Genomic DNA, 114,616 nt, shown 5'->3' with positions numbered 1-114,616 from the left:
TACATCAAACAGAGGTAAACCCTCTAGCAAAAGGAACATTTACAAGTTGAGGAAACAAAGATAAAACTAACAGGCCTTGGCTGGCTGTTACTTACAAGTTTGAAATATGAGAGACTGGTTCAGAAAGATTTGGAGAGCCTGGATTGATGTCTTGTCCCAAGAGTGAACCACCTCCAAAACAGAGCACACAAACAAAAGCCTTCTCCCACAGCAAGATTTGAAAGTATCTTGTCCCTTTATTGGTCCTTTGGGTCAGGTGTCAGCCAGGTCACCTGAGCTTCTTAACCCTTTACAGGTAAAAGGATTTTGGTGTCTCTGGCCAGGAGGAATTTTATAGTATTGTACACAGGAGGGCTGTTACCCTTCCCTTTATAGTTATGACAGCCCCGCTCTAGCTCAGCCCCAGATCTGGGCTTGAAATCTGCAAATGGGGCAGAGTTAGGGGTACATGTTCAAGGGGTAGGAGTTAATGGTGCTCTAGCTCAACCCCCCAGATCTAGGCTTCAGATCTATGAAGGGGGCACGCGTGCAAAGGGGCGGAGTTAATGGTACTCTACCTTGATCCTCCCCTGTCCAGATCTGTGCTGGGTGCAGGGACCCCGGGGGAGGTTCTCTGGCTCGGGCTAGGCACGAGGGCAAACTGACCATGCAGAAAAGTCCCTTGAGATGTGTGGATTGATTAACCAAACCCTCTAACCCTGCAAAACACACGGCCCGGAGAGTATACTCTGCCCAGTATTACCCACCCCAGGGCTCTCTTAGCATTGCCATCCCTCAGGATCCACAGCTCAGTGCTTTAACCAGGAGGAGACACTTTGGCCCCAATCCCGCCATCGGGTCCCTGTTACCACCCAGTGACAGGACCTAATACAGTTTAATGTCAAGGCTCAGCCCTAATTTTATCTTCTACTGAAACAATTTGGCAAAACCCACCTGAAATCGTGTGATGTTTTGGTGGTGCTGAACCTGTTTCCTGACCACAAAAAGTTTCTTGTGAACACGTTCACTTGTTTCTACTCCTCACCTCCTGCTCCTAGGGCCGGGTCATTTCTGGGCCCTGCCTTCTCGAACACCACTGCAGAGCAACACATATGTGGCTAAATGGATTTATAGGTGTGGCCCACACAGATTTGATAGATATACAGTGCACTCCATTGATAAGAATCACTGTTATAAGAATCAATTGCATATCAAAAGCAGTGAGCAAAACCACTGGGACAAAAACATACCTATACTCTGCTTGCAAGAAGCAACCGCTTATAAGAATCAAAAAATCTGGAGCAAATGTGATTGTTATAAAAGGAGTGCACAGTATATAGGGAGACCTCGTTATAGAGAGTGTGAGATTTTTACTGGTTTATAATTTCAACTAGGGCTGGCAAGTGATTAAAAAAAAGAATTGCGATTAATCACGTGATTAAAAAAATTAATTGTGATTAACTGCAATTAATCGCACTGTTAAGCGATGACAGAATACCATTTATTTAAATATTTGTGGATGTTTTCTACAATTTCAAATATATTGATTTCAATTACAACACAGAATACAAAGTGTACAGTGCTCACTTTATATTCATTTTTGATTACAAGTATTTGCACTGTAAAAAACCAAAAATAGTATTTTTCAATTCACCCAATACAGGTACAATAGTGCAATCTCTTTATCATGAAAGTTGAACTTATGAATGTAGATTTGTGTACATAAAAAAACTCCATTCAAAAAGAAAACAGTGTAACATTTTAGAGCCTGCAAGTCCACTCAGTCGTACTTGTTGTTCAGCCAATCGCTCAGATAAACAAGTTTGTTTACATTTGCAGGTGATAATGCTGCCTGCTTCTTGTTTACAATGTCACCTGAAAGCGAGAACAGGCATTTGCATGGCACTGTTGTAGCTGACATGGCAAGATATTTACATGCCAGATGCACTAAAGGTTCTTAGTCCCTTCATGCTTCAACCACCATTCCAGGGGACACACATCCATGCTGACGACGGGCTCTGCTCGATAACAATCCAAAGCACTGCAGACTGACGCATGTTCATTTTCATTAGCTGAGTCAGATGCCACCAGCAGAAGGTTGATTTTCTTTTTTGATGGTTCGAGTTCTGTTGTTTCTGCATCGGAATGTTGCTCTTTTAAGACTTCTGACAGCATGTTCCACACCTTGTCCCTCTCAGAGTTTGGAAGGCATTTCAGATTCTTAAACCTTGGGTCGAGCGCTGTAGCTAACTTTAGAAATCTCACACTGGTACCTTCTTTGCGTTTTGTCAAATCTGCAGTGAAAGTTGTGAGTCATCATCCGAGACTGCTACAACATGAAATATATGGCGGAATGCGGGTAAAACAGAGCAGGGGACATACAGTTCTCTCCTAAGGAGGTTAATCACAAATTTAATTAATGCAATCACCAGCATGGAAGCATGTCCTCTGGTGGCTGACGCATGAATGGGCATACGAATGCTTAGCATATCTGGCACGTAAATACTTTGCAATACTGGCTACAAAGTGCCATGCAAATGCCTGTTCTCGCTTTCAGGTGACATTGTAAACAAGAAGCAGGCAGCATTATCTCCTGCAAATGTAAACAAATCTGTTTGTCTGAGAGATTAGCTGAACAACACGTAGGACTGAGTGGACTTGTAAGCTGTAAAGTTTGACATTATTTTGGTTTTGAGTGCAGTTATGTAACCAAAAAATATATATATAAAAAATCTGCATTTGTAAGTTGCACTTTCACGACAAAGAGATTGCACTTTAGTCGTTGTATGAGGTGAATTGAAAAATACTATTTCTTTTGTTTATCATTCTTACAATGGAAATATAACAAAAAAAAGTGTACATTTTGATTTCAGTTACAGCACAGAATATAAGATACATAAAAATGTAGAAAAACATCCAAAATATGTAATAAATTTCAATAGGTTTTCTATTGTTTAACAGTGCGATTAAAACTGCGCTTAATTGTGATTCATATTTTTAATTGCAATTAATTTGTTTTAGTTAATCATGTGAGTTAATTGCGATTAATCCATAGCCCTAAGTTCAACAGACAATATCAATATTTATTCTTAAGCATGTTTCAGATTTGGATTGATTTTAAATTTTCACAACTGTGCAAAATTTTGGCCTTTCAACTAATTTTATCAGTTTACATTGTCCTAATTGCAGGGAATTGTGGAGAGGGAGAGGTGTCAGCCAATATTTATTTCATGACTGCATGTGTCAAGGCTGAAAGAGTGAACACTTTACAACTCTTAAAACACCCAGTTGTCAACATCCCTGAACAAAATAGCCAACTCAATATCCTTAAATCAAACACTAGGTTCTCAAGCCTCAGTTTTCTTATTTGGCCCATCTGCCGACGTCAATTATTATCAATGGAAATATGTTTTGGCGGTCGGTGAGAGTTGGTGAAATTGACATTTACCACTAAAAACCAAATCCTGCAGGTCTGTGGACTTACTAAGCGAACATACTAAGTGAACGACTGTTCAGTAAGAGGTTTGGCAACTGAGCCTAGAATCCGCCACAAAGAAATCGGTGAATTAGCTTGGGATAAGGGCAGTTATCGTTATTGGCTAGAAGGCTGGTATCACACTGACGCTTAGCCAGGCATAAATACATGTAGGCTTGGAAGATTTAAATTATTTTCATTGCTCAATGGCAGTAAATGTCGATTTCACCATATCCCACCTTGTCTCTCTCACAGTCCGGGGCCACGCAGCTACAACAGGACAGTCGACGCTTTGTGTTTTAGTTCTAAAGCTTTATAGTATGAGTCCAGCAGAGCCGAACTGTGTCTGCGTCGCGCTGAAGCCTGGCATGTCCATTGAGTCAATGGGAAGTGAAGAAACAGCCCTTCCGTGGGGCAGAAGCCCAGGAGAGTTAGGCACCAAAATCCCTTCCAGGAGCTGGGCCTTAGCGCCTCCCTCCACCCTCTGATCCCTGCGCCGCCCCCTTGAATGTCCCATTTACGGGGCCTCCTCTAAGAATCCAGATCCAGCAAATCTCTGAATCTGGAGCCTATATTCCCAGAGTCGGGTCGGGGAGATCATCCAGCCTGGCCAAGTGTGTTGCCCAGGCCGTGGGGCTGCCCTGAATTTGGGGGGAGGTGCCAGGTGAGCCGCAGCTGGATGCTAGCGCTTAATAGCAGCGTATTCGCAGGTAAGGTCGGCGGCAGGCTCTGCTCTCTGGGTGGGAGGCTGCAGCTGGATGGCCGAGTACTGGACCTCATCCGGGTCATCCTAGCGTGAAGAATAATAATGACAACGCCTGGCTTTGATGGGGAACTTGACGTCAGCAGAGCTCAAGGCATGGCTGGGGAAACTGAGGTACCAGGCAGGGAAGTGACTTAGCCAAGGTCACCCAGCAGGCAGGTGGAAGAGCCAGAAAGAGAACCCAGGTGTCCTGTGTTTCAGGCCAGTGGTCTATCCACTAGGCAACACTGTCTCCTAAAAACAACTCCTCCTCCCACAATTTTAGCCTTGATGATCATTACTGCGCCTGGCATTCTGGAGACCCCTTATGTTGACAGAAACACACTGGCTAAGGGCATCACCTCTGTAGTGGGAGATACACATGGAGGATAACAGCCCTACCACTGCTGCTGGCTAATGGAGCAACTCCTTTAGCTCCCCCCTGGGGATAACAGCTCTGCTACTCCTGCCATCTAATGGAGCAGCTCCATCAGCTCAGGGTAATGCTGCTACTGAGTCACCAGCAGTTGTATCAGAGCCGGGGCCCCCTACAGGGGAACGGCCCCAGGCCCCATTCCCTGTCCCAGCCAGTGGACGAAATATTTCTGCAAAGGCCAGCTGCCCACAGCTTGTCCCGCTGCCCTAGGCGCTACGCAGCCCTCCCTCCAGGGCGCTCTTCTCTTCATGTCACCCCCCCCAAGCCCCACAACTCAGCCTCTCGCCCTCCTTTGTGCCCTCCAGCTGCTGGGTGATGCCCCCTCCCCGGCCCAGCAGCTGTGCTCGCCCTGACCCAGAGCACCCAGCCCAGCCTGATCTCGCTGCCCCTGGAAGCTGATCTCACAGGGCGCAGAGCTGGGATAGAGCCCAGGAGTCCTGGCTCCCAGCCTCTGTCCCCCTCCCCCGGCTCTAACCCACTAGACCCCACTCCCCTCCAGGAACTGGGGATAGAACCCAGGAGTCCTGGGCCCCATATACACAGAGGAATGAGTCACTCACCTGCGGTACTTTGCCCATGTTCATCGGCTGGCTGTAGGTGTGGGATTGCTCAGTGCCGGCCGGAGAGCCCGGGCACAGCTTGGTGGTCGCGCTGCCACGGAAAGAGAGAATGTTTGGGGGGCTGGGGATGGCGCGAGGGCATTTGGTTGCTAGCGTTGGGTTGGCTGCAGCACCGTGGCTGGGGATTGGACAGGCTGCGTCGGTCAACAGCGCAGAACCCCTGTGGGTCCGTGGCTAGGGGGTACCCCTGGGCTAAAGCTCCCCAGACCAGACATGAGTCATGGATTTGGGGAATGGGGCCTTTCCCCTCTAGGGGGCACTGGCTGGCTCGGGGGGCCAAGGCAGGGAAGGGGGCACAGGGCCTTTCCCTTCATAGAATCATAGAATATCAGGGTTGGAAGGGACCTCAGGAGGTATCTAGTCCAACCCCCTGCTCAAAGCAGGACCAATGCCCAGACAGATTTTTACCCCAGTTCCCTAAATGGCCCCCTCAAAGATTGAACTCACAACCCTGAGTTTAGCAGGCTAATGCTCAAACCATATCCTTCCCCCAAAACTTTGGGGCACACCACCCTAGGAGGGCATGGAGGAACTTTTGGGGCAGGGCAGCAGAGCCAGGCCCCATGGGGTGCAGGGGGGGAGCCCCACCCAGCCCCACTGTGCCCCAGCTGCAGCTCCAGCCCCAGTCGAAGCTCCGACCTCAACCCCAGGTCCTGACCACGGCTCTCGAGTGGGGCACGGACAGATTCCATTATGGGTCAGGGAGGGCGTGACAGAAAATGTTTGTGGACCCCTGCCTAGGGAGTGCTGGCTCCGATCCAGCCTCTGCCCCAAACAGGGCTCATCCCTCCAGCAGGGGGCGCCAGGGACACAGGGTCTCACACACACACACACACACACACTGACTTACCCCCAGGTGGAGGCTTATCAAGCTCACCTTTGGCGATATTCTCCTAACTCGTGGGCACCACCCCACACCCAGCCCCTGCACAGCTGCTTCCAGCCAGGCCATGCTGTTACCTGGGGGGCCCGGGTGGGGCCAGGTGGGCTGGCTGCCCCATGCCATAGTGCTGGGTGTTCTCATAGATGCATCCAGACATCGGGGTCTCCCCCGGGCCCAGCTGGCGCTGCAAGGCAGGTTGACATAACCTTATTCCCAGATTTGGACCTTAGCGTCCAAAATATGGGGGTTAGCATGAAAGCCTCCAAGCTTAGTTACCAGCTTGGACCTGGTACTTGCTGCCACCACCCAAAAAATTAGAGTGTTTTGGGGCACTCTGGTCCCCCTGAAAAACCTTCCCTGGGGACCCCAAGACCCAAATCCCTTGAGTCTCACAACAAAGGGAAATAATCCTGTTTCCCTTCCCCCCTCCAGGTGCTCCTGGAGAGATACACAGACACAAGCTCTGTGAAACTACACAGAGTGATTCCCCCTCTCCGTTCCCCAGTCCTGGGAACAAAAAGGACTTTCCTATTCCCCAGAGGGAATGCAAAATCAGGCTAGCCAATTCAACACACACAGACCTCCCCTGATTTCTTCCTCCCACCAATTCCCTGGTGAGTACAGACTCAATTTCCCTGAAGTAAAGAAAAACTCCAACAGGTCTTAAAAGAAAGCTTTATATAAAAAAGAAAGAAAAAATACAAATGTTCTCTCTGTATTAAGATGATACAACACAGGGTCAATTGCTTAAAAGAATATTGAATAAACAGCCTTATTCAAAAAGAATACAAATCAAAGCACTCCAGCACTTATATTCATGCAAATACCAAAGAAAAGAAACCATAGAACTTACTATCTGATCTCTTTGTCCTTACACTTAGAAACAGAAGACTAGAAAATAGAACTACTTCTCCAAAGCTCAGAGGAAACAGGCAGACAGACAAAAGACCTCTTACACAAACTTCCCTCCACCCAAAGTTGAAAAAATCCGGTTTCCTGATTGGTTTTCTGGTCAGGTGTTTCAGGTGAAAGAGACATTAACCCTTAGCTATCTGTTTATGACACGCCCCCCAAATTGCAGACAGTGGGGAAGCTCACTGGCGGCAATTTCCTTCTAGAACTTGAAAATAAACAGATTAATACAACACATGCACCTTTACATATACTACTAAGTATATAACTAACAGACTTTTACATTTTAAGAACACTTTTTAACTACTGGATTCTGGGAAACTCTCACGGGAGAGTGCATCAGCAACTTTGTTAGAAGCTCCTGTGATGTGTTGAATTTTAAAATCAAAATCTTGGAGAGCTAAACTCCAACGAAGAAGTTTCTTGTTGTTCCCCTTGGCAGTATGAAGCCACTTTAGTGCAGCATGGTCAGTTTGTAGTTGGAACCGCCGTCCCCAAACATATGGGCGTAGCTTTTCCAGGGCGTACACAATGGCATAGCATTCCTTTTCACTGACTGACCAGTGACTTTCCCTCTCAGACAGTTTCTTGCTGAGAAACACGACAGGATGGAAGTTGTGATCTGTTGCTTCCTGCATGAGCACTGCTCCTATACCACGCTCAGATGCATCTGTGGTTACTAGGAATGGTTTGTCAAAATCCGGGGCCCTGAGTACAGGGTCAGACATGAGCGTTGCCTTAAGCTGGGTAAAGGCTTTTTGACACTCATTAGTCCACTTAACGGCATTTGGCTGGGTTTTTTTGGTTAGGTCGGTCAATGGGGCAGCGATTTGGCTGTAGTGTGGTACAAATCGCCTGTAGTATCCGGCCAAGCCTAAGAAGGATTGGACCTGTTTCTTTGACCTTGGGACAGGCCACTTTTGGATAGCATCCACCTTGGCCTGTAGGGGGTTTATGGTTCCTCGACCCACCTGGTGCCCCAGGTAAGTCGCTCTGTTTTGGCCTATTTGACACTTTTTGGCCTTAACAGTTAGTCCTGCCTGCCTGATGCGCTCAAAGACCTTTTCCAGGTGGAGTAGGTGTTCGGGCCAGGAGTCTGAAAAAATGGCCACATCATCGAGGTAGGCAACTGCAAATTCTCCCAGTCCAGCTAGTAGACCGTCTACCAGCCTCTGGAAGGTGGTGGGTGCATTTCGAAGGCCGAAAGGAAGGACATTGAATTCATACACCCCCGTATGGGTGACGAATGCTGACCTCTCCTTGGCAGGTTCATCTAGCGGTACTTGCCAGTACCCCTTGGTTAAGTCTATGGTAGAGATGAACTGGGCACGTCCCAACTTTTCCAATAGCTCATCAGTACGTGGCATTGGATAGTTGTCCGGACGAGTTACAGCATTTAGCTTACGGTAGTCCACGCAAAAGCGTATTTCCCCATCTGGTTTGGGTACCAGAACCACTGGAGATGCCCAGGCACTGGTAGATGGGCGGATTATACCCATCTGTAGCATGTTCTGGATCTCCCGTTCTATAGCAGCTTGGGCATGAGGAGACACCCGGTAGGGTGGGGTTCTGATTGGGTGAGCATTACCTGTATCAATGGAGTGGTATGCCCGTTCAGTCCATCCTGGGGTGGCTGAGAACAATGGGGCAAAGCTAGTGCACAGCTCCTTGATTTGTTGCCGCTGCAGACGTTTCAGGGTGGTTGAGAGGTTTACCTCTTCCACGCCACCGTCTTTTTTTCCGTCGTAGTAGACACCGTCAGGCCACTCAGCATCATCTCCCTGGACTGTAAACTGACAAACCTGTAAGTCTCTGGAATAGAAAGGCTTGAGAGAATTAACATGGTACACTTTAGGCTTTAGTGAGGAATTGGGAAATGCTATGAGGTAGTTTACAGCTCCCAGGCGCTCTTGGACCGTGAATGGCCCTTCCCATGATGCTTCCATCTTATGGGCCTGTTGCGCCTTCAAGACCATAACCTGGTCTCCTACCTTGAAGGAACGTTCTCTGGCATGTCTGTCATACCAGGCCTTTTGCTCTTCTTGAGCATTCTTTAGGTTCTCTCTAGCAAGGGCTAAAGAGTGTCAGAGGGTGCTTTGTAGGTTGCTTACAAAGTCCAGAATGTTAGTTTCTGGAGAAGGCGTAAACCCCTCCCATTGCTGCTTCACCAACTGTAATGGCCCCTTAACCTCGTGACCATACACAAGTTCAAATGGTGAAAACCCTAAACTGGGATGTGGTACAGCCCTGTAGGCAAACAGCAACTGCTGCAACACTAGGTCCCAATTATTGGAGAATTCGTTGATGAATTTTCTTATCATGGCCCCCAAAGTTCCATTGAACCTTTCCACCAGGCCATTGGTTTGATGGTGGTACAGGGTGGCAACCAAGTGATTCACCCCATGAGTTTCCCCCAGTTTTTCCATGGTCCCTGCCAGGAAATTAGACCCTGAATCTGTAAGGATGTCGGAGGGCCAACCTACCCTGGCAAAGATGTCTGTTAGGGCCAGGCACACAGTGGTAGCCCTGATGTTGCCTAGAGCTACTGCTTCTGGCCATCGGGTAGCAAAGTCCACTAAAGTCAGTACGTACTGTTTTCCTCTGGGCGTCTTTTTTGGAAAAGGGCCCAGAATATCCACAGCTACTCGCTGAAAGGGGACCTCAATTATGGGGAGTGGCTGGAGAGGGGCCTTGACCTGGTCTTGAGGCTTACCTACTCTTTGGCATACCTCACAAGACCGGACATACTTGGCAACATCCTTGCCCATCCCCTCCCAGTGGAAGGACTTCCCCAACCGGTCCTTGGTTCGGTTCACCCCAGCATGGCCACTGGGATGATCATGGGCTAAGCTTAAGAGCTTCCCCCGGTACTTAGTTGGAACCACCAACTGTTTTTGCGGCTGCCATTCTTCCCGGTGTCCACCAGAAAGAATTTCCTTGTATAAAAGTCCTTGGTCTATAACAAACCGGGATCGATTAGAAGAGCTGAGAGGCGGTGGGGTGCTCCGTGCCGCCGCCCACGCTTTCTGAAGGCTGTCATCTGCTTCCTGCTCAGCCTGGAACTGTTCCCTTGAGGCTGGGGTCACCAGTTCTTCCTCAGACTGTGGACTTGGGCTTGGTCCCTCTGGAAGCGATGTAGGTGATGGGGTTGTTTCCGTTGCTGGTGAACCGCTCTCCGCTGGTGCACCTGAGGGTATTTCAGGCTCTGGCTGAGCCTTTTGGGTATGGCTGTCGTGTGCTTCTGCCAGTTCTGGCTCGCTGGCGCCCTCTGGCGTTGAGTTTGAAGATGTGGTTGCACTTGCTGGTGCTGGTTGCTGTTCCAGTTCCGGGCCTGGGACTGGAGATGCTGTGGCTGTTTCAGTGGTAGGCATGGAATCCGGGTCCACTACCTCTGTCTGGGTCTCTGGTAACACAGACGGGGCCTCTGTGGACGGCTCAGGAACAGGAATGGGTCTGGAAGCTTGCCTGGTTTGGCTACGGGTAACCATTCCCACTCTCTTGGCCCGCCTCACCTGGTTGGCCAAGTCTTCCCCCAGTAGCATGGGGATAGGATAATTGTCATAGACTGCAAAAGTCCACATTCCTGACCAGCCTTTGTACTGGACAGGCAGTTGAGCTGTAGGCAAGTCTACAGCTTGTGACATGAAGGGGTAAATTGTAACTTTGGCCTTTGGGTTGATGAATTTGGGGTCAACGAAGGATTGGTGGATAGCTGACACTTGTGCCCCCGTGTCTCTCCACGCAGTAACCTTCTTTCCGCCCACTCTCAAATTTTCCCTTCGCTCCAAGGGTATTTGAGAGGCATCTGGGCCTGGGGATCTTTGGGGTGATGGTGGTGTAATGAATTGCACTCGCATGGTGTTCTTGGGACAGTTGGCCTTGATATGTCCCAGTTCATTACACTTAAAGCATCTTCCATCTGATGGGTCACTGGGCCGAGGTGAGTTACTGGAGACTGGTGAGGTTGAAGAGTAGGGTATCTGTGGCTTTACTTGGGTGGTATGTAGGGTCTTTGGCTGTCCTCGGTTGTAGGGTTTATGGTCTGTGTGCCCCCTGGGGTAATCGTTCCCCTTGACAGTAGCTTTTTTGCTTTCTGCCAGTTCCATCCATTTGGCTCCAATCTCCCCCGCCTCAGCGATAGTTTTGGGATTTCTATCTTGTATGTACCGTGTGATGTCTTCAGGAACACCATCCAAGAACTGCTCCATTTGTATGAGGAGGTTCACTTCTTCCAAGGTTTGAATGTTGTTTCCTGTTAACCAGGCCTCATAGTTTTTTGCAATGTAGTAGGCGTGTTTGGGAAATGACACCTCTGGTTTCCACTTTTGGGTTCTGAAGCGCCGACGGGCATGATCTGGGGTTATCCCCATCCTGTATCTGGCCTTGGTTTGAAAAAGTTTATAGTCATTCATTTGCGGCTTGGGCATTTCAGCTGCCACCTCTGCTAAAGGTCCACTGAGTTGTGGCCTTAATTCCACCATGTACTGGTCTTCGGGGATGCTGTACCCAAGACAGGCTCTTTCAAAATTTTCCAGGAAGGCCTCGGTGTCATCACCTGCCTTGTAGGTGGGAAATTTCCTGTGCTGTGGAGTAATAATTGGCGCCGGGTTGTTAGGGTTGGCTGGCACATGCAGCCCAGCTTTTGCCAACTCCAGTTCATGTTTTCTCTGTTTTTCCTTCTCTTCATTCTCTTTTTGTTGTTTTTCCATTTCTTTTTGTTGTTTTTCCATTTCTCGGCGGTGGGCCACCTCTTCTTCTTCTAGTTTTCTTTTGTGTGCTGCCTCTTGGGCTGCCTGTTCTCTTTGGAAGGCTGCCAGTTTGAGGCTTTCTTCCTTTTCTTTTATCTCCATCTCTTTTTGTTTTATTTCTAGTTCCTGTTTGTGTTTTTCCATCTCTCGCCTGTGTTCAGCTTCTTTGAATTGGTCTTCGGCCTCCATTTTTGTCCTGGTAGACATGGTTCCTGTTTTCTTGTGTTGGGGTGCCCTCCGGTGTTTATCTTCTGCACTGCAGGCTGTGTTGCCTCCTGAAGTCTGCCTAGCAACAGTGCTTTTTTCCTTTTCTCTCTCTAGCTAATGTTCAATTAAGGGAAACCAGAAAAACCACTTTATTTGCATGCATATAAGTGCTGGTACTTGCCACCTAATGGGAGGGCTATTGCATGACAAAAGACCCTTAACAGTTTGGTAATGGCTTCTCGCTTAACATGCAAACCACAAACTGCTAGAGAGCAGAAAAAAAAATTCTCTCTGGTTCCCTTTTAAAACCAAACTGTTTCTCTCTGCTAAAAAGCCCCTAGCAGAGAAAAGAAAAATATAATATTCCTACTGGCTTCTGGATTGTATCTTTCCCACAACGCTGCACACCATATCATAACCTTATTCCCAGATTTGGACCTTAGCGTCCAAAATATGGGGGTTAGCATGAAAGCCTCCAAGCTTAGTTACCAGCTTGGACCTGGTACTTGCTGCCACCACCCAAAAAATTAGAGTGTTTTGGGGCACTCTGGTCCCCCTGAAAAACCTTCCCTGGGGACCCCAAGACCCAAATCCCTTGAGTCTCACAACAAAGGGAAATAATCCTGTTTCCCTTCCCCCCTCCAGGTGCTCCTGGAGAGATACACAGACACAAGCTCTGTGAAACTACACAGAGTGATTCCCCCTCTCCGTTCCCCAGTCCTGGGAACAAAAAGGACTTTCCTATTTCCCAGAGGGAATGCAAAATCAGGCTAGCCAATTCAACACACACAGACCTCCCCTGATTTCTTCCTCCCACCAATTCCCTGGTGAGTACAGACTCAATTTCCCTGAAGTAAAGAAAAACTCCAACAGGTCTTAAAAGAAAGCTTTATATAAAAAAGAAAGAAAAAATACAAATGTTCTCTCTGTATTAAGATGATACAACACAGGGTCAATTGCTTAAAAGAATATTGAATAAACAGCCTTATTCAAAAAGAATACAAATCAAAGCACTCCAGCACTTATATTCATGCAAATACCAAAGAAAAGAAACCATAGAACTTACTATCTGATCTCTTTGTCCTTACACTTAGAAACAGAAGACTAGAAAATAGAACTACTTCTCCAAAGCTCAGAGGAAACAGGCAGACAGACAAAAGACCTCTTACACAAACTTCCCTCCACCCAAAGTTGAAAAAATCCGGTTTCCTGATTGGTTTTCTGGTCAGGTGTTTCAGGTGAAAGAGACATTAACCCTTAGCTATCTGTTTATGACACAGGTAGAAGTGAGGCCGCGAGCCACTGCTCTGGGACCACTCGGTGATGTGTAATAACAAAGGAAAATGCACAGAGGCCCCCTCCCCTGACCCTGATAAACTACCCAGGGGATCGGAGAGACCTTCTGTCATGCTCGGAGGGGGAGGCAGAGGTGGGAATTTTATAACAATATTCTATGGAGAGGTAAACTGAGGGAACAGAGCTCAACTAAAGTCATGCAGTGAGTCAGCAGCAGAGCGAGAGTTACAACCCAAGAGTCCTGGCTCCCAGCCCCTCTTGCTCTAGCCCACTAGCCCCCACTCCCCTCCCCGAGCTAGGAAGGGAAGGAACCCAGGAGTCCTGGCTCCCAGCCCCATAGACGCACTTACTGCATTGCTGCTCGTTCCCTGGCGTTTGCTCCGCATCTTACTACAAAGAAAGGAGACCAACAGCTCAGAGGCAAAACATCATCTGCTTTGGTTCAGGAGGGGAAGGAACAGGACAAAGGCTCCCACAAAATAGAACCTCCTGCCTTGGCTTGACCCCTGCTCTTCTGACCACCAGACCAGTCATTTAACCAGGAGGCCACCCAGCCCTTCCCAGGCCCCTTGCGGGTGTCAGGTATCTGTGTGAGACCCAACCACCACCATGAAATCACCTCCCTCCAGCTGGGTTTCAATGCATCTGAATTGGCTCAGCAATTCTCAGCCCTGGATTGCGCGGGGTTCTCCGGCAAAGGCCAGGCGGGAGGAGCTGGGGATTGCCAGAGATCAGAGACGTGGATATTACTGGCTTGCCAAAGTGCAAATACCTCCAAGCTATGACGCCAACCAGCCCCACCAGCAGTAACAGGACAAGCACAACTGTAAGTCCTATGATGTACGTGGGTGTCCTGGGGACTGAAAAGGAGAAAAGAGGGTTATTGGATCAACCCTGCAGCAGATTTTTGAACCCCTTTTGCTGATGGATAGCAGCTGGGTAACAAGCACACAGTGAAGCTGCAGGGGGATGGATCATGACATGTGGTGCTAAGATGCAGCCATCTCTGGGGTGGGGCAGCTGGGAAACAGCTGCACGGTGCCACTGCAGAGAGATGGGTAACTTGGTGCATAGATTCAGCCATATCTGGGACAGGGCAACTGGGTAACAGCTGCACAGCAACGCTGCACGGGCATGGGAATGTGTCTAGTTTTACTGGGACTGTCTGCGTGGGGGATGGGAGAGCAGGGGGGGACAATACCTGAGCCTGTAACCTGAGCTGGGAGGGGGATGGGGCCAGGTGCCACCTTTGCCCGGGAAACTGGACAAAGGCTGGAGGCAGAGCCGGGAGGAGCATGGAAGGAGACGGCTGCAGGGGAGTTTCAGTTTGAAGCTGGCTGGGGAAACAAAGGGAAACCCCAGGGTTGGGGTCTAAGCTCCCTGCCCCCCCCAGAGAGACCTGGCTGAGGGGGTCCTGGCTGTACCTACAAGCCCTGCTTGGGACTGTGTTCCTGTCATCTATAAACCTTCTGTTTTACTGGCTGGCTGAGAGTCAGGGTGAATCGCAGGAAAAGGGGGGTGCAGGGCCCTGACTCCCCCCCACTCTGTGACACCATGGCCAGGCATTTCTTTGTGATGGCCGCGTAGCTTTGCTCCTGGGGTAGGAACTTTTTGCTTAGGTACACGATGGGGTGTTTCTTCCTCCTTTTGTTATTCTGCATTAGCACCGCCCCGAGCCAGGTGTCTGAGATGTCTGTGAACACCATAAAGGGCTTGTCAATGTCTGGGTTTGCCAGAGCTGGGCCACTGGCCAGAGCTATCTTCAGTGCCCGGAGAGCCTCCTGGCCCCGCTTGGTCCAGACCACCTTGTCTGACTTCCCCTTCTGGCATAGCTCTGTGATGGGGGCGGCTATGGAGCTAAAGTGGGGCATGAACCTTCAGTAGTACCCCGCCAGCCCAATAATGGCTTGGATCTGCTTTTTGGTTTGGGGAGCGGGCCAGCCTCCGATCGCCTCCACCTTGGCTGGTTCCCCACCTGATGGCCCAGGTAGGATACTTCAGCCATCCCCACTTTGCACTTCTCAGCCTTTACGGCAGGTCTGCACAATTCGTAAAGCGGCAAGGGCCATATTACTCCAAAGAAAACAGTGAGGGCCGACCCCCTGCCCCCCCCGGTCCCGCTGACCCGTCCTTTCCAGCGCCACCAAGCCCCCCGAAACACAACGCCCCCCCAGCACACCCCCTGCACACCCAGCTATAATATGTTGTAACGAGCCCCTAAGGTAGTAAAATTAAGGTAAAAGAAAAATGTCTTTTTGCTAGAAGTAGAATAAGATCTCCCCCCACTTTATAATCAATTGCCCTGTTGAATGACTGAGGTGTGACTGTGGAAGGCAGCACCTCCAGACAGCTGCACCCCTTGGAGAGGGGCTGGGAGCCAGATCAGATCAGTAGAACAGGTCAGCCACTGACTCCTCGCTCGCCTTCTCAGCCCCCTACCCCTCCGGCTCGCCTACTCAGCGCCTCACCCCTCCGGCTCGCCTACTCAGCCCCTTCTCCCACGCCGCCAGCTCACCTGCCCCCCCCCCGCTAGTCTCCTCAGCCCCCCACCCCCCGTCTCACCTCCTCACTCCCTGCCCTGCCCACCCGCCTCTTCAGCCCCCCTCCCTTACCTGCCATTTGCCTGCTCCCCCTTCAGTGGGCTGCACAGTGAGCCCACGCGGGTCGCATGTTGTGCTTTACGGTCAGCCCAGCCTCCTGGCGTCGATCCAGCACTTGTTTAACCTGGGACACGTGCTCCTCCCAGGTCTGGCTAAAGACACAGATGTCGTCAATATACGCCACGGCAAAACTCTCCATCCCCCTCAGTAGCTGATCCACCAGGCGCTGGAAGGTGGCCGGCGCTCCCTTGAGGCCGAAGGGCAGGGTCAGAAACTCGTAGAGCCCCAGAGGGGTGATAAAGGCCGATTTCAGCCTGGCATCTGCGTCCAGCGGCACTTGCCAGTAGCCTTTGGTAAGATCCATGGTGGTGAGGTACCGAGCACCTCCCAGCTTGTCTAGGAGCTCGTCAGGCCTGGGCATGGGGTAGGCATCAGATACGGTGATGGCATTGAGCTTTCGATAGTCCACATAGAACTGGATCGACCCATCCTTCTTGGGGACCAGCTCCGCTGGTGAGGCCCAAGGGCTGGAAGACGGCTGGATCACCCCCAAAGCCAATATGTCCCTGACTCTTTTTTTTAGGTCCTGCATAGTTTTTCCTGTGAGGCGGAAGGGGGAGCATTTTATAGGGGGGTGCGGCCCTGTCTGCACCCGGTGGACAGTCAGATTAGTGCGTCCAGACTGGTTGGAAAACAGCTGTTGGTACAGATACAGCATCCCTCTGATCTCAACTTTCTGGGCAGGGGTTAGCCGATCAGAGAGGGAAATTGTTTCCAGGTGGGGAGCCAGCTCTTGTTCCAGGGAATAGATTTACTAAAGGGTCATCTCTCTGCTCCTCCCAATGTCCACACACGGCCCACACCACATTCCCCCTGTCATAAAAAGGCTTCATCATATTCACATGGTACACCGGCAGTGGTGCGCCCGGTTTGACAGCTCCACCACTTAGTTTACCTCATTTAGTTGTTTGACAACCTTGAAAGGACCTTCCCAGGCAGCCTGTAGTTTGTTTCTCTTCACGGGGATGAGAACCATCACCTGATTCCCAGTGGCGTAGGTGCAGGGTTGTGCTCTGTGGTCATACCAGACCCTTTGCTTCCTCTGGGCTTTGGCCAGATTTTTCCTGGCCAGGCCCATGAACTTAGCAAGTTTTTTCCAGAAGGTCAGGACATACTTCACCCTGACTTTACATCAGGAGTGGCCTTCCCCTCCCATTCATCTCTCGTCAGGTCTAGGGGCCCCCTTACCCTCCTGCCGTATAACAGTTTGAAAGGCAAAAACCCGGTCAACTTCTCGGTACTTCACTGTACGTGAACAGCAGGTGAGGTAAGTACTTGTCCCAATCCTGCAGGTGCTGGTTCGTAAAGGTTTTCAGCGTCATCTTTAGCGTCCCGTTGAACCTTTCTACCAGTGATATGCTGAGGCCCAGTTGTGCCGGACCCCACATTTCTCCCACAAGAACCAGAGTAGGGCTGACATGAAGCTGGACCCTTGGTCTGTCAAGACTGTCTTGGGACACCCTACTGGGCTGAAAATGATTAGCAGTGCATCTGCCACGGTGCCTGCTTTAATGGACGATAAGGGCACTGCCTCGAGGTGGCAGGTGGCGAAATCTACCACCACCAGAATGTATTTCTTCCCCGACTGGGTTGTCTTGCTGAGAGGTCCCACTATGTTCATAGCTACCTTCTGGAAAGGCTCCTTTATGATGGGCAAGAGTTTCAAAGCCGCTTTCCCCTTGTCCCGGGCCTTCCCCACCCTCTGACAGGGGTCACAGGATTTGCAATACTGTTGGACAGTGGTAAAGACCTCAGGCCAGTAAAAGTTCTGTAGTGCCCTGCGAGAGGGATGTCATGGGCCAGGTACACTAGCCTGCAGCGATACTTCTGGGGTATCACCAGCTGCCTCCTGATCCCCCATGACTCCATCTCCTCTGAGGGAGCCCATTCCCAGTATATGAACTACTTTTTCCACAGGAACCTTTCCTTGCAACCTCTTCCCATGGTTTGTACCACACTGAGGTTGACCGGGTCCCTTAGCTTCTGCAAGGAGGGATTTTTCTGCAACTCGGCCTGGAACTCAGCAGCTGGGGAAGGGACGGGGACCTGCTCCCTCTCGCTGGCTGGGTCTGAAGCCGCAGCCCCTCTGACCCTTGTTCCTGGTTGCTTCCTCCCCACCAGGGTAGGGTTCTGTGCCTCCAGTGTGATATCCTTCCTGAGGACAGGGCGTCATGCCCCTTGCCGGCTTTGGCTATGGGTCATGACTAGGGCGTTCTGGGGGTTGCTTGGCCAGTTCTCTAGGTCCTCCCCCATTAACACCTCAGTGGGCAAATGGTGATGCACCCCCATGTCCTTGGGGCCCTTCTTGGCCCCCCATTTCAGAAGTACCCTCGCCATGGGCACCTTGAATGGTGTCCCGCTCACGCCGGTCAGGGTCAGGTAGGTGTTGGGCATTACGTGGTCTGGAGCTACCACTTCGGGCTGGGCCAGCATCACCTCAGTGCCCGTGTCCCAGTATCCATTGACCTTCCTCCCATCCACCTTCAGGGTAACAAGGCACTCGTTCCACAGGGACAGCCCCGCGACCACCCTGTAAACCAAAAACCCTGAGTCTGGAGCATCCAGCCCCCCAGAGAAGCTGGTCTGGGGCCCTCCTCCCACCTGAGCAGGTGGGAAGCTGTCAGCTCCCCTTGCCTGGGAAGCCAGCCCCTCATCCAGATGGGTCCCTACCCAGTTAACTCAGTGTGGGTTCAGTCTGCTCAGTCTGTCCTTGAGCTTGGGGCACTGGGTCCGTATGTGGCCTCTTTGGCCACAGTAATAGCAGCTCATATCCCATTGGTCCCCTCGAGCCGGTCGGTTGGTCCTGACGCTGGATGTTCCCCTTGGGAGGGGGTTCTCCATGGTCCCCCTTTGGGAGGTCCCAGGGTGACTTTCTGCTTCATGGTGGACCTGTTCCTTTGGGACTTCTCCCTGCCACCCCCTGACCGGCTGGTCACAAACTTGTCGGCCAGCTGCTCTGTGCGTCGCGGGTCCTCTGGCTTTTTGTCCACCAGCCACAGCTTCAGGTTGGATGGCCACTGTTCATACAATTGCTCCAGTACCATTAGGTTAAGCACGTTCTCCCTAGCTGGGGCCCCATCTGCGCACTTGTGGGCGTATCCCTGCATCCGGAGGGCCAGATCTAGATATGTGACCTCAGGGGTTTTACCCTCACTCCGGTACATCTCGGGAGTCAGCCCAAACTCGCGGAGCAGGGCCTTTTTCAACAGTTCATAGTTCCCTGCCTCCACCCCTTTCATTCAGCTGTACATCACCACGGCCTTGGGGTCCAGTAAGGGGGTGAGAAACTGGAGCCTCTCTGCTGGGTCAACCTTGTGCAGCTCGCAGGCCGTCTCAAAGGCATTCAGGAAGTCATCTATGTCCTCCCCTTCCTTACGCCGGGCCAGGACGCCCTTATCAAATCTCCATGCAGTCCTGGGTCCCCCCTCACTCACCGCAGCCGGGGGGTCGCTGCTCCTCAGCTTGGCCAACTCCAGCTCATGCTGTCTCTGTCACTCTTTCTGCTGTCTCTGTTTTTTTTCATGCTGTCTTTGTTTCTCCCGTTCTGCTCGCTCCTTCATCAGTTCCTGCTGCCTCAACTCCAGCTCTTTTACCCTTATTTCCTTCTTCCATTTCAGCCGACTCAGCTCCAGTTATGGGGAGTTCCAACGGGAGGATCCCCTGTTGGCCGGGGAGGTCACGGTGCCTGTGGTATTCACTGGACTCCTCCCCGCCCTTCCCCTAGGCATAGGAAGAAGGGTCTTGGGAAGCCCTCAGCAGCCATCTGACCACTCCCAGGTGGAACAGACACTGGTGCCTGCACTGCATCGGCCGGACTGCCTCCCTCAGAGACAGAGGTCGGTTCATTCCAGCGATCTTCCTCCTCCAGCTGGGCAATCAGCTGTTCTTTGGTGAGCCTCCCAATGCACAGCCCCCTCTGCCTGCACAGCGCCACGAGGTCGCCCTTAAGGTGCTTGCTGTACACCTCCTCGCTGGCCCCTCGCAGGCCTGGGTGCTCGCTGCTCCCCACACTTTCCAGGGGGAACCCCTTGTGTTCCAGCCCTTCTCCAGGTCACCACCTCTCAGGGGTTAAGCATAGTTCCTCCTCCCCCGGTTCCTTGCTGAATCTTCAGCACGCCTGGTCCCCGTCAAGCCCCCTTCATTTCACTGCTTCCCAGTCACTTACTGCAGGAAGCTCCATCCATGGGGTGCAGTAGATCCCACCCCTGCCACCAGTTGTCATGGAGTGGGGGGAACTCAGGGTCCTGTACTCCCCTCTTCCAGTGATTCATCGTGACTCTCAGCCAGCCAGTAAAACGAAGGTTTATTAGGTGACAGAAACACAGTCCCAAGCAGGGCTTGTAGGTACAGCCAGGACCCCTCAGCCAGGTCCCTTTGGGGCATCATGGAGCTTAGATCCCAACCCTGGGGTTTCCCTTTGTTTCCCCAGCCAGCTTCAAACTGAAACTCCCCTGCAGCCGTCTCCTTCCAACCTCCCCGTGGCTCTGCCTCCAGCCTTTGTCCAGTTTCCCGGGCAAAGGTGGCATCTGGCCCCATCCCCCTCCTGGCTCAGGTTACAGGCTCAGGTATCGTCCCCCCCTGCTCTCCCATCCCCCATGCAGACAGTCTCAGTAAAACTAGACACACTCCCAGGTCAGTCCGCCCCACTCCTTACTGCGTCCCAAACCCCATTTCCCGCCGGGATCCCCCCAGCTGCCGGCCGCCCCGGTACCAGGTGCAGGAGTTGGGGGTGGAGAGGCTGCTGGTGTAACTGCACCTTAGTGTCACTGATTTCCCTTCCTGCGGGCTGGTGCCCAGCGCTGCCGTAACGCCAGCATCTGGGGGGTGAGAGAGAGACACGAGGTGTGAACGGAGAGAGATGGGGTGGGGGGTACTTGGCCCAGAGGGGGAAGGGATCCAGGGAAGAGGGTGAGGGGCAGGGCCAGGCCCATGTGGCTCCTGGGGGCAAGAACAGGCAGGGTGGCATGGGGATAAGGGGGAGGGGTCCCCCAGAAGGGTCTGGGGGCTCAAGGCAATTGGGGGGGAGCGAATCTGTCCCAGAGCAATCTGGGGGCTTGGGGCAGGTGAGGGGTGGGACGGGGCCTGGCCCATATGGGGCTGGGGGTCTGTGGCAGTTGCGGGGGCAGAGGCTGTCCCAGCGGGGTCTGGGGACACAAGGCAGATGGAAGGGCAGGGCCTGGCACAGAGGCGGCTGGACACCCAGGAAGGTGGGAGGGGACAGGGCCCAGCTCAGTGTGGAATGGGGCCCCGGGGCAGGTTGGGGGATGGGCAGTGGCCGGGAGCGGGCTGGGGGCCCAGGTAGGTAGGAGGGGGACACAAACTGAATTTGTTGCTGATGGCCCAACCATGGGAGCGATGCAGAGGTGGGGGGGCCCAGCCCAGAAGAACAGCACAGGGGTTGACTAAACCCAGTTATTAGGAGGTGGGGGTGCAATATGAGGCTGGGGCTAATGAGGTGGGTGGGGTGAAGCAGGGGGGACAAGGAGGGGGCACACGGGGCTGCTCCAGGAGGCCGTGTGGGGAGCATCAGGGGCTGCGAGGGAGGAGGCTCTCGCCAGCCCTCACTGCTTACGCTGAACTTCGACCGATTCCCTCGCAGAGAGGCTCAGATACCCCCAGCCGGGGCCGGAGACCCAGACTCCGCACGCGTAGCTCCCTCCATCGGAGACGGCTGCCTTGTCAACATGTAAATCCTGCCCGGCTTCTGGCAGCCACACGTCCCCACGGGACCAGACGTACCTGGTGATGGGCCGCAGGGCAGCAGCCTGGCAGCGCAGGGTAAAATTGGCGCCTTCCCTGAGCACTGCCTTCCCTGCCGGCCACGAACCCTCGACCCTGGGCACGTTGGGGGCGACTGAGGGCGAGAGTCGGGTGAGAGTTTGTCAGTGGGGCCCTGGGACTGAACGAAGGGGCAGGTCCCTCCCTGTCCAGTCCCACGGGGCAAGAATATTTGCTAGAGCCAGATGACAGTTTTTGAAGGAATAGAACCCAGGAGTCCTGATTCTCAGCCCCTCAGCTCTCACCCACAGACCCACTCTCCTCCCGGAGTTGCGGAAAAACCTAGGAGTCCTGGCACTGAGTCTCATCCACTTTAACCCCTAGACATGCCCTCTCCCAGAACTGGGGATAGAAAAGGTATCCTGACTCCCTGCTCCCCCACTCGCCCCCCATTCCTTCCCTGTCTCACGGATAGAACCCAGGCGTCCTGGCTCCCACCCTCCCTGCTCTACCCATGCCATGTCTAGCAGCAGAGCTCACCTGTCCCCAGGGGCTGGGATTGGGCAGAGTCACACTCATTCCTGTATCCATCCACCTGGCATCTTAGCGCCATGCCGGGGTCCAGTTGGGACGGGGATATTCGCAGATCAGTTGCCCCAGACCCGCCCGGGGTTTCCTCTGGGCTCTGCCGTGCGCCATCTTGGTCGTACCAGGAGGGGCGATGGGGGCAGGTGGCCCCCACGGAGCAAGTGAGGGAGGGTCCCAGTTCCGTTCGGTGCCCCAGGGAGGGCCGGCACAGATGGGCTGTGAGGAGAGGAGGGGTCAGGAACCATTGAATCCTGCTGGGCCCTGGGGATGGCAGCGCTCCCAGGGGCTGCAGCCCAGCCTGGGAGCTCGGTTGGCCAGGGCAATGAGGGCTTGTGGCAATGGAGGAGAGCAGCAAAAGTTGGCCTGAGACACGGGGAGCGCTGGGTCTGCCCAGAGGGGCGCAGCCGCCAGTGGGGGGCACCACACATTGGGCCTCAGACCAGAGCCCTAAACGGGACTGTTTTGAATTCTGTCCCGTTCCTGTTATTCAAGTGCCCGGCTTTGTTTTTTCCATTTTCATCCCCCTCCCAGCCACAGAAACCTTTGATCCTGCAAATCCCACAAGTGAGACAGATTCCCCCATGCTGCTAAAAACCAACCAACCAACAGAGATAAACTGGTGGGTGAAGATATGATCGATATGAATGGAATTCAGATCCAATTTTTACCACTAAAAGAATAAAACAAATCTTGCTTGAGCCAGGTACAAACACACTGTAACTCCTGTTATCACAGAACACGTCTCTGACATGATTTGGGCTGGTGCATTTCCCCAGATTTGGAGCGAGGGAGAGAAACATGGAGAGGAAAGAGAAGCTCAAAGAAAATATTGAGCAATTTCCCCAGCAGGTGACTCTTGGTACATTTATAAGATTTAGTAAAAGCAGCAAAGAGTCCTGTGGCACCTTATTGATTAACAGACATATTGGAGCATGAATTTTTGTGGGTGAATACCCACTTCGTCAGATGTATGTAATGGAAATTTCCAGGGGCAGGTATATATATGCAAGCAAGAAGCAGGCTAGAGACAATGAGGTTAGTTCAATTAGGAAGGGTGACGCCGTCTCTTGGCAGTTGAGGTGTGAACACTAAGGGAGGAGAAACTGCTTTTGTAGTTGGCTAGCCATTCACAGTCTTTGTTTACAAAGGCAGCCATCCTGAAACACCAAAACTTCAGGACCAGACTTCAAAGAGAAACTGCTGAGCTTCAGTTCATCTGCAAATTTGACACCATCAGCTCAGGATTAAACAAAGACTGTGACCCACAAGTCCCCCCTCCTCTAAACACTACCCCTCTCCCCTAGAGCTGGGTTGAGAACCCAGGAGTCCTGATTCCCAGCTCTAACCACTTGGATTTGAGAGCAAGGCAGAAAAGTGTGTGTGTGAGAGAGAGAGAGAGAGAGAGAGAGAGAGAGAGAGAGAGAGTGACCTGGGGCTGGTGGATGGAAGTCAGTTACCGAAGATATTGAGCTGCTGCCCTGGCCGACCCGTCCATGCGTCACTCCTGCCATCGCGCACTACTTCAAAGCGGAAGCGGTAGGTGCCCTGATCGCTGTGGCGCAGCCCCACCACCCGCAGGGAGCAGTTGTGCTGCTGGTCCCCCAGATAGCGGACGCGCCCCTTGAAGGCAGCGTGGACACGAGCCTCGTCCGAGTGATACACGGTTTGATCCCTGTCCCGTGTCCAGCTCACGGCCCTGACCGTCCACCCTGCGGGGTAGGTGAAGGAGCAAGGGATGGTCATGCAGGAGCCAGCCCATCCATCAAGGGGCCCTGGCGCGAGTGTCACGCCCCACTCCTGGGCGTAGGAACCTGCCAGGGACAGGAATCGGGGCTCAGATCGGCACCCGGCCCCAGCCAGTTGGGGAACCCGCCCCACAGCCTGGGCTGCCGCACAGATCCCACTGGGAGAGGCCAGCATCAGCTCAGCCCCCTAAACCAGGGGCTTTAAAACACAATCTGCATCTGCCCAGCTTCCCATCAGTCTAGTCCGTCGTCTCCATTCCATTACTTCATCCCCCCCCGCTCAGTTCTGTCCCCATAAAACCCTGCTCAGTTCACCTCCCCTGGCCACCCTATTCAGTCCAGCCCTCCCTCAGTTCACCTCCCCATTCCCCACTCAATTCAGGTTCCCGTATTGCCTGTCAGTGCATCCCCATCCCCTCTCAGTTCGCTCCCCCCGCCAGCTTGGTATCTGGCCCTTGGGCCAGAGGCCCTGACTGCAGGAGAAGCCCCAATGGCGAGGGGTCAGGCTGGGTGGCCAACTTTGGTTGGACAAATTCCTGGAAGTTTCATCACAAGATAATCTTTAATTAAAGATTAATCTTTAATTTCTGGACACTCCAGGACAATCCTGGAGGGTTGGCAATCATAGGTCAGGCTCTTCCCATGCACAAGAAGCCGGGTGCGGACGGGGGCAGGGACCAGCCAGGCCGGAGCTGGGCAGACAGGCAGGGCAGGGAGCAGAGCTCTCCAGGCTGGCCCAGGAGACTCCCTGACTCGCAGGGGCAGCGAGAAGCCCGGAGGCAGGACGTGGCACAAGGAAAACCGCAGCCCGGGGGCCGAGAGCGGCTGAGGCCCTCGCTGCTCAGCCCAGGGTGGCCCGGGCTAGACCAGGCTGACTCTGCCCTGAGAACCAGGTTTGTTCTCCGCCTGGGTGAAACCAGCAGCGAGGACCCGGCCGCTCAGGGTCAGGGTCAAGGCCAGACGCACTCTAGGCTTGAACTGGAGCCGCTGGCGCAAGTGGCTGGGACTTCCCTGCGCTGGAGCCCAGTTCCGAGCCCCCTTCTGGCAGTGTAGACGCACTTCCAGGGCTGGGAAACAGTCCCCACCGGCCCCCTGGGCGGCAGCGCGGTGCGTCTGTGTGAATTACTCACCGCTCAGAAGGCAGAAGGCAGGGACCAGCACCAAGGCCATCTCCATCCAGGACAGAGCGCTCAGCCGGCCTCGGGGGGAAGGGGTCGGGAATGTGTCACCTGCAGCATTTCTGGGTGACAGCTCGTCTGCGCCGGGCGATGGCGTCCAGCCACGGGATTGGCTGCGTGACCTGGTATTTTACACCTAGGGCTCTTTGTAAAACAATTTCCTAACCAGAAGTGAGTAAAGCTCGGAGACTGGCCCAATGGAGCAATGATTGGTTGCATTTCTATCTCTGTGTGCCTAGCGGGCCGTGTGTGCAGGACTCATAGCCCCAGGCATGAAATGCAGCCACCTCAGGGAGGGGACATGCAGCTGTTTGTCAGCTCAGAGCAACGCAGAGGGCAGGTTCAGGGCAGGACCAAAGGACAGTTCCTATGAGGAGCTGACGTGCAGGGAGAGTCAGGGAGGTGGAATGGAACAAATCAATTTGGGGTGTGGCAGGGACCCCAGGGGACATTCTGACCCCCTGAGATAGAGCCATGTGGGGGAGGGTATCACAGGCCCAAGGGGAAGGGTCGGGGTTCAGTGTCTCAGCTGGGAACAGCCAAACCCCAGAAGCAGAGATCAGCCCTGACTGCGAGGAGAGAGCCCCCTGCTGAGCCCCCCAGCCCATCCTGCAGCTCTGCACCCCCAGCGCTTCCTCTGCTGCTTCCTCTCCGATAGCTGGATTGTTTATCAGGTCTCATCTCTGTGTGAATCTGTGACCACAGCCTGGGCAGAGCCAGTGTCTGATGTTACCCGACCGCTCTGAGAACGTCTCTCTGGGTAATGGGGCAACTGGCCAGCAAGGGTCTGAGGGCCAGTTGTCTGAAAATAACTTTCCCTTTGCAGAGCTCGGACTAGAATCCAAGAGTCCTGGCTCCCAGCCCCTAGTTTTACCCCAAACACCAGGCTCCCTCTCTGAACAGTTGATCGCTCTAGCGTGGTCTCCCCCATATGATCTCAGACACCTTCACAGCCTGCCCAGTTGTTGATCTGTTCAACCAGCAGTCAAATGCAGCCTGCTCTGGGGTACTGCATGGCAGCTGTTTAGCAGCACAGGGTAATGTTGCCCTGCCGTGTTCAGTCCCCATATCTTACACCTTGAGCTCACTGGGTGGAGACTGGCTCTCACGCCATTTTTAGAAGCCCCCAGTGTATTTTCAATGCTACCTGGTGTGACAGTGTGGCCCAGCGGCTAGAGCAGAGCAGAGGGAAACAGAGCCCTGGGTTCTACTCCTCGATCTGTCATGGACCCACCATACAATAGCGGGTCAGTCACTGCTCCCTGAGCCTCAGTTTTCTCTCTCACCTATTGTCTATTTTAATTGTAATTTCTATGGGGCAGGGACTGTCTCTGTGTCTGGGCAGTGCCTGGCATGACGCGGCACTGATCTCAGCTGGGGTCCCTCCCATAAGAAACTCTCACCGTTTAATCTCCTTTCAGTGATTTAGAGATGCGAAGAATCATTCTCCCCCTATCCGGCTTTTTGCCCCAAAACAAGGAGAAGCGGCTCTTACCTGGGCCCTGGGCCTGAGTTAATGGCTGGGACTCCGGTCTGATCCCACCGCTGACACTAACGCGAGAGCAGGTATCGAGTAATCATATTTATCTACATCTGTGGCAATAGCCCCAGGCACTGTGAGTGGCTGGTGGCTCAGGGGAGGAAAGGGAACCGTGATAGTTTGTTCCTGGCCTTTAAAGGCAACGTACTTGCTGCTTTGGTAGCAATAAGGTCTAGTGGTTACAGTGAGTGAGAAACAGGACTTCTGGTTTTTATCGCCAGCTGGGGGAGGGGCGTGGGGTCTAGTGGTTACAGCAGTGGGCTGAGAGTCAGGACTTGGGGGTTCTGGTTCCACGCACCATTTTTCCCTTGGGAGCCTTTCACTTTGTTGTCTGCCTGTGGCAGAGAAACTTCTCCTTTCTCTGGAAATTGCAAAAGCTCAGCCCCAGCGTTCGTTACAACGCGTTGTGTGTGTGGTGGTACCTGTTCCTTTTAACCCTGTCCAGCCCCAGAGACTCCCCAGCCACAGGCCAAACAGGCCTGCTGGGTCAGAGTTCGAAGGACCACAACCCCTGTGGTCTGAGAGACCCTGGTGAAGGGATGAGGCTTGGTCCTGTTCTAGCACCGGCCAGCTGGGATCTCAAAGCCTCTGAGGAACTGCTCAGCTGTCAGAGTGAGAGGAGGGTCCCCATCCCTCAGGGGCAAAGGGGCAGAACCAAGACTAGAACCCAGGAGTCCTGACTCCCAGCCCTATTGTTCCAACCCACTAGGCCCCACTCCCCTCCCCTAGCTGGGGATAGAACCCAGGAGTCCTGACTCCCAGCCCCACTGCTCCAACCCACTAGACCCCACTCCCCTCCCCTAGCTGGGGATAGAACTCAGGAGTCCTGACTCCCAGCCCCACTGCTCCAACCCACTAGACCCCGCTCCCCTCCCCTAGCTGGGGATAGAACTCAGGAGTCCTGACTCCCAGCCCCACTGCTCCAACCCACTAGACCCCGCTCCCCTCCCCTAGCTGGGATAGAACCCAGGAGTCCTGACTCCCAGCCCCACTGCTCCAACCCACTAGACCCCACTCCCCTCCCCTAGCTGGGGATAGAACTCAGGAGTCCTGACTCCCAGCCCCACTGCTCCAACCCACTAGACCCCACTCCCCTCCCCTAGCTGGGGATAGAACTCAGGAGTCCTGACTCCCAGCCCCACTGCTCCAACCCACTAGACCCCACTCCCCTCCCCTAGCTGGGGATAGAACTCAGGAGTCTGGACTCCCAGCCACTGTGATGGGTTCCCTGGGGTGCAACCTGGAACTGGGGCAGCGCTGAGCCCTCTGGCTAATCAGTCTGGGCTCCCTCTCACACTGTGACGCTGAGTAAGGACTGAGCCTGGGGAGGGCTCCAGGAAGATGGTTTCTCCAGGGAAGAAGCCCTGGGGATACGGCCCCATACCAGGTCTGGACAACTTGTCCAAGAGGACGTGAGATTGTATAAAAGATCCTTGGGTCCCGATTCCGTCATCTCAGAGCTGTTTCGAGTTCATCAGGGGAAGTTTGAATCGCAAGATTGAGGTGCCAGTTCTGCTGATACGGCCTGAATGTGAGATTTGGACATTGGACTGTAAACTATGAACTATTTCTGAAAGAACTCAGTTTCCCCAGCCGTGCCTTGAGCTCTGCTGACGTAAAGCTCCCCATCGGAGCCAGGCGTCATTATTATTCTTCACCCTAGGGGGACCCGGACGAGGTCCAGTACTCGGCCATCCAGCTGCAGCCTCCCACCCGGAGAGCAGAGCCTGCTGCCGACCTCACCTGCGAATACGCTGCTATGAAGCGCTAGCATCCAGCTGTGGATCCCCGGCGCCTCCCACCATGGCCGCCAACCAGCTGCACACGCTTGCTGCTAGCGCCAGCTTCTCGGCTAGGGATCCCGCGAGACAGGAAAGGGACAATGAGGAGACAGGAGACAAACAGATTTCCATGGCCAGAAGAGGCCAGTTTGGTCAGCTGGCCTGATCTGGGCCACAGCCGACCCCCCACATTCAGGGGCGACTTCCGGTGGAATCCTGCGTCCAGCTGTGCGGCCCCCCAGTTCCAGATGCACAGAGATCACTTGGGGAGGGGCCAGAGAAGAGCCAGGAGAATGACTCAAGGATGGGAAGCCAGGCCTGAGTCAGGTACCAGGCGCTTTTCAGTCTATCCAGAGTCACACGGAGAAGGGTGAGGGGTGACTCAGTCCCCACTGGAAATATCCCCCGGGGACAGAACTCTGGTGAGAGCGGCTGCTCAGTCTAGCAGGCCAAGATCCAGTGGGCGGGAAGGTGAAGCTCGACAAATTCAGATTGGAAATAAGGTGGGAATTTCTACCAGGGAGGGGAATTAACCCTGGGAACAATTTACCCAGGGCTGGGGCAGGTTCTCCGTCAGGGATGTGACTCAGCCGGTTTTCACCGGGACAGTCTGGGTTTTGGCTTTTGTGTCCGGGTGCCATGTGACAAACCTGGTGTCTGGTTTTTTTTGATCTGGGGGGGAAGAGGCAGAGCAGGGGCGGGGCCTTGGGGGGAAGAAGTGGGGCAGGGGTGGGGCCTTGGGGGATAGAGGCAGAGCAGGGATGAGGCCTGGGGGCAGAGGCTGAGAAGGGGGCGGGGCCCTGAGGCAAGAGGCGGAGCACGGGGGGGCACTCTGAGGGAAGAGGTGGAGCAGGGGGTGGGGCTTTGGGGGTTCAGGTTCCAGCCATTAGAAAGGTGGAAACCCTGTTCTCCATTGGTGGCAATTCTGCCATCGAGATGGGATGGTTTTGCTTAAGGGGCGACTCCAGTTCAGCCCGTGGTGAATTCAGGGCAGCCCCACTGCCTGGGTGACACATGAGGCCAGGCTGGGAGATCTCCCCACCCCCGGCTGAGCTGAGAATCTGGGAATTAAGCTCCAAATTCAGGCTATTTTCATTGGGGGTGTTGACAATGTGTGTTTTAAGAGTTATAAAGTGTTCACTCTTTCAACCTCGAGACATGCAGTCATGAAATAAATATTGGCTGACACCCTGCCACGCACAAGTTCCTGCAATTAGGACAATTTAAATTGATAAAATTAGATTAAGGTCATAATTTTGCACAATTGTGAAAATGTAAAATCAATCAAAATCTGAAACATGCTTAAGAATAAATATTGATATTATTGAAATTAGGGCTGTCGATTAATCACAGTTAACTCACAGCATTAACTCAAAAAAGTTAATCACAGTTTTAATTGCACTGTTAAACAATAGAATACCAAGTGAAATTTATTAAATATTTTGGATGTTTTTCTACATTTTCATATATATTGAATTCTGTGTTGTAATCGAAATCAATGTGTGTGTTACTTTTTATTACAAATATTTGCACTGTAAAAATGATAAACAAAAGAAATAGTATTTTTCAATTCACCTCACACAAGTACTGTAGTGCAATCTTTGTCCTGAAAGTGCAATCTAGAAATGTAGATTTTTTTGTTACATAACTGCACTCAAAAAGCAAATGATGTAAAACTTTAGAGCCTACAAGTCCACTCAGTCCTACGTCTTGTTCAGCCAATTGCTAAGAGAAACAAGTTTGTTTACATTGATGGGAGATACTACTGCCTGCTTCTTTATAACATCACCAGAAAGCGAGAAGAGGTGATCGCAAGGCACTTTTGTAGCCGGCATTGCAATGTGTTTAAGTGCCAGATGTGCTAAACATTCGTATGCCCCTCCATGTTTCAGCCACCGTTCCAGAGGACATGCTTCCATGCTTGTGACACTCATTACAAAAAAATGCATTAATTAAATTTGTGACTGAACTTTTGGGAGAGAATTGCATGTCCCCTGCTCTGTGTTACCTGCATTCTGCCATATATTTCGTGCTGTAGCAGTCTCGGATGATGACCCACCACTTTCACTCCAGATTTGACAAAACGCAAAGAAGGTACTAATGTGAGATTTTTAAAGATAGCTACAGCACTCAGCCCAAGGTTTAAGAATCTGCCTTCCAAAAGCTGAGAGGGAAGAGGTGTGGAACATGCTTTCAGAAGTCTTAAAAGAGCAACACTCGGATGCAGAAACTACAGAACCCGAACCACCAAAAAAGAAAATCAACCTTCTGCTGGTGGCATCTGACTCAGCTAATGAAAATGAACATGCGTCAGTCTGCAGTGCTTTGGATTGTTATTGAGCAGAGCCCATCGTCAGCATGGACGCATGGCCCCTGGAATGGTGGTTGAAACATGAAGGGAGATATGAGCCTTTAGCGCATCTGGCACGTAAATATCTTGCCATGCCGGCTACAACAGCGCCATGCGAACGCCTGTTCTCACTTTCAGGTGACATTGTAAACAGGAAGCGAGCAGCATTATCTCTTGCAAATGTAAACAAACTTGTTTGTCTGAGCGACTGGCTGAACAACTAGTTGGACTTGCAGAGGTCTACAATTTGACACTGTTATTTTTGAATGCAGTTTTTTACGTACATAACTCTACATTTGTAAGTTCAACTTTCATGATAAAGAGATTGCACTACTGTACTTGTATGGGGTGAATTGAAAAATACTATTTTTGTTTTTTTAAAGTGCAAATACTTGTAATAAAAAATAAATATAAATTGAGCACCGTACACTTCATATTCTGTTGTAACTGAAATCAATATATTTGTGTAACCCTTCTGCCAGGCCGAATTGATAGCAGCAAGGGCCGGGTTCAATACATAGGGGTCCCTTCCCTATAACGTAATGCAAAACCAGCTCGAGCCCCCACCCAGTGACCTGGGAAAATCTTACACACACCCCTGAGTGCCTTGAGGAGGCAATATTTTCCCTCTCGCAAGCACAGACTCTCGGTGTAGCAGAAAATGTTTAATAACATGAGATAAACAACATAGCATTAAATTGGGAAAACACCTCAACTAAAGTTCATAGACCAAACCATGAGCAAAGACCCACCCCAGGAATTTGGGCTGTGTCCTCTTCCCTGGACTCTTGAGTCCAGCAACCCCAAAATCACCCACAGTCCCAAAAGTTCCGCAACCCAAAAGTCTCTGCCCCGTGTCAGTGCAGCCCCAGAGTTCAAGAGTCTATCTGCAGGGGTCCGCCGTCCCCCCGCCAGCCTGGGTAGAAAGGGGCACCTTACGTGGTCCGGGGCCGACTGCCCTGCCTCTCCGTGGGATTCTGCTTCCGCCTTCCCCACGAACTGCTTAGCTCTGCTCTGCCAGCTGCTCTGCTCCACCAGCCATCCCATGACCCGCTCCAGCCATCCCGGCAAACTGCTTGGCTCCGCTCACTCCATGGGCTGCTCCAACCGTCCCACAAACCGGTCCGCTCTGCCAGCTGCTCTGCTCTACCAGCTGACCTGTGATCCGCTCCAGCAGTCCCTGCAAACAGATCGGCTCAGCTCTGCTTGCTCCATGGGCTCTCCAACTGTCCCACAAACTGCACTGCTCCACAGCATAGTTTCAGGTTCCCCCACTCGTTAGCACAGCTCTTTAGCGATTTCAGCTCTTAGTGAGTTCAGCTCAGGAACCTGTAACCTAGATTCTTAAGGGAATCAAAGAACAGCTCCAGCATTCAACAGCAGAGAGAGAAGAAGGTGTAATTGATACTCCTGGCTCACCCAAGGAGCCCACTCCTTTGTCTAGCGAGTGCCACTCAATTGATGGTGAGACTCCCTATCAGAAAGCAGTTTCACAGTTCCTCATCCACACAATCAGGGTGACAACACTCCACTCCTCTCGCCCCCAACAACAAAGAAACTGGGGATCCCACAGCTGCCAAAGCAACCATCCCAGGCTGCCGTGGGCTATGCCAAGCGGGGTGGGTGTGCCTATGCAAACACGATCAGCCCCTGAAGGTCTTTTCCACACTTGCCATAATTCACCACCAGATGTCAGGGTAGAGCTCATCCTGACTCTGCTTACATTTGAAAATGGAAAAAATCCAAAAATGTTTAAACAAATGGTATTCTGTTATTGTTTAAGATTGCAATTAGTCATGTGATTAATTTATTTAGTCAATTGTCAGCCCCAGTTGAAATTATAAAACAGTAAAAATCTCACACTCTCTCTACAGAGGTGTCTCTATATTCCGTGCCCTCCTTTTATAACAATCACATCTGCCCTGGATTATTTGATTCTTATAAACGGTCGCTTCTTGCAAGCAGAGTACAGGTATATATTTGTCCCAATGGTTTTGCTCACTGCTTTTGATACACGATTGATTCTTATAACAGTGATTCTTATCAATGGAGTGCACTGTATATCTATCAAATCTGTGTAGGCTGCACCTATATATCCATATAGCCACATATGTGTTGCTCTGCATTGGTGTTAGAGAAGGCAGGGCCCAGAAATGACCCAGCCCTAGGAGCAGGAGTTCGAGGGTAGAAACAAGTGAACGTGTTCACACAAAACTTTTTGTGATCAGGAAACACAGGTTCAGCGCCACCAAAGCATCACGCGATTTCAGGTTGGTTTTGCCAAATTGTTTCAGTAGAACTAAAACCTCCAAACCCTCGAATTGGTTCAGTCCAAAATGATTTTTTTTTGTCTCAAAAATTCCTTTTAATGTGTTGTTTTTAAATCAAAACCATTGAAAATCAGTCAGACGTGACAGGAATTTTGTTTCCAATTTTTCGGCGTTGCTGAAACGCCAGGAAAGCTGTGATTTGCCTAGCTGTGATGGGGGCAACCCCACCCTGACTGTGCGTTCCTGGCACGGTCACTGCTACCAGTCTACTGAGGCCTGAGCCGACTGCCCTGCTGAAATTTGAAATGGGCCCAGAAGCATCTCCGTTCTGCCACTGCTGAGCTTGACGTTGAACTGAGACCTGGATCCTGTATCAGGTCCAGTCACTGGGCGATAACAGGGGCCCGATGGCAGGATCAGGGGCCAAAGTGTCTCCTCCTGGCTCCGAGTTAAAACGCTGAGCTGTGGATCCTGAAGGCGAGTGAGGGATCACAATGCTAAGAGAGCCCTGGGGTGGGTAATACTGGGCAGAGGGATACTCTCCGGGCCGTGCAGTTTGCAGGGCTAGAAGGGTTTGGTTAATCCATCCACACATCTCAAGGGACTTTTCTGCATGCCCAGTTTGCCCTTGTGCCTAGCCCGGGCCAGAGAAACTCCCCCAGGGGTCCCTGCACCCAGCCCAGATCTGGAGGGGGGGAGGGTCAAGCTAGAGCACCGTTAATTCCGCCCCCTTGCATGTGTGCTCTTAACTCTGCCCCCTTCATAGATTTCAAGCCCAGATCTGGGGGTCGAGCTAGAGCACCATTAACTCCGCCCCCTTGCATGTGTGCCCTTAACTCTGCCCCCTTTGCAGACTTTAGGCCCAGATCTGGGGGTCGAGCTAGAACTGGGCTTTTAGTGAGACATCTGATCACAATGGAAGGACTCAAAGGTTTGGAGAATCTGCCCCTTCCCTGGGGTAGTTGTTGCGAGGGTCAAGTCCTCTCCTTGAGGAGAACCTGCCCCTTATTTCCAGTCTGAATTTATTTGGCTTCATCCCCCAGCCAGTGGCGCTCGCTTTGCCTTTGTGGGGTGGGTTAAACAACCTCTGCTCCCAGGAATCCCCTCCCCAGAGAGATGCTGAGAGCCCTGGACCAAGGCATCTCTCTGCCGCCTTCGAGAGAAACTGAACAGCTCCGGCTCCTTCTGTCTCTCACTCCCCTACAGGAGCGTAGCAACCGCAGGTGAATTATTCCTCAGTTCAGGGCTAGTCACTTTCGTTGGCTCATAGAATGAGGAGAGCCGGGTTCTGCTGGCTCAATGGGGCCATTGTCCGGGGCAACGATTTCTGCGCTAAGCAGTGTCCGACTCACCCCGTCCTGCAGAAGGCTGGATCCCGCCACCCAGGCTGTCATTCTCACTTCCAAATAAAGCACCCCCTGTTCTCGGGGAGACACGGAGCCCTGCCCCAGTGTATTTCCTAGCCCCAAGTGTTGTGTATTCGGTGTCTGGGGTAACAAGTAGGCGCACCGCTCATGGGACAGTGTGCCAGGTGCTGAACAAAGAGAGCAAAACCCCGCTCCCCTGCCCGCCGAGCAGCCAAGCGAGCCATGGGGTTGTCTGGACAGGAGAAATTGCCCCAGGATTGTCCGCAATCCTGGGGGTGGTTTCATTTGTCAGGTGCTGAACTTCAGCTGCTGCCCAGGGGGTTTTCAGTGGTTGGAGGGTTTGCTCCAAATCAGGTCTGGAGGTGGCGCCTCACGGGGCAGCACAAAAATAATCAGTTCTCAGATCCCTGGGGGAGAGGTGAGAATCCAGGGCTGGCAGCAGCTCAGTGGCGCCCTCTGCTGGGGAGTCCAAGGAGCGAAGGATCTCGGGGTGTGCAAGGTGCAGGATGGGGAGGAAGCCGGGGAATGGGGTCGTGCTGAGATCTAGAGATCCATGGGGTGGCCTCGTGTGGATCCCATGTGCAGAGCTGGGGGAGGTGGTGGGTGGGTTCGGTGTTTGGTTTTGTACTGTGATGGGGTGAAACTGAGACTGATTTATTTTTTATGGAAAAGCCACAGAGAGAGGCAGACCCAAAGCAGCCAACGGGCCAGTGGGTCAGGCTCTTCCCCCTCCCCGGCGCTGTGGGAGACCCAGATCCAAGCCCTTGCTCTGTTTGATTCACACTGGGGCATTGTGGCAAGCCCTGACTGTCAAGGGAGGGCCCCAACTCACCCCCTGCAGCACAGCGCCCCCTAGTGCTCCACCCCGTCCCCTGCAGCACAGTGCCCTCTAGCGCCTCCACCCCACTCCCTGCAGCAAAGCGCCCCCTAGCGCCTCCACCCTGCCCCCTGCAGCACAGCGCCCCCAAGTGCCACCACCCCGGCCCCTGCAGCACAGCGCCCTCTAGCGCCTCCACCCCACTCCCTGCAGCACAGCGCCCCCTAGCGCCTCCACCCTGCCCCCTGCAGCACAGCGCCCCCTAGTGCCTCCACCCCGGCCCCTGCAGCACAGCGCCCTCTAGCGCCTCCACCCTGCCCCCTGCAGCACAGCCTGCAGCACACTGCCCTCTAGCGCCTCCACCCCACCTGCTGCAGCACAGCGCCTCCTAGTGCCCCCACCCCACCCCACCCATTGCAGCAAAGCGCCCCAAAGTGAAATTGACGGTAGATCTGAGGACTGGCTGGGGGCACCACTGATGGTTCTAGCCCCACCCCCGCAGCTCATCTCTGCCCAGTGTCCTACAGACTGAGCCTCTGGTATGGGGGGAGCTGGTATGTGGGAGGAGGAAGTGGGGGCTCCAGAGGCTCCCTGGCCTAGGGGTTAGATTGGGGGACCCTGGTGCAGAGGGGAAATGGGGGGCACGGAGAGCCCCTGCTAAGGGTAAAGAGGTTTCAGGTTGCCCCACGGTTATCCGCCCTGGTGCACCCCATAGGGCTGGGTTAGCCTGGGAGCAGAAGAGGGCGGGGACCTTGGCTCAGTGTGTCTCAGTAGCACATGACACAATGGGTCTGCACAGAGCTAGGAAAAGAACCCAGGAGTCCTGGCTCCCAGCCTCCTGCTCTAACCATTAGCCCCCACTCCCATCGGCAGGAGAAGGTGCAATTACCTTATAGCGCGTCCTGCAGCCGCGGCTCTGGCAGCCGAATCTGGCCTGGGGGGAGCTGAGCAATCAGTCCGGCGGCTTTGGAGGGCGAAAGGGGAAGTAACACTGCGCGGGGTGGGAGGTGAGATTTCTGTGGGTCCCCCTGAGGGGAGCTGGGGAGCCAGGCCCCAGAGATCCTTGAAGGGCAGCTCCAAACTCCTCCCTTTTGCTGACATGCAGGGGGTTGTTTATCAGCATCTGAGTCCTTTCACTTTCCTCCCTCTGGCTCAGCAGGGGTGGGCACGATCTGGGCATGGATGAGAGACGGGCAGGGGCAGGAGCAGGGGCAGGGTGGGGTGGGGGGCTCTCCCCTGGCAGGCAGGGCTGGCCTCAATGCCCCAGCCCGGCACTGGGGGGCGCTGGGCCACAGGGGAATAGAAAGGTCACTAATTGCTCAGATCTCAGCCCAGACCTGGGGTCAGCCTGGGGCACCGACAATAGGGGGCAATCATGCCCTGGGCATGGGGGTGGGGTGCAATATACAATCCTATCTGTAACCTCAGCCCCGCATCCATGTTCCCCCCATGTGGGCACAGACAGAATTACAGCGAGGGGCAGCCTGGCCTGGGCTGTAGGTTCCTCAGCACTGCGGGGCTGCGCTCTGGGCCCAGGACAGCGCATAAACTAAAATCATTGGCTGCACCCCTGCATTCCTCCAAGTGTCTCCCCACAGCCTTCCCAAACCACCATCTGTCACCACCTGTATTTCCCCCATCTCCCACCAGCACCCCACAAATCACCCCACATGTCTCAGCAGCCCAGCAGCCCTGTGTTCTCCCAAGTGTCTCCCACCAGCTCCCCAAACTATCAGCCTCTGCCCCCCCAAATTACCTCAAGTGTCTCCCGTCATCCCCCTATTTCCCCATGTGTCTCCCCAGCCCCCCCAAATCACCCACCCATGCACCAGCCCTATCCCTGTTCCCACCCAGCCCAACTCTTACCCTCCACAGCCCCCTCGGCTCCTGCCTGCCTCTGGCCTCTCACGAGCAGGTAACAAACCCCCACATTAACAAGAACAAGGAGCAGGATGGCAACAACAGTGACAGCTCGTCTGCGCAGCGCGATGGCATCCAGCCATGGCATCGGCTGCATAACCAGGTATTTTACATCTAGGGCTTGTCATAAAATAATTTACTAACCAGAAGGGAGTATAGCTTGGATACTGGCCCGATGGGGGCCATGTATGCAAGGCTCATCCCTCAGTGGTGCAATGCAACCACCTCTGGGGAGGGGTGCGTGGCTGTTTGACAGCTCACAGCAATGCGGAGGATGGTTTCAGGACAGAATCGGAGGAAGGTTCCTGTGTGGGAGCTGACAGGTGGGGAGATTCAGGGAGGGGGAAGGGAACAAACCGTTGGGGTGCATCAGGGACCCCAGCAGGACATCCTGACCCCTTGGGAGAGAGCCATGTGGGAGAAGGGTATCACAGGCACAAGGGGCAGGGGAATATCAAAAATAAATTTTGACAAGCATGTGGTTCTGATCTAAAACCCAAATATCACATTCAGGACTAGCATGACCAGTGAAAGGCTCCCATGGGAAAAATGGTGCGTGGAGCCAGAACCCCCAAGTCCTGACTGTCAGCCCACTGCTCTAACCACTAGACCCCACGCCCTTCCCCCAGCTGGCGATAAAAACCAGAAGTCCTGTTTCTCACTCACTGTAACCACTAGACCTTATTGCTACCAAAGCAGCAAGTATGTTGCCTTTAAAGGCCAGGAACACACTATCACGGTTCCCTTTCCTCCCCTGAGTCACCAGCCACTCACAGCAGTCTCCTGCCACAGATGTAGATAAATATGATTACCTGCCCCCAACCTCCCTGCTCTCCTGTTAGTGTCAGCGGTGGGATCAGACCAGAGTCCCAGCCACTAAACCAGGCCCAGCGCCCAGGTAAGAGCCATTTTTCCTTGTTTTGGGGCAAAAAGCCAGATTTGGGGAGAATGATTCTTCGCATCTCTAAATCACCGAAAGGAGATTAAACTTTGAGAGTTTCTTATGGGAAGTGCCGCAGCTGAGATCACAGCCTTGTTGTGCCAGGCGCTGCCTAGACACACACAGAGACAGTCCCTGCCCCATAGAAATTACATTAAAATAGACAATAGGTGGGAGAGAAAACCGAGGCTCAGGGAGCAGTGACTGACCCGCTATTGTATGGTGTGTCCGTGACAGATGGAGGAGTAGAAAATTCTCAGAGCAGTTGGGTAACATCAGACACTGGCTCTGCCCAGGCTGTGGTCACAGATACACACACAGACGGGACCCAATAAACAATCCAGCTATCGGAGAGGAAGCAGCCGAGGAAGCGCTGGGGGTGCAGAGCTGCAGGATGGGGCGGGGGGCTCAGCAGGGGGCTCTCTCCTCGCAGTCAGGGCTGATCTCTGCTTCTGGGGTTTGGCTGTTCCCAGCTGAGGCACTGAACCCCGACTCTGCCCCTTGGGCCTGTGATACCCTCCCCCACATGGCTCTATCCCAGGGGGTCAGAATGTCCCCTTGGGGTCCCTGCCACACTCCAAATTGTTTTGTTCCATTTCACCTCCTTGACTCTCCCTGACATCAGCTCCACATAGGAATCGTCCTTCGGTCCTGCCCTGAACCTGCCCTCTGCATTGCTCTGAGCTACCGAACAGTCACGTGCCCCTCTCTAGAGGTGGCTGCATTTCACCCCTGAGGCCATGAGCTCTGCACACATGGCCCACAAAGCACACGGGGATAAAAATGCAACCAATCCTTGCTCCGTCGGGCCAATCTCTGGGCTTTACTCCCTTCTGCTTAGGAACTGCTTTTACGAAGGGCTCTAGGTGTAAAATACCAGGTCACGCAGCCGATCCTGCGTCTGGACACCATTGCCCGGCACAGAGGAGCAGTCACCCAGAAATGCTGCAGGTGACACATTCCCGACCCCTCCCCCCCAAGGCCAGCTGAGCGCTCTGTCCTGGATGGAGATGGCCTTGGTGCTGGTCCCTGCCTTCTGCCTTCTGAGCAGTGAGTAATTCACACAGACGCACCACGCTGCCGCCCAGGGGGCTGGTGGGGACTGTTTCCCAGCCCTGGAAGTGCGTCTACACTGCCAGGAGGGGGCTTGGAACCGGTTCTAGCACAGGGAAGTCCCAGCCACTTGCACCAGCGGCTCCAGTTCAAGCTTAGGGAGCGTCTGGCCTTGACCCTGACCCTGAGCGGCCGGGTCCTCGCTGCTGGTTTCACCTCGGTGGAGAACACACCTGGTTCTCAGGGCAGAGTCAGCCTGGTCTAGCCTCGGCCACCCTGGGCTGAGCTGTGAGGGCCTCAGCCGCTCTCGGCCCCCCGGCTGCCGTTTTCCCTGTGCTATGTCCTGCCTCCGGGCTTCTCACTGCCCTGGCGAGTCAGGGCATCTCCTGGGCCGGCCTGGAGAGCTCTGCTCCCTTCCCTGCCTGTCCGCCCAGCTCCGGCCTGGCTGGTCCCTGCCCCCGTCCGCACCCAGATTCTTGTGCATGGGAAGCACCTGACCTATGATTGCCAACCCTTCAGGATTGTCCTGGAGTGTCCAGGAATTAAAGATTAATCTGTAATTAAAGATTATCCTGTGATGAAACCTTTAGGACTTTGTCCAACCAAAGTTGGCCACCCAGCCTGACACCTTGCCAGTAGGGTTCCTTGCAGTCAGGACCTCTGGCCCAAGGGTCAGAGACCCAGCTATGGAGTGGGTGCTGGACTGAGAGGGGATGAGGGGTGCACTGAGGAGTGATATGGGGGGCTGAATTGAGGGAGTTGAGGGGTGCACTGAGGGGGGATGTACTTAAGGGGGTGGCCAGGGGAGCTGAGCTGAGTGGATTTGGATTTTAAAGCCCCTAGTTTGGGGGGCTGAGCTGATGGCCTCTCCCGGCGGGATATGTGTGGAAGCCTGGCCTGCAGGGTGGATTCCCCAACTCTCTGGCGTCAGTCTGATCCTCGATTCCTGTTCCCAACAGGTGCCTATGCCCAGGACTGGGGCATGACCCTCGCACCAGAGTCCCTTGATGGATGGGTCACTTCCTGCATGACTATCCCCTGCTCCTTCACCTACCCTACAGGGTGGACGGTCAGGGCCGTGAGCTGGACACGGGACAGGGATCAAACCGTGTATCATTTGGATGAGGCTCGTGTCCACGCTGACTTCAAGGGGCACGTCCGCTATCTGGGGGACCTGCAGCACAACTGCTCCCCGCGTGTGGCAGGGCTGCACCACAGCGATCAGGGCACCTACCGCTTCTGATTTGAGACAATCGGTGATGTCAAGAATGACAGCTGGACGACTTATCCAGGACAGCGACTCGTGTCTTTGGTAATCAGGTTCCTTCCAGCAGCCCCAGTTCAACACAGGGACCTTGGATAACCTCAGATAGGACACTACACACGAGTGCGCAGACACAGAGCAGGATTCGTCCCCTCCAGCTGGGGGCAGCAGGGACACACACACCCTTTCTGCCTTGCTCTGAAATCCAAGTGGTTAGAGCTGGGAGCCAGGACTCCTGGGTTCTCTCCCCAACTTTAGGGGACGGGGTGGGGTGGAGAGGGAGAGTGGTTAAAGCAGCGGGGACTTGTGGGTTAGACTCCTGGGCTGTGTTGTCAGACCCGCGTCCCCGTCACTCTGTCTAACCCTGGGCCTGTGCTGAAGAGCCGCTGAGACTGACCCTGCAGCCAGCGTAATGCAGCAGGCGTGAGGGGCTATCAGGCGGAGCCCGATAGTGGGACTGGGACCCTGCAGGACCCCCTGGCAGAAGAGAGGGAGCAGGTAAAATGTGCTTTGTTGGTGGTGGGTTCGGGTGGGCAAAAAACCCAGGCTGTGGTAATTGGTGGGCAAACACTAAATCTGATAAATGTACCAAGAGTCGCCTATTGGGGAAATTGCTAAATGTTTTGTGTGAGCTTCTCTTTCCTCTCCACGTTTCTCTCCCTCGCTCCAAACCTGGGGAAATGCACTGGCCCAAGGCAGGTCAGAGATGCATTCTGTGTGTTTGTACCTGGTTCATGCAAGATTTGTTTTATTCTTTTAGTGGTAAAAATTGGGTCTGAATTCCATTGGTATCGATCATATCTTCACCTACCGGTTTTTGTCGGTTGGTTGGTTTTTAGCAGCTTGGGGGAATCTGTCTCTCTTGCAGGATTTGCAGGATCGAAGGTTTTTGTGGCTGGAGGGGGATGAAAATGCAAAATCCAAAGCCAGGCACTTGAATAACAGGAATGGGACAGAATTCAAAACAGTCCCATTTAGGGCTCTGGTGTGAGGCCCGATGTGTGGTGCCCCCCACTGGCGGCTGCCCCCTCTGGGCAGACCCAGCGCTCCCCGTGTCTCAGGCCAACTTTTGCTGCTCTCCCCCATTGCCCCGAGCCCTCATTGCCCTGGCCACCGAGCAACAAGGCTGGGCCGCGCCCGCCCGCTGGGGGCTGCTTCCCACTCTGCAGCCAGGCTGCAGCCCCTGGGAGGTGCCAGCCCCATGGCCCAGCAGCGTTCAATGGCTCCTGAGCCCCCCTCTCCTCACAGCCCATCGGTGCTGGCTCTCCCTGTGGCGCTGAACGGAACCAGGACCCTCCCTCACCTGCTCCGTGGGGGCCGCCTGCTCCCATCGCCCCTCCTGGTACAACCAAACGTGGCAGAGCCCAGAGCAAACCCCAGGCAGGGCTGGGCTGACCGAGCTGCAAATATCCCCGTCCCAGCTGGACCCTGGCGCGGCGCCTGAGATACCAGGTGGATGGATACAGGGATGAGTGTGACTCTGCCCAATCCCAGCCCCTGGGGACAGGTGAGCTCTGCTGCTACACATGGCATGGGTAGAGCAGGGGGGGTAGGAGCCAGGATGCCTGGGTTCTATTCTTGAGACGAGGAGAGGAGGAGGGACTAATGGTTAGAGCAGGGAGTCAGGATTCCTGGCTTTTATCCCCAACTCTGGGAGAGGGGTGGATCTGTGGGTGAGAGCAGGTGGGGGTTGGGAATCAGGACTCCTGGGTTCTATTCCCTCAAAAACTGTCATCTGGCTCTAGCAAATATTCTTGCCCTGTGGGACTGGATGGGGAGGGACCTGCCCCTTCGTTCACTCCTAGGGCCCCACTGACAAACTCACCTGACTCTCGCCCTCAACATGCCCAGGGTCGAGGTTTCATGGCCGGCAGGGAAGGCAGTGCTAAGGGAAGGTGCCAATTTTACCCTGCGCTGCCAGGCTGCTGCCCTGCGGCCCGTCGCCGGGTACGTCTGGTCCCGCGGGGACGTGTGGCTGCCAGAAGCCGGGCAGGATTTACGTGTTGACAAGGCAGCCGTCTCCGATGGAGGGAGCTACGCATGCGGAGTCTGGGTCTCCGGCCCCGGCTGGGGGTATCTGAGCCTCTCTGCGAGGGAATCGGTCGAAGTTCAGCGTAAGCAGTGAGGGCTGGCGAGAGCCTCCTCCCTCACAGCCCCCAATACTCCCCACATGGCCTCCTGGAGCAGCCCCATGTACCCCCACCTCATCCCCCTGCTTCACCGCACCCACCTCATGACCCCAGCCTCATATTCCACCCCTGCCTCCTAATCAGTTTTGGTCAACCCTTCCACCTTCCTGGTGTCCAGCCACCTCTGGGCTCCAGAAGTGGCTGCATCTTAGCACCAAGTGAGCCATCGCCATGTGGTGCTGCTGTGTGACTGTTACCCAGCTGCCCTGCCCCACCCCACCCCACCCCAGAGGTAGCTGCATCTCACCCCTGGCTGAGCCTTCCCTGTATGGCTATTATCCTGCTGCCTTTTCTCAGAGATAGCTGCATCTCAGTGCTGAGCGAGCCATTGCTCTGCGGCTGTTACCCAGCTGCCCTGCCCCAGATATGTCTGGATCTAAGCACCAAGTTACCCATCTCTCTGGAGTGGCACCGTGCAGCTGTTTCCCAGCTGTCCCGCCCCAGAGGTGGCTGCATTTTAGCACCACGTGTCATGATCCATCCCTCTGCAACCTCACTGTGTGGTTGTTACCTAGCTCCCATCCATCAGCAAAAGTGGTTCAAAAATCTGCTGCAGGGTAGATCCAATAACCCTCTTTTCTCCTTTTCAGTCACCCACCCTGTTTGGGCTCCGAAGTACATCATAGGACCGACAGCTGCTCTTGTCCTATTGCTGCTACTGGGGCTGGTCGGTGTTATGGCTTGGAGGTATTTGCGCTTTGGCAAACCGGTAATAGCCACGTCTCTGATCTCTGGCAATCCCCAGCTCCTTCCGTCTGGCCTTTGCCGGAGAACCCCGAGCAATCCAGGACTGAGAATTGCTGAGCCAATTCAGATGCATTGAAACCCAGCTGGAGGGAGGTGATTGCATGGTGGTGGTTGGGTCCCACACAAATACCTGACACCTGCAAGGGACCTGGGAAGGGCTGGGTGGCTGCCTGGTTGCACGGCTGGGCTGGTGGTCAGGAGAGCAGGGGTCAAGCCAAGGCAGGAGGTTCTATTTTGTGGGAGCCTTTGTCCTGTTCCTTCCTCTCCTGAACTGAAGCAGATGATGTTTTGCCTCTGAGCTGTTGATTTCCTTTCTTTGAAAGAGGCAGAGCAAACGCCAGGGAATGAGCAGCAATGCGGTAAGTGTGTCTATGGGGCTGGGAGCCAGGGGGGCTGGGTTCTCTCCCTAGCTCTGCTGCTGAGTCACTGCATGACTTTAGATGAGCTCTGTCCCTCAGTTTCCCCCTCCATAAAAGAGGATTATAAATTTCCACCCCCTCCCCCGGAGCAGGACAGAAGGTCTTTCCAATCCCCTGGGTAGTTTATCTGGGGGGAGAGGGGGCCTCTGTGCATTCCCCTTTGTTATTACACATCACCGAGCAGTCCCAGAGCAGTGGCTCGCGGCCTCACTTCTGCCTGCCTTGCAGCACCAGCCGGGCCCTGGGGAGACCCTGATGTCTGGATGCATCTATGAGAAGAACACCCAGGACTATGGCCTGGGGCAGCCAGCCGCATGTTAGATACGCGCCTCCTCCTGGGGGATAGGTCAGTGGCTGGGGGGGGGGGGGGGGGGTGTGGGGGGGGGGCACCCCCTGCTGGAGGGATGAGCCCTGTTCAGGGTGGGAGCTGGGTCGGAGCCAGCACTGCCTACCCAGGGATTGACAAACGTTTTCTGTCGCCCCCTCTCTGACCCACAATGGAATCTGTCTGCACCCACCCCCCTCCCCTGCCTGGAGTGGGGCCAAAGCCACGGTTGGGAGCTGGGGTTAGGGCCAGGACTGGGGCTGGAGCTGCGGCTGGGGCAGAACGAGGGTGGGTGCGGCTCTCTCCCTGCCCCCCATGGGATCTGACCCCACCACACTGCCCTGAAAGTTCCTCCTCGCTTTCCTAGGGTGGTGCACCCCACAGTTTGGTGACCACTGCCCTAGAACTAGGGAAAGGCCCTGAGCATCCTTCCCTACCCCCTGCCCTGAGCCAGCCAGTCCCCCACTCTGGGGCTGGATTGGAGCCAGTGCCCCATAGAGAGGAAAGGCCCCATTCCCCAAATCCATGACTCATATCTGGTCTGGGGAGCTTTAGCCCAGGGGTCCCCCACCAGCCACTGACCCACAGGGGTTCTGTGCTGTTGACTGAAGCAGCCTGTCCAATCCCCAGCCACGGTGCTGCAGTCGACCCAACGCTACCAACCAAATGCCCTCGTGCCATCTCCAGCCCCCCAAACATTCTCTCTTTCCGTGGCAGCGCGACCACCGAGCTGTGCCCGGGCTCTCCGGCCGGCATCGGGCAATCCCACACCTACAGCCAGACAATGAACATGGGCAAAGTACTGCAGGTGAGTGACTCATTCCTCTGTGTATACGAGGCCCTGGACTCCTGGGTTCTATCCCCAGCTCCTGGAGGGGTGTGGGGTCGAGTGGTTAGAGCAGGGAGTGGGCTGGGCTGTGAGTCTTTAGGTTGTTCCTACAAAGAAGCCCAGGACTTTCGCTCTTACCCAGCATGTTCACACTGATCCTGGTCATCCACTTTCTCTCCTCCTGCTTCTGCCTGGGCTTCGAGACAACCAGTCTGAGCCCCTACGAGCCGTTCTCGCTGGCCCGCAGATCAGACAGCTGCATGCTGCAATCTCTCTCCAGGTCCCCCAGGAACCTCACGCGCCCTGCGAAGGCTGGGCTGATAGTGGCGTTGTGTTTATACAGGATGGTGCCACTGAAATCTTTCTTCTCAGGGTCATACCCAGAATTCAGGTTCCAGGCCAGGGAGCTGATGGTCAGGTTGTTTGGCCTTGTGGGGTTCAGGACACAGGATTGATAGTGGCATGGGATGGACAGACAGGCCCCTGTCCAAGCGATCAGGGACTTGGGGACCTCGATGCATGGCTGGAAGCATTGACAGAGGAAGCCTGGAAGCAGCAGAGTGACAGAGATGGCAGTGAGGGGCAAGCTGGCCAGGCATTTCCAGTGCCGAACTGGGACTCAGGACATTGGGGTTTGATTCCCAGCACTAAACTCCTTGTTCAGCTCATGGTGTGGCTCCGTGCCTCAGTTTCCCCATCTGTACAATGAGGAGAACCTAGTAAGCCTGGCTCTCGGCCTTCCTGCTCTAACCACTAGACACCACACCCCTCCCAGAGCTGGGGACAGAACCCAGGAGTTCTGAATCCCAGCCCAACCCTCTGAACCCCCTGTCACTGGATCACATTAATTTGATGCAAGTGGAGTAAATCTCACAGAAGAAAACCTCCCTCTGACCTTGTGACCCCCAGCCAGGTTTCCGCTCCCTTCTCCCCAGCCCTCAGGGCTCTGTGGGGCTGAAGTAGCCAGACCTTCAGGGCGAGGGGAAGAGGCCTTACCTGGGAGGAACAGCAGCCAGACGAGACGCCTCAAGGTGATCCCTGAGCAGCTGCGGCACTGGGGAACAAAGGAAAGAGCGAAGGTTTGGTTGGTTCCTGCAATGACCCAGAGCAACATCAACCACCGGAGAGAGAGGAGCTAGAGGGGAGACTGCAGGGAACCTGTTACCTGCGGTAACCACTAGACCCCACTCCCCTCTCAAGGCTGGGGAGAGAACCCAGGCGTCCGGGCTGCCAGCCCCCTGCTCTAACTCACTAGCTGCTGGATGGCGCAGTGCAAAGGGCGTCACATTGACACAGGGGAGGCAGCTTAACGCAGGGGAACCATTGCCCACCCCACTGGGCATGGGGGTTATTACAGGGCTTGGTGCCCAGAGCGGGGAAATTGAGCTTCCTATGGAGAAACTCCAGCGGGAACCCTCCCTCTGCTGATGATCAATCCACGGGAGACCCAGCAGCCCCTCGCACTGTGCGGGAGGCTGCGAGTCCGTGTGCAGCTATCGCTGGTTCATGGATCGCTCTCGGAGTTGGACACGCGGTGACAGTCATCACTCAGCGGGTGACTTTAATACAGTTGAGCAGAGACAAGGGACCTTGTTCCTGTGACTGTCTGTCTTACTGGCCTGGGCCTCCCTGTGTCCTGGTGACGCTGGATCTAAACCAGGGCGAGGTGACTCTGCTGAACGGAGACGGCAGCCGCCAGCGCCGGCCCCTCACTGCTGTAATGTCACATCACTCGCATTCACTTCAAATAAAACTAAAGGGTAGAGGGGGTGGGGGCCGGTGGTTTGGGGGGCTCATGAGACACTTGGGGGGTTCCAGGGGGCCGGTGGTTTGGGGGGCTCATGAGACACTTGGGGGGTTCCAGGGGGCTGGTGGTGTGGGGGGCTTGTCGGACAAATTTGTGGGGAGTTGGGTAATAGGGGGGCTGGTTGGAGACACTTGGGGGATTCAGGGGGCTGGTGGTTTGGGGGGACACAGATCTAATAACAGAAACTATTTCCCCTTTCCCACGAGGGGCTGAGTTTTCCCGCAGGCCAGAGACAGAGTCACCCTATGAGGTGAGTGCAGGGTCTGTTTCCTGCCCCCGGTCCCTGCTGCCCCCTGCTGGCTGGGGTGTGTGTGCAGCTGCAGCCACCCCACCCCACACTGCAAATCCCTGCCCCCTGCTGGGTGGAACCGGTGCTGCCCGAGTGTGTGTTAGACCCCATCCTGCTACCGGCTCAGGGGAGATTCCCCCAGCCACAGAGTGTCCAGTCCTGGCAGCACCCACCCCACTGGCCTTGAGGCCCGTCGAGCAGGGATCTCACTGGCTCTCTGTTTGGGCTTACAGGAACTCCAAGGACGGACCCAGGATATTTACAGCCAGTTGGACTCTCCCCAAGCTGGTTTCCACTGAGCTCTGCTGAAATCCCAACCAGCTGGGACCCCCGCTGCATGGCCGGGACCTTAAACACAAAGAGAAGCCATCGCTCAACAGGGCCAGATCCCAGCAGGGGTCCACAAGCATCGATTTTCCATTGTGCTGGGGGTGCTTGACCCCTGGCGCTTCCCCAGGCCCCACCCGCACTCCACCCCTTCCCTCAAGGCCACACCCCTGTCCTGTCTCTCCCCTACCCCTGTCCCACCTGTTCCCACCCCTGAGCACGCTGCGTCCTCGCTCCTCACCGCTTCCCCCACAAAACAGCTGATTGCAGCAAGTGGGAGGCGCGAGGAGGGGGAAGCATTGACGGGGAGCTGCCGGTGACTGCTCAGCACCCACCATTTTTTTCCAGTGGGTGCTCCAGCCCCAGACCACCCATGGAGTTGGTGCCTATGTGGGGTAAAGCGGCAGTGGCTCCACTGGAATGAATGGGGTCAGACCCCCAGCTGGGGTGACTCAGTTGGGAATAAATAGCTCCAAAATGCAGCCATTGGGTAATTTTTTTTTTTTTAATATCAACTTGATAAAAAACAGTGGAAATAGCTAGACAAAAAACTTTGGTTAACTTGGAGTTAAAGGTGAGACGTGATCAGCAATTCCCAGGGGCAAAGGAGAGGGGAACAAGGCAGCTTTCAAATCCCAAATTGGAGACAGGCAGGAAATTCCCGGCTCAAGTCAAAGTTAGGAAAACCCGGCATTTGACAGCAGCAATTCCCAGCCCTAAGTGGGGTCTGGGCTGCAGCCGGGCTCTGCAGCCGCTGGGGGCCGAGCACTGGGCATGAGCTTGGTTCAGAGGGTTTTCCCAGCTCTCAGAGGAGGGTGGATGTAGGCCGGGGCGTTGATGGTAGAGTCTCCTCGGGTTCAGGGTCCTGGCAGCACAGAGGGGACCACGGCTAGCAGGGACCTTGGCCGGGCTCAGTTAGAATAGCCCCCCAGGCTGCTATAATCGCCTCCATCATCATGCGAGGGGCTGGCGATATTCCCGGAGAGCAGGATTCCTGCTGGGGACACAGAACGACACACGGTGGGAAAGAGGGTCTGAAGAGCAGCTTGAGGTGTGTGTGTGTGTGTGTGTGTGTGTGTGTGTGTGTGTGTGTGTGTGTGTGTGTGTGTGTGTGTGTGTGTGTGTGTGTGTGTGTGTGTGTGTGTGTGTGTGTGTGTGTGTGTGTGTGTGTGTGTGTGTGTGTGTGTGTGTGTGGAGGGAGGAGTGGTTAGAGCAGGGGTCTGGCAGCAGGGACTTCTGGGTTCTATCCCCAGTGCTGGGAGGAGTCTAGTGGTTAGCACAGGGCACTTTGTTCTGACCCCATTGTGTCTCTCTCTATTCCCTGCTCTGTGGGCAGCATGTCCTGCTAGGAATGCTCCTGCATTGCTGCTCCCAAGCGGCCCCAGGGGATCTGGGGCAGATCCAAAACATCTGCTGATGGAGGCAGGAAGGGCTGGGCCAGGCCAGGAGAGGGGCCAATGGACAGCACTGGGAGAGGGGCTCAGTTTTGCCGTTGAAACGATGTGCCCCCAATTTCTGGTTTCGACCCCTCGCTCCCCTGAACACATGGGCTTCATTCACAACAAAGTGTTTTTCTTTCTGGCCACTTTGCAGCTAGCGATTCCCCAGGGGCGGGAAAGGGGGACAGGCCCCACCAGGGTGAAACCCAACCCCTAGGGGTCAGCGCTGCCCTGGGCCCAGAGCGCAGCCCCGCAGTGCTAAGGAACCTACAGCCCAGGCCAGGCTGCCCCTCGCTGTAATTCTGTCTGTGCCCACATGGGGGGAACGTGGACGCGGGGCCAGAGAAGGACCCTCTGCATGGGATGGGGCTGAGGTTACAGGTAGGATTGTATATTCCACCCCACCCCCGTGCCCAGGGCATGATTGCCCCCTATTGTCGGTGCCCCAGGCTGATCCCAGGTCTGGGCTGAGATCTGAGCAATTAGTGACCTTTCTATTCCCCTAGTGCCGGGCTGGGGCATTGGGGCCAGCCCTGCCTGCCAGGGGAAAGCCCCCCACCCTGCTCCCTGCCCATATCCTCTCCATGCCCGGATTGTGCCCACCCCTGCTTAGCCAGAGAGAGGAAAGTGAAAGGACTCAGATGCTGCTAAACAGCCCCCCTGCATGGCAGCAAAAGGGGGAATTTGGAGCCTCCTTTCAAGGTGCTCTGCGGCCTGGCCCCCAGCTCGCCTCCAGGGGGACCCACAGAAATCTCACCCCCGCCCCGCCCAGTGCCACTTCCCCTTTTGGCCTCCAAAGCTGCTCAGCTTCCCCTGGCCAGATTGGCTGCTGGAGCCACGGCTGCAGGACGCACTATAAGGTAATTGCATGTTCTCCTGCTGACGGGAGTGGAGGCTAGTGGTTAGAGTGAGGGGCTGGGAGCCAGGACTCCTGGGTTCTTTTCCCAGCTCCATGCAGCCCCATTGTGCCGAGTGCCCTCCAGAGACACTGAGAGACAGTCCCCGCCCTCCTGTGCTCCCAGGCAAACCCAGCCCCTTGGGGTGCACCGCGGCTCAGGAGAAACAATCAACTAGAGGGCAGCGCACTTCATAGCGGGTGTTGGCAGAGCTCCCCCCATCCCCCACAGCTCCGTGTGTGCCCCCCTCCCACCACCTCTAGGTCAGGGACTCCCTGAAACCTCTTTCCCCTTAGCAGGGGCTCTCGGTGCCCCCTGTTTCCCCTCTGCACCAGGGTCCCCCAGTCTAACCCTCAAGCCAGGGATCCTCTGAGCCCCCCATTCCCACCTCCCCCATACCAGCTCCCCCCATGCCAGGGGCTCAGTCTGTGCCCCCTCCCCATTGGGACACTGGGCAGAGCTGAGCTGGGGGTGGGGTGGAGCTGGAAGGCGTCAATGGTACCCCCAGCTGGTTCTCAGATCTACCGTCTATTCCAGAGCCGGCTGGAGCTGTGGCTGCTCTGACCAGATGAGGGGAGCTCTGTGTGTCCCCCATTTCCCTCCATCTGGTTGGTCAATTGCCTCCCACCCCCAATCAATAGGCCTCTGCTCCTGGGAGCCGTGAATGCTCCCTGGCACTAAGGGGTGCTGTGCTGCTGAGGGCGGGGTGGGGACACTAGGGGGCGCTGTGCTGCAGGGGATGAGGTGGGAGGTGCTAGGGGGCGCTGTGCTGCAGGGGGGGTGGAAGCTGTACAAGGTGCTGTGGTGCAGGAGGTGAAGTAGAGGCAATGGGGGCGCTGTGCTGAGGGGGACAGGGTAGAGCACTAGGGGGCGCTGTGGTGCAGGGGGCGGGGTGGGGATGCTAGGGGGCGCTGTGCTGCAGGGGGGTGGAGGTTCTACGGGGTGCTGTGGTGCAGGGGGCAGGGTAGAGGCACTAGGGGGCGCTGTGCTGCAGAGGATGGGGTGGGGGCGCTGGGGGAGCTGTGCTGCAGGGGGTGGGGTGGGGACACTAGTGGGCACTGTGCTGCAGGGGGTGGGCTGGGGACACTAGGGGGTGCTGTGGTGCAGGGGGCGGCGGGGTGAGAGTGCTGGGGGTGCTGTGCTGGGGGGTGTGGAGGCTTTACGGGGTGCTGTGGTGCAGGGGGCAGGGTAGAGGCAGTAGGGGGCACTGTGCTGCGCGGGAGTGGAGGCTCTACGGGGTGCTGCGGTGCAGGGGGCGGGGTAGAGGCACTAGGGGGAGCTGTGCTGCAGGGGGTGGGGTGGGGATGCTAGGGGGTGCAGGGGGCGGTGGGGTGAGAATGCTAGGGGGCGTTGTGCTGGGGGGAGTGGAGGCTCTACGGGGTGCTGTGGTGCAGGGGGCAGGGTATAGGCAGTAGGGGGCACTGTGCTGTGGGGTAGAGGCACTAGGGGGTGCTGTGGTGCGGTGGGGATGCTAGGGGGCGCTGTGCTGCGGGGGGCAGAGCAGGGGCAGTCAGTGCCGATTCTCATGCCCTGAGGCTGCTCTCCCACGTCCTCCCCCTCACTTTGGTTAGCTCAACGCCCAGAGGAAGTGGCAGCGTCTCTGTGACAAAAACGCCCCGGCCGAGGCCCAGCCAGTGACCCTTGACGCGGGGGAAACAGCTTCTCTGGTGCCCTGCGCTGCTGGGAAGTGGGGGAGGGGCGTTGTCAGCGCTTTTCATCCCCCAAGTGGGGGATCAAACGTGAGGAGCAGCCGGGGCCCATGACACTGGGCTGTACCGTGCCCAGCCTGCGGCGATGCCCACAGCCTGACAGCAGGCATGTGGCTGGGTTCCCGCTGTGCAGCTGGGAAACTGAGGCATGGGGGTGAATGAAAGACCCTCATTCACAAGTGGGCTCAGAGTTTTGGGCTCTTCTGCTGCTCTAACCACTAGACTCTGCTCCCCACCCAGAGCCAGGGATTGAACCCAGGAGTCCTGGCTCCCAGCCCCCACCCCCAAACCGATTAGAGGCATCTGATGTGAGCTCCTGGGGAGGGTGGGTGGGGTTGTACCAAGACCTCTAGTAACAGCACCCAGTTCAGCAGGGTGTGTAACGGTTCCCCTCCCTATGTAAATGTGATGCCCTTTGTACCACGCCATGCACGACAAACCCATCCGGCAGCTATTTCATCTGCCTTTTGGTTAGTCAGAGCAGGGAGACTGGGACCCAAGACGCCTGGCTTCTCTCTCACCCTTGGGGGGGGGAGCAGGGTCTAGTGGTTAGGGAAGGTAGCAGGTTCCCTGCAGTCTCCCCTCTAGCTGGTCTCTCTCCCCTCCAGGTGGTTGATGTTGCTCTGAGTCATCGCAGGAACCAACCAGCCCTTCGCTCTTTCCTCTGCTCCCTGGTGCCACGGCTGCCCTGGGGTCACCATGAGGCATCTCATCTGGCTGCTGTTTCTACCAGGTAAGGCCCCTTCCCCTCGCCCTGAGCATCTGGCTCCCTCAGAGCCCTGGGGACCCGGCCAGGGGGTCATAAGCCCAGGGGCAGATGTTCCTCTGTGAGATTTACTTCTCTTGCATCAGATTGATGCAATTCAATGATAGGGGGCTGAGCAAGGATTCAGGACTCCTGGGTTCTATCCCTGGCCCTGGGAGGGGAGCAGGGTCCAATGATTAGAGTGGGGGGCGGCAATGGGTGCTAGGACTCGTGGGTTCTCCTCATTGTACTGATGGGAAAACTGAAGCCCAGAGCCACACCATGAGCTGAACAGGGAATTTAGTGCTGGGAATCAAACTCCGATCTCCTGAGTCCCAGTTCGGCACTGGAAGCACCCAGCCTGGCCAGCCTGCCCCTCGCTGCCATCTCTGTCACTCTGCTGCTTCCAGGCTTCCTGTGTCAATGTGACCCACCTGTCGAGGTCCCCGAGTCCCTGATCGCTTGGACAGGGGCCTGTCTGTCCATCCCGTGCCGCTATAAATCCTGTGTCGTGAACTCCATAAAGACAAAGAAATTGATCATCAGCTCCCTGACCTGGTACCTGAACCCTGTGTATGTCTTGGAGAAGAAAGATTTCAATGGCACCGTCCTGTATAAACACAACGTCGCCATCAGCCCGGCCTTTGCAGGGCGTGTGAGGTTCCTGGGGGACCTGGAGAGAGATTGCAGCCTACAGCTGTCTGACCTGCAGGCCAGCGAGAACGGCTCATACGGGCTGAGACTGGCCGCCTCGAACCCTAGGAAACAGGAGGAGGAGAAGAAGTGGATGACTAAGATCAGTGTGAATGTGATGGGTAAGAAGGAAAGTCCTCGGCTTCCTTGTAGGAACAGACTAAAGACTCATAGCCCACCCCCCTGCTTTAACCACTCAACCCCACTCCCCTCCCAGAGCTGGGGAGAGAACCCAGGAGTCCTGGCTTCTAGCCCCCGCAAACACTAGACCCTGCTCTGGTAGCAGCCATCACTGGGGACGCAGCTCAGTGCGCCTGGGATGACATCCAGGCTGGCTGTTCCTATTTTCTCCACCTCTGTCCCATCCCTTTAATGAGGCAACGACTCTCACTAAAGTCTGGGGCTACAGCCAGCCTTGAACTCCCTGTCTGCACGAGAGCAGCACTGACCTCTGCTAGTAGAGCTAAAGGAGATGGGTCCTCACCTAGTAGAAGCAGTAGGTTGTTATCCCTGTGCTGTTCAGCAGAGCCTCTAGCAAAACAGAACAATGGTTTGGGTGGAAAACTTCTAAGTTTCTTCGGTTTTATGGTGTTTTTCCACATTTCTCCTGAAATATTTTACCCACAAATCTTGAATTTCACTTTTCGACTTGCTTTTTATTCCCTTTTCACCTCAAGTGCAGCACGAGGAAGGATGTCGGGGGTTGGGTTTTGTTATTTCATATTTTCCCTTTTCCTTGGGTGTCCCAGGGAAAGTCATTTCAGCTCTCCATGCCTCAGTTTCCCCAAATGAAAATCAGGGAGAATAATCCTTTGCCTGTTTCCACTGTGGTCTCTTTGGGGCAGGGACTGTCTCTCGCTGTGTCTGGGCAGCGCCCTGCATAACAGGGCCCAGATCGCACCTGGGGCAGGGACTCCACCGTAACGTACCTAATGCATTAGGAAGAGAGCCTGTGACGCGAGCCCTTGTATCAGAGGCCTGGTATGAGACAGGCCCTGCTCACAGAATGGGGCAAGAACAGGGCTGATCTTGCAGAGATTCACATTGCTAAGTGCTAGGCACAGAGCACTCACGCAAACACAGCCCGATATTAAGTGGTACCAAGGAAGGTACAAAAACCTTCCCCCAGGATAAGGGGAACACGCTGACCCCTCCTAACAGATCAGATCAGGCTGACAGTATGGAACTTGTTTATAGCAGAGTATAAGGATGTATCTAAGGTTTTGTCTACACTAGGCACCTTTCAGCGACACAGCTGTGCTGCTACAGCCCTGCTGCTAAGAGGCGTGCAGTGTAGCCACTGTTTGTCGGCAGCAGAGAGCTCTCCTGCTGACAAAAAAATTCCATCCCCAAGGAGTGGCAGCGGCTTTGTCAGCGGGATAGCGCTCCTGCCCACAAAGCACTGTTCACACCAGCACTTTTCGTTGGTAAAACTTTTGTCATTCGGGGTGTGTGTGTTTTTTAACACCCCTGAATGACAAGTTTTGCCGATGAAGTTCCAATGCAGACAAAGCCTCAGAGGGAGACTCTTTGGCCAGCCAAGGGGGCAGTGGAAAGTCCCACCATGGACTGAGCTGCCTCCATTGTCATGGGCAGACATATCTTAGTGTCCTCATAGCGTCTTCTGGGTGCTACTATCATGCTTTGTCGACAATAAACCTGGCCTGGTGCCTTCATACCTTAACAGATCTTGTGGTCATTGGGTGGTTCACTCAAGGTGTCTGTGCAGAGCTGGGGCAGCACACAGAGAGAACACACACATGCAGCCAAACATCTAACACCACCTAATAATAAAGTATTCTCCATAATAATTTTTCTCTTTGTCCCCCTGGCACAGCTTCACCTCCAGCTCCTCAAATCAAAGCACCCAGCGAGCTCAGGGAGTCAATCCCGGCCCAGGCAGTTTGCTCCATAGCCTATTACTGCCCTGACTACCCCATAACCCTGATGTGGGTCGGTTTGGGGCATAGGACCTCTGAGCCCACCACAAGGACGGACAGTGGAAGGACCGAGAACACACTGACTTTCACGCCCACCTGGCAGGACCATGGGACAAATGTAACCTGCCGGCTCAACACCCAGGCTGGGACACCGAGCTCTGAGAGCAGTGTGGTGCTGGACGTGAAATGTGAGTTGGGGGGGGGATTTGAACTGGGCGCCCCTGGGTCTGACAGCACCAGCCCCACCAGTAGCTCTGGCACTGACCCATAAGCACCCTAGGGGCTGCATTTCTTGGGGGGCACCAGGGAGGTGGATATGGGTCCAGATGGGTGGAAGCAGATTGGCCAATGGGGTGCGAGCTGGCTGTATTTTGAAGGAAGAGTGGGGCCATCCCACTGGGCAGGGATGGGCATGAGGGTCAGTGCCAGCGCCCCCTAGAGGGGAAAGGCCCAATGCCCCATTCCCCGTCCCCCTGAGCCAGCTAGTCTCTGCCCTGGATGGGAGCTGGCGCCCCCTGGAGGGGAAAGGCCCAGTGTCCCATTCCTTGCCCCACCTCTGGACAGTGTCCATATCTCAGCTGTTCACCTGCGTGTTGGTTTGCTCCAGATGCCCCTAAGGGAGTCCAGGTGAAAGCGACACCTGGAGAGATCATCCGAGAGGGGGACAGACTCATGCTGATGTGCATAACCAAGGGCAGCAACCCCCCCGTCTCCACATACAACTGGTATAAGGACTCACAGCGGCTGCACCAGGGGCAGGAACAGAGGCTGGAGTTTGAAGCCAAGGGGGACGAGCATTCTGGTTCCTATGTCTGTGAAGCCGTCAATGAAATAAGCTTAATCCGATCCCCAACGCTGCAAATAGACGTCCAGTGTGAGTGTGGGGACTGGGGCCAGATGGGAAAGCAGAGTCTGTGGAACTGCCTGAGACTAGATACCTCTGCTAAGCACAAGGAGGGAGACTAGGAGGTTCTTCCCTAGATGCTTGTGATGTGGTCATCAGAGGAGGTGAAATAGGCAGGGCTTGTGGCATTGGAAAAGACAGGAACTAAAGTTAAAGGAGAATCTCCATTAGCTCTTAGCAGTACAAGGCCTCTGACACACAGCGTGACAATTCTGGTTCCAGCCAGCAGAGGGCAATGTGCCTAGTTTCACACACAGAGAGACAGATCTGACCCATTCCCTCCAGCAAGGGGAGTGCTTACACACGCAGAGCAGGATTCAACCTCTCCAGCATGGGGCAGCAAGGACACACACACACACACACACACTTGGGAGAACAAGACAAACAAACCACAAACACTGGAACAATTTATTTTATTGCGCTCAGGGGCAAACAGGAGAAAAATGGAAAATGTGTCATTTAAAAAATGTGACATTTCCCCTGCCCCCCAAATCTGCCCATTTTGAAGCAGAAGCGACACGGCTGTTTCAAACATTTGCAAGTTTTTTCAACCCGTCACCTCTTGGGAGAGCCAGAGTGTCTTGCGCCTGAATGAATTCGGCAACTCATGCTTGGTCCATGGCATTTGCAGAAAATAATGTGTAATGCAAGAGTAATATTCACTTTTGGGATGAAATGTCCCGGATTGTGCTAAAAAACCCACAGACCACAAAGCACTTTCCCGCCCCCCGCCCCCGCAGCTTTTGGAGACAGACAGAAAATTGCCACAGACAGATAATTCGTGTCACTGGACAATTGGTTTGGTTTTGTGGGCTGGGGGTGGGGTGCAGCCCGCTGAAAATCCAAACATATTCAGGGTTTTGAACTTTTCCTGAGACCGTGTGACAGGGTTCACTCGCCAGAGCGGTGCCTCCTGCTGGCCGTCTGGGGGATTAGCCCCCTCTTGGTGATGTGTCGCCCGTCATCGTCACCACCTGCAGACCTGCTGCGCCTCTAACCTCTGTCTCTGCTGCTTGAGTTCCCTGGGCCACGTCCTCATGGTCCCAGCATCTCCTTCGTCCTCTTCTCAGGGCCTCCCAGCCTGCTAGGAACCCCGTCCTCTCTCCTTGGGCACCCTGCAGAGACTGACTGCCTCTGCCCCCGCCCCTGCAGCTACTTTTATATGAGCCCTCTGAGACCTGATTGGCTGCTCTGTTCAGCCGCTCTCTGATTGGCTGCTTTTAACCCCTTGCTTTCCAGTGTGGGGTGAACACCCCATCACAGACCGGAAAATGATTTTTTTTTCCACTGGAAATGTCTGGGGCGTTTTCACTGAAAACACAAACATTTCAGATGTAACCCTCCAAAACTTCCCGAGAGAAATAACGGCCATTTCCCCAAATCAGGCAGGGCTGTGCATTGACACTGCCTCCGTTTCCCCACCCTACCTCTAAAGACAGGATGGGCCCGTGCATCGGGTGTTCACCAGGGAACTAAGTTCAGTTTGTTCTCTGCCACTGGAGTCTCCGGGTAACCTTGGTCAAGTCACTTAGAGTTTCCCACAGAATAATCCATTTAAATCAGGGCCTTTTTATTCCCCAGATGCCCCAAAGGACGTGCATGTTGAACTGGTGACAGGCTCTCAGATCCAGGAAGGGAACACGGTTGTGCTCAGCTGCTCCTGCAAGGCTCATCCGCCCGTCAGCAGCTACACATGGTACAGAAACGGGCAGCACATCCCAGCACAAACCCAGCAGGAGCTTCGCTTCGACAAGATCCATCCCAACCAGTCCGGTTCCTACCACTGCAAGCCTCAGAACAGAGTCGGGATGTTGGAGTCGCCAGCCATTACAGTCGACGTACAGTGTGAGTAGCCAGGGGACCAGCAGGGGGTGCTGCAGCTGTGTGAGGTATCCAGGATCTGCACTCCAGCTTGGCAGGGCAGAGCAAGCATGAATCCTGGAGGGGCAGGAACTGTAGCCTCCCTCTAGGACCTCCTTCCGCCCTCTGCAGAAGCATTGGTGTGAGAGGTGGGATCCCGGTATGTACCTCAGCACCCAAGTTCATGGGTGGGATGCTCTCCCCCTCCTGCCTCACAGAGCCCCTGCTCGGACACAGGACCTCAGTGCAATGGAGCTGGGAGTTAACACCCGCGGATAGATCCCCCCTCTCGGAGCAATGGGCTCAGGCTCTCTGCAGACTCAGGCAGGCTTTGGCTATGCTTGGGGCACTTCCCTCCTTTTTATTTCCTGCCTATAACCTCCCCGCCCCGAACACCAAGACACATCCCGACCTGGATTCTTTTCCAGATCCCCCCAAGGAGGTACGAATCACCCTCCAAAACCCCCAGCGCATCCGGGAAGGCGACGCAGTGATGTTGGATTGCTTTGTGGGCAGCAGTAACCCCCCGGTGACCGAATATACGTGGTACAAGGATGACACCCATTATCAGGAGACCCAGGAGAGCGTCCTGACCTTCCCTGCCACAAAGGAGCGGTCCGGTAGCTACAGCTGTGAGGCTCAGAACGCGATCGGCTATAGACAGTCTCCACCTGTCTCAGTGGATGTGCAGTGTAAGTAATCTCCTCCTGGCTTCCCAGGCAGAGTCCTCTTGGGATATTCTGCTCGAAAATTTTGAGGAAAAAAATTATTTGTTCTTCCGGCTCATCATTTTAATTCCATTGGTGCTTTTCAAAGAGCAAAAAAAAAATCAGTTTTCTCCCATTAGAAAAATCGTCTTTGTCTCTCATGTTTTGGCCTTTTAAAAAAAACTGCACATGTGGACATTGCCATGACGGGCAGGCGTCTCTGCGTGCCCCCCCCCCCACCTCCCTGCGCTCAGCAGCGTGTGCTGCCAGGTGGGACGGAACTGGTGGCCGGTGTGCACCCCGGTCCGATCCAGTCCCCTCACCAGAGCCGCCGGGGGACCCTGACTGAATCGGGCGTTTTGCAGATGTTCCTGGGACGCCGTCCGGGAAACCCAGCAGCCAGGAGGGATTGCAGGCCGGCGACCCCTGGCTTCAAGAGGCATCACGTAAGCGGAGCTGAGACAGGGCGTGACGTTCTTGGCCCGGTTTTTCTCCTTTGACGACACCTCTGCCCTCAACAGTGCGGGTGCTAGGCCAGTCGGCTGAGGGGCAGGAATGTCGCTGCATTTAATGGTCAGTAGAACACCCAGGGTGAGCGTAGGTGAAAGCAGAAAATCTCCGACTCTCCGGAGTCCCGATCCCAGGCCGTATTATGGAAGGTGACAGAAATCGCTATATTGTAGGGCTTATTCTGCATTGGAAAGGCAAATCGCTAACCTCTAGCTGGGCTGGCTTCGGTGCAGGGGCGATCGCTGGCGAGTTACGTAGCCAGAGGCCATTCTGGGAGTGTGCGGGGTGGGTAGTTGTCTTCTGGGGATGCCTAGGGGAAGCAGCTCCTAGAATAGTCACAACCTCTTGGATTTCGAGGGTTGCTATCGAAAATCCGGCCGGAGTCTCTGGCGAGGACAGAAATTCATGGCTTGTGCAGATCAGTAGTTTAGAGCTGGCAAGAGTAATTCTGCAGCACAGAACTGGGGAGTGGATTGATTTCCCTCCCCTCTCCTCTCCACCTAGGTTACACCCAGGTAACCTTAACTCTGCCCCTGGGATTGTGACCAGACAATATTGGGATTGCCCCAGTATTAGGGGCTTTGTCTTAATGAACAACTATCCCCTCCCCACCCCACCCCACCCACAAACAAAAAAGGGTCCCAATTTTTCACACTTGCTCTCTGGTCACCTTGCCCCCAGGTGGGTTGGTTGGAGCAGCTTGGCAGAGATGTGACTGGGGCATGGGGTGATCTTGGGGGGGGCCTGCACTCCGTGGGGAATGTCTGTGAGCCACTCTCTGTGCCCCCTGCCTGGTTGTGGGGTATGGGGAAAGGGGCGCACACGTATGTTGCGAGGGCTGGCGGGTCTCATGGGAGCGCTGCGTGGGCTAGGTTGTGTCTGCAGTGGGGCAGGGAGTTTTCTTGCCATGGGGTGAGCCCACGGCAAAGGGGCAGTAACGGTTCACAAACGCCGGGTTCTGTCCATGGTGCAGGTGAAGGGTCTGAGGGGTGGGGGCTCCTGCTCAGCACCAGGGCGTATCTGTGACGGGGCAGGGAGGGGGGTGGGCGAACGATCACAGTGAATTTCAAAGCCAGCCGAGTGAGGCGCGTTCGGGGTAGTCAGTTTCTAAACAGAAACCTACTCCCAGCCCGCACAAGGGCTCAGCTCACGTGGTGCGAGGAGAGACTGGCAGAGCCCAGTGGGCGGCAATCGGCCGGATCCCCGTTGGAGTCAATGGGGCCAGACCCTCAGCTGGTGTCTGGGGTTACAGCAGGGGAGCTGGGAACCAGGACTCCTGGGTTCTCTCCCTGGCTCTGGGAGGGGAGGGGGGGTCTAGTGGTTAGAGCAGAGGGGGCATAGCAACAGCCTCTGGCTGGCAAATGTGACTCAGCCCCTGCGCTCTCCACTCCCCCACATCCTGTATGTCTTTGCCATGGTCTCCCTGGGCCGTGCTCCAGCCCCGGATGTGGGTGACTGTGGCGGGTGCTGGGCTCGAGAGAGAATGTCACAAACATGTAGCAATCGACTGGCCGCTGCTGGAGGGGAGAGTGGCTGAGCGCCGGCTGTGCTGCCTGTAGGCCTGCCCAGGGCAAGCTCATCATGTGGGGCCCTGCCCTGCCCTTCCTCTGTCTCTTCATTGGTGAGTGTCCACCTGGCGCCTGGGGAGAGAACCCAGGAGTCCTGACTCCCAACCCCTCCGCCCCTGCTCTAATCCACTAGACCCCATTCCTCTGGCAACAGTAGGGAGAACCCAGGAGTCCGGGCTCCCAGCCTCCCTGCTCTAAACCACTAGACCCCACTCCCCTCCCCGTGCCAGGGACAGAACCCAGGAGTCCAGGCTCTCAGCCCCCCTGCTCTAAACCACCAGACCCCACACTCCTCCCTGTGCCAGGGACAGAACCCAGGAGTCCGGGCTCCCCGCCCCCACGCCCTCCACTGTAACCCACTAGACCCCACTCCCCTCCCCATGCCAGGGACAGAACCCAGGAGTCCAGGCTCCCAGCCCCCCTGCTCTAAACCACCAGACCCCACACTCCTCCCCATGCCGGGAATAGAACCCAGGAGTCCGGGCTCCCCCCCCCCACGCCCTCCACTGTAACCCACTAGACCCCACTCCCCTCCCCGTGCCAGGGACAGAACCCAGGAGTCCAGGCTCTCAGCCCCCCTGCTCTAAACCACCAGACCCCACACTCCTCCCCGTGCCGGGGACAGAACCCAGGAGTCCGGGCTCCCCGCCCCCACGCCCTCCACTGTAACCCACTAGACCCTACTCCGCTGGCAGCAGTGGGGAGAACCCAGGAGTCCTGGCTCACGGCCCCTTTGCCCCCTCCCCTCTAATCCACTAGATCCCTCTCCACTGGCAACACTGGGGGAACCCAGGAGCTGGGGCTCCCAAGGTCTGGGGACAGATGTGGGGAGCTGAGGGCATGGCGGGCTGTGACCCGAGGGGAGTGTGTGTGTGTGGGGGGGACAGAGGATGGCCCCTGGCAGGGAGGGCGGCAGGGAGGGGGTTGGGCCGAACTCCCCAGGGAAGAAGGTTCGGTCGAGCTCCTGCTGCTGCCACATCCTCTTGTGCAAACCCCAGGCTGGGACCAGGGACAGGGAAGTGTTTCAAAACGTCATTTTCACTTCCTCTTCGCTGCTGAACCCCACCAGATGCTGCCTGGGGGGGTGTGAGCACACCTGGCTCCCCCCCACAGAGTGGCCATTCCCCACCCCTCAGCCCCCACATATCCACAGCCACAGCCCCCCACAACTGGGCAAGGAAACTGGGTACTGCTCTGTACAGCAAGGGGGGCTGTGGGTCAGAGCTAGGGGGTGGGGAGCCCAGAGCAGGGCTGTGGGTCAGGAGTGAGGGGGCCTGGGGCGGGGGCTGCAGTGGGGAGGGGGCAGAAGGAAGCCCATTGAATTGCAGCTGAACGGAGTTTTGGGGGAGGGAATTTCTTTGGGGTTTTGATCGTTACTGAGTAACCCCCAGGGAACGGGCGGCCCGAGGGGGGGTTAGAGCGTGGGGGCGCAGAAGGGGGCAGGGGGGGCACAGGGGCAGAAGTGGGGCTGGCGCTGGATCAGGCCGTTTCCTTTCTCTCCGCAGCAGACGCCGTCTCCGCCCAGGGACAGGGTGAGTGAGAGCGGGACGGAGCCGAGCCACGGAGAGCGGGACTGCGGGGGGGGAGCCCCCCCATAGCACAGCGCTCAGCCCCTCCAGCAGGGGGCGGCAAACACACCCACCCTGCTGGGCCCCTCTGCCCTGCTCCCCGCCGCCCAGCGCCCCCCGCTGAGCCCCCGCCCCGCTCCGCGCAGCCCAGCGCCCCCTGCTGGGCCCCTCCACCCCACTCCATGCAGCACAGCGCCCCCTGCTGGGCCCCTCCACCCCACTCCATGCAGCACAGCGCCCCCTGCTGGGCCCCTCCACCCCGCTCCGCGCAGCACAGCGCCCCCTGCTGAGCCCCCGCCCTGCTCCCTGCAGCACAGCGCCCCCTGCTGGGCCCCTCCACCCCGCTCCGCGCAGCCCAGCGCCCCCTGCTGAGTGCCCCCACCCCGCTCAGCCCAGCGCCCCCTGCTGACCCCCTGCCCCGCTCCGCGCAGCCCGGTGCCCCTAATGCCGCGCTGCGCTCGGGGCTCACAGCCGCTCTCCTGCAGAGCCGTGCGGGGATTGCTACCAGATCCAGACGCCCGTCATCGTCGGCCTGGTGATCGGAGACCTCGTCTTCACCCTGGTCCTCATCCTCGTGGTGTATCACTGCACCAAACGCTGCGGCAAACCCACGGACAACAGCGGTGAGTGTTGGGGGGGAGATGCCCCATCCCTCCCCCCTGCCGGGATCCCCCGCATGCCACCCCCTCTGCCACTGCCAGGATCCCCCCGCCTACTGCCCCTCCCCCCTGCCGGGATCCCCCGCATGCCACCCCCTCTGCCACTGCCAGGATCCCCCTGCCTACTGCCTCTCCCCCCTGCCGGGATCCCCCGCATGCCACCCCCTCCCCCCCTGCCGGGATCCCCCCGCCTACTGCCCCTCCCCCCCTGCCGGGATCCCCCCCATGCCACCCCCTCTGCCACTGCCAGGATCCCCCTGCCTACTGCCCCTCCCCCCTGCCGGGATCCCCCGCATGCCACCCCCTCCCCCCCTGCCAGGATCCCCCCGCCTACTGCCCCTCCCCCCCTGCCGGGATCCCCCCCATGCCACCCCCTCTGCCACTGCCAGGATCCCCCCGCCTACTGCCCCTCCCCCCCTGCCGGGATCCCCCCCATGCCACCCCCTCTGCCACTGCCAGGATCCCCCTGCCTACTGCCTCTCCCCCCTGCCGGGATCCCCCCCATGCCACCCCCTCCCCCCCTGCCAGGATCCCTCCGCCTACTGCCCCTCCCCCACTGCCGAGATCCCCCGCATGCCACCCCCTCCCCCCCTGCCAGGATTGCCCCCCATACCACCCCCTCTGCCACTGCCAGGCTCCCCCGGGCCTACTGCCCCTTCTCCCCGCCAGGATTTCCCCCCATGCCACCCCCTCTGCCACTGCCAGGATCCCCCCTCCTACTGCCCCTCCCCCGCTGCCGAGATCCCCCGCATGCCACCCCCTGCCAGGATTGCCCCCCATACCACCCCCTCTGCCACTGCCAGGCTCCCCCCAGCCTACTGCCCCTTCTCCCCGCCAGGATTTCCCCCCATGCCACCCCCTCTGCCACTGCCAGGATCCCCCCACCTACTGCCTCTCCCTCCCTACCGGGATCCCCCCTCTGCCACTGCCAGGATCCCCCTGCCTACTGCCCCTCTCCCCCGCCGGGATCCCCCCCATGCCACCCCCTCTGCCACTGCCAGGATCCCCCTGCCTACTGCCCCTTCTCCCCGCCAGGATTTTCCCCCATGCCACCCCCTCTGCCACTGCCAGGATCCCCCCACCTACTGCCTCTCCCTCCCTACCGGGATCCCCCCCATGCCACCCCCTCTGCCACTGCCAGGATCCCCCTGCCTACTGCCCTTTCTCCCCGCCAGGATTTCCCCCCATGCCACCCCCTCTGCCACTGCCAGGATCCCCCTGCCTACTGCCCCTCCCCCCTGCCAGGATCCCCCCCATGCCACCCCCTCTGCCACTGCCAGGATCCCCCCTCCTACTGCCCCTCTCCTGCTGCCGAGATCCCCCCCATGCCACCCCCTCCCCCCTTGCCAGGATTGCCCCCCATACCACCCCCTCTCTGCCACTTCCAGGATCCCCCTGGCCTACTTCCCCTCCCCCCTGCCAGAATTTCCCCCCATGCCAACCCCTCCCCACGTGCCAGGATTGCCCCCCATGCCACCCCCTCTGCCACTGCCAGGATCCCCCCACCTACTGTCCCTCCCTCCCTGCCGGGATCCCCCCCCCATGCCAGCCCCTCTGCCACTGCCAGGATCCCCCCAGCCTACTGCCCCTCCCCCCCTGCCGAGATCCCCCCCATGCCACCCCCTCTGCCACTGCCAGGATCCCCCCAGCCTACTGCCCCTCCCCCCCATTGGGATCCCCCCCCAACCCCTCCCCCACTGCCAGGATCCCCCCAGCCGGTTGCCTTCTCCCCCGCTGCTGGGATCCCCACCAGCCTGTGTGCCCCACATCACCCCCTTCCTCACTGGACCCCCCCATGCCACCCCCTCTCCTGTTGCTGGGATCCCCACCCCCACCCCCTGCTCCGCCGCCATTTCCCCTCCTCCCGAATCAGACTGGCTGTTTGCTAACCGATGCCCTTCGCTTGTCTCACTCTGCAGAAGACCAGAAGGTTTATATGAACATGCCTGGAAGAGTCAACTGACCCTCCTCCCCCCCCCCAAGTACCTTGCTGATCCCACTACTGACACCATCCCTGCCACCGGGGGAGAGACATTCTCTGCAGATACCAGCACTTCCTTGCCCCAACACATGGGACATGGGGCCTTTCCCCTCTGGGGGTGCTGGCTCCAATCCAGTCCCAGGTCGGGGGACTGGCTGGCTTGGCACCAAGGGAGGGGTTGAGAAATGGGACACGGGGGCTTTCCCCTCTAGGGGGTGCCAGCTTGGGGGGAGCTGATGTGGTCAGGGATTTGGGGTGCAGTCAGGTGGACTCTGGGCTCCCCAGTGCCCCCTGCTGTTTGGTGACAGAATCACATGCCCTAGCCCCAGTTTGGGTGTAGCCTGGGGTTCCCAGTTTCATGGCCAATCCCAAGGGCTTTCCCCAGTTTGGGGGTGAATGTAAAGGCAGTCGATTTGGGGGCTCACATTCCCCTTGTGGGGGGTTGTAGTTTGGGGGGGACTGAGCCCTGGAGGGGGGACTCTGGAACCAGCTCAGGGGGTGCAGAATTTAGCTCCATTTTGAGCAGGGGAAGGGCTGGATCGGTGGGGGAAACACCCCGATTGCCAGAGGGACACCCCAGATCTGTGGGGGGGCTCACATTGGGGGCGCAATGAAAGGGAGCCAGTGAGCTCCTGGGCTAACGCTAAGGGAGGGTCAACTTTTGGGGGTGCTACCCAGCCACCCCCAGGGATGGGAGGAAACAGAAGACACCCACCTCTGCCCCCACCCGACCCCCATCAGCCCCAAGCGTCAAAGGATTTGGAGCTATAAGCCGCCTCACTGCTTCTCTTCAGCTTTCCCATTAAAACAAATGGGGCCTGTTTATTTTGACTCCAGTGGTGCTTTATTGCGACTCCCTGCAGCCTGGTGTCCCCTACTGAGCCCCCACCCTGTTCTCTGCAGCTCAGTGCCCCTCTAGGGGTCGCTGGCTCCAGTCCAGCCCCAGGGCAGTGACTGGCTGGCTCTTAGGGGGGGTGGGGAATGGGACACCAGGTCTTTCCCCTCTGGGGTCACCAGCTCACATCCTTTGGATCTGGCTAGCTCAGGGGTGCAGGGAATGGGACACGGGGCCTTCCCTCTCTAGGGGGCGCTAGCACTTTAGCGATCTTAATTACAGGCATGACTCACCCGGTGCTGAGATGCAGCCATCTCTGGGGTGAGGCAGTGGGGTAACAGCTTCACATAACACCTCATGGTGATGGCTCACCAGGTGCTGAGATAGAATCATAGAATACCAGGGTAGGAAGGGACCTCTGGAGGTTCTAGTCCAACCCCCTGCTCAAAGCCGGACAACCCCAACTAAATCATCCCAGCCAGGGCTTGCTCAAGCTGGGCCTTGAAAACCTCTGTAAGCAGAGTCAGGATGAGCTCTACCCTGATATCTGGTGGTGAATTATGGGGAGGGTGGAAAGGAATTTTAGGTATTTTCATTGGCACACCCACCCCACCTAGCATAGCCCACGGGAGCCTGGGATGGTTATTTTGACAGCTCTGGGATCCCCAATTTCTTTGTTATTGGGGCAGGAGGAATAAAGTGTTGTCACTCTGATTATGTGAATGAGGAACTAAGAGACTGCTTTATGACAGAGATGTCTCTATCAATTAAGTAGCACTTGCTAGACAAGGGACATGGGTGCCAAAACCCATTGAAATGAGAGAGGTTGGGGACTGGTGTGTGTACCTGATGGCATGGGCCCCTTTTGAGGGTCTGGAACACCAATTGCAGCACCTCCTCTCTCCACTGTTGAAGAGTAGAGCTAATTTTAATTCCATTAGGAGTCCATCTAGAGGCTGCTGAGCTGAATTCACGTTGGGCCAATGGTGCACCACTGGGGCTCCCCTACTACAAGCTGAAATCACTAAAAGAGCTAAGCTTCCTGAGCTGCGATCACTGAGTGCTGGGTTAACTAGTGGGGGAGCCTGAAGATCTATCGCTAAGCGGCTGGCAGAGCGGAGCAGTTTGCAGCATGTTGGAGCAGCTCATGGAACAGTGAGCGGAGCGGCGCGGTTTGCGGGTCCGGCTGGAGTGGCTCACGGGTCGGTTGGAGGAGCGGCACAGCTGGTGGAGTGGAGCTGGTCGTGGTGAAGGCTGCAGCAGAACTCCATGGAGAGGCGGAGCAGTTGGCCCTGGCCCACGTAAGATGCCCCTTAATACCCTGTGTGTGCCCCCCCACATTTCCACCCAGTCTTGGGGGGGGGGGGAGTAAAACTCTGCAGATAAACTTTTGAACTCTGGAGTGGCACTGACCAGAGACTTTCGAGTTGTTGGACTTTGGGGTGTTTGGACTTAAGGCCCTAAGGGGGAAAGGACATTGCTAAATGTACTTGGAGGTGGGTTTTTTCTTATGGTTTGTGTTATAATCCTGTTTGTGGTGTTTCCCCAATGTGATGCCGCATTGTTTCCCTCCTTTATTAAAAGGATTTTGCTACACTCAGACTCTGTGCTTGCGAGTGGGGAAGTATTGCCTCCTAGAGGCGGCCGGGGGAGGTATGTAAGTGTCCCAGGTCACTGGGTGGGGGCTCGAGCCGGTTATGATTGTGGTATTGAAAGGGAACCCCTGGATACTGAACCCGGCCCTTGTTGGAGCCAACTCAGAGGGGCAAAAGGGTTACACCTCTAAGGATGGAGATTCCACCACCTCCCTAGGGAACCCATTCCAGTGCTTCACCACCCTCCTAGGGAAATAGTGTTTCCTAATATCCAACCTAGACCTCCCCCACTGCAACTTGAGACCATCGCTCCTTGTTCTGTCAACAGATGCATCTGCCTCTGAGGAAACTCTCAGCAAATAAACTTTATTAAACTTGAAATTGTACCAAGCACTTCAACCCGAACAGAAACAACAAATTTGAGAAATTCCTGGCCAAAAAAACTTTCTTAATGTGGAAATTGGCCCAATAGCTTTAACCAGGAAAAAATGGCAACCAAGCTTTAACCAGTCAAAAATCCTTTAACACTGACCTAGGGCCAGTGATAGCAACAGGAAGGGAATGGAGAAAAAACTATGATCATTCACGAGCTAAAAAATTCATTTAAATAGAAACAGGACAAAGAATTGTGAAAAAGCAACTTTGGAAATTTCCAGCCAAAAAACTTTGTTAACATCAGCCCAAGAACTTTAACGGAAAAAAAGCAAGTCAGGAAATTTCCAAGCAAAAAACCCGTTGCTAACGTTGAAATTGTAGCAATAACGTCAGTGAAGGAAAAACGACTAAGAAAATTCCCTGGGGAAAGACATTGTTAAAGCTGAAATTGTACCAATAACGTTGAGGAGAAAACCCAGCAAGGAAGGAAATTCCCAGTCCAAAAACTTTGTTTAGATCGAAAACCCACAACCAGGGACCAGGGTCAGGGTCTTTGTGACCCCCTCACCCGGACACAAGCAGGACACTTCAACTGGAGATTAAATGAGTCCAGCAGAGAGGAGATGCATCTCTGAAAAGAACTTTCCTTGGCGCCCATGGGAGCTTGCGGCCCCCACCCTGCCCTGGCCCTGCCCTAACTCCGCCCCCTCCCTGCCCCTATTGGACCCCTCCCCAAATTCTCACCCTGGCTCCGCCTCTTCCCCGAGCGTGGCGCATTCCTCCTCCTCCCTCCTAGCACTTGCCAGGTGAAACAGCTGTTGTGCGGCACAAGCACTGGGAGGGAGGGGGGAGAAGAAGGACGTGGCAACGTGCTCAGGGGAGGAGGCGGAGGCGGGTTGGGAAGCTGCCGGTGGGTGCAGAGCATCCACCAATTTTTCCCTGTCAGGGCTCCAGCCCCGGAGCACCCACGGAGTCGGCACCTATGTGGGGTGGGATCAACGCTGCAGATTTAGGGGGGCTGCATGTTTGCATGGAATGGTGCTCAGAGCGGGTGGCACGGAGCTAAACAACGAAAGCTGCATGGTTTTGACACCCTGGCACCAGCCGCTTGGGTGCAGAGCGGGCGTGGGACGGAGATAGGGCATTAATAATTGGCTCCCGACTTCTGCAGGTCACTGTAAATATCCAATCTCTGACCCTGGAGCTCCTACAAGAGGAGAAACGGAGAGTGTCAGAGAGGGCTCCTGAGAGCCAGTACTCCTAGGTTCTACCCCAGTGTGGGGAGGGCAGTGGGGTCTAGTGGTTGGGGGAGGCTGGGAGCTGGGATTCCTGGGTTCTACCTCAGCATGGGGAGGGCAGTGGGGTCTAGTGGTTGGGGGGGGCTGGGAGCCAGGACTCCTGGATTCTATCCCCAGCTCTGCCACCAATTCAAATCACATCCTGATCTGTACCTTTGTTTCCCAATCATATCAAACAGGGCTAATGCTATTCCCCTCCCTGTGCAGCGTCTGGGAGGATAAGTGATGGTGCCAAGGATCATTCATAGCAGTCAAAAGCCGAGATCCCTGCCAGCTAGTGGCTGTAACTGAGGGCAAATCCCCAGGCACTCTGGTCAGTGCGGGGCCCTGGCACGTGGCTGAGACAAGCCTGGTCGTGATACATTGTGGGGTTGAGGGGCGGGGGGCCAGTGGAAACAGCAGGTCATGCTCACCTGGTACGGCGACTCCGTCTCAGGGGCGGGGGGCTTCTTGACCTCCCCTGGGGGGTAAGAAATGAATGTCCGTCTGTGTGTGCAGGGGGTGAGCAGGGACAGACGGACACAGAAAGAGCAGGGCCCATCCTGCCAGCAGGTGGCAGCACAGACACTGCCTCCCATGCAGTCCCACTCAACCCTTCTCGCTGGGAGCCCCCCCTTTTCCTGGGTGTCCCTGGCCTCTCCCCAACCCCATCCCCTGGCTGCCCCCGATCCTTCCCCCGCCCCATCCCCGGGTGATGCCCATCCCCATACCCTCTGCACCCCAAAATTCCTCCCCAACCCCATCCCCTGGGTGCTCCCCATTCCCTGTATGACCCCCAACCCCATACCCTGTGCACCCCGAAATTCCTCCCCAAACCCTTCCTCTGGGTGCTCCCCATTCCCTGTATGACCCCCAACCCCATACCCTGTGCACCCCCAAATTCCTCCCCAAACCCTTCCTCTGGGTGCTCCCCATTCCCTGTATGACCCCCAACCCCATACCCTGTGCACCCCCAAATTCCTCCCCAACCCCATCCCCTGGCTGCCCCTGATCCTTCCCCAGCCCCATCCCCGGGTGATGCCCAACTCCATACCCTGTGCATCCCCAAATTCCTCCCCAACCCCATCCCCTGGGTGGCCCCCGTTCCCTGTATGACCCCAACCCCATACCCTGTGCACCCTCAAATTCCTCCCCAACCCCATCCCCTGGCTGCCCCTGATCCTTCCCCTGCCCCATCCCCTGGGTAACCCCCATTCCCTGTATGCTTCCCAACCCCATACCCTGTGCACCCCCCCAAATTACTCCCCTGCCCCATCCCCTGGGTGCCCCCCGTTCCCTGTATGACCCCCAACCCCATACCCTGTGCACCCTCAAATTCATCCCCTGCCCCATCCCCTGGCTGCCCCGATCCTTCCCCCCCCCATCCCCTGGGTAAACCCCATTCCCTGTATGCCCCCAACCCCATACCCTGTGCACCCCCCAAATTCCTCCCCTGCCCCATCTCCTGGGTGCCCCCTGCTCCCTGTATGACCCCCAATCCCATACCCTGTGCACCCCCAAATACATCCCCCGCCCCATCGCCTGGGTGACCCTCGTTCCCTGTATGACTCCCAACCCCATACCCTGTGCACCCCCAAATTCCATCCCCGCCCCATCCCCTGGGTGACCCCCAATTCCCTGTGTGACTCTCAACCCCATACCCTGTGCACCCCTCAAATTTCTCCCCAACCCCATCCCCTGGCTGCCCCCTGTTCCCTGTATGACCCCCAACCCCATATCCTGTGCACCCCCAAATTCCTCCCCAACCCCATCCCCTGGGTGCCCCCCATTCCCTGTATGACCCCCAACCCCATACCCTGTGCACCCCCAAATTCCTCCCCAACTCCATCCCCTGGCTGCCCCTGATCCTTCCCCCGCCCCATCCCCGGGTGATGCCCAACCCCATATCCTGTGCATCCCCAAATTCCTCCCCAACCCCATCCCCTGGGTGGCCCCCGTTCCCTGTATGACCCCAACCCCATACCCTGTGCACCCTCAAATTCCTCCCCAACCCCATCCCCTGGCTGCCCCTGATCCTTCCCCTGCCCCATCCCCTGGGTAACCCCCATTCCCTGTATGCTTCCCAACCCCCTACCCTGTGCACCCCCCCAAATTACTCCCCTGCCCCATCCCCTGGGTGCCCCCCGTTCCCTGTATGACCCCCAACCCCATACCCTGTGCACCCCCAAATTCATCCCCTGCCCCATCCCCTGGCTGCCCCGATCCTTCCCCCACCCCATCCCCTGGGTAAACCCCATTCCCTGTATGCCCCCAACCCCATACCCTGTGCACCCCCCAAATTCCTCCCCTGCCCCATCTCCTGGGTGCCCCCTGTTCCCTGTATGACCCCCAATCCCATACCCTGTTCACCCCCAAATTCCATCCCTGCCCCATCCCCTGGGTGACCCCCAATTCCCTGTGTGACTCTCAACCCCATACTGTGCACCCCTCAAATTTCTCCCCAACCCCATCCCCTGGCTGCCCCCTGTTCCCTGTATGACCCCCAACCCCATACCCTGTGCACCCCCCAAATTCCTCCACCACCCTATCCCCTGGGTTCCCCCATTCCCTACATCATCTCCAACTCCATCCCCTGGGTGCCCCCCATTCCTTGTATGACCCCTAATCCCATACTCTGTGCACCCTCAACTCTTCCCCTGCTCCATCTCCTGGCTGCCCCTCAATTCCTCCCCTGCCCCATCCCCTGGGTGCCCCCTGTTCCCTGTACGACCCCCCAACCCCATCCCTTGGCCCCAGCCCACTCCCCAGTGCCGTACCCTGTGCGCTCCCCCGATGGCGGTGGATCTTGCCAGCCAGGCAGTAGACAGCCAGAGCGATGAGCAGCGTCAGCAGCAGGTCCCCAATGACCAGCCCCGCAATCAGCCCCCCGCTCAGCTGGGGGCAGCCAGTGCAATCTGGGCAGGGGGGAGAGAGAGAGATGGGCATCGAGCCATGGATCTGTGGGGTACAGGGGGGGAGAGGGGCGGGAGAGGAGAGAGGGTGGGGGAGGGGCAGGATGTGGGGGAGGAGAGTAAGGAGATTGGGGGGGCCATGGAGAGAAGGAGAGTGGGGTTGGGAGTAGCGGGCCATGAGGGGAAGGCTGGAGGTTGTGTGGGACTGCGGTGGGGTGGCGGGCAGAGAGAGAAGGCAAAGGGGGCATAAAATGGAGGGTCGCCAGCTGGGGCAGGAGGAAAAAGGCGAGGGGTGTGGGGAGCAGAGGGCTGAGACCAGAGCGGTGGGGCACAGAAGGGCTGTGGAGGCAGGGAGGGGGTGGGAGAGTAGAGATGCAGGGGGGCAGGGAAGGAATAGGGTGTGGGGCAGGGTGGGGGAGTAGAGGCAGTGGGGGGCAGGGAGGGGGTGGAAGAGTAGAGATGCAGGGGGGTAGGGAAGGAATAGGGTGTGGGGCAGGGTGGGGGAGTAGAGGCAGTGGGGGGCAGGGAGGGGGTGGAAGAGCAGAGATGCAGGGGGGCAGGGAAGGAATAGGGTGTGGGGCAGGGTGGGGGAGTAGAGGCAGTGGGGGGCAGGGAGGGGGTGGAGGAGTAGAGACGCGGGGGGGCAGGGAAGGAATAGGGTGTGGGGCAGAGTGGGGGAGTAGAGGCAGTGGGGGGCAGGGAGGGGGTGCGGGAGTATAGATGCAGAGGGCAGGGAAGGAATGGGGTGTGGGGGAGTAGAGGCAGTGGGGGCAGGGAGTGGAGAGTAAAGACATGGGGGCAGGGAAGTGAGCTGGGGGGAAGGGACAGAATGGGGTGTGGGGCAGGGCGCTGGAACAATTTGCGCAGTGGGAGTGTGGGGGGCAGCTGAGAGCCACTGAACCAAACTGGAAACCATGGAAACCCCCTCGAGTCAGGGGGCATGGCCAGACCCCAGCACCCCGAGTTCCAGCCCCTAAGTGTGGGGCGGCTCCTCACCTCTCTGTGCGTTAACAGGACCTGCAAGACAAAGAAAAGGATCCTCAGTCTAACGGTTAGAGCCGGGGGAGGAGGGGGCTGGGAGCCAGGACTCCTGGGTTCTCTCCCCAACTCTGAGAGGGAAGTGGAAGCTAGCAGTTAGAGCAGGGGGGTCTGGGGGCCAGGACTCCTGCATTCTCTCTCCAGCTCTGGGAGGGAAGTGGGAGCTAGTGGTTAGACCAGGGGGCAGGGGTGAAAGTAATTTACAGGATTTATGGGTACTGCAGGAGTCCTGAGGGGGCGTGGCCTCATCCAGAAGGGGCGTGGCCTCTCAAGATTTAAAGGCCCTGGGGTATCTGCTGTGACTGGGAGACCCAGGGCCTTTAAATCAACCAGGGGCTCCCAGCTGCAGAGGTGGCTGGGAGCCCCTCGAGTCTCAGGGGAAAATTAAAGGGCCCGGGGCTCCGGCCACCGGGGGGAACCCCAAGCGTTGCGGGGCTGGGGCGGGGATTTAAAGGGCCCAGAGCTCCTGCCGCTGATGGGAGCCCCAGGCCCTTTAAATCTCAGCCCCTGCCCGGCCGCCAGAGCCACAGACGGGATTCAAAGGGCTCTGGACTGCCCACAGCTGCGGGGAGCTCTGAGCCCTTTAAATCCCAGCCCCAGCCTGGCTGCCAGAACCACGGCCGGGATTAAAAGACGTGGGCAGCCCAGAGCCCTTTCAGTCCTCACCGTGGAAGCCGGTGCGGTCCAGCACAGTGTACTGGCTCTTGCTGGTACGCCATACCGGACCGGACCGGCTTCCTTTCATCTCTGCCAGAGGGGTCTGGGGGCCATGACTCCTGTGTTCTCTTTCCAGCTCTGAGAGAGAAGTGGGGGCTAGTGGTTAGGGGGGGGGCAGGAGTCAGGACTTCTGGGTTCTCATCCCAGATCTGCCCCAGACTGCTGTGTAAATTGGATTATTAGCATGAGGAGGCAGGCAGGGGAGGGAATTGCTCTTATGGGCCATGGGGCTGCTGGGCTGAGCCGAGCGGTTGAGCTCCACGAGGTCCGTTTCCAGGGGCCTACGGCTCCCTGGCTCACTTGTCGCTCCCTGGCACACCTTGATCCAATACCAATGTTCCCTCCCCAGCCCTCTGTGCTAACATCCGCCTGGGACGGACACGGCTCCAGTTTCACTGTGAGACCTGGGGCAAAGTCACTTCCGAAGGTCCTAGCTGCGAGACTGTCCTGATCTCAGCTCCCCCGGGTTGATCCGGAGTCACCCCGACTGCAGCGGGGGCAGGGCTGGGGTCTGATCTCAGCTCCCCCGGGTCGATCCGGAGTCACCCCCTGACTGCAGCGGGGGCAGGGCTGGGGTCTGATCTCAGCTCCCCCGGGTCGATCCGGAGTCACCCCCTGACTGCAGCAGGGGCAGGGCTGGGGTCTGATCTCAGCTTCCCCGGGGTCGATCCGGAGTCACCCCCTGACTGCAGCGGGGGCAGGGCTGGGGTCTGACCTCAGCTCCCCAGGGTCAATCCAGAGTCACTCCTGACTGCAGCAGGGGCAGAGCTGGGGTCTGATCTCAGCTCCCCCGGGGTCGATCCGGAGTCACCCCCTGACTGCAGCAGGGGCAGGGCTGGGGTCTGATCTCAGCTCCCCCGGGTTCGATCCGGAGTCACCTCTGACTGCAGTGGGGGCAGGGCTGGGGTCTGATCTCAGCTTCCCTGGGGTCGATCCGGAGTCACCCCCTGACTGCAGCGGGGGCAGGGCTGGGGTCTGATCTCAGCTTCCCTGGGGTCGATCCGGAGTCACCCCCTGACTGCAGCGGGGGCAGGGCTGGGGTCTGACCTCAGCTCCCCAGGGTCAATCCAGAGTCACTCCTGACTGCAGCAGGGGCAGAGCTGGGGTCTGATCTCAGCTCCCCCGGGTCGATCTGGAGTCACCCCCTGACTGCAGCGGGGGCAGGGCTGGGGTCTGATCTCAGCTCCCCAGGGTCAATCCGGAGTCACCTCTGACTGCAGCGGGGGCAGGGTTCGGTTCTGATCTCAGCTCCCATGTGCTATCTGTGCAATGACACCTCCTCCCCCAGCCCCCCTGCAAGTGTTTCCAATCAGTTTGCCTGGCCCTAGCTGCTGCAGGCCCCACCCGTGGTCAGTTTCACAGCTCTGGTTTCTCTGCTTGAGGCCTGCCTCTGCTCTGTGTTTGTACTGGGGGACAGCAGGATCCTGCCCCCCATCTCCCTCTTAAGCTGTGTCTAACACCCTGAGGTCACCATGCCACTGGGGCACTGTACCAATGATGCCCATGTACAATAGACCCCTGGGGCTGGCACCAGGATTCCTGGGTTCTCTCCCTGGCTCTGGGAAGGCAGTGGGGTCTAGTGGTTAGAGCAGAGGGGGCTTGGCACCTGGACTCTTGGATTCCATTGCATTAATGTGACCAGGGTGTGCCAGGGCTGAGGCGGCCGGAAGCTCAAGTCTTGTGGCTGAGTATTTTTAAGCACATTACGGCTGGAGATTGAAGGAGGAAGGATACAGAGAAGTGTAGGGGGAGGGGAGACCCATAAGTAGGAGCCTGAGCCCCACAGGGCACTCAGATAGCTTGTGCTCCCCCACTTCCACTGCTAGCTTCATCTGTGCCATCCCATTAACATCACTCAGCCAAGGGAAACTGAGGCACAGAGAAGGGTAAGGACTTGATCAAGGCCCGGCATGGGTGGATCCCAGGAGCCATGGCTACCTGTCCCAACCCGCACACTCCTGTTCCTAGCTGGCTCCCAGCCTCCCCTGCTTTAACCACTAGACCCCACTCTTCTCCCAGAGCTAGGGAGAGAACCCAGGTGTCCTGGCCTTGCCCGACCCCGTCATGTTGTTCTTTGCAGAGTCTCTCCTTAGAAAGGGGAAGCAGCAGGGGGTGCAGAAGGGGAGGCCCTGGGGGGAGGGGGGTTGGGAAGCCCACAGCAGAGGGGTGGGCAGGGTGGAGGACGAGACAGGACCCTGCTGGGACCATCATTCCTGCCCCCACCGCCCCCCAGCCTCGGATGGGTCCCCAGCATCCCATGGGCATCGCTCCTCTGGGGTGCTGGGGAGCTGTTGATTGGTGGGGTAGTCTAGGGAGGCTGCAAGGAGGGGATAGATCTGGGGGAGCTGCAATGCAGGGGAGGTTTGGGAGAGCTGTGGCGGGGGGGGGGGAGTCAGACTCACCCAGCAGTGCCCAGGCCAAGCCTAGTAGGGCATGGAGGGGTGGGGGGCCCGGAGGTCCCATGGTGCTGGGGTGCGAAGGTGTCTGCCAGGCGCTGGGGTCCCTGCGGGAGGGGCCGGGTGCTGGGGACGGAGCCAAGCGACAGCACGGACAGGAAATCCTCGAAAAGAGGAAGGGATGCGGCCGGGGGGGGGGGGGGGTGAGACACCGCAGTGCACAGCCCGCCCCTACGGTGGCATTAACTACTGCCTACCCACTGTGCCTGGCACTGCACCTCCCCCACCTCACTGCAATCCTCTGCACCTCCGCCCCACTGCAACCCACTGTACAAAGCACTGCACCCCATGCCTCCCTGTACTCCACTGCACTGGGCACCGCATCACCACACCTCACTGCACCAGTCATTGCACCCCCAGACTGTGCCTGGCACTGCATTTCCCCTACCTAACCTCTGCACCTCCGCCCCACTGCAACCCACTGTACAGAGCACCGCACCCCATGCCTTCCTGTACTCCACTGCGCTAGGCACTGCATCACACATCACTGCACCCCCATACCAAACTGCACAGGGCACTGCACCCCTTCACCCCACTGCACTCCAGGCCTCACTGCCCCCCCCATGCTGAGCACTGAATCACCACACTACACTGTTCACTGCACCTCCATGCATAACTGTGCTGGGCACTACACCCCATGCCTCCCTGTAATCCACTGTACTAGGCACTGCATCACCACACTGCACTGATCACTGCACCCCCATGCCTAATTGCACAGGGCACTGCACCACTACACCCCACTATAACCCATAATCCAACCCTACTACACTGCACCAGTCACTGCATCCCCCATCCCCACGGAACTTCACCCCCTTGCCCCTGCACAGCGCTCCACTGCATCCCCCCACTGAACCCCACTCCCACACTGCACCTCACTGCATCCTCACACTTCACTGCCCCCCAGACACCCCATTCTGCCAAGCATTGTCCCAACACACCCACTGCGCCTTGCATTACTGTACACCCTTCCCCCCCTGCTGCCCCAGAGGAGGCAGAGCCTAGTCCAAGCCCCTCCCTGTTTGGGAACTGAGCCTGGTCACCGGAAACCTGCAGCCACTTCCACGCCCACACCCCTCCTCCACCCGTGCCACTGGGGGGGTGGGGTGGAGGAGAAAGGGAGTGAGCAGTAACACACCCGTCACACACACCCACTAGTGCTAAAGCATGCGTGAGGTTGCACACAGCCACCAGTACACGTGCAAAATACCTGTCGGTGCCTGTGAAAAGCAACGCACCCGTGCTACATGAACACGGAGTCCAGCACAAAAGCACCACACGTACGGGAGAAAAACAAATGCCCACAGACGCACATACACACAATGTGTTTGAGCTAATCCACACATAATGGTAGGCAAAAATACACACTCCTTATGCACAAGGCACACACACCAGATGCCCACACCCCTCCTGCACAAAATGCACATCCCCAATGGATGCAAACACATCAACGGTGCACACACCTTCAGGCACAAATGCATGCGCCTGCCAACACAAACAGATGCACATGATGAGTGTGATTCTGGCCAAGTTCTGCTTAGCACCCCAGTTCGGCTTAGCAATAACACAGCATAAGCCTCATGCTGTGGCCAGCTTGTTAAATTCACAACAACATAAGCATCTGACTGACCAACGATTGTCAAAATACGAAATTGCTCTCCTAATGACTCATGGGGTAACCCTCAAACCATGTGCCACTTCTCTGTTGCCCTAGGAGGGAAGTAGTGGACACGTGCATGATTGTTTGCAGGTTTTGGAATTAATTTCCACCCCTCGCCCCGACCTTACTGGTGTTCCCCTCCAAGACCCTGAAATGGAGTTGTTTGGGGACGGATCTGCCTTTGTCCGTGAGGGAATTAGATACACTGGATATGCAGTTATTGATAGCAAGACTGTATTAAGAGGGGAAGCTCTTTCTCCCGGGGTGGGTGCCCAAGCAGCAGAGTTGAAAGCCCTGATTGCAGCCTGCCTCTATGCTAAAGGGAAAAGGGTTAATATTTATACAGACTCAAAATATGCTTTTGGGGTGTGTCATGCCACGGGTGCAGTTTGGAAGGACTGAGGTTGCATTACCTCGTCTGGAGCTCAGATTGCCCACGGAAAAGAAATTGCTGAACTGCTTCCTAGGGAGATTGCGGTGATCCACTGCAAAGCTCATACCAGGCAGACTGATCCAGTCGCAATGGGAAATCGCTTGGCTGACAGGGCAGCCAAGGCAGCAGCCTTCCGAGGGGCCCAATTGGACCTGATCTCTCCCTTAGCTCAATGGCAATTACAAGCTTCAGATACTGAAAAGGCAACATGGGAAAAGTAGGGTGCACAACCTAATTCAGTGGGAATCTGGGAATGTGATGGTCGTCCTATCCTACCCAGAAGCTATCAGCGTGAGGTGCTATAAAAGGTTCACAGTTAACACCCATCTAGGAGCGAATAAAATGGTTCAAATCATTCTTAGGCAGTTTGTATCCCCTGGATTAAGTGAAATGGCTAGAAGAGTAGTGGAAAGTTGTATTCTTTGTCAGCAATGTAATCCTAAGGGAACACGCCAACAAGTGCCACCTGGTGGGCGCAAATGGGCTCATAGGCCCCTGCAACACATTCAAATTGATTTGACTGATTTACCTTCTTCAGAAGGAAAGAAACATCTGTTAGTGATCATGGATCAACTTTCAGGATGGGTAGAGGCCTTTCCCACTGCCCAAGCCACAGCCAAAGCAGCTTGCAAGGTGCTTCTTAAAGAGATCATGCCAAGATTCAGCCCTTCTGAAAAAATTGATTCTGATCAGGGAACACATTTTACAGCAAAAATTCGCAAGGAACTTACTGAGATGGTTGGAACAAAATGGGTTTTTCATGCCCCCGGCACCCTCAGAGCTCAGGCCAGGTGGAGCCTCACCCTCACTAAGCTGTGTCAGGAACTTAAGATGAAATGGTCTAAAGTATATTGTCCACCCCCTCACCCCCCGAATCTAGGACTAAGCTAGCGCCTTTGAGATACTTTTTGGACATGTATCACCTTCCTTTACTTCTCTGGTTTTAATACCTAGCGACACTGATCTGACTTGTGAAACAGAAACTTATATAAAAGCTTTGCAGCAGCATTTAACTGCATTACAACAATACTCAGCACAGTCTGTCTTTACCATTGGGGGAAGCTGTTTGTTCTATTTCGCCAGATGACCCGGTGTGGATCAAAGCTCACCGAGAGACTCCACTTCAACCCCAGTGGCTAGGACCGTTCGAGACGATCCTGGGGAGCCCTACTGCTGTTCGGGTCAAGGAACTTCCCACGTGGATTCATCATACCAGAGTCAAACGCAGCCTCGCTAGGGAGCCCGACCTGGTAAAGGGTTCCCCAGAAGCAGACAGCGTCAGACTTCGAGGGAGCCACGCACGTTCACCCCATTGTGACCTGGGTGAGTCAGAAGCAGACGACCTCCCTGCCCAGGACACATAGACTGCTACCCCTTTGGGCGACCTGAGGCTAAAACTCCAGAAGAAGTATACTGGTGCCCATTCTCCAAGGAATGGCAGCGAATAGTCACCTGGGGAGTTGGTGGACCCAGTTGTGCATTGTTCGTTGTTTTTCTTTTGTGGTGGTTGGATTAACTAGGGGATATGAACATAATGCCTTTATTCGCTTTGCTCATGAAATGAAAGCCCGTATGCCAGCACTGAGTAACATTTCGTGTTGGGTATGCTACCTTATCATGTAATCTAAGTTGTGTTCCTCGAGTCCCCTTAGTGGGTCCTCTAGGAACAAAGGGGGGAATTGATGAGTGTGGTTCTGGCCTAGTTCAGCTTAGCACCAACACAGCAAGGGCTACTGGTTAATTTACTGGCTGGGGTAGACAGGCCAGCACAGACATCTGTGTGACCTTGCTAGATAAGAGATGCTTGTAGAGGCTGGGAAAGAAAAATGCTTACAGACACTGTTTAAAGTAACATGTATTCTTCTTTGTACTAAGCATGAAGTTATCAAGAAGTAACAGTTGTTCTTTGTTTTGTATGCTGGGAACAAATGCTGGGAAGGTGCAGTGATGACAGGACGTAAGTGATGACGCGGCGGAATAGCTAATAAAAAGCAGTTTGAATTTGTGAAGGGGGGCTGGTTCTGTATGGAGTGAGATGGGCAGTTCTCTGTTGCATGGCATGCTACAATAAAGAACTTGATAGTGGGATTCTTGCTGGTCGTTGCCTGTCTCTTTGCGGTCGGACAAGGAAACCTGAGCCGTCTGGGATAAGAGATCCCCGACACACACAAACGCAAAGCAGTAAAAAAAAGCACACACCTTTGTGCACAGCTGCCTCTGCAAATATACACACACACATATACTCACAAAAATACACCCCCAGGGATGCATGCACATACCTTTTTCACAAAGGCACCAAGAAAACTGCATGTACGCATCCCCCTCTGCAAATGCACAGCACACAAATGAATGCACCTGCCCACACAAATGCCTGTACTGCAATGCATGTGCGTGCATGCACACAAAGTGGTGCACCAAAGCACAAATATTTGCCTCTGCAGCCTTATCTTACCAATGCACGCCCACAGCCATGCAGCTGCAGCAACGCGCTGGGACAGTGGGGCACTTTTCTGACATATTTTGTGGGAATGTGGCGTGTGCCTCAGTTTCCCCTAAGTGGTGCATGGTTCCCCAGGAGGTGGGAAAAGGTTATTTACTCTTTGCAGAAAGCCTCATGTGGTTGACACTTACCTGCCTGGGCCCCACACCCATGGAGCCTCTGAGAAGATAGTGGCCATACCAACTGCCTGGTCATTTGGCACCTAGCAGCTAATACCCGTGGATGGACCCCGCAGCAGGGAGCCAGGAGGGTCTGACAAGCCGGGGAACTAAGGGCTGAGGAGGGGTCTGGTGGGTTGTTACTTGTGGGGCTGCTGGAAGCGAGTAGCGTCTGGACTGGAGTTAGAGCAGGGTCAGAAGACTCCAGACTGCCCCAGATGGACCAGGCCATAACTTTCTGTTCTTGGCGTGACACAGGGGGGTGGAAGACTCCGAGGTTAGGTCCCAGGAGGCGGTGAAGCCAGGTGGTTGCTCCTAGCGTGTGTGTGGGGGGGAACTGACACGCTGAAGGGGGCCTCCCCAGGGCTGACCCCCTGGATCTGTGACACATGCACACGTGGATCCGTGCAAAAATACATCCCCCCCCATGCACTGAGATGCCTACTCAGCTCCAAATGCACACAGGCAAACGCACACCCACACAGTCCCACAGCAACATGCAAGCAAAAATTCATGCATGGGCCGCTAGCAACACACGCATGACAGACCCCTGCACGTCCCACCTGCAAGACCTGCTCCTACCCGCTCCCGCATTTCTTCTATTTTCATCCCAGAAATCTTCGATCCTGCAAATCCCGCAAAAAAGACAGATTTCCCCACGCTGCTAAAAAAACCAGCATAAAACCGGTGGGTGGCGATATGATCTATATAAACAGAATTCAGACACAATTTTTCTCACTGAAAGAATCAAACAAATCTTGCTTAAGCCATGTACAAACACACTTTCACTCCTGTCATACTAGACAGGAAATCTCTTTCTATTCCTTGCTTAACCTGAAGTATGAAAACTTTCATTTAAAACCAGACAGACAGGCTTTGCATTGCTGAGATTCTCTTTCTGCCAAACGGATGGGAGATTTCGTGTGTTCCTGCAAACCGCTGCAGTCTGGGGTATTTGTCCACCAGCAACAAAGTACATTTCACCTACCCCTACTATTATGGCAGTGGGTCCTACTGGAGAGGGGCTCATGAGATCCGTCCCCACTGCAGGGCTCTCCTGTGGATCTGTGACATGCATGTACATGGATTCGTGCAAAAATGCACCCCCTCCATGCACCAAGCTGCACACTCAGCGCCAAATGCACACGTGCAAAAGCACACCCACATGTTTCAGCTGCAACATGCGAGGAAAATTGCATGCACAGGCCCACAGAGACCAACAACAATGCATGCATGATTCCTCTCACACACACATGCTGGCCCCAGTGCCACCTGCTCTACCCACAGGCCCCACTCTCCTCTTAGACCTAGGGACAAAACCCAGGAGTCCTGGTTCCCAGCCCCTCCTCTCTAACCCACCAGTTCTCCCTCCCTTTCCCAGGGATAGAACCCAAGAGTCCTGGCTCTCAGCCTCTCTGCTCTAACCCACCAGATCCCCCTCCCTTTCCCAGGAGTCCTGGCTCCCAGCCCCTCTGCTCTAATCCACCAGATCCCTCTTCACTCCCTGAGCCAGGGACAAAACCCAGGAGTCCTGGCTCCCAGCCCTTCTGCTCTAATCCACCAGATCCCCCTCCCTTTCCCAGGGATAGAACCCAGGAGTCCTGGCTCCCAGCCCCTCTGCTCTAACCCACCAGATCCCCCTCCACCCCCTGAGCCAGACACAGAGCCCAGGAGTTCTGGCTCCCAGCCCCTCTGCTCTAACCCACCAGATCCCCCTCCACCCCCTGAGCCAGACACAGAGCCCAGGAGTTCTGGCTCCCAGCCCCTCTGCTCTAACCCACCAGATCCCCCTTCACCCCCTGAGCCAGACACAGAGCCCAGGAGTCCTGGCTCCCAGCCCCTCTGCTCTAACCCACCAGATCCCCCTCCACCCCCTGAGCCAGACACAGAGCCCAGGAGTCCTGGCTCCCAGCCCCTCTGCTCTAACCCACCAGATCCCCCTCCCTTTCCCAGACACAGAGCCCAGGAGTCCTGGCTCCCAGCCCCTCTGCTCTAACCCACCAGATCCCCCTCCCTTTTCCAGGGATAGAACCCAGGAGTCCTGGCTCTCAGCCCCTCTGCTCTAACCCACCAGATCCCCCTCCCTTTCCCAGACACAGATCCCAGGAGTCCTGGCTCCCAGCCCCTCTGCTCTAACCCACCAGATCCCCCTCCACCCCCTGAGCCAGACACAGAGCCCAGGAGTCCTGGCTCCCAGCCCCTCTGCTCTAACCCACCAGCCCCCCTCCCTTTCCCAGACACAGGACCCAGGAGTCCCGACGCACAAGCCCTAAACCCCCCAGCAGAGAACTCGAGAGTTGGAGGCGACAGGAGACAGCAGCGCCACCTGGTGGTTGGCTGCGATAGCGCCGATCGCAGAGCAAACCCGACCCGTGGGAGGGTTACCGGAGCGGGGCCATTCAAATCCCCTTTCCCCAGGGTAGCAGCTAAACTCCCCAGGGACCCCCCCTTGGCACGCGGCCCTCTCTGGATGGAGCACAGGCCCCGCCCCGACAGGCGAGTGAAAGAATCGAAGAGGCTCTCACCCCAGGCTGTGTTATGTTTAACAGGCATGGGGCCAGGCGACCCCACCCAACAGCTTGGCATCCCGTTGGGGTGAGGATGATGGGCCCCCTGGCATGGCTGAGAGGGAGGGCTCAAGCCCTGGGCTCGGAGCCAGGACTCCCGGGTTCTATGGGAGCTCTGGGAGGGCAGTGGGGGCTAGTGGGCAGAGCCAGGGCAGGTGGATGGGAGCCAGGACTCCTGGGCTTTATTCCTGGTTTGGCTACTTCCCCTTCCCCCAGGCGAACAGGCTACGTGGAGGCCCTGGCCAGCCTCACCCCGCAGCTTTCTCTGGGCACCCCCAGCTAGGAAGGTGCACAAGGCCTGTGGCAGCTCTGATGGCAACTGGAGAGCAGGGGAAGACACCAGGGGCCCAGGCAGGGCGGCCACACCCAAAGTCCCTGAAATGCTGCTGGGCTGGAAGACCAGGAACTTTCTCTGCCTGCTGAGTTAGCCGAGGATCAGGCCCAGCTTTACGAGACTTGGACCCAGTGACACCCCCTCTCCTCCCCCCCAGGACCTGGCCTAGCTCTGCCACGTGAAGCTCAGGCTCTTGGCAGACTCAGGCAGCACTGCTCACACCTGGGACAGTTCTCCCCCCATTCCAAGCACTGGGCTCAGGCTCTCAGCAGACTCAGGCAGTGTCGCTTGTACCCCAGGACAGCTCCCCAGAGTTTTCAGCTTTTCTCCCCGCTTGCAGGGGTTCGAAGCAGAACTGTATTTTCAACTGAAGGCTGAGATTCTGGAGACACCCCCAAGGCCAGGGTGATGGGCCCCAGGTCTTCCTGCAGCCGGGGTGGGGGTGGGGTGGGGTGGGAAATGTGTGTTTCTTTTAACTGTTCTTTTTTGCTCTCACTTCTTTCAGCTGGGAGAGGGGGAGGAAGCGGCTGCTGGAGATGCCCCCGCTCCAAACAGGGAATGAGCTCTGCTAGAGAATGTCAGTGTAGGGTTGCAGTGACACGGGGGGACCCGCAGCCTCTGGATAAACCCAGATATAAGTTCTCCTGTCCCCCCGGCCCCAAGCTCCACCAGTGACCCTCAATCCCTATCCACAGCCCCTAGATAAACCAGCCCTGGGCTCCCCTCACTCCTGCCCCTCCCCACTCAGCTCTGCTGGTGCCCCTCAATCCCCTCCCCCACCTATGGCTGCATGACCAGGAGCCCCATCTACATTTGGGGAGGTAGCCCCAAGCCCTGGGCACTGCATGGGGAGCTGTGGGGGAAGGGGGTCCAGATTCTCACTGCAACTCGTCCCATTAGCCCAGGGGAGAGTGGGTCTCCAGCGGCTCTCATTGCAGCAGGGGGCCCAGACCCACAGACTCCCTGCAGTAGGAGGGAGCTGGGCACTGGGGGTGCTGGGGCCCAGCTTTATGGGGAGCACCTGGGGGGCAGAGAAGAGGGACACAGGTGCTGGCAGCCCCAGGGCAATCAGAGCTGGGGACGTGGCATGACTAATGCCTCCCTTTCCCCATGGGCCCAGCATGGCCGGTGGCCCCCACAGCAGCCAGGTGGCCCGGCCCTGCCCAATACCCCCTCCCCCGCCCAAGAACAAACAAGCCTGGGGGAGGGGAACACAGCTGCAGTAAAATAAATTGCACTTTAATAAGAAAGAGTCTGTGCACGGAGGGGGGGGGGAAGCCCCCTCTATGGGTAGGACAGCAAACCCCGCCCCCCCGAGACACCCCGCCCCCCAAGAGACATCTGTATAAAAAAACAGCCCTGGTGAATGGCTCTGGGGGGAGTCAGGCCCTGATTCCCTCCCCCCTCGCCCTCTAGGAGCAGGGGCATCAGGGGACCCTTCCCGTGCCTGCACCCCCCCCCCCCAACCAGCTTGGGGGCCCAATTCCCCCACAATCAGGGCCCCACTCCCTGGTCCACCCCACATCCCCTGCCCCTGCTCAGGGGCCCAATCTCTCCCCCTCCCCCTGCAGTACCAGCCCAAGGCCCCACCCCCTCCAGCTGGGCATCTTTGGTTGCTCAGTCCAGGGTGGATCAGGGGGTCCAGTCCAGGGGCCAGCCACGCCCCCTCCCCCCAAGTCCCAGCCCCCGTGCGGACGGGGAGGTCACGTGGGGCGGCGCAGGCCCTTCTCCGTGCCGATGGCGACGGTGATGTTGGTGTAGAGGGGCTGGAGCTCCCTGGCCAGCAGCTGATAGTCCAGCGTGTTCATGCCGTCCTGGCGCCAGGTCCGACGCGTCTTGGCCAGCAGGTTAAACCTGGGGGGGGTGGGGGACAGGGTTAGCCGGACAAGGGACCCTCCCCCCTCCAAATCCTGCCCACTGCTGGGATGATGCCCAATTCCCACACGATCTCCTCTCCCCAACAAGCCCCCCCCACAGCCCCACCTCATTCCCCCCCCTTGCTGCAAGTATCTCCCCCCTGCCACACCAAGCCCCACTCCATTCCCCTCCCTTGCTGCCAGTATCCCCCCACCAAGCACTGCCCTATTCCCCTCTCCCGCTGCCAGGATCTCCCCCACCGAGCCCCACCTCATCCCCCCCCCCTTGCTGCCAGTATCCCCCTCCTTGCCAGGATTCCCCCCCCCACACCAAGCCCCACTCCATTCCCCTCCCTTGCTGCCAGTATCGCCCCACCAAGCACTGCCCTATTCCCCTCTCCCACTGCCAGGATCCCCCCCACCGAGCCCCACCTCATTCCCCCCCCTTGCTGCCAGTATCCCCCTCCTTGCCAGGATCCCCCCCCCCACACCAAGCCCCACTCCATTCCCCTCCCTTGCTGCCAGTATCCCCCCACCAAGCACTACCCTATTCCCCTCTCCCGCTGCCAGGATCCCCTCCACCGAGCCCCACCTCATTCCCCCCCCTTGCTGCCAGTATCCCCCCACCAAGCACTGCCCTATTCCCCTCTCCCGCTGCCAGGATCCCCCCCACAGAGCCCCACCTCATCCCCCCCCCTTGCTGCCAGTATCCCCCTCCTTGCCAGGATCCCCCCCCCCACACCAAGCCCCACTCCATTCCCCTCCCTTGCTGCCAGTATCGCCCCACCAAGCAGTACCCTATTCCCCTCTCCCGCTGCCAGGACCCCCCCACCGAGCCCCACCTCATCCCCCCCCCCCTTGCTGCCAGTATCCCCCTCCTTGCCAGGATCCCCCCCACACACCAAGCCCCACTCCATTCCATTCCCCTCCCCTGCTGCCAAGATCCCACCCTACACACCAAGCCCCACTCGATTCCCCTCCCCTGCTGCCAGGATCTCCCCCACACACCAAACCCCACCCAATTCCCCTCCCCTGCTGCCAGGACCCCCCCCTCAACCCCCACACTGCTCCCCTCCCCCGCTGCCAGGCTCCCCGAGCTCCCAACACCACTCCCCTCTCCTACTGAGGGGATCCCTCCCCCCACCCCCTGCTGTTCTCCTGCCCCCGTCACCTCCTGGGGTTCTGCTCGTTGCCCTTGTCATGGCCGTGTTTGATCATGCGGTAGCGGCCGTGCTGGATGGAGGGCCGGGAGATCAGCATCCCGCTCAGCGCCACCCTGCAGGGAGAGGAGGCAGGGTTAAAAACCATGGGCCCATCTAGCCTGGGATCCTGTCGTCCCCCCGCCCATCACACCCACAGGCCCATCCAGACTTGCGGCAGGGGGGCTGGGAGCCAGGACTCCTGGGTTCTCTCCCTGGCTATGCCGCACATGTGCCTCAGTTTCCCCACCTGTATAATACACTATGTAGCCCCTCCCATAAACCTGGGCTAGCCCAGCAGGTGTCATATGAGAATCCTCACCCCTGCCCACCCCAGGTGGGAGAACTCAAAGGGGTGATTGGCTGTGAGGCTGCCCAAGGCCCCACTCCACTCTCCCATAGCCCCGCCCCCTCTCCCACAGCCCCACCCCCTACCTCACAGCGATGTCATCATCTTCACCCCCCCAGCCCCAGTAGTTGTTGGGGAAACCGTTCATCTTCATGTACTGCTCCGGGGTCAAAGCCGACACCCCCCCGAAGTACGTCTTGTAGGGCAACCTACCGGGAAGAGGGGGCAGCATCAGCGGGGGGCACTCCAGATGGGCAGTGATGTTGGGGGAGGGGAATCCAGGCTGTCAATCACACTTGCCAGAGATGCGGCCCTGCTGGGGTGGAGCACGGGGGCTGGTTATACAGGGACCCCCTCGCTCAGCATGGAGATGTGGCCACAACTGGAGCGGGGCACGAGCTCCGATTATACGGGGACCCCTTGCCTGGCAAGAAGCAGCCCCTCTGGCGTGGGGCTCGGGGGCTGGTTATCCAGGGATCCCTTGCCCGGCGTGAAGTCATGGCGGTCTGATTATCTGGGCACCGTCGCCCACCATGGAGATGCAGCCACCTCTGGGGGGAGGGGGGAACATGCTTATTCGAGGACCTCTCGCCCAGCATGGGATGCAGCCACCTCTGGGGGGACGTGCTTATTCGAGGACCTCTCGCCCAGCATGGGATGCAGCCACCTCTGAGGTGGGGTGCAGGGCTGCTTATCCAGGGACCCCTCGCCTGGCAGGGAGACACTGCACCTCTGTGGGTGGTGCTCAGGGGCTGGTTATCCTCGCCCGGGGTGAAGACGTGGCGGGCTGGTTATCCGGGCACCCTTTGCCCAGCATGGAGATGCAGCCACCTCTGGGGTGGGGTGCAGAGACCCACTTGTATCCGAATTTGTCCATGGCGACAGCGGCGTGCTTGGGGAAGCGGTCACAGGTGTACAGGTTGCGGTCGTCCTCAGGGATGAGGTCAACGTCGTGGAAGAAAATGCAGTCCCAGTCCTCATCCTTCATCGCCTCCTTGAACCCCACGTTCAGCAGCTTGGCCCGGTTAAAGGTGTAGTTCCCTGCCTGGCGGGTGGGAAGGGGAGACAACGGAGGGTTACTGCCAGCCCCTTGTTCTAACCACTAGCCCACACCCTCCTCCCAGAGCCGGGATATAACCCAGGAGTCCTGGCTCCAAGCCCACCTGCTCTAACCTATATGCCCCGCTAATCGACCCAAGCCGGGAAAGAACCCAGGAGGTCCTGGCCCCCAGGCTCCCTGCTATAATCACTAGACCCTACTCCCCTCCCAGAGCCGGGACAGAACCCAGGAGTCCTGGCCCCCAGCCATGCTTCTCTAACCGCTAGACCCCACTCCCCTCCCAGAGCCGGGATAGAACCCAGGAGTCCTGTCTCCCAGCCCATCCTGCTCTAACCCCCAAGAGCCAACCCCCCCCCCGCCCCCCAGGGCACCTGGTGGATGATGTAGATGCCATAGCTGAGCTGCTGGCGCTGCAGGAAGGGGTGCAGGAAGTAGAGGAGGTAGCGCAGGTGCTGCTCCCGGTTGCGGTGGGGGATGATGATGGCCGTGCGGTGCAGGGGGTCGCAGTCGGGGGGCTGGTACCTGCCCCCGGCCGTCACGTAGGGGTTCTTGCGCACAATCTCCTCCAGGGTCAGCCCTGGGGGGAAGGTCACCCGGATCGGGCCCCCTGCAAGGCAGAGAGGCAGGGTAAACATCTGAGCCTTAGCAAACTTGAGGTTCACAACTCTGGGGGGCCGCCCCCCATATTCCACAGAGAGGCTTCAAATCCATGGGAGCCGCCAAATCTCTGTCCCACTCCCACAGCCAGGGACAGAACTCAGGAATCCAGGCTCCCAGCTGCCCTGGTCTAATCACTAGACCCCACTCTCCCGACCGAGCCAGGGAGAGAACCCAGGAGTCCTGACTCCAAACCCCCTCGCTCTATCCACTAGACCCCACTCCCCTCCCAGAGACGGGATAGAACTCAGCTGTCCTGAGCCCAGCACCCCATACCGTCGTCATTCCCCCCCTCACCCCCGAAGCCAGGGCTCTGAGCGCCCCTTACCTAGGAACGGGGAGGTCTCAGGACAGTAGGGCAGTTCCTCGGGACGCAGTGGGGGCCGGGCGATGAGGCTGAGGTTGGCGTAGACGTCGCCGGGCAGCGAGGCGTTGTGGGTGGCACCCTGTGGTCCCCCCAGCTCAGCTGGGGCCCCCCCTTTGTAGAAGATGCCCAGGAAGTAGGCGACCCGCCGGCGGTAGCCCTCGTGGTACAGCAACGCCATCACCACCAGCTGCACCCCCAGCAGGAGCAGCAGGTACCGGGCGCGGGACTGCAGCATGGCGCGGGGCCAGGATCATCTAGCCATGGCCGGCGGGCGGGCGGAGACGGCTACGGCCCCGCGTCCTGGGGACAGGCCGGGGGGAGGGAGGTAGCATGAGCCCCTGGGCCATCTGTAAACCAAACCCACTGCTCCCCAAGAACCTGTCCTGGCTCCTAGCGCCCGTGCTCTAACCCCCTAGACCCTCTTCCCTACCAGAGCAGGGGAGACAACCCAGGAATCCTGGCTCTCAGCCCCTCTCCTCTAACCTCCTAGACCCTCTTCCCTCCCAGAGCAGGAGACAGAACCCAGGGGTCCTGGCTCCCAGCCCCCCTGCTCTAACCCCCTAGACCCTTTTCCCTCCCAGAGCAGGGGAGAGAACCCAGGAGTCCTGGCTCCCAGCTCCAGCCCCCTAGCCTCCACTCACCTTCTGGCAAAGAACCCAGGCGTCCTGGAAGAACCCAGGCGTCCTGGATATCGGCTCACCACCTCACCTGCCTGAGGTGTGAGTCAGATGCTGCTCCAGGAGGCGTGGCAGGAATTGGGAAATCAGGAAAGACAAAAGCCAGCCAGCCCCTGGCTCAACAAGTGTCTCCGCCCAGGTTCCCCACCCCTCCCACCCGACAGCTGGGAGCCAGCCAGGACTCCTGGGTCCTATCCCAGCTCTGGGATGGGAGTGGGGTCTAGTGGTTGGGAAGGGGAGGAACCTGGGAGCCAGGACTCCTGGGTTCTATCCCCCCTTCTGGGAGGAGTGGGGGGGGGGGGGGCGGGGCGGAAGGCAGGACTCCTGGGTTCTATCCCCCTGCTCTGGGGGAGTGGGGGGGGCGGAAGGCAGGACTCCTGGGTTCTATCCCCTGCTCTGGGAGGGCGTGTGGGGGCGGAAGGCAGGACTCCTGGGTTCTATCCCCTGCTCTGGGAGGGGTGTGGGGGCGGAAGGCAGGACTCCTGGGTCCTATCCCCTGCTCTGGGAGGGGTGGGAGAGCGGAAGGCAGGACTCCTGGGTTCTATCCCCTGCCCGGGGGGGCGGGTGGTGGTGGTGGAAGGCAGGACTCCTGGGTTCTATCCCCTGCTCTGGGAGGGGTGTGAGGGCGGAAAGCAGGACTCCAGGGTTCTATCCCCTGTTCTGGGAGGGGTGTGAGGGCGGAAAGCAGGACTCCAGGGTTCTATCCCCTGTTCCGGGAGGGGTGTGAGGGCGGAAGGCAGGACTCCTGGGTTCTATCCCCTGCTCTGGGAGGGGTGGGGGGGCGGAAGGCAGGACTCCAGGGTTCTATCCTCTGCTCTGGGAGGAGTGTGAGGGCGGAAAGCAGGACTCCAGGGTTCTATCCCCTGTTCTGGGAGGGGTGTGGGGGCGGAAAGCAGGACTCCTGGGTTCTATCCCCTGCTCTGGGAGGGGTGGGGGGGCGGAAGGCAGGACTCCAGGGTTCTATCCTCTGCTCTGGGAGGAGTGTGAGGGCGGAAAGCAGGACTCCAGGGTTCTATCCCCTGTTCTGGGAGGGGTGTGGGGGCGGAAGGCAGGACTCCTGGGTTCTATCCCCTGCTCTGGGAGTGGGATGCACTGGTTGGTGCTGAGGCTGGCCTGGTTGGGTCCTGGCTGTGGGGTGCTCCCCTGCTGGGATTCGGCTCCACTTAGCCTAGCGTCCAGGCCCTGAGCCCGGGGAAGGCAGCTGCTTTCCTGTGCCCCGGGGGCTGGATGTTTGACATACTTTGCAGGAACCCTTTGTCCCTGGGCCTGCTGCTGTAAGGGGGAGGGGATCATTCTAGCAGCAAGACCAACAGCACCAAGGGAACCCAGGCATCCTGGCTCCCAGTCCCTCCTCCCTCCGCTCTAACCACTTGACCCCACTCCCCTCCCCAGCACAGAATCCAGGCATCCTAACTCCCAGGTCCTTCCTCCCCTGCTCTAACCACTTGACCCACTCCCCTCCCCGGGGATAGGGGATAAAACCCAGGAGTCCTGGCTCCCAGCCCCTACCCATCATGGTGTCCCCTGCCCCCGCTCCCTAGGTCTGGGAACTGGTTTCTCCAGATTGACCAGCCTTGTGCAATTCCAGGGCCTGGCTGCTCTGATCCGTATCCTGGATTGACGCTGGTGCCCAGACTCTGCCCACACCAGGGCAGGAGGGGTCCAGGGACTTCCCAACCCCACCTCCACGGGGCTGGATCAGAGCCAGCGCCCCCCTACAGGGTAAAGGCCCTGTGTCCCAACCCCCGCCAGTTTTCTCCAGTGCCCAGCCTGGCCTGGGGGAGCAGAATCCGGGGTACTTACCTTGAGATGGACAGCGCCCCCCCAGTCCGCTCCACCGGGACGGCTCTCACTCCCTGCAGCTGGCTCTGGGCTCTGTCCGTGGGGTGCCTGGGGGGAGGAAGAGGAGGCGAGTGTGAGAGGAAGCAGGAAGGATACAGGAGGGAAGCGGGGGCGGGGGGAGTGGAATAGGGGCTGAGACAAAAGACTCACCCCCTTTTCCCATCCCACCACTTTACCTAGCGCTGAAATGCAGCCACCTCTGGCGGAGAGCGCAGCAGCTGGCCACGGCCCCAACAACGCTGCGCCAGGATGTTAAAGAGAAAAACATCCAAGGGGAAATGGAGCAGGGCTTGTGGAAATTGGGGTTCCTAAGGGAAAAGGAAATGAGCCCCTCAGCTGCCCCATTCCCTGCAGCACGGCTGCCCCCCTGCCCTGCTCCCTGCAGCATGGCACCCCCTACTGAGCCCCCGCCCTGCTCCCCACAGCACAGAGCCCCCAGCTCCGCTCTCTGCAGGTCTCCCATCCATGCCATGACCTGGACCCCAGCCCTGCACAGCGAGAGATGCCAGGGCACCTGGGCTCTCACCCCAAGGTGGGCATGGGATGTGCCAGGGCCCCAGAAACCCAGCCTGGATCCCAGGGGGCAGGCACAGAGCCCGCTGGATTCAGCACCCGCCCCCCGTTGCTGGGCGAGCCAGCGTCCTGTTGCTTAGACAACCAGGGGTTGCCAGGCAGCTACTCCTCATCCCTCTTAAAGGGCCCAAGGTTTGGAAAGCAGCAAACCCCAACACAGGGTGCCCGCCAGACGCCCCTTCCTTACAGCGTGAGGCGTGTGACCAGACCCCCCCACCCCACCGCCGGCAGCAATCAGCCTGCGGCTAGAGGAAGAAAGCAGGATCTAGCGTGTTTGAGTTCCTGGCTGGGTTACAAAGGTCCCATGCGGATGTCATGTGGGGATGACTTGCCCAGTGTTGAGATGCAGCCACTTCTGGGGTGGGGCAGCCGGGGAACAGCCACCCTGTGCCCCTCCCCTTTACCCCACAGAGCTGGGGGTGGATTTACGTCAGCAGCGCAGGACGAGCGAGTTTCCGTGCCCTAGTGCAAGCCCAGCCTCTCTTTGTTCTACGCTGCGGTTTTGGGACGGCAATGTGCCCAGAGGGGAAACACGGGGAAGGATCGAAGTCCGAGGTTGCTCTACCTCTGTCTGTGCAGGGAACCAGCTGTGTGCTCCACCACACACAAATATCAATAAAGCCACAAGGTGAAACGAGCCAACACTACTCCCATGTGAGACCTCAACCCCCCGCCCTCCCTAGCCCGCTCCACCCCAACAAGGACTGCAAGTCTGTAGCGAAGGAATGGGCATGTGAGACAGGGATAGAACCCAGGAGTCCTGACTCCCAGCCCCCGCAGCTCTAACCACTAGACCCCACTCCCCTCCCAGAGCTGGGGATAAAACCCAGGAGTCCTGGTCCCCAACACATCCCAACCCCCTCGCTCTAACCACTAGACCCCACTCCTCTTCCAAGGATAGAACCCAGGAGTCTGGGCTCCCAGCCCCACCCCACCTTCTAACTCACTACCATAGGTGACCTCTTTGAGCACCCCGAGGTAGCTCAGCTGACTCCCCCGTGCACCGGCACTAATGTGGCATTTACACAAGCGCTGGCCGTGCGCAGACCTGACGTCAGGGGGATGGACATGAGCCAACAGCATGGCCCTTGGCACCATTCCGCACAGCGAGGCCAGTCAGCACCCCAGCCATGCCAACCCCTGCACCCCAATCTGGCCCCAGGCCAGGGGACCGCCTGGCTCAGGGGGGTGGAATGGGGCTCTTTTCCCCCAGTGGGTGCTGGCCCTGATCCATCCCCAGAGGGAGGGATGGGTTCTGCTCCACCGACTCCTCCCCTGCAGCCAGCCGGCTTCCTCGCCAGACAATGGCTCATTAACAGCCAGCTGGGCACCGCATGGGGATTGCGCCCAGGAGGGGCACAGAGCCAGGCTCAGACCAACGGCCCGACACAGGCCCTTTCAGAGACAGGGCCAGGTCCACGCCCAGACCCAGTACCTGCCCGGCTAACGGGAGCCCACGGGGTGCGTGGTGGGAGTCCCGGGACCCTCAGCTGGAGATGGGAGGTCCCGGCAGTGCTGAGCTAGCCCTGGGGGTCTGTCCCCTTTGCTGGGGCAGGGGAGCAGCCCTCGGGGGAAGGGGAGGGAGATCCTGTGCTCCGAAGGTGAGACCAGTGTGGGGGGGGGGCAGTGCAGGCATGGGGTGGAATGTGGGGGAGGGGGTGGGTGCCACGGGGGAGGGAGGGAAGCTGGGCGAGCAATGCCAAGCCACTCGCCTGCTCTGTGCCTCAGTTTCCCCAACAGAGGTAACTCTCCTTCCCCTCTTGCATAAAGCGCTGAGCTCTCCAGCTGCTTTACAAAGGGCTGTGGTGCGGCAACGCTGGGGGCCCAGCCAGCTCCCGACACGGCCCCATAGTTCCACCCCAAGCCTGAGGTGGAATTTGCCCAGCTTTAATCTCCAGCCACTGGCTCTTGGCTAGATCGACGAGCCTCCCATTTCCTCCCCGCACCCTGACTATCGCTGGTCCGTCCTCACTGCGACAGCTCGCTACCAGGCCTCGTCTCCCGTCCCGCGATCATGCCGGGGTCTGTCCTCCGCCCCTGTCAACCAGCACTCCCCCACCCCCCCGACCAGGCACAGCGCTGGCCTCACCCTACCACACACAGAGGGAAAAGTCATCCAGAAAGCGCTGGCGAAAAGCAGAGGCCAGTGGAAACTCGGCCGCAAAAATCTCGGCACCAGAACCGACCCGACAGGCCAAAGAACCACCCCACTGCATGCTGGGACTGACAGCGCTGGGAAAGTCCAAGTTTCATCTGTCCCCACTCTAACCACCAGACCTCGCTCACCTCCCAGAGATAGGGACAGAACCTGGGAGTCTTATCCCATCTCCCCACCTTCGCATTAGATCCCATTCCCCATCTCAGAGCTGGGGAGAGAACCCAGGAGTCCTAATTCCCAGCCCCCTTACTCTAACCACTAGACCCCACTCCCCTCCCAGAGCTGGGGACAGAACCCAGGAGTCCTGATGAGCTCGTGAGACCGGCTTGGCCTGTCAGTCACCGGGAGGGAGACGCCGGAACTGGGCACTGCTGGCATTCAGCAGCGTCTGCGGATGAAACTGGGTCAGGAAGGAATAAAAGCCCCTGTGCACATGGCGCCGTCCGTTCGGAGAGTCACTTTGTTCCTGGCCTCAGGGATTTCCAGTGGCAGTGAGTTCCACAGGCTGCTGCATAACAAGGGGCTTGGCAGCTTCTGTTGGAACAGCCGGCACTGCCTCCTGCTGGGCGGGCGGGACTTGGACGTAGAAGGACCCAGCTCTGGAAGGAGAGTGGGATCTAGGGGGTGGAAGGAGAAGGGTCGGGAACCAGGACTCCTGAGTTCTATCCAAGCCCTGGGAGGGGAGGGGGGTCAGTAGCAGGGGTGCCAGGCCTGCAACTCTATAGCCCAGCACCCCAAGGGCTGGGTAAGCATCTCCCCTGCCGCCCGGAGACCCCCCCAGTGCCGACAGCCAGACACCGCCATGCTTCCCAGCCCAGCCCGAGAGGACGGGGGCAGCAGGCTGAAGGGGCCCAGGGGCTGTGAGGGGGGCGGGCATGGAGCGGGTGAGATACAGCTAGATGTGAGGTCTGACCCAGTGGGGCAGGGAGGGGCCCAAAGGGCCGATCCGGCCCTCCAACGGGCATGGGGGCAGGGCTGGCATGTGGAGCCCCATGGGGCAGGGCTGAACGCTAAGCACATGGGGTTCGAGGAGCACCCCAGCTCATTACCCTTTCGGGGGGGGGCACATGCCCTCCCCCACGTACTCCCATAGGAGGAGGGAGTGATCCCCATGGGGGATGGGCTGGGAAGAGCAGGGGGCAGGAGGTACCCTGGGGCTGCACAGAGGAGGGGGCAGGGTGGGGCGCTCCCCACAGGGGGCAGGCTGGGGGAAGCAGGGGTGGGAGGGTACCCAGGGGAGGCAGCGTGCTCTCTGTGGGGAGCGGGTCATAACCCAGGGGTGCACGGAGGAGGGGGAGGGGGTGCTCCCCGTGGGGGACAGGCTGGTGGGGGCAGGGGCGGGAGGCGCACAGAGGAGGGGTGAACAGGGGGCAGGGGATACCCCAGGGGTGTATAGAGGAGGTGGATGGGGGGCAGGGGACACCCCGGGAGCACACAGGGCAGGCGGCTCCCCATGGGGGGCAGGGGACACCCCAGGGGCGCACAGAGGAGAGGTGAACAGGGGGCGGGGGATACCCCAGGGGCACACAGGGAGGTGGATGGGGGCGGGGGACACCATGGGGGTGCACAGAAGAGGGGGGCAGGGCAGAGGATACCCCAGGGGTGCACAGGGGAGAAAGCAGCAAGGGGGGAGGTGCTCCCGGGGGGGTATATCCCGGGGGTGCACAGGGGAGGGGGACAACGGATACCCTGGGGGTGTACAAGGGAAGGAGGCTCTCTACGGGGGCGGGGGATACCCAGGGGCGCATAGGGGACGGAGCAGCAGGGGGGAGGTGCTCCCGGGGGAGGGACGCCCCTGGGGCACACAGAGAAGGAGGCCGAGTGACACCCTGGGGGCGCACAGAGGAGGGGGACGGCGGACACCTTGGGGGCGGGGAGGGGGCTCCCCATGGGGAGGCGGGGGACACCCCGGGGGCGCACAGAGGAGGGGGTCGAGTGACACCCCGGGGGCGGTGCAGAGGGGAGGGAGCAGCAGGGGGGAGGGACATCCCTGGGGCGCACAGAGGAGGACGAGTGACACCCTGGGGGCGCACAGAGGAGGGGGGCGGCTGACATCCCGGGGGGGCGCAGAGGAGGGGGATACCCTGGGGGCGCACAGAGGGGAGGGAGCAGCAGGGGGAGGTGCTCCTGGGGGCGCACAGGGCAGGCGGCTCCCTGTGGGGGGCAGGGGATACCCCGGGGGCACACAGAGCAGTGGGCGGGGGACACCACTTGGGCGCAGAGCAGTGGGGGGGGGAAACCCCGGGGGCGCACAGGGCAGGCGGCTCCCCACGGGGGGTGGGGGACACCCCAGAGATGCACAGAGGAGGGGGGCGGGTGACACCCCAGGGGGGCGCAGAGGAGGGGGATACCCCGGGGGCTCACAGAGGGGAGGGAGCAGCGGGGGGAGGTGCTCCCGGGGGCGCACAGAGCAGGCAGCTCTCTGTGGGCGGCGCACAGGAGGAGGGGGCTCCGCGCAGGAGGCGGGGGACACCCCGGGGACGCACAGGGGGAGGGGGCGGGGAACAGAGGTGGGCGGGGAGGGGGCTCCCCATGGGGGGGCGGGGGACACTCCCGGGGCGCACAGAGGAGGGGGGCGAGTGACACCCCGGGGGCGGCGCAGAGGGGAGGGAGCAGCAGGGGGAGGGGTTCCCGGGGGGGGACACCCTGGGGGCGCACAGAGGAGGGGGGCGGGTGACACCCCGGGGGGGCGCAGAGGAGGGGGATACCCCGGGGGCACACAGGGGGAGGGGGAGGGGGCTCCCCGCGGGGGGCGGGGGGCAGCCCGGGGGGCACAGGGGAGGGGGAGGGGGCTCCCCGCGGGGGGCGGGGGACACCCCGGGGGGGCACAGGGGAGGGGGCTCCCCGCGGGGGGCGGGGGACACCCCGGGGGCGCACAGGGGGAGGGGGAGGGGGCTCCCCGCGGGGGGCGGGGGGCAGCCCGGGGGGCACAGGGGAGGGGGAGGGGGCTCCCCGCGGGGAGCGGGGCGCGGACCCCCGCTCTCACCCTCTCGCTCTGTCTCCGGGCGGCCGGGCCGGGCACGTGCCCGCTGCGCGCCCCCGCTCCTCCCTGCCCCGCCGGGGGCGGGACTCCTCGCGTCACGGGGCCTGCTGGGCTCCCATTGGCCGGCACAGGGGGCGGGGCTGGGCCGGAGGGTCAGAGGCGGGCGAGGGTTCGGAGAGACCATCCACAGGGGCAGAGGAGGGAGAGACCAACTTGGGAGGGGGTAGGGGGCGAGACCAACTATCTCCGCGGGGCGGTAGTAGGGGGGGGCTGTACCTGACAGCTGGCGGGGCGGGTGTGTGTGTGGACGTTTTACCGCCTGCTCAGGCCCATTGCTCCACCTTGCCCCTTTCCCTCTCCTCCCCTATCACCCGCCACCCGGGGAAGCTGTGCCAAACACGGGGGAAACTGAGGCACGCAGTGGCCTGGCGAAAAATACTGCGACAATCCCCAATTTGCTGGAGCAAAGCGCGTCGGCCAGACCCACATGCTGGGGACTCCCCCCTGGGGACCGGCACTGCTGAGAAAGATCAGGGGGGCTGTGGGGGTTCAGCGGCTGCACACGACAGTCCCAGGGTGATGCTGAGGCACTCCTGGGGTGCACAAACTGGGGAGGCATGAGTGGGAGTAGAAAGATTTTTTTCCCTCTGGATCTGGCCCCAGGGTGACTGGGCTAGCAAACCAGGCCTAGAGTGGTGCCCCCAATTGCCGATGAATTGGGGAGAGGGCCAGAGAAGAATCCAGGGGGAATTATTTCAGGGTTGGAAACCCCACCTTAAGGCGAGAGACTCCAGCAGCTCTGCCTGTTGAGCTGAACAAAGGGAAAGTTACGAGGGGACCTGATCCCTGTCCGTGAACATCTGCGTGGGGGTGAATATTTAATACCAGGCTCTTCAATCCAGCAGGGGCACCTGTAACACCTGCCGACCCCTGGGATTTGAAGCTAGATGAATCCAGATGGGAAATAAGAGGGAATTTTTTTAGTAGTGTGGGAGAAATTCCCCATGGGGATAATTTCCCAATGGCCGCAGGGGATTCTCCATCACTGGCAGGTTTAAAATCCCCTCGGGGTGTTGCTCAAAAAGATTGGCTTGATGGACGATTTGGGGGGCAGTTCCCAGGCCAGGGGGGCCGACTAGAAGATGGTCCCGTCTAGCCGTGGTAGCCAGGTATCTCTTTCCTGGCCCCACGGCGACAGCTGCCTCCAAACTGGCATCTTGATCTCATCCCATGGCTGCTGTGGAGAGGAGCTACATCCGCCATCCCCCGCAGCTGCAGCTGACCGTGGTGACCCCCATCCTGATTCCAATCACACAGGCCCCCAGTATCCCCCGGCTTGAGGCCATGAGGGGTGGAAATGAGAGGCCAGCCCGGCCCTGGGCCAGGGAGATGAAGGAACAACAGGAAGCATCTGCAAACCAGCTGGTCCCCAGCCCCACAGATGAGGCATGTGGGAGACTCATGAGGCAGCAGGATATGATGCCAGCTGGCCAGGGATAGAGAGACTCCCTCCTCCACTCAGTGCTAATAACCCCAGTGTCCTGGTGGGGCGCCGTGCTGCAGGGAGCCGAGTGGGGGCTCCGAAGGGGCACTGTGCTGCAGGAAGCAGGGTGGGGGCTCAGTAAGGGGTGCCATGCTGAAGGGAGCAGAGTGGGGATTCAGCAGGGGGCCCGTCCTGCAGGGAGTTTCACATATTCCTCACTTCCAGTACTTAATTACTGGGCAGCGTTGCCGTGCAGCTGTTCCCGAGCTGCCCCACTCCAGAGGTGGCTGCATCTCAGTGCTGGGCCAGCCATCCTCATGCGGCATTATGTGTGGCTGTTCGCTTGCTGCCCTGCCCAGAGCTGGCTGCACTTCAGTGCTGGGCGAACCATCCCCATGTGGGTTTCCCAGCTGCCCCGCTCCAAAGCTGGCTGTATTTCCCTCACATCTGTCTGGGCTAGGGAAAGATCAGGGTCTATTCTGATCTGGGCTATGTCTCCACATCCCTGTCCCTGAAATATCCCATCCCAATTGAGGCTGTGTGAGCGAGTGGTGCAGGGCATGTGGCTTTGTCTGCTCCCTGGGTGGGTGAGATCCTGCCCTGGAGCTCCCCACATCTCAGCTCTGCTCCACGTGGCTCATGCTCCTACCCACCGCAGAGACCGCTCTGGCATCCAGAGGGCGGAGAAAATGCTATCCCCCCCAACCCCCTTCCCACACACAGCTCTGTCCCACATGTGCTTCTTATAAACAGTTGGCGAGAGACTCACCCTGCATCTCCCACCCAGGCCTGCTTCTTCCAGAGCCTGAATGTGGCCAGACACCACTTTAGTTTAGGGTTGGTTTGTGCACATAGGGGCAGCTCAGTGGGGGGGCTCTGCCCCCTGTGTGTGTATGGGGTCGGGGGGTCAGGACCAGTCCGATGTCCCAGCATGGCCTTAGGGGATGCTGTGCTGCAGGGAGCAGGGCAGGGCGCTCTCCCCTGGCAGTCAGGGCTGGCCCTGATGCCCCAGCACGGTGCTATGGGGCAATGTTGTGAATGGAACAATAGGAATTGCACTGTTCTGAAATGCAGCTACCACTGGGGAGGGGCAGCTGTTTGACAGCCGCACAAAACTGCACTGACCCCCATTGAGCCCCCCCCACCGGCTCCCTGCAGCATGGCGTCCCCTGCTGAGCCCCCATCCTGCTCCCTGCATCACAGCACCCCCTGCTGAGCCCCTTGCCTGCTCCCTGCAGCCCAGCGCCCCCTGCTGGGTCCCCTGCCCCACTTCCTGTGGCCTGGCACCCCATAGCACTGCACAGGGGCATGGGGGCCTGCAGTGATTGTGACAGGAAGGATGTTAACTGGGGAGGGGAGGTGTGGTCAGCAGGGGTCTGGGCAGGACAGACACGCCCCTTGGCACCATCTCATCCCCTAGTGCTGAGTAAGGGACTGGGAGGGCAGAAGACCTCTGAGCTGCGGGGCACGGCCCTGGGCTGGGGGGCAGCAGCAGGTGGGGCGCAGGGAGGGCTGGCATGCGCACGAAACAATGGGGAGAGGAGTTATTATTCTGCTGGGGGAGGGGGTGCCAGTCTCTGGCCAGGTGCATGCTGGGAGCTGTAGGCAGGTGCATGCTGGGAGTTACATGCTCTGGCCAGGTGCATGCTGGGAGCTGTAGGCAGGTGCATGCTGGGAGTTACAGGCTCTGGCCAGGTGCATGCTGGGAGCTGTAGGCAGGTGCATGCTGGGAATTGGCCAGTGTGCGCTGCCGGCGTGTGGGGCAGGAGGGGCAGAGAGTCCAGCTCCGGCAGTGGGTGAGTCAGGGCCCCCCCCTCCCCCAGCCCCGGGCTCTGCTTGTGCACCCGCGGGAGGGTCGGGGCTGGTACTTGATTGGGCGTGGGGGGCAAGGGGTGGGATGTTGGGAGAGTTTTGGGGCGGGGCGCTATGGGGAGGGGGTGGTTTGCAGGGGCTGGGCGCGGGGGCTAAGAGGAGGGGTGAGGGGTGGAGGGCTGAGGGGAGGGAGGCTGTTTATGGCGGGGGATGGGGAGTGGGTGGTGGGGCTGTGCCAGGGGCTAGGGGGCTTGGTTGGGTGGGAACCGGGTGGGGAGGGTGGAGGGGCTGGGTGAGGTGGGGGACTGGGCAGGGGGCAATGAGGGGTTGGGTGGAGGTGGGGGAAGGGCTAGGTGGGGAGCTGGGTGGATGAGAGGGGGATGGGCAGGGGACAGTGGGGGGATGGGTGAGGTGGGGGATGAGCAGGGGCAGTGGGGGGCTGGGTGAGTTGGGGGTCTGGCCTGGGTACTCCCCCTCTAACCCTCACTTCATCTCTCCCAGCCCCCCAACCATGCCGGCCACCTGCTCTGCCTGCGGCACCAGCCCGGCTGCCCTGCGGCGCCCCAAGACGGGCCACGCCCTGTGCCGCGCCTGCTTCCTGGCGGCCTTCGAGGAGGAGACACACCAGGCCATCGTGGCCGGGCGGCTCTTTCGGCCCGGCGAGACCGTGGCCATCGGTGCCTCGGGTGGCAAGGACTCCACGGTGCTGGCCCACCTGCTGCAGCTCCTTGACCAGCGCCACGGCTATGGCCTGCGCCTGCTGCTGCTCTCCGTGGACGAGGGCATCGCCGGGTACCGCGACGCCTCCCTGGCTGCCGTGCGCCGCCACCAGCACCGCTCCGGCCTGCCCCTGCACGTGGTCTCCTACCGCCAGCTCTACGGCTGGAGCATGGACCGCATCGCCCGCCACCTCGGCCCCCGCAACAACTGCACCTTCTGCGGCGTCTTCCGGCGCCAGGCCCTCGACCGGGGCGCCCTGCTGATGGGTGCTGACAAGATCGCCACAGGTGAGGGGGAGCGGCCGGGGGCCCTGCTGCTGGGAGGGGCAAGATGGCCCCGGGGGGGGCAGGAGAGCCCACGGGGAGTGTGTGGCATGGGAGAACAGGGGCCAGGGGTGAGGCCAGGATTGCCCTGAGGGCAGGTAGGGTGGGGTGTTAGCTAGAGGGTTGCTGCTCAGCATGCACAACATCTCCCTAGGTGTGCGTGGGGGGGGGTCCTGTGCGATGGAGGCAGAGGGAGCTGAATTGCAGGGAGGGGGCTCTGCTGGGGAGAAGGCGGCGTTCGGTCTTATTTTGGAGGGGCTCTGTGCTGGAGGAGGGGGTGCTATGGGGTCTGCTTTGGGGGGCTCTGTACTGGGGGGGAAGAGTCACTGCAGGGTCCGACTCGGTGGGGCCCCCTCTGGCCTGACTCCTCCTCCGCGCTCTCTCACAGGCCACAACGCGGATGACGTGGCTGAGACGGTACTGATGAACTTCTTGCGGGGCGACGTGGGCCGGCTGCGTCGGGGGGCAGGAGCAGGGCCAGCAGGGGGGGAGGGGGCTGTGCCCCGCTGCAAGCCCCTGCGCCACGCCTACGAGAAGGAGATTGTCCTCTACGCCTACTTCCAGGGCCTGGACTACTTCAGCACCGAGTGCGTCTACGCCCCCCAGGCCTACCGCGGCTACGCCCGCGCCCTGCTCAAGGAGCTGGAGGCCGCCCGGCCCAGTGCTGTGGCTGACCTGGGCCACTCGGGCGAACGGCTCTCGCTGCGCTCCGACCTCCGCATGCCGGCCCGCGGCACCTGCCAGCGCTGCGGCTACGTGGCCAGCCAGCCCCTGTGCAAGGCCTGCGTCCTGCTGGAGGGGCTCGACCGCGGCCTGCCCAAGCTGGGCATCGGCAAGCACCGGCGCCTGCGGGATAAGCTGCAGGACGGGCAGCCCCTCACCCAGGAGGAGCGCAGGCGCCTGGGGGCTCTGGCCGAGGAGGAGCCGCCGGAGGAGCAGGTGCCTCTAGGGGAGCTGGGGAGAGACGAGGAGCTGTGGGGCAAACAGGAACTGAGGGGCCCACGGGACCTGGACTTCTGAAGTGGTGTGGAGCGTGCCACTGAGAACAGCTGTGCTCCTGTCCACAGCCCCGCTGGGGGCGGGGGCGAGTGGGATCCAGTGGGATACAACAGGAGATGGGAACCAGGACTCTTGCATCTCTCCTGGCTCTGGAAGGGAAGTGTGGTCTCGTGGTTAGAGCAGAGGGGACTGGGAGCCAGGACTCCTGGGTTCTATTTCCAAGTCACTGTGTGACTAGGTAAGTTACTTTTACCTCCCCGTGACTCAGTTGCTTCCTCCCAGCCTCCTAGAATTGAGATAATGCAGCTTATATTTTGTAAACTGCTATGAGAGCTGGTTATGATAAGTGCTCAGTATGAAGAAACGGCTCATGGTTCTCTTCTGTACCAGGAGATTACAAGGACATGTGAAAGAGCTGATAATAAAACTGTTTGCTGAAGAAGAAATTACGTGGTAAACAGCCTCTCTAATCTTTGGCAATCACATAACAAAAGCCAGACAGGCCCTTAAAAACTAAAAACTTGGCTCGCAGGTTTAAACTCAGACAGGAACAAAATAGGGGATTTTCTACCAAAAAATGTAGAAAACAAAATTTGGAAATGCCTGACTCCCAATTTTTTTGTACCGGGTTGGACGTTGTTGCACTGCAAAGCTTAATTTTATTCCCAGTTGAAACAACTTTTTGTTTAGAAATTTGAGCAAATTCACACGTTAAGGGGGCAAAGGTCCAAACTTGAGATGAGATATTTCAAAACGATTGAAAGGAAACTGCTTGAGGGGTTGGAACTAAAGAAAAAGATTTTCTCATGTAAATACTAGAGGCATTGGACTTTTCAGTCTGATTTGGGGCTGGGTAATTTTTTCCTGAAAGTCTTGGGGCAGGGGGAACCTACAGCATTTGTGGCCGGATTGCACAGCCCCAGATTTTCCTGGGTCACAGATTGCCTGGTTCAAACCACAAGGGTCAGAGGTGATGCGAAGAGTTTTACAGAAATGATTTTTAGTAAATCCACCCTGTAGAAATAAGTGGCATGTAGGAATCTTTCTGTGCCATTCCCATTGTATAGCGGGGATGCGATGGCCATTTATTCTCTAGAACAGGAATTCTCAAACTGGGGGTCCCAACCCAAAAGGGGGTGGCAAGGCTATTATAGGGGGGTTCTGAGACCTGGGGGTACAATAGTTGAAGGACACTGTCAGAGGAAAAGGGGAACTGGTGCGGGGGTGGGTACAGCTTTCTGGCCGCCCGGCTCTGAAGGCAGTGCTGCCGCCAGCAGCAGCCAGGGTGGCAGCACCTTACACCTGGGAGAGGACGAGGTTTCACTTTTATTACAACTCAGCAGCAAGAAACGCGAAGTAGGGACCTAGGAGGACAGTTTGCACACCAGTGTGGCCTTTTATTTAATGGAACGTGAATTTTGTAACGTATCACACCACCGTGGGTTCAGATCTAGCAGCTCCCGTTTCAAGCTTAACAGAGTGAAAGCCACCCCTGCTATGTGCTTTAGGTGTAGAACGGCTTGGCAGCCTTTCAGAAGTGGGGTGCCGAGTCTTCTTTTATTCACTCTAATTTAAGGTTTTGCACGCCAGTAATACATTTTAATGTTTTTAGAAGATCTATGTCTATAAGTCTATAATATATAACTAAATTATTGTTGTATGTAAAGTAAATAAGGTTTTTAAAATGTTTAAGAAGCTTCATTTAAAATTAAATTAAAATGCAGAGCCCCCAGGACCGGTGGCCAGGACCCGGGCAGTGTGAGTGCCACTGAAAATCAGCTCACATGCCGCCTTCGGCACCCGTGACATAGGTTGTCTACCCCGATATAGAATCTTGAGGAACACAAAGACCAAGGGTAGAGAACACACAGACATTCACAAGTACAAGGTCTAGTCTGTTTTATAGTATTTATTAAAGTTACAGTTAAAGTTATTAACCAAGCTGATCGCAATTCTAGGCACAAGTTACAACTATAGTTACACTCACATCCTCACCAATAGTGTTAGGTCTGATGGGTCTCATGGTTTGAGCAGAGGGATGGTTCCTGCTGGAGATTCCCATAACGAGCTCAATTTTCCTGCTCTGGGCACCTTGGTTTTATGATGACAGGTTTCAGAGTAGCAGCTGTGTTAGTCTGTATCTGCAAAAAGAACAGGAGCCCTTGTGGCACCTTGGAGACTTAACAAATTTATTTCAGCATATGCTTTCGTGGGCTACAGCTCACTTCTTCAGATGCACAGAATGGAACACACAGACAGAAGATATTTATACATACAGAGAACAGGCTGGAGTGTTTCAGTCCTTTCCGCACTGGAGCTCACCATGGTCCTGTAGCCCCCCTCCCCCCCCACTTCATATCGGTTTCAGATAATAGGCTCTGAATTTAATCACCTGACAGATCCTAGCAAAGGTCGGGAAAACTACTGTACCTCTGAGATCTGCTCTAGCTCAACTGCCAGGCAGAAAACCCTGAAGTAGGTTCTCTTGTCTGTTGGAAATGGCCATTTCGTCTAAATCAAAATGTTCAGTGGGGATGTGTGGATTTGGGGGGTGGGGGGAAGTGTCTATATGACTTATTTTGACATTTTCATTTCAGGTGCTATTCCTGCCTGCTGGCTGAGTCCCTTTCTGTGACTCAGTTTCCCCTTGTCTAATATGGGCGTATTGATACTGACCTTTGTGAATTGCTTTGAGATCCACAGTTTGAAAACACCAGCTAGAGGGGAAGAATGGGCCAGTGGTTATTGGGCACTAGACTGGGACTTAGAATTGCCTGAGTTTCCCTGCTGCACTACAGACTTCCTCTATGGGCTGGGGCAAGTCACCTTAGGCATCGAGATTCCATTGAAATCCGTGATGCTGCCTGAGTCTGCTGAGAGCCCAATGTAGCAGTCGGATTTTATGTATTTTATATAATTTAGAAAGAAGAATAAAGAATAATAATGTAGCATGTATCGGTGTATGATTTGATTATATTCTGCCAGCCACCCTTTTAGAATAGCAGAAATGGCCTAATGGGGCACTGGTAGAGATGCATCAGCCGGCATCTGTGTCTGAAGCTGATTTTTAAGGCAGTGACAGACCTTTAGGGTCACCACTTTGTTGTAGGTTTAGCATTTTAAAATAAGTAAAAGAATGCAGTGATGGTTTTCTCCTGCATTGCAGTTTGATGTTCCTGTTCAAATGCTCTGTGTAAATCAATCCTGTTTTGTGTGTGAATAAGGAACGTGTGTGTTAGAAGATAAGTATGAAGGCCATCACCCAACCAGATGTTCTAGGGAGGAACTGAGGACAGAGGCAAAGGCGCCAGAAAATTCCCACACACCCCTATTGAAATGTAGAAGAGGGCAGATTGACGACTCTAAAAGGAAAACAGGCACCTATCCATGGGGACAAGATAGCCGTGATCAAAACCAGCCTGGGGTAACTCCCAGAGAAACGTAATTAAAAATAAGAAAAACAATTTAAGAAAAGAAGCACTCGCCAAACAACAATTGGTTACAGCAGGACGGTGCAAAACTCATTGGTCCCAATGAAGGAAAATGTCTATATAAACAAGCAGCAAAGAATCCTGTGGCACCTTATAGACTAACAGACGTTTTGGAGCATGAGCTTTCGTGGGTGAATACCCACTTCCTCAGATGCATGTAATGGAAATTTCCAGGAGCAGGTATATATATGCTAGCAAGCAAGCTAGAGATAACGAGGTCAGTTCAGTCTATAAGGTGCCACAGGATTCTTTGCTGCTTTTACAGATCCAGACTAACACGGCTACCCCTCTGATACTATATAAACAAGGTGCCTTGCCATGAAACTTTGGGTTCGTCCTGCCAAGACTTTCCTGGAGCATCGTGTCGCGACTGATGGAACCCGGCTCCTTCCTACTCGTGATCATCCTAGCTGGCCACTAGATTGATGCAGTCGCTGGACTAGTAACTATAACATCAACGTGTGTGTGTATGTGTGTGTGTGACTTGCCTATGCTAATTGTTGTATTTCCAATACACGCGGCGTATTGTCTTTTCCCCTGAAAAAGATCCTGTGTGGTGCTTATAAGCATAACATTTTTGGTGGAGAATTGTGAAAGGGAAAAGACATGCAGCATGATTATTGAAAATGCTGCTGAAAATGCTGCTAAAAGGTATCTCATAGGTATAAAGTGATCAATCTTTCAGGCGTGCACATCCCTGGTCGTAGAGATACCGGGCAATGCGGGGAGGATGAGCGACTTTGCTCCGACCCATCTGTCAGGGAAAACTATACAGATAAGAGATATGTGTCAACTGTTTGTACATAACTGTCTAGGTATATACACCCTGGTCGTAAAGTACCGGGCCCTAAGGGAGAGGATTAGAGTCCTGGCTCCTACCTGTCTGTCCGGGAAAAATTGCATAGGTGTATATATCCTCGGTCATAGCAGGATTGAGCCCAAAAGGTAGGGGGCTTAGCGTTCCCCGCATCCTGCTCTGTCAGGAAGAGTTTTTAGTGGGTAGAGACGTTTTGTGTTGTGTAAGTCCCAGCACAAGCTGGGCATGGAAAAGTTATAAGGGTAGGAAAAATAAATGTTCAAGTGATATTTTCTATGAGAGACCCACCTCTGAAGGATGTAGGAGTTTGGGCAGTGTAGTATTTTTGTGAGTGATATTGTGGCGATTTCACAATTTTGAGAGGAATATTTAAGGAAAGGGACCAGGAGGGGTGGGGGCTAGTTGAGGAACCCACCCTCCTTGCTATACTGGTAGTGGAACAAAGCCCGTGTCCGTGGAAGGGACGGTTCAGTGAGGACAGGGCCGGCTCTAGGTTTTTTACCACCCCAAGCAAAAACATTTTTGGCTGTCCTGCGTCACAGCCCTGGGCTCTCGCCCTCCCCCACCAGTGCACTCCCTCCACCCGCAACCCCTGCCGCCCCAGCCCTGGGCTCCCCATCCCCCACCAATGCTGACTCCGTCTGCTCCCCCCTTGCCTCCAGCCCGCCCAGGCTGGCAGGGTCAGGGTAAGCAACGGGGCTCCCAGGCCACGTTTCAGCCCAGGTACCTCCAGCCAGGGCTCCTGCCTCCAGGACCGGTGGAGACCCAGGAGGGCAGAGCCGGGGGACCGCCCCGGCAGGGGGCTGAGGAGCCAGGACAGGTAGCCCCAGAGGGAGCGGAGCCCCGGAGAGCGGGACACGGCCCCTGCATGGCAGCGCTTCGCCCTCTATGGCCCCGCTGCTGCTTCTGGCCGCCCTGCCGCAGTCCCTGGGCGGTTCGGGTTGTGGCGCTGGGGAGTGGCTGCCCTGTAGCTCCTGCAGATGGCCCCATGTGCCCCGCAGGGCGGCCCCCAACCCAAGTGTCCCCCGCTCGGAGCCTGCCTGGCCCAGCCACAAGGTGCGGGCGCTGCTCCCTCATGGCGCAAACCGCAGTAGGTCCAAGGCACCCCACGCGCACCACGCTCTGCTGCTGCCAGGGCCAGCTCTAGGCTTTTGCTACCTGAAGCAAAAAATAAAATAAAAATAAATAATTAAAAAAAAGAAGCAGAAGAAAAAAGATGGCCAGAATGCCGCCCTTAAAAACGTGCTGCCCCAGGCACGTGCTTGGTTTGCTGGTGACTAGAGCCGGCCATGAGTGAGGAAAGCAGGATCGGGCCCTGAGAAGCAGACAGGCAGCAAATAGAGATTGGAAAACAGGTTAGGGGTCCTGAGGGGCATATAGTGGCAGGAGTAAGGGAAGCAGTATGTGCAGGCCTGGGGATTTCAGATCCCTGGCATGATACTTGGAATGGTGAAATCTTGGCTGATGGAGGAGTCTTTTTGGAAAATAGGTGATTTAAGGAAAGAGAGTGAGACGTTAATTCTGCAGAGGCTGGAGGGAAATAAGCAGCTGAACGTTGAACAAATGTATGTTTGTATTTTTATAAGTGTTAAAGAGAGAGAATTCTTGGTTTCTTTGCAGCCATTCTGAAGGGAAAATGGGCCCTTTTCCAAAGGAAGGTCTGTCAATAAGCTAGACAAAGAGACAATCTGATTGAAATCATCTGACCATGAACAATTTAGTCAAATTCACTAAAAGAACATAAGGGGTTTTCTACTGGAACTTAAACTGCCCCCAAATGTCTACAAATGTAATTATGTACAGCTGTGTAAAAATTAAAGCAATGGAATTGAGCAAAAGAGTATGTATGTATCTGTGCGTATAAATAGATTGTGTAACTATGTGGAGTGTTTAGGACCTACCTAAACCAGGGTTAGGCAATCTATGGCATGTGTGCCAAAGGCGGCACGCGAGCTGATTTTCAGTGGCACTCGCACTGCCCACGGTCCTAGCCATCATTCCGGGGGCTCTGCAATTTAATTTAATTTTAAATGAAGTTTCTTAAAATTTTTAAAAACCTAATTTACTTTGCACACAATAGTTTAGTTATATATTATAGACTTATAGAAAGAGACCTTGTAAAAACGTTAAAATGTATTACTGGTACGCGAAACCTTAAATCAGAGTGAATAAATGAAGACTTGGCACAGCACTTCTGAAAGGTTGCCGACCCCTGACCTAAATCTACACTCCTGGTTTGTAAAACTCTTGTTGTGTAGGTTTAAGATGAATTGGTTTGGTTTGGTTTTGAAATAATACCACTAACATCCATTTGAATCTTTCATTCAAAGTTGCATGACTGAGAAACACTTTTTGCCAGAAACAGGTCACTAGGGTTGTTTGGCTTTGGGATTTAGCATTTAATCCTTGAGGTACCTCAATGCTTTATAATGTTCAATATCTTTTCAAAGACCAAAGTCGTGGCTGCAGCAGGGTAGCCAGAACCAGAAGAATGGGAAGAAATTCTGGGTTTGTTTTGTGGTAACAAAATAGCAAATAAAAACTGTAGTAAAATAATAAGATTAAAAAAAGACAGTGCCCCTCTGGAGCACCAGCAGGGGTGAGGTGCACAAGGCAACATAAAAACACTGAGCCTTTAGTAATCAGACTGTCACTGTGATAAGGGTACTTGAAAACTCTGTAAGCACAAAAGAAACAGCTACGCCTTATCTACAAACTGATACGGCTAAAGTTATAGAAGTTAAACTATGAAAGGAATGTGCATTCTCCCCAGGCCGGATGCAGTGTATATTGTAGAAGGGATACAAGAAATGCAAACAAAACATGCCACTTAATTAAAATCCTATTAGGGCTCCAAAGGGAGCCACAATAGATTGTGTTTTCTTTTTCGGAGCGCTGTGTGTTTTGGAAGCAGGAGTTCAAAGTTTTAAAAGTAATCAGAACTCTGGTGAAAGTTGATTGGGTCTCTTTTAAAACACAGTCTCTGAGCTGCTTGGCTTTGGATCCAGAAGCAAGCCAGAAAGCCTCTCTGTTCATGCCACTGACTTAACCGAAGGAGAGAACTTTGTGGCAGCACAAAGAAACTGCAGATAAAGGACACACCTGGTCAGCAAACAAATTACCTGAAACCAAAAGGCTCAAATTCTGACCCCCCAGAAGAAGGTGGGAAAAGGAGTCAAACCTAAAACAAACAAACAAAACCAGGTTAACCCTAAGGAGAACAAATATTCTTTTTGTATGTGTATTCAGTGCTAAAGTCTAAATTTGATGTTAATATTAAACATTGGAATAAAGGAAATGTTAATAAGTTCTGCTAAAAGGATTCCATTTCCTTAGCCCACACGTTTATAAATACGTGGAATCACTCACCCACTGCGGAAACTCCTAAAGAAAAAGACAAAATGGGAACGGGGAAAAGAGCAGGACCCCGCGTTAACCCTGCTGAAACACAAGGCCCTTAGTCGCAGCCCCGCCTTTCCCTGATGAATCACAACTTTGTGTTATTTGTTTGGCAGCTAATACCGGCTGCCACACTGTTACAAATCAATGAAAAGGAAAAACTAGTGCCAGTAGCGTATGAATCTAGACAATTACAAGGCGCAGAAATAAATGTTGTTCCCTGTGAATGTGAGTGTCTAGCAGCCATCTTTTGTACAATCTTTTGAGCCACTCACAGGAACGGCCCCTATTACTATCCAAAGCACCCACTCTCCCCTCAAGTACATTTCATCAGGGGAACTGATGGGAGGTACAATCTCAAACAACCGAATGGCCCAATGGACACTTACTTTAGTTAACAGAGGGGTGATCACAGAAACAGTGTCCATGTCAGACTTGCTAACACGTGCCCTAATTGAAAAAAGGAACCTACCTGAATGTCCAGAGGTCATTCTGGAGCAAAGAATTCCCTTGGTAGAGGCACCCCCACTGGAAGAATTAGATACCGTGGGCCAAGAAAAGCACATTTAGTTTATTGACAGGAGTGCAATGGTAGTAAAAGGGAAAAAAATGTGTAAAATACGCTGCCATTAACTTAGAAGAGGAAGTCATTCAGGGGCGTGTAGACCATGGATCAGCTCAGCGTGCCAAGTTCCACGCAATTTATCAAGTTTTAAGGCACTATGAAAATTCCCCACGGCCTGTGTATATTTATGCTGACAGTGATTTTCACAGAAAAGGACTTCCCAGAATTGAGCACAAGGTGCTGCTTAACCACCACAATTTTAATCCACAGAAAATGAGACTCCAGTGTTAAGATTTGGCTTTACTAGCTTCTGGGAACTTTCACTGTCCAAATAGAGCAATCGTGTGAGAATCATAGAATCTCAGGGTTGGAAGGGACATCAGGAGGTATCTAGTCGAACCCCCTGCTCAAAGCAGGACCAATCCCCAACTCAATCATCCCAGCCAGAGGCGTGTCAAGCCTGACCTTAAAAACCTCTAAGGATGGAGATTCCACCACCTCCCTAGGTAACCCATTCCAGTACTTCACCACCCTCCTAGGGAAATAGTGTTTCCTACTATCGAAGCTAGACCCCCTCCCCCCACAGCTTGAGACTATTGCTCCTTGTTCTGTCATCTGCCACCACTGAGAACAGCCGAGCTCCATCCTCTTTTGAACCCCCATTTAGGTAGTTGAAGGCTGCTAACAAATCCCCCCTCACTCTTCTCTTCTGCAGACTAAATAACCCCAGTTCCCTCAGCCTCTCCTCATAAGTCATTGCCCCAGCCCCCAAATCATTTTCATCGCCCTGCGTTGGACTCTCTCCAATTTGTCCACATCCTTCTGTAGTGAGGGGCCCAAAACTGAACACAATACTCCAGGTGTGGCCTCCCCAGTGTCGAATAGAGGGGAATGATCACGTCCTTGATCTGCTGGCAATGCTCCTGCTAATGCAGCCCAATATGTCGTTAGCCTTCTTGGCAATAAGGGCACCCTGCTGACTAGTATCCAGCTTCTCATCCACTGTAACCCCCAGGTCCTTTTCTGCAGAACTGCTGCTTAGCCAGTCGGTCCCCAGCCTGCAGGGCCGTCCCTGCCCATACGCAAAGTACGCAACTGCGTAGGGCACCAGAAAATTTGAGGCACCAAAGCTCCTGGAGCCCTGCACAGCTGCGTGTTGTTCCAGCCCCAGCCCTGCCTCTTTCCCATGGCCCCTGGACCTGCCCCCAGCCGCACTGCTTCCCGCCTCTGCTCTGCCCCAGCCCTACTCCACCCCTTCCCCAAAGCCTCCACCCCACCTCTGCTCTGCCCCAACCCCCCCCCCTTCCCCAAAGGCCTGGGGCACCAACTGTGGCTAGCAAACCATGGATTCCTAGCTTTCATCCTCATGGAAGGGTATATATGGAGATATACCTATCTCATAGAGTTAGAAGGGACCTTGAAAGGTCACCAAGTCCAGTCCAGTCCCCTGCCTTCACTGGAAGGACCAATTTTTGCCCCAGATTCCTAAATGCCCCCCCTCAAGGATTAAACTCACAACCCTGCATTTAGCAGGCCAACGCTCAAACCGCTGAGCTATCTCTCCTCCTAGCTATTACTTAAGACCCTTAGGAAATACCAATGTATATGTCTGGAAAGGGGCAGTTGGAATTAACATGTACCTTATAAACGCCACAGAAATACCAAACCACTGGGAACTAGGGGTTAAAATAGAAGGTCCCTGTGGGGATACCACCTGGCATTCCAGCTACCCACAATTACCATATCAATGGGATAAGCCTGTTAAGACAGGAACAATACTAACGGTTATTGTGGAGTACTGTTCAATACCCCATAGTGAACTGAACTTACGGTTCCCGGACACGTGCACCAGAACCTGGACCAGGGACGATGCATTCGAAAGAGGCACCGCAAATAAAATAAAGAAACCAAAATTGTTTGTGACTCAAAGTAACCCAGTAAAAGTCTTGTTAAATCCGCTATTTGTAAAAACAAAAATTGGTACGGATTGAACTCAGCCAAACATGTCAAAATTGGAACCCAAATGTTCCCCCTCCTCCCTTCCTATTATAACAGCCCAAATAAAAATACCTCAACACCCCAATGGCCGAGCAAAATGAGATGCAGTAGATTGTTTCTGGAGCAGGGCTTATGAATACTCCAGAGCTGGAGGTAATTAAGACTAAATTAAGTTTCTTGCACAACTGCAGGATACTCTCATTCCCAAGCAGGCAGATGCTACCGTGGACTTGGTACAAATAGATCTGGGAAACCTAAAAGCACTATGGAATATGTGGCGGTGGCTGAACACCACCTCCTGGCTTCTGTATAAACAACAAACAGAATTAGGGACTAGAACTGCCTTGGGCATGGGATGTACTGAGATGCAAATTCTTAGTTTAGCATCGCTGGAGCACGAAATGTTTTGGGTAATATCTGGGAAGGTTTGGGCATCTTTTAAAACAACAGACAAGGGCCTTGTTCGACACTCATAGACATGAATGAATGCAATATGTTTTCAGCATGGTTAAGCCTGATTTCTTATTAAGTGAAATTCTTGTTAAAATTGCTCACCAACGGTCTGTGGAAACAAAAATATGGAAAGTGACCCTGCTCCCAAAATTGACCATGGGATCCTTTTGGCTACCCTGGGTTATGGGGTAAGTGGGCTGAGAAAGAGGAGAAATTATTGGACACCCGAGGGTGTACGGAGTGGAGCCCTCAGAAATGCGTGTGCTTGTCCCCTACCTGTCACTACAGAACCATATAGCAGAGATACATCATTGGAAACGTGTATGGGATGAACTAGAGAATTTGACGCGCGTTTTGTACAATGGACAACGTGTCTGTGTTACAACCTGGAAACAGTTCTTTTTCTCTCCTGCTGATAATAGCTCACCTTAACTGATCACGCTCCTTGGAGTGTGAATGGTAACACCCATTGTTTCATGTTCTTTGTGTATATATATCTTCCACTACATGCATCTGATGAAGTGAGGCTGTAGCCCGTGAAAGCTTATGCTCAAATAAATTTGTTAGTCTCTAAGGTGCCACAAGTACTCCTGTTCTTTTAACCTGGAAAACAGTATTTTGGGAGGATGCAAGTATCAGCCAACGCGCAGTGCATGAATGTGGATGTAATGCCCGTGTATTATATGCTAGCAATCACACGTACTATTTACCAAAAAGAGAAAAAGCACAGAGCAGGATAACTGCTACCCTGGTTAATTTCTCTGTTACTCTTGGTCTTGATTGGCAAGATCTAACTGATCACTTGTTGTCAGAAACCAAGGTGACTCCGTTTTTACAACAAACACACAGGGATGTAGGGAAGCGTGTGTCACGGTGTCATGGTATAAACCCCCACTCTGAACCTTAGCGTCCAAAAGATGGGGTACCAGCATGAATTCCTCTAAGCTTAATTACCAGCTTAGAACCTGTAGCGCTGCCACCAACCAGGAATTCCAGTGCCTGGTACACTCTGGTCCCCCCAAAACCTTGCCCGGGGACCCCCAAGACCCAGACCCTCTGGATCTTAACACAAGGAAAGTAAACCCTTTCCCCCACCGTTGCCTCTCCCAGGCTTCCCCTCCCTGGGTTACCCTGGAAGATTACTGTGATTCAAACTCCTTGAATCTTAAACAGAGAGGAAAATTCACCTTCCCCTCCTTCTCAATCCCCCTCCCAGACTCTCCCTGAGACAGAAAAAGTAATCCTAACACAGAGAGAAAATAACCGCTCTCTCCTCCTTCCCTCTTTTCTCCCCACCAATTCCCTGGTGGATCCAGACCCAGTCCACTGGGGTCTCACCAGAATAAAAAAAACAAACAATCTGGTTCTTAAACAAGAAAAA

General features: G+C 56.5%; 5 protein-coding genes and 1 long non-coding RNA gene across 21 annotated transcripts; 3 read left to right on the top strand and 3 right to left on the bottom strand.

Moving 5' to 3' along the window:
- Nucleotides 1–3,013: 3,013 nt before the first annotated feature.
- Nucleotides 3,014–26,737, bottom strand: LOC115640478 (sialoadhesin-like). The gene is made up of 10 exons (XM_030543266.1): nt 26,683–26,737; nt 25,140–25,208; nt 23,722–24,075; nt 22,217–22,480; nt 21,531–21,812; nt 14,071–14,158; nt 13,649–13,688; nt 6,213–6,319; nt 5,193–5,283; nt 3,014–4,244 (listed from the first exon to the last, which is right to left on the bottom strand). Exons 2-10 carry the CDS (start codon nt 25,183–25,185, stop codon nt 4,137–4,139), a joined length of 1,380 nt encoding a protein of 459 aa, XP_030399126.1. The 5' UTR covers nt 25,186–25,208; nt 26,683–26,737; the 3' UTR covers nt 3,014–4,136.
- Nucleotides 26,738–37,996: 11,259 nt separating this feature from the next.
- LOC115640599 lies at nt 37,997–47,890 on the top strand. 8 transcript variants are annotated; one of them, XR_003997902.1, is made up of 7 exons: nt 37,997–38,130; nt 40,185–40,987; nt 41,738–41,996; nt 42,341–42,603; nt 43,269–44,190; nt 44,887–44,977; nt 47,328–47,890. It is a non-coding gene; the product is annotated as an uncharacterized LOC115640599 (long non-coding RNA). The 8 variants fall into 8 exon arrangements; XR_003997903.1 differs by lacking the exon at nt 47,328–47,890 and having other exon boundaries at nt 43,269–43,784; nt 44,073–44,190; nt 44,887–46,774; XR_003997901.1 differs by lacking the exon at nt 47,328–47,890 and adding an exon at nt 45,908–46,774.
- A 1,767-nt stretch (nt 47,891–49,657) lies between these two features.
- Nucleotides 49,658–65,429, top strand: LOC115640578 (B-cell receptor CD22-like). Of its 4 annotated transcripts, none has more exons than XM_030543444.1 (11): nt 49,658–49,720; nt 52,074–52,198; nt 52,621–53,025; nt 54,741–55,031; nt 55,451–55,717; nt 57,329–57,592; nt 58,036–58,299; nt 58,680–58,760; nt 61,898–61,924; nt 62,446–62,583; nt 64,539–65,429. In XM_030543444.1, exons 2-11 carry the CDS (start codon nt 52,165–52,167, stop codon nt 64,580–64,582), a joined length of 1,815 nt encoding a protein of 604 aa, XP_030399304.1. In that variant the 5' UTR covers nt 49,658–49,720; nt 52,074–52,164; the 3' UTR covers nt 64,583–65,429. The 4 variants fall into 4 exon arrangements, with proteins under 4 accessions (XP_030399304.1, XP_030399306.1, XP_030399307.1 ...); XM_030543446.1 differs by having other exon boundaries at nt 49,685–49,720; nt 52,103–52,198; XM_030543447.1 differs by lacking the exon at nt 49,658–49,720 and having other exon boundaries at nt 51,956–52,198; nt 52,861–53,025.
- Nucleotides 65,430–68,315: 2,886 nt separating this feature from the next.
- Nucleotides 68,316–75,923, bottom strand: LOC115640519 (TYRO protein tyrosine kinase-binding protein-like). The gene is made up of 5 exons (XM_030543348.1): nt 75,752–75,923; nt 72,591–72,611; nt 71,460–71,597; nt 69,117–69,163; nt 68,316–68,612 (listed from the first exon to the last, which is right to left on the bottom strand). Exons 1-5 carry the CDS (start codon nt 75,810–75,812, stop codon nt 68,550–68,552), a joined length of 330 nt encoding a protein of 109 aa, XP_030399208.1. The 5' UTR covers nt 75,813–75,923; the 3' UTR covers nt 68,316–68,549.
- An 8,749-nt stretch (nt 75,924–84,672) lies between these two features.
- LOC115640579 (beta-1,4-galactosyltransferase 3-like) lies at nt 84,673–97,249 on the bottom strand. Of its 5 annotated transcripts, none has more exons than XM_030543449.1 (8): nt 97,179–97,249; nt 91,423–91,509; nt 88,904–89,242; nt 88,290–88,525; nt 87,716–87,903; nt 86,945–87,067; nt 86,482–86,586; nt 84,673–85,308 (listed from the first exon to the last, which is right to left on the bottom strand). In XM_030543449.1, the coding sequence occupies exons 3-8, from the start codon at nt 89,175–89,177 to the stop codon at nt 85,158–85,160; spliced, it is 1,077 nt and encodes a 358-aa protein (XP_030399309.1). In that variant the 5' UTR covers nt 89,178–89,242; nt 91,423–91,509; nt 97,179–97,249; the 3' UTR covers nt 84,673–85,157. The 5 variants fall into 5 exon arrangements, with proteins under 5 accessions (XP_030399309.1, XP_030399310.1, XP_030399311.1 ...); XM_030543450.1 differs by lacking the exon at nt 97,179–97,249 and adding an exon at nt 94,535–95,324; XM_030543451.1 differs by lacking the exon at nt 97,179–97,249 and adding an exon at nt 91,988–92,789.
- A 94-nt stretch (nt 97,250–97,343) lies between these two features.
- Nucleotides 97,344–103,063, top strand: CTU1 (cytosolic thiouridylase subunit 1). 2 transcript variants are annotated; one of them, XM_030543483.1, is made up of 3 exons: nt 97,344–97,398; nt 100,972–101,477; nt 101,902–103,063. In XM_030543483.1, the coding sequence occupies exons 2-3, from the start codon at nt 100,982–100,984 to the stop codon at nt 102,531–102,533; spliced, it is 1,128 nt and encodes a 375-aa protein (XP_030399343.1). In that variant the 5' UTR covers nt 97,344–97,398; nt 100,972–100,981; the 3' UTR covers nt 102,534–103,063. The 2 variants fall into 2 exon arrangements, with proteins under 2 accessions (XP_030399343.1, XP_030399342.1); XM_030543482.1 differs by lacking the exon at nt 97,344–97,398 and adding an exon at nt 100,228–100,454.
- Nucleotides 103,064–114,616: the final 11,553 nt, after the last annotated feature.

This window comes from Gopherus evgoodei, unplaced genomic scaffold (assembly GCF_007399415.2).
Source record: "Gopherus evgoodei ecotype Sinaloan lineage unplaced genomic scaffold, rGopEvg1_v1.p scaffold_31_arrow_ctg1, whole genome shotgun sequence".
NCBI classification, from domain to species: domain Eukaryota; kingdom Metazoa; phylum Chordata; order Testudines; family Testudinidae; genus Gopherus; species Gopherus evgoodei.
The sequence above is the reverse complement of the archived record's forward strand: the minus strand, read 5'-3'. Positions and strand labels throughout refer to the sequence as shown.

What these genes read in the sequence shown, in the direction of transcription:
- LOC115640478 (XM_030543266.1), bottom strand. Translation starts at nt 25,185, where the DNA reads ATGGAGATGGCCTTGGTGCTGGTCCCTGCCTTCTGCCTTCTGAGCG. An exon ending in ATCCCAGCCCCTGGGGACAG is followed by an intron (nt 21,813 to 22,216) that starts GTGAGCTCTGCT and finishes TCTCGCCCTCAG; the next exon opens with TCGCCCCCAACGTGCCCAGG. An exon ending in GGAATCGGTCGAAGTTCAGC is followed by an intron (nt 14,159 to 21,530) that starts GTAAGCAGTGAG and finishes TCTCCTTTTCAG; the next exon opens with TCCCCAGGACACCCACGTAC.
- LOC115640578 (XM_030543444.1), top strand. Translation starts at nt 52,165, where the DNA reads ATGAGGCATCTCATCTGGCTGCTGTTTCTACCAG. An exon ending in CTGGCTGCTGTTTCTACCAG is followed by an intron (nt 52,199 to 52,620) that starts GTAAGGCCCCTT and finishes TGCTGCTTCCAG; the next exon opens with GCTTCCTGTGTCAATGTGAC. An exon ending in CGTCTCCGCCCAGGGACAGG is followed by an intron (nt 61,925 to 62,445) that starts GTGAGTGAGAGC and finishes GCTCTCCTGCAG; the next exon opens with AGCCGTGCGGGGATTGCTAC.
- LOC115640519 (XM_030543348.1), bottom strand. Translation starts at nt 75,812, where the DNA reads ATGGGACCTCCGGGCCCCCCACCCCTCCATGCCCTACTAGGCTTGGCC. An exon ending in CTTGGCCTGGGCACTGCTGG is followed by an intron (nt 72,612 to 75,751) that starts GTGAGTCTGACT and finishes TTTGTCTTGCAG; the next exon opens with GTCCTGTTAACGCACAGAGA. An exon ending in CCATCGGGGGAGCGCACAGG is followed by an intron (nt 69,164 to 71,459) that starts GTACGGCACTGG and finishes CTTACCCCCCAG; the next exon opens with GGGAGGTCAAGAAGCCCCCC.
- LOC115640579 (XM_030543449.1), bottom strand. Translation starts at nt 89,177, where the DNA reads ATGCTGCAGTCCCGCGCCCGGTACCTGCTGCTCCTGCTGGGGGTGCAG. An exon ending in TGAGACCTCCCCGTTCCTAG is followed by an intron (nt 88,526 to 88,903) that starts GTAAGGGGCGCT and finishes TCTGCCTTGCAG; the next exon opens with GGGGCCCGATCCGGGTGACC. An exon ending in ATGGACAAATTCGGATACAA is followed by an intron (nt 87,068 to 87,715) that starts GTGGGTCTCTGC and finishes TCTTCCCGGTAG; the next exon opens with GTTGCCCTACAAGACGTACT.
- CTU1 (XM_030543482.1), top strand. Translation starts at nt 100,303, where the DNA reads ATGCTGGGAGCTGTAGGCAGGTGCATGCTGGGAGTTACAGGCTCTGGC. An exon ending in GAGTCCAGCTCCGGCAGTGG is followed by an intron (nt 100,455 to 100,971) that starts GTGAGTCAGGGC and finishes CATCTCTCCCAG; the next exon opens with CCCCCCAACCATGCCGGCCA. An exon ending in TGCTGACAAGATCGCCACAG is followed by an intron (nt 101,478 to 101,901) that starts GTGAGGGGGAGC and finishes GCTCTCTCACAG; the next exon opens with GCCACAACGCGGATGACGTG.